General features: G+C 45.9%; 3 protein-coding genes and 1 long non-coding RNA gene across 13 annotated transcripts; 1 reads left to right on the forward strand and 3 right to left on the reverse strand.

Moving 5' to 3' along the window:
* Nucleotides 1–660: 660 nt before the first annotated feature.
* LOC123605321 (zinc finger protein 709-like) lies at nt 661–23,366 on the reverse strand. Of its 2 annotated transcripts, XR_006715718.1 has the most exons (5): nt 23,189–23,366; nt 7,350–7,476; nt 7,069–7,126; nt 3,909–6,126; nt 661–899 (listed from the first exon to the last, which is right to left on the reverse strand). XR_006715718.1 is itself a non-coding variant. In XM_045492044.1 (4 exons), the coding sequence occupies exons 1-4, from the start codon at nt 23,189–23,191 to the stop codon at nt 4,389–4,391; spliced, it is 1,926 nt and encodes a 641-aa protein (XP_045348000.1). In that variant the 5' UTR covers nt 23,192–23,366; the 3' UTR covers nt 2,686–4,388. The 2 variants fall into 2 exon arrangements, 1 of the variants encoding a protein (XP_045348000.1); XM_045492044.1 differs by lacking the exon at nt 661–899 and having other exon boundaries at nt 2,686–6,126.
* A 23,951-nt stretch (nt 23,367–47,317) lies between these two features.
* LOC123605324 (zinc finger protein 709-like) lies at nt 47,318–65,229 on the reverse strand. 6 transcript variants are annotated; one of them, XR_006715723.1, is made up of 6 exons: nt 64,884–65,227; nt 54,469–54,595; nt 54,205–54,277; nt 51,918–53,688; nt 51,754–51,811; nt 47,318–47,589 (listed from the first exon to the last, which is right to left on the reverse strand). XR_006715723.1 is itself a non-coding variant. In XM_045492049.1 (5 exons), exons 3-5 carry the CDS (start codon nt 54,500–54,502, stop codon nt 52,125–52,127), a joined length of 1,671 nt encoding a protein of 556 aa, XP_045348005.1. In that variant the 5' UTR covers nt 54,503–54,595; nt 59,682–60,259; nt 64,884–65,229; the 3' UTR covers nt 51,892–52,124. The 6 variants fall into 6 exon arrangements, 4 of the variants coding, with proteins under 4 accessions (XP_045348005.1, XP_045348006.1, XP_045348004.1 ...); XR_006715722.1 differs by lacking the exon at nt 47,318–47,589 and having other exon boundaries at nt 51,683–51,811; XM_045492049.1 differs by lacking the exons at nt 47,318–47,589; nt 51,754–51,811 and adding an exon at nt 59,682–60,259 and having other exon boundaries at nt 51,892–53,688; nt 64,884–65,229.
* A 9,939-nt stretch (nt 65,230–75,168) lies between these two features.
* On the forward strand, nt 75,169–120,826 carry LOC123605325 (zinc finger protein 791-like). Of its 4 annotated transcripts, none has more exons than XM_045492052.1 (4): nt 75,169–75,347; nt 116,415–116,541; nt 116,727–116,787; nt 117,371–120,826. In XM_045492052.1, the coding sequence occupies exons 1-4, from the start codon at nt 75,345–75,347 to the stop codon at nt 119,022–119,024; spliced, it is 1,845 nt and encodes a 614-aa protein (XP_045348008.1). In that variant the 5' UTR covers nt 75,169–75,344; the 3' UTR covers nt 119,025–120,826. The 4 variants fall into 4 exon arrangements, with proteins under 4 accessions (XP_045348008.1, XP_045348010.1, XP_045348007.1 ...); XM_045492054.1 differs by having other exon boundaries at nt 75,170–75,347; nt 116,362–116,541; XM_045492051.1 differs by lacking the exon at nt 75,169–75,347 and adding an exon at nt 95,820–96,052.
* On the reverse strand, nt 120,568–128,957 carry LOC123605327. The gene is made up of 2 exons (XR_006715724.1): nt 128,756–128,957; nt 120,568–120,880 (listed from the first exon to the last, which is right to left on the reverse strand). It is a non-coding gene; the product is annotated as an uncharacterized LOC123605327 (long non-coding RNA).
* Between the last annotated feature and the right edge of the window lie 7,671 nt (nt 128,958–136,628).

Below are 136,628 nucleotides of genomic sequence, written 5' to 3' on the forward strand. Positions count from 1 at the left end.
CCCCACTACTTACCGCTGCACGTGTATTAAACGATGGGTCTACTGACAAGATGAGAGCACTCGTGAACAAATACCGGTGGGAAAATGTTAACAGGACCATGAAAACTGCCTACCCCGCTGACCCGTACCGTTCAATGTATAACCCAGGGAAACCAGTTGGCGCAAATTCAGTTCATACAACTTTCCCGTAACATAGGTATAAATGCGCTTTAGGCATGGTTTGTGTACTTTCTCTCTCGTCTGAGACTCTCCCCTAGGGACAGGCCAATGCTTTCACCGTCACTGAAATTCTGTGACAGATGATGCTACCTGAGGAAGCCCTCTTGAACTTCACGGCAATCAGGGAACCAATTTTAACAGTCAGGTGCTTCCACAAGCGACAACTGTCGCGACGTTTACCATCCTCCATCTGGAGGGTTCGTGGAACACGCTAAGGACACTATTAAGGCTCAGTAGGCATATCTGTAGACACCCTTCCAAATACCAGGGCTGATAACACTGCCAACAATAGTTGATAGGCTGATAGTCCTGCCGCAAGTCAGATCCACGCTCTCTGGAACTCACGGACTCTCACCCTTTGAATCGGTCACAGGACGTCCAATGCACTTGGCCCCTGCCTCCTCGGGCCCACAGCTGATAAAAAGAGATATACTTCCATGGTGAAAAGGCCTAATCGCTTTTATTAAAAAATAACCATGCCTTGGTAAGTACAATCTTTTTACGCCGCACTTCTGAGAGATGACAACCGTAAGCATTAAACCTTGCAACGCGGAGGTTCCATGTGTTGGAGAAGATAACTCCAGACTCTTCAACCTCGTTGGAAAGGTCCTTTTCAGGAACTGCTAACCAACCCTTGGGTTGCCCAACTTCAGGAAGAGACTCTCGGATTCGCAGGATACCTGTCGAGAGAGCACCACACCCTGACTAGACCTGCTCGCTCTATGCCGAACGGAAGGTAAGGATTTCCCAGAATTGAAGGGGCCAACATCTGACCACACAAGCTTTCCCAAGAGATCCAGACGAGGCCCACACACCTTTTTCTCATTGTTGCTTCTTCTCCCCGTCTTGTGGAAACACAAAGGCCTTGCCTGCATTTCCCAAACCCTTGCACAAAGGGGGCAGTCACTTCTTTTGATTATGACCTTTCAGAAATAGCCTGACCGTGACCCTGTGAGAAATTAATTTTTCAATCCCTTTTTGTGAAGCGTGAGAAGGTTCAAAATTCAGGGGCGCCTGGGTAGCTCAGTCGGTTGAGCGTCTGGCTTCAGCTCAGGTCATGGCCTCACAGTTCCCGAGTTCGAGCCCCATGCCAGGCATGCTGCTGTCAGCACGGAGCCCGCTTTGGATCCTCTGTCTCCCTCTCTGCCCTTCCCCTGCTTGCGCTTTCTCTCTCAAAAATAAACATTAAAAGAATTAAAAAAAAAAAAAGAAGAAGAAGATTCGAAATTCACAAGTCTTTCTTTCATCTGAAAGGGTAACTGACTGGATTCTCCTCCAAATTCACCATCTCTGAATTAGAGACCTTACAGGATGTAATCCATTTGGTCACCAACAGCTTTTTTTTTTTTTTTTTTAATTTTTTTTTTCAACGTTTATTTATTTTTGGGACAGAGAGAGACAGAGCATGAACGGGGGAGGGGCAGAGAGAGAGGGAGACACAGAATCAGAAACAGGCTCCAGGCTCTGAGCCATCAGCCCAGAGCCTGACGCGGGGCTCGAACTCGCGGACCGCGGGATCGTGACCTGGCTGAAGTCGGACGCTCAACCGACTGCGCCACCCAGGCGCCCGGAGAGAACACTCTTTAAAAAGCCTTTGAAGGTTTGTTCTACAAAAAACTCATCAGCTGTTGCTTCATATTTATACCTGTACTGTATGTATCTTCCCAAATGCAGGTGGTTGATTATAACCACGTGTTTTTGCAATATTTTCTCATTCTTCGCCTATGGCTGCTTTACGCAGCGACTTCCAAGAGGGATACCGGACTCGAAGGTCTGCATTCAGCGAGCGCACCTTCCTCCTCTAAGTTGGACCAACTTAGTTGTCCAACTAAGTTGGACGGACAGTGCACCCAACCGGGGCGCCTGGGTGGTTCAGTCGGTTGAGCGGCCGACTTCGGCTCAGGTCATGATCTCGCAGTTTGTGAGTTCGAGCCCCGCGTCGGGGTCTGTGCCGACAGCTGGGAGCCTGGAGCCTGCTTCGCATTCTGTGTCTCCCCCTCTCTCTGCCCCTCCCCCGCTCACGCTCTGTCTCTCTGTCTCTCCTTCAAAAATAAACATTAAGAAAAATTAAAAAAAAAAAAAAAATGTACCCAATAAGGTGATGCTGCCTCAACACTCCCGAGATGATCTCCAACACCTCTGACCTTGAGAAGACACAGACCTTGGTTGGGAAATGCCTAGGAGTTCTCCCTCTAACCCAGATTAGTTACTCAAATGTGGCTAATGGGGGTCCAACGGCTCTGCACTTTCTTTCTAATGGAGGCCCTGAAAGAGAAAACCACTCAACGTGGAAAGCCTGACTCTTCAGCAGCAACGCGTTCAAAGAAAGATCTCGACCAAAGGAAGAAATGTAAAAGTTGACAAAAGGAAACCTGTTGAAAATGTCAGGAGTCAGGAGCTCAGCAGAAGTTCCAAGCCCTATGGCTCCTCAGGTGCGCACTCAACGGGATGGGACGTACCCTGAAATACCACTTTGGCGACTACTTTATTATCTCTGCAGGAGAAGAAAGGGTTCCTCCTCACCCCACAACAGGCCAGCCAATGACACAGTCACGACTCGGCCAATGAACAGCCGCTGTGTTTTGAACCCCCGGGGTGCTCTGATCAAACTTGTGTTCATAAAAGCCCCTCCCAAGTCCCCCGCTTTCTTCTATAGGAGGAGAGCACTCCTCTCCTTTGTCCTCCGGTTGCCGATGGCCATGGCCATGGCCATGCATGGCTTCCTTGTCCGGAACTGCACTTCTCTATTGCTGCAAAACTCATTTTTGCTGAAGAACTGGCAGTTTATTTTTAAGGATAACACGTCATTACTCGATAGCCCTATCCTTACAGAAAAATGAAAAAATTATGTAAAAAATTAAACCTACTTGCGTGTTGGAAATAGACTTCAGTTCGTCCACGGATAAAAGTCGTCCAAACAGAAACACTAGCCTTTTACCAAGTGGAAAATTTTACCTGTTAAACTTAGAATCTGCTGCTTCGTGAGTACCTGTAATATTTTCCCACCTCAATGTTTACTTGCAAAACTAAAGTAGAAATCCAAACTACAGAGAATTACTTTAAGAATGAGCCACTGTAGGGGCGCCTGGGTGGCTCAGTCGGTTAAGCATCTGACTTCGGCTCAGGCCACAATCTCGTGGTTTGTGAGTTCCAGCCCACTGTCAGTGCAGAGCTTGCTTGAGATTTTCTCTCTCTCCCTTCCCCTCACCCACTCTCACGCAAAATAAATAAATTTAAAAATAAAAAACAAAAGGGGGGCCCCCTGGGTGGCTCAGTTGGTTGGGCGTCCGACTTTGGCTCAGGTCATGATCTCACAGTTTGTGAGTTCGAGCCCTGCATCAGGCTCTGTGCTGACAGCTCGGAGCCTGGAGCCTGCTTCGGATTCTGTAGCTCCCTCTCTCTCTCTCTCTCTCTCTCTCTCTGTCTCTCTCTCTCAAAAATAAATAAACGTTAAACAAAACAAAAACGAGCCATTGTACCTTTTCCACAAAATATGTAAATCACACCATCAGGCTACATGCCTTAAACTTATGCAGTAATATGTTAATTTTTCCCAATAAAACTGGAGGAAAAAAAGCCGCTGATGAAGACAATATATGTATACTGTTAATAACGTTTCTTTCGTGTTGTGAATTTGGGGGAGTGTCATACACTAATTAATCTGCACCAGGCTTACCCATATTACTTACAAAAATAGGATTTCCTTCCAGTGCAGTGTTCAAAGGACTTTGAAAACATTTGTTAAAATCAGAAGGTGTTCCTTTATAAAGTATCTATCCATTATACATTCTCTTGTGGTGTTGTAAGAAGGTGGGGCAAGTGAATTTTCCTACAATGTTTACATTCAAGACTACCCTCTGCAGTGTGGGTTCTTCTGTGGCTTCTCACGGACATGCACGGATGGCCTTCCCACGTCCCTTACATTCGTATGGTTTCTCCCCCGCGTGCACCCGTGCGTCTCCTCGGAAGACTGTGATAAAGGAAGGCTTTCGCCACTTTCCTTCCATTCGGTTTCTCTCTAGTAGGAGTTCCGTGTATATGAAGGTAACAGCGAGTAGGACTGGACCGTATTGTTTGTGCACGGAGCGTTTCTCTCCGGTGTGAGTGATCTCGTGTATTCAGAAAGAACTGGAACCGAAGTCTTTCCCACATTCCTTACATTCGTACGGCTACGCCCCGCTATGAGTTCTCTCGTGGTTTCGTAGAGAACTGGAACGAGTAAAGGCTTTACCACAATGTTTACACTGATAGGGCTTCTCCCCGGTGTGAGTCCGTTCGTGTGTTCGCAACGAACTAGGACAATCGAAGGCCTTCCCACACTCCTTACATTTGCAAGGTCCATCTCCGGTGTGCTTTATCATGTGCCTTTGAACGTTTGAGAGAGTAATGAAGGCTTTCCCACACTGCTTACATTCGTACGGCTTCTCTCCACTATGGGTCCTTTCGTGCTTTTGCATAGAACTGAGATAAATGAAGGCTTTCCCACACTGCTTACATTCATACGGTTTCTCTCCACTGTGAGTTCTTTCGTGTTTTTGCATAGAACTGAGGTAAGTGAAGGCTTTCCCGCACTGTTTACATTCATAGGGTTTCTCCCCGGTGTGACTTCTTTCGTGTTTCTGGAGGGAACAGGGAAAACTGAAGGCTTTGCCACATTCCTTACATTCATGAGGTTTTTTCCTACTATGACTTCTCTCGTGGTTTTGAAGGGACATGGAAGAACTGAAGGCTTTGCCACATTCCTTACATCCGTAGGGCTTCTCTCCACTGTGGATCTTTGCGTGACATCGAAAGTAATTGGGGCAGTCGAAGACCTTCCCGCACTCCTTACACTTGTAAGGCCCATCTCCGGTGGCCTTCATCACGTGTCTTTGAAATATCGCGAGAGGACTCACGGGACCGCTCTCACAGTCGTTGCATTCACAGGGTTCCTCGCCCGTGTGACTTCTCTCGTGTTTTCGAAAATACTTGGGACAACTGAAGGACTTCCCACAGATTTTGCATTCATAGGACTTCTCCCCGCTGTGTCTCCTTTCATGGTTTCGGAAGTATACGGGGCAGCTGTAGGTTTTACCGCATACCTTACATTCGTACGGCTTCTCGCCCCGGTGTCTCTTCTCGTGACTGCGGAAGGATCTAGGGCAGCTGAAGCCTTTACCGCACTGCTTGCACTCGTAGGGTTTCTCTCCGGTGTGCGTCTTCTCATGTTTTCGAAAGTAATTTGGGCAACTAAAGGCTTTCCCACACTTCTTGCACTCATAGGGCTTCTCTCCAGTGTGCGTCCTCTCGTGTATTCGGATGTAACTGGCGTAACTGAAGGCTTTCCCACATTGCTTACACTCGTACGGTTTCTCGCCGGTGTGAGTTCGCTCGTGAACCCGGCAGTAGCTGAGACAACTGAGGGCTTTCCCACAGTGCCTACACCTGTAGGGCTGCTCTCCGGTGTGCGTCCGCTCGTGTTTCTGGAAGTTGTGGCGATACCGGAACGTCTCCCCGCACTGTTTGCACGCGTAGGGCTTTTCGCCGGTGTGGATCCTTTCATGCTTGCGAATGGACTGGCAGTGCTTGAAGGCCTTCCCACAGTGCTGGCACTCGTAAGGTTTCTCGCCGGTGTGAGTCCTGACGTGTACGCGGATGGACTGGCGATGTTTGAAGGCCTTCCCACACTCCTTACACTTATAAGGCTTCTCTTCGTATTCCTGGTACTCGTACAGTTTGTGGCCAGTGTGGGAGAGCATGTGCCTGCTGAAGGATGAATGATGCCTGAACACCTGTCCACAGAAACTGCATTTACGGAGTTTGATTCCAGTAGAAATCTTCTTTATCTGCTTAGGACTTGGATTCTGGCGGCGGGGGTCTCCGCGCCGACTACCTTCTTTACTTTGACAGGGACTCTCTACCACGCGCCTGCCGGAGAAAGGAGAAGCAGGTTATTAACGGTTTATTAGGAATTTCGTATTCACTGTGTTATTGCAATGAGATTTTTTTTTTTTTCCGCCATTTTCCCAAAAACACCGTGTATGTGGTTCGTGCTGGTCGTCTGGAAGTGAACGTGTGCTAGGCATTCTGCGAGAGGACTCGATCGCAGCTCTCATCAAAAGAGATGGTCATCAACGGGGTTTCTGAAGACATTTTTCCACGTGTACTATTTTTCACACGTTCAACATCTAGGTCACATTACAGCAAAAATTCTTGATGAAAATATCCGAAAAATGAACAGACCTGAAAACTGGTCTGATTTGTTTTATTTGCTTGTTTGTTTTAATTTCATGACAAAGATTCTCTCATGGGACACTCTTTTTTTAATTTATTTATTTACTTTTAAGTAAACATTAAAAAGGTGGGGGGTGGGCACCTGGGTGGCTCAGTCAGTTGGGCGTCTGACTTTGGCTCAGGTCAAGGTCTCCCAGTTCATGAGCCCGCAGCTTACTTCGGACTCTGTGTCTGCCTCTTTTTCTCTGCCCCTCCCTGCACCTCTCTCTCTCTCTCTCTCTCAAAAATAAACATTAAACAGTTTTTTAAAAAAATAACATAAAAGAGGGGCGCCTGAGTGGCTCAGTCGGTTAGGCGTCCGACTTCAGCTCAGGTCACGATCTCGCGGTCCGTGAGTTCGAGCCCCACGTCGGGCTCTGGGCTGATGGCTCGGAGCCTGGAGCCTGCTTCCGATTCTGTGTCTCCCTCTCTCTCTGCCCCTCCCCCGTTCATGCTCTCTCTCTCTGTCTCAAAAATAAATAAAACGTTAAAAAAAAATGTTTAAAAAAAAAATAACATAAAAGAGTTGCATGCTCTCTACTAACTGAGTTGGCCAGGCACCCCCAGGGACACTGCTCTTATATGAGTGGGACTCACCTTCGATTTGTCTCATGTTCATACAGACTTTTACTGTTACGATCTTCCCATCTGTCTCCTACAACGCAGACCAGGAAAAATCAATTATAAAAAAAATACTAAAATTATTTTAGTTTCTACGTCCCTGATGAACTGTCACCATGGCTGCTTCATTTACCAACGTATTTGCTTTCCGCACTTAACCTCTCGAAACAGCACCAATAAACAAGCAACACTGGCTCCCTAGTTGATTAAGTGAATAAGAATATTGACCAAGCAGATAAGAATATCGTCATCCCTACCTACTGAGGCCAGGTTCCTGAAGGTTTCCTGCATCACATCTCTGTAGAGTTTCTTCTGGGAAGGATTCAGAAGAGCCCACTCCTCCAGGGTGAAGTTCACAGTCACATCCTCAAAGGCCACTGAGTCCTAAAACATCCCATACATGTGTACAGGGGGATGGGTAAGACGGGCAGAACTGGCGATCTATACTCAATTCGTAAGAAATTCACATACGACCCTGACTTCTCAACATTTATTCTACGACTTGGTTCTCAGACTCCTCCTCTCTGGCCACACTCACGTCCTCATGAATTTAACAGCATCACGAACACACGAAATTTACTGCTACATTTTTACGGGGATCACTTCAAATCTTCATTGCTCTCTACTGTCAGGGAACAGAACACCTTGGAGAAACGCTACAGAATCGGAAGAAATATTTCCATCTTAAGACCATCAATTCTTTGTGAGAAAAACTTTCATCTCCTTAAATAACCACATCAGGTACCACTCCATGAAGCCTGGGGTCATAAGTGCACGATGTTTTATGAACAAAAACAGGAAAAAAAAAAAAAATGGAAGCTTTTTCTCCTATTCCCATCCCCAAACATGAGGAGCCAGGAGGATCCAAACTATCGAAAGATCCAGCTGGCCATAATGTCCTAACGTCCTGCAGGCCATTGCAGTCATATCCAGCTAGATGAACAACAATACTCTCATAGAAGAGTACAATTCTCATTTGTATAATATTTATCACGGAAATCAGTTTTGCCTTCCGTGCTCTGTCTCATTTCATGGACCAGGATGATATTCGGAGGACTCAACTCAGATGGGAGGAAAAGACGTGACAACTTAGACATCCCCAAAATCCATATACTAACGAGTCTCAGAGTTGCCTCGCATTAATTTTTAGGACACAAAGGCACACAGACCAGAAGAGATTTTCTGACAGAATCATAACTAACCAGGGCCTTGTGACCTTGAGGAACATGTTAAGGCCTGGAGTTTGCAAGGGACTTCGCTGAATTCCACACCAGTACTGAAGATGTATGTGTACGGGATATGAAACAGAGTCCAAAAATCTCATCAAATCCCCTTTTTCTGATTCCTGGTGCAACGGATACCCAACCAGCCATTTGAGAGGCTTTCCTCCCAACTTCTCTCATTTCCGAGTTCCTCTGTTGGGAAGGCAGGACAACAGTCTATCCAAGCACAGGAATCCCTCAACGCATTAATTCCCCTAAATGCTGGTCCGTGAAAGAGATCAGTAATTCAATGATGTCCATGTCTAGGGAACAGCGAAAACTTCCCACCCAGCAATTCTAATGCTAGAATGGACGGATTCAGTAGAGTGACAGCAAATGAGGAACATTTCTCAGGGAGTAATGAGGTGCCTCATGACCAGTAAAGAACTGGTCAGTCATAATTATTCTTTCCACCATGGAACTGCAGAGCACGTTCATAAAAAGTCCTATTATCTAGTGTGCAGAAGAGAATGAACATTAGGAAGCCGGAGACTGCTTAGAAAGCCTTAGCGTGGCGCCTGTGTGGCTCAGTCAGTTAAGCACCTGACTTCAGCTCAGGTCATGATCTCCTGGTTTGTGAGTTCGAGCCCCGTGTCGGGCTCTGTGCTGACAGCTCAGAGCCCGGAGTCTGGAGCCTGCTTCGGATTCTGTGTTTTCCTCTCTCTCAAATTACAGAGATAAAAAGTAGTCATTTAAAGATATGTCCAGGGGCACCTGGGTGGCTCAGACAGTTAACTGTCTGACTCTTGATCTCAGCTAAGGTCTTGATCTCAGGGTGGGGAGTTTAAGCCCCAAGTGGGCGTAAAGCCTACTTTAAAAAAAAAAAAAAAAAAAAAGGGAAAAAGGTCCATAATATTCTATGCTTCTCAACAAGGCCCATCCTCAAGACAATCTATTTCACAAGAGTATAAGTGACCAGGACTGTCCCAAGGCCTATTCGACCTGGGAAGAGGGAAACAGCCAACTTAAGTCCCTTCTAGCCTTATCACCTCCAGAAGGTGGAGTGCTTCTTCTGAGGATGATGAGGTTTTTTTCCCCCTCGTGACACCAAATATGTGATGTCTGTCCCAACACCACTTCTCCAATTCTATGTCACCAAACGGGTGTCTAACAGTTCAATTCACTTACAACACTAACACCCAGAGTCCACATCAGACTCCATAGGTGAAGAGTTCAGTCCCACACACTGCCCCTACTTCGGACGCTGGCTGTGACACTTCTGCTCGGCCGCCCACACATTTGGATCCCCTCCAGGTGCAGTCATGTACGGTAACTTACATGACACAGACAAGAAGTAGTGATGCCAAGTCAGGTGGTCATATGCCTAAGGGGAATGGGGGGGGGGGGAGGGGGTTTTGCAGAGCTGCCCCCTCCTCTCCGGACACGCCAACCTTCTAGCACCTGGATGTAGGTGTTCACCCACCTGGACACGCCCCGAATTGGGTCTTCAAGGGTTTTCGTGGAGATTTCATTCAATGGACCCAATTTATGAAATCTCTGGCCACTGGTGATTAACTCACTCTCCATAGCCTGTCTTCTCTCTCCAGATGCTGGGAGCTGGGGCTCAAAGTCCCAAGCCCTTAATCAAGGCTTGGTGTTCATGGTGTGTTCAACCCTCACCCTGCTATGTAGTAGCAGTATATATTTATATTTACATTATATATATATATATATATACACATTATATATATGTAATATATACATATATATATATATATATATAAAGGGGCGGCGCCTGTACATATTACATACATTATATATATGTAATATATATATATATATATATATATATATATATATATATATATATATATATATATATAAAGGGGCGGCGCCTGAGTGGCTCAGTCTGTTGAGCATCTGACTTCAGCTCCGGTCATGATATCACAGTTCATGAGTTCGAGGCCCGCAGGGGGCTCTCTGCTGTCAGCACCGAGCCCACTGCAGATCCTCAGTCTCCCTCTCTCTCTCTGCTCCTCCCCTGCTCGCACTCTTCTCTTTCAAAAATAAACACTAAAAAAAAATGTTTTTAAAAGACACGATCGGGGCGCCTGGGTGGCTCAGTCGGTGAAGCGTCCAACTTCAGCTCAGGTCATGATCTCGCGGTCCGTGAGTTCAAGCCCCGCATCGGGCTCTGTGCTGAACGCTCAGAGCCTGGAGCCTGTTTTGGATTCTGTGTCTCCCTCTCTCTCTGACCCTCCCCCGTTCATGCTCTGTCTCTCTCTGTCTCAAAAATAAATAAATGTTAAAAAAAAAAAAAAAAAAAAATTTTTAATTAAAAAAAAAAAAAAAAAGACACGATCACCCCCTTATCACTTAGGTAATTCCAAGGGCTTCAAGAGGTTTTTGCTAGGAACTAAGAGACATACCTTTCCCACTGTAGCACAGTAGATCAAACCCAAGTACGTAGATCATAAGCTCCCTAAAGACGGAGACCAAATCGTTGGAGAGGAGGATGCTTCCTTCCCCTGTGCCCACACCTACCTCTCTACACATCAACTGGGCTTTTATTTAATATACGTGCACTACCCTGAAAGAACTAAATGCTTTCTGGTAACATCAGGAAGAAGGCCAGGATGTCCCCTCTCCCCAGTCCTGGTCAACCTTGTACTAGCATTCTTAACTAATGCAGTAAGACCCAAAAAGGAAAACAAAACAAAACAAAACAAAACAAAACAGTATGCAGGTTGGGAAGCTAGAAATAAAATGGTCTTTGCAGCAAAAGACAAGACTGTCTGTGGAGCAAATCACATAGTCCCAAATGACAAGAAAATCCCTTCCAACTCCAGCTGACCCTTGAACAACTTGGGAGTTAGGGGCACCAAACCCTTGGGCAGTCAAATATCTGGGTACATCTTTTGGCCGCCTATAACTATGGACAGCCTACTGTTGACCGGGATCTTTAAGGACAACATAAAAGCCGATTAACACGTATTTTGTATGTTACGTGCCCTAGATTCTTCCAGTAAAGTAAGCTAAAGAAAACATTAATGAAATTATAAGGAAACGTTGATTGAAAAAAATCTACCCATAGGTAGGCCCAGCCAGGCTGGATCAGGCCCAGGGCGCGGTGGGTAATGGCTGCGGGCCTGGCCCCAGGATGGCCACGGTCCATCGCCTGGTAGCTTCAGCTCGGCCAGGCCTCAGGGTGGCGGCAGCAGCCTGGAGGCTGGTGGAGCTGCCTCGCCCGCTGGGAGCTGCACCCCAGGCCCACGCCCCTCAGCAGCTGTGGCCACACCTAAGCGCTCCCACTCCCAGGAGGACTGGGGTGCCGTCCCCGCTGGCCTGGGAGGGACCCGATGACCGTAGCTGTCCCAAATGCAGCGCCAGAGGCCAACCTGCTTGCATAGGACTCAGTGGGTGTGGCCTCCTTGTGCATCGCTGACGAGTTTCCCCACTTCAGCCCGGCCTCCTGAAGACCAGCACGAGATACGCCACCTGACCACCCTGTCAGTACAAGGGCGACCTGCAGCCCTGCCCCGTGCCAGCACCTCCACGGGTACTCAGGAGGCAGCAAGCACTACCTCTGGGCCCGTCACTTTTGATTCAGTCCAGGGAAGGCCGGCCGGGGGGTAGGGGCGGGGGTAGCTGTAAATAAATGCCTTGTCGGGGCGCCTGCGTGGCTCAGTCCGTTAAGCGTCTGACTTCGGCTCAGGTCATGATGTCATGGTCCATGAGTTCGAACCCCGTATCAGGCTCTGTGCTGACAGCTTGGGAGCCAGGAGCCTCCTTTGGATTCTGTGTCTCCCTCTCTCTCTCTCTCTCTCTGTCTCTCTCTGCCCCGCCCCAGTTCACATCCTGTCTCTCTCAAAAATAAAAAAACATTGAAAAAATTTTTTAAATAAAAAATACCTTGTAGCTTTTGCTATCATCTCCTTAAAATTTTTTTATGGGGCGCCTGGGTGGCGCAGTCGGTTAAGCGTCCGACTTCAGCCAGGTCACGATCTCGCGGTCCGTGAGTTCGAGCCCCGCGTCGGGCTCTGGGCTGATGGCTCAGAGCCTGGAGCCTGTTTCCGATTCTGTGTCTCCCTCTCTCTCTGCCCCTCCCCCGTTCATGCTCTGTCTCTCTCTGTCCCAAAAATAAATAAACGTTGAAAAAAAACGTTTATTTTACACCCGCGTACCCACAGAGTTCAAACCTGTGTTAAAAGGTCAACTATACCAAGAGAGTAAGGAAAGCTGAAGGACAAAATGTTAATTTACAAAAGTCAATTACTACTTTTTTTTTTTAAGTTTATTTACTTATTTTGAGAGAGAGAGAGAGAGAGAGCGCGCAAGCACACGGGAGGGGCAGAGGGAGAGGATCGTAAGCAGGCTCCGCACTGTCAGCAAGGAGCCCGATGCAGGGCTTGAACCCACGAGAGGTGAGATCATGACCTGAGCTGAAATCTGAAATCAAGAGTCAGACACTGAATCGACTGAGCCAACCAGGCACCCTTCACTTTCTAAAGATCCACACAAGAATACAGAACTCATCTTTGAGAAAGGACTAAAGGCAATTCAATAGAAAATGTAGCCTTTAGAGTTAATAGTGCAGGAAGAACTAGACATCCATAAACATACACACAAAGAATCCGTACACAGATTTTACACCTCTCACAAAAATTAAACAATGGATCGTAGCCCTGCTACGGAGCGTGACAGGGGCATGGGCTTGGACTATCCCAGGGACTTGGTGAGGGGGCGGGGGGTCCAAGCACCACGACGCTGTGACCAAAGCGCAGCAAAGTGAGCACACAGGGTCAGTGGTGATGTCGACCACCCACCCGACCAGTCTTGAAACAGGGACCAAGGAGTCTAATACGTGTGAGTCGGGGGCTGGCAGGAAGGGGGGTGGGGGTGGGGGTGAAGGATCATAGATTTAGTGTAAAATGTTAAACTACAAAACTCCTAAAAGAGAACACAGGAGAAAATCTAGGCGGCCCTGGGTTTGGTGATTGCTTTGGGGACACAATGACGAAAGCAAGATCCAAGAAAGAAAAAATAAATATGTTTTCATCAAGATGAAGAACTCCTGCCCAGAGAAAGACAGTGTTAATTAAGGAGATGAAAACACAAGCCACAGACTGGCAGAAAATCGTTATAAATCACTTACCTGATAAAGGACTGGTATCTAAAATATCCAAAGAACTCTTAAAACTCGTAGAAGACGAACAACCCAATTAAAAATGGGAAATAGATCTGAACACGCAGGTCAAGGAACAAAAGCAATTTGAAAATGCTGGGTCTTTGGAAAATTGCAAATAAAAGAGTTATCACCAGCCTCTAGGTGTAAACCCTGACAATTGTTTTTTGGTTGGTTGGTTTGTTGTAATGCAAGGGCCTGAATTAAGCTTTGATTGCTAAGGCATTCACTTCAAAGAGGGCCATTTCAAATAAACACACAGCCAGCCTGCAGGAAGAATAAGGCCCCGGCCCCTCACTGAGCCATCTTTTTTGTTAAACATCTTGATTGATTTCAATAACTATCTGGGCCGCTTGTTTTTTCTCCTCCTCCACTTGAAATGCCCGCTCTTGTGTTTTAAATTCACCAAAGAGGGGTGCCCGGCTGGCTCAGTCGGTTGGGTGGCCGACTTTGGCTCAGGTCATGATCTCACGGTCCGTGGGTTCGAGCCCCGCGTCGGGCTCTGTGCTGACAGTGCGGAGCCTGCTTGGAATTCTGTCTCCCTCTCTGCCCCTCTCCCGCTCAAGCTCTGTTTCTCTCAAAATAAATAAACTTAATAAAAAAAAATTTTAATTTAAATTCACCAACAAAAGGCCTTAATTGCCTATTAACATGCATAAGGGTCCTCCATACCTCAAGGCAAGGAGAGCTAAGGAGGGTGAAACTGCAATCACAAGGCTACTGTCATATCCCAAGGGCAGGCTCTAGGCAAAAGGCATGAGGAAAACAGTCCCACATTTGAGCAGTCTGGGAGAACTCCGCCTGTGACCACAGAGTCAGTGACTCATGTCCGGACTATAAGCCCGAACCCAGAAGAGTGAAGCAGCCTTGCAACCAGAAACCAATGGCACCACCAGAGGAAAAAAAATATAACAAAGGCCAATGATCTCCGTGTCACTCTTCACACCTGACTCAATGGGATATGGGTCCGATTCCGGGCATGATGGTGCTTAAAAAAAAAAAAAAAAAAAAATGAAAGGACAGATATAAATGTCATCAACATCCGGGGTGCCTGGGTGGCTCGGTCAATTAAGCATCCCACTTCGGCTCAGGTCATGATCTCACGGTGCAAGAGTTCGAGCCCCGCGTCGGGCTCTGTGCTGACCGCTCAGAGCCTGGAGCCGGCTTGGGATTCGGTGTCTCCCTCTCTCTCTGCCCCTCCCCTGCTCGTGCTCTGTCTCCCTCTCAAAAAATAAATGTTAAAATTTTTTTTCAATAAATAAATGTCACCGACATCCGGTGTAAGCATCCAAGATCCCAGAGGACAAACACCTGCCCCTTGATGAATGCAAAAGCCCAAGGCACGTCCTGGGTGTTCCTCAATGCTATCATACCAGCATGCCAAGAGACTCTGGTCTCCGGCTCTAGAGGGTTCGCCTAAGGGGTTTTTCTCAAAGACCCAGTGCATATCACACTAGTGGAGGCAGACCTCAAGCCAGAAGTCTCTTGGGGCTCCCTGGAAAGGAAAATTGCTAACTATGAGGGCTCACGGTGCCATCATCCAAAAGTGTCTGGTAACAGGGACACCTGGGCGATTCAGTCGGTTAAGCGTCTGACTTCAGCTCAGGCCATGATCTCACGGTTCATGACTTCAAGCCCCGAGCTGGGCTCTGTGCTGACAGCTCAGAGCCTGGAGCCGGCTTCCGATTCTGTGTCTCCCACTCTCCTTGCCCCTCCCCCACTCAGATTGTGTGTGTGTGTGTGTGTGTGTGTGTGTGTGCGCGCGCGCACGTGTCTCTCTCAAAAATAAATAAGTTTTTTTAATTACACACACACACACACACACACACACACACTATACCTTAACTAAAAAATCAAACCTTCCTTGAAGATTTTATGCAGGAAGGAGAGAGGGGAATCAATTGGCTAATTGCGGGTTTTTGATGGTTTGGAACAGCCTCTGAATTGTTACTCACAGCTGCCAAACACATCAACCGGCTGGTATCTCTCAAGACCCTACAAGCCATTAAGTTTCTTAAAGATCCATCCAGGCCTCTATGCTTGTTTCCGCCCAGATACCACAGACCCTAAGCTCCCTCAACTTTCCCCTGGACAGGGCAGAACCAAGAAATACAGGCCCTGACACCAGTGGAATCCCCTGAGAGGGTTACCAGGGCCTCTAACGAGGAGGAAGAGGGAACTGGGAAGGCAAAGGGTCCCAGAGCTACCAACTCATACTAGGACCTCCTTCCAGACTTGGAGATTTGCTGCCTGGCTCTATGCCCATCGTGACATCACAGCGATCACAGCTAAGGCTCCCGGGGAACGGGAAACATTAAGATGAGCCCATCTCCTGCTAGGCGAAACCGGGAAGGTCCAATGGGTTTACTAATTCCTCGACCCCAACCCTTCTTTTCCTACCCTGAAGAGGCCCCATGTGACCCACGCCCAGAGAAGGAGTCCTTGCAGGGCGCTCCCCCTAATCACAGCATGGCACTACCACATCTTGATTGGAACGGTCAAAACCATCCAAAAGGCAAGAAACTCCTAGGAAAGAGCTTGTGTTTTCTCTCTCGGTCCCCTGAAGATGTAAATCTTACCATGCCTTTGAAATGTAAACACCCCAGCAGGTAACTAAAACTGCCCGCAACAGCTGGCCGACAGAAGGAACAAAGAGAGGCTAGACGAATTAGGCTTTTCATCGGGTATGTTAAATTACGTGGGAGGCACCGTCGAATCAGTGATGATGAACTCAGGTCATAAGTTACAGGTGAATGTTATTAAAAGAAGTGTTCTAGAAATTGCATGAAATTCCCGAGACTCCCCTATGTCCTGGTTATCACTTGTAATTCTAGTTATTATCTTGGAATGTTACGTGCCGCAGAAATAAACAAATTGTCCTGGCAACGGCCTCACGATGAACTCTCATCAGATCTTTAACCATGGCCATTTTTAAGTCCTTTGTCAGTCAATAGACAGGTGTTTTACTCTGATGCTCTTGCGAGTGATATTCAGAGATATTCATGGAGATATTCTCAGAGATATTCGTGGAGAGGGCTATGACAAGCCCTCTCGAGTTCAGGTTTCTGATAACTTTCAGATCATTCCACTGAACTGGGTAAGAATTTACAGTGCTCTCAGGAAAAACCGCATCCATAAAACTGCTAACCAAAGATCAAGAGAAAGGATTAATTACATAGGACTGAGTGAACTGATAAGGATAATTTTTATGACTTTTTGCTTAAAATTTTCGGACTCTTTAATCTTTTGCTTCCTAGATCTAAGAAAACCCTTTCTCTTAAGCTAGCTGACTTACATCAATTTATGATAAAGTATACCTTTGTGAACAAAGGTGAAACTATCACTTTTCCTCCCTACCTGATCTCTCCAGAATTCAGAAACTTTTAATGAGTATTCGCAGTTGCATAATAATACAGTTACATAAAATCAGTAAGAATCTAGTCTCCTTGCAAAAGGACACAATTGAAAACATTAGTTGTATTACCACGGCTTTGACTGAAATGTTATGTTTAACAGAGACACACGTAGATTCAAATATGAACAGACAGCTTTTTAAGGAACTAAGGCTGACTTTACGGAGCCAATAAAGCCCCGTGGAAAAATCAAGCCTGATACCTAGTTAATAGGGCTCCCAGCAGCCTTACCAGGTGACTAGGGAAGGTCACTTTCTGTAGGTGCAGGAACCTCAGGATATTTTGAGGACCCCGAGAACAGAGGAATTAAACCCAAACCAATAGGTGTTGCAGGCAAAGTCTGATGGTTAAGTCCTTGGCTTGGCTTCCTAGCCACAAGAAATTTTTAAAAGTCCAACCTGGGGCGCCTGAGTGGCTCAGTCGGTTAGGCGTCAGCTCAGGTCATGATCTCATAGTCTGTGAGTTCAAGCCCCGTGTCGGGCTCTGTGCCGATAGCTCAGAGCCTGGAGCCTGCTTCAGATTCTGTGTCTTCCCCTCTCTCTGCCCCTCCCCTGCTCATGCTCTGTCTCTCTCTGTCTCAAAAATAAATAGAAACATTAAAAAAAAAAAAAAGTCCAACCTGAGATTCCTTATGAAAAGTTCCAACAAAGCAGACTATGTGGTCAATCACTATTCTTACTGCACTTATGTAAATTACCAGGCCAAATTTATTAAAACTAGACTCGGGGCGCCTGGGTGGCGCAGTCGTTAAGCATCCGACTTCAGCCAGGTCACGATCTCGCGGTCCGTGAGTTCGAGCCCCGCGTCGGGCTCTGGGCTGATGGCTCAGAGCCTGGAGCCTGTTTCCGATTCTGTGTCTCCCTCTCTCTCTGACCCTCCCCCGTTCATGCTCTGTCTCTCTCTGTCCCAAAAATAAATAAACGTTGAAAAAAAAATTTTTTTAAACTAGACTCAATTTGCAAACCAATTCGTTTTACTATGGTTATCTTAGATAGAAATGGGGGTGGCTATACAGAGAAAAATTAAGTCATTCATACACCTTTATAAATATTAGATTCTAGCGGCATCATGAGATCAGGACCTGAGCCCAACCAAGTAGGATGTTTACAACCCGCTGAGCCACCCAGGCGCCCCTCACGGATTTAGTTTTATTGTGGGACTCTTCAAATTTGGGACAACGGTTATGGACTGGACTTCAGACTACTGCCCGTTCAACTATCACGGAATTTGCTACCATAATCCGACCTACTTTCTGGGTTTGGACAAACCCTACTCCTGGACTTTCAGCAGATTAACTAACCAGGCAGTTAATGTCCTCACCATCGACTCAGATTCCTCTGCATCACAAGGGTGGATTGTAGTGTAAACGCTGACAGTTTCGGGTTTCTTTTTTTTTTTTCTTTTTTGCGACGCGTGGGGCCTGACTTAAGCTTTGCTTGCTGAGGCATTCACTTCAAAGAGGCATACGCTTCAAAGACAGTATCTAGAATAAACACATTGCCGGCCACGTGACTAGATAAAGAGCCAAACCACCTCCTTTGTTTTGGAGATCTTGGTTGATTCTAACTGACCACTCGGACCATTTGTTGTGTCTCCCGTGATTTAAACGTCTGCTCTTAAGTTTTAAATTCACCCATAATGAGTGTGAGCCAGTAAAATCACAGACCCCCACCCTTACCTCAATAAAATAAGAACCCAAGCCTGGGTGTTGTCTCTCTCTACCGAGGACGTGTGTGACACAGGAGGACATGTGACCCCCAGTGCGCTGTATAATTTCCAGCTCTTTTGGTTATAAATTCCCCCCCCCCCCCAAGTTTCCTGGTGGTTACTGCTGAAAGGGAGTCTTACAGTCATAATAACAGCATCCACAAGGGCCAGTCCAACCACAACTGGTACTAAGACCCAGCACAAAACATAGGCGAATGGGGAGCCTGGCTGGCTCAGTGGGTAAAGCACTTAACTCGATCTTGAGATCAACTTGTGAGTTCCAGCCCAACTAGTTTACTTGAACAAACACACCAAATACAGGCGAATGGAGAAACAATCACTGGTAAATCCACAGGATGAAAGAGTCTTCAGTTACAACAAAAGAAATGAGATTCCCAAGCCACAACCACATGGAGAAAACTTAAAATCCTATTCCTAAGTGAAAGAAGCCACTATGACAACACTGTCTGGCTCCAAGCATATGACATTCTGGAAAAGATAAACGTAAAAGACAGTAGAAGATCCTCGGTTGCTAGGGAATGAACAAGGGGAGCGTGAGCACGTGAGATGTTCAGGACAATGACAATATTCTGTACGACGCAGAAATGATGAAAACATGTGTTTTCATATTAGCTGAAGACCTGACATTGTGTAAGAGTCAACCCTACTGTAAACTACTCCAAAGTTGGCTCATCAAAATAACAAATGCACCAGAGTAATAGGAGATAAAAAAAAAATATATAGGACAGGGGCGCCCGGCTGGCTCGGCTGGAGAAGTGTGCAACTCTTGATCTCAGGGTCACGAGTTCGAGCCCCTCGGGTGTAGAGATTCCTAAAAAAAAGAAACAAACCTTAAAAAAAAAAAAACCCACCTCTGCTAAAAACTATATGTATATATTTATATATCATGATATATAAATATATGACAGTGTCCAGACAGAGGGGTTATGTGGGAAATCTCTGCACTTTACGATCAAGTTTTCTGTACAATGTAAATGCTCTTTAAAAAGACAAGTCTAGGGGCACCTGCGTAGCTCAGTCAGCTAAGCATCTTGGTTTCCGCTTGGGTCATTATGTCATGGTTCATGAGTTCAAGCCCAGCGTCTGGGTCTTCACTGACAGGGCAGAGCCTGCTTAAGATTCTCTCTCCCACTTTCTCTCTGCTCCTCCCCCACTTGTGCTCTCATCACTCTCTCTCTCTCTCTCTCTCTCTCTCTCTCTCTCTCAAAATAAACACGTAAAAAACTAAAATCAGAAAGGGAAGTCTCCAAGGCAAAAAAAAAAAAAAAAAAAAGATGATGAACACAGATGCGTTCATATTCATCCCTGATGCTAGAAAACAGAACATCTTTAATTAATCCGAACTTATTTCAATAACCCACTACGCTGCTCCTGGAGGCCCGCAGCCTGAGACTTAGACGAGAAACTTCCACTCCATGCCTTGTTCCACAGCCCGGCTTTACAAATTCTGAGAAGGGGGCACCTGGGTGGCTCAGTCCACTGAGCGTGGGACTTCGGCCCAGGTCATGATCTCCAGGTTTGGGAGTTCAAGCCCCGCCTTGGACTCTGTGCTGACAGCTCAGAGCCTGGAGCCTGCTTTAGAGTCTGTGTGTGTGTGTCTCACTCTCTCTCTCTCAAAAATAAACATTAAAAAAATTTTTTTCAATTCTGGGAAGGTATGAAAAGCAACGTGAGTTCCACCATGAATGGAAGTGATGCCGTGAGGTTATCTTGAGTAAAACTGAACACAAATCCTACATGCATTTCCCGCATTTTCCACCTTGCCTCACACCGTCTCTCTCTACCAGATTACAGTTCAGGGGCCCAAGTGCAGGGGGAAACCCGGGCCCAAGGGCTGCGCTGTTCCATCAATAAAGGAATCCAGGAAAGAAACTGGACTCAGCACGGACGAGCAGCCCGCGTCCCACAGGACACGAGGAAAGCCACCTTCAGAAGGTTTCCCGGTCTAGACTGTCCCGGTGGAGACAGAAGCCCTGGAGTGGGTCAGTCCCCGCGGAGGGAAGGGAGGGACACCCGAGCAGCCACAGGAATGCGCTCAGGGAGCCCTGCACACCCTCCCCTCCCCTCCCCTCCCCTCCCCGGGGCAAAGGGAACCTCTCCCTGCCTCAGGGTTCCAGGCTCCCAAGTGAGGACACTCAGCAGGGTTCAGTTTAAGGTTCTGACCCAGATGACCCCCCCATTCACTGACACGGTTCCAGGACACAGAACCGGACTTTCACAGACTTCTCGACGGACGTGATTTATACTGAGCGCACCTCCGCTGGGCGCGCAAGACCAGGCCTACAAACAGGCCCAAGGCAATGAGAGCTACAACTCTAGAAAGGCCTCGACTGCCTCACCCCACCCACCCCGAGTGCCATCCCAGATTTCCACCAGCCTGCAGCTTCTCTCAGAATAAAGGGCTCCTTCCACAGTGGCAGTGAGCAAATAGGACACCTGCAGAGAGAGGGACCCCAAGGACAACTGGGGGCCTTCAAGTACTTCCTTTGCAGGTTTAAGGGGGTCTTAGCTTAAGGTGCTCGTGGCTGGCTCAGTCTGGCTCAGTTGATAGTCTGTGACCTTTGATCTTGGGGTCATAAGTTCGAGCCCCACGTTGGTTACAGTTTACTTACAAAAAAAAAGAAAAGAAAAAAAGATTAAGAAAGAAAGGAAGGAAGGATCTAACAAGGGGGTCTTAGCTTAGAGACCCTGACCTCAGGCTTCTGCTTCCCCTTGGAGTTGGGTTGGACACCACTGACATTTTATTTATTTTTTTTAAATGTTTATTAACTTTTGAGAGACAGAGAGACAGAGCATGAGTGGGGGAGAGGAAGCGAGAGAGGGAGACACAGAATCCGAAGCAGGCGCCAGGCTCTGAACTGTCCCCACAGAGCCCGACTCAGGGCTCTAACTCCTGGACTGTGAGATCGTGACCTGAGCCGAAGTCGCATGCTCAACAGACTGAGCCACCCAGGCGCCCCTGACACCACCGACGTTTTAAATCACACAAAAGCACAGCTCGAAGAGGCCAGCAAAAATCACTCAAACCCAGTATTTATGCGGAAAAGAGAGAAGAAAATTGGAAGGCACTCTGCTAGGTCAGCAAGAACCCCCACAAGTAATTATTGCATTCCTGGAGGGGGGAAAAGGTGTTAATTATTATTTCCACGGCAAGTCATTGTTTTTATAAACTCTTAATCATACCTGATTAAGAATCAGGGGCGCCTGGGCGGCGCAGACCGTTAAGCATTCAGCTTCGGCTCAGGTCATGATCCTGCATTTGGGGGGTTCCAGCCCGGTGTCGGACTCTGTGCCGACAACTCAGAGCCTGGAGCCTGCTTTGGATTCTTGTGGCTCCCTCTCTCTCTGCCCCTCCCCCACTCACGCTCGTTTTCTCTCTCTCTCTCTCTCTCAAAAACAAATAAACATTTAAAGAAGGAAAAGAATCACAGTTCTGGTCTGCATATCCATGCCCTGGAAATCCATTTGAACTCACCCCAAATAAAAGAACAAACCTCAGACTCTTACTAGCTGCGCTGGGAGGAAAAAAAGGGAAACAACAATTTTTAAGCCGTGCAACTGTAGTACTGGACTATTTTTCTGAAATTACCTCTTTCTCGCCTCTCTGGAAATACTTCACACCGAGTTTCAAGCTCTGCTGATTACATGAATTTTCAGACACTGAAAAACTAAGACTAAAATAAAGTGAAAAAAAAATCTTCTAAAAGCAACTTACTCAGAGAGGGGCAGCGCTGACCTGGAACTGTGCTCACAGCACAGAACACTCGGGAAAGTTTCAAAGAGGAACCGCCACCCAAAGGACTTCCCATAGGATGTCTGTGCCCAGGAAAGATCCTGGGGGGAGAGGCACAAGGATTTCATACAAAGTAGTTCCAGGTGATTATTCTCGGCGTTTCTCTCAAGTCAAATATCCACACAGAAGACTAGCCTTTTAAAAAACAGCTATGCACGGACTGTGGCTAAATAATGAGCTAAAATGCTGGGTGTTTGAAATGCACCCATAGCACCAATGATTGATAATGATGCTGTGAACTGGTAAAGGGAAGCTGGCGTTAGGGAAGGCGGGAAGGAACTAGAAATGTAGGTATTCACTGCCTGCCCCAGGGAGAGCTAGCCTGGGGGCGTGTAGCGGGGACAGAGTCACAGACTTCAGACCTTGCTTCCCAAACATCTGGAACGCTCAGGAGAAAATGAGCCCGCCCTGGGCAAAAGGAGGGACTGGGGACCCCACAGATCACAGCTCCTCCCACGCACAAACGCGAAGGAGTCACGATTGTCCCCCTGACGACCCTCCCCATGGTCACCACACAATCGGAGGAGACGCGGCTGCGGGTGCAAAGCTGCCCAGGGTCTCCGGGGCCGAAGTCACCGTGCACAGGACGGGGCAGCCCGGACGCCAGGGTCCCCGCTACCGGCCCAGCCCCCAAGCCGAAGGGGACCCAGGCGCCGCCGGCCAACTCGGGTCCGCAGACTCGGGAGATGACCGCGGGGGTCCCGCCACAGCCGGTTCCGGCCGGTTCCAACCGGCCCCTCAGCGCCCGGCTCTGGACCCCAGGAGGCACGCTCACCATTTCTAGGTTTCCTGGGTCCCCCGGCGGCCGTCCTTAGAGCACTGCCCACGGTGTAGCTCACAGCGCGAAATAACGGCGGCTTGAGCAACGTGGCACCTTTAAATACAGGCGACCCGCGATCCCCAGGGAGGCTGAAAAGCGCAGGGACGTCCGGGGTGGTTGCGGAGCGGCGCCCCACCCACCGCGCCGCCGCCGCCCCTGATTGGACAGTTCTCAAGGCCTCGCCCCCTCACGCCTGAGTGACAGCGGGCGCCGGAGGTTAGGTGTCGGAGCCTAACACCGGCCAGGAGGCGCCCTATCCAGGAACATGTGCGCGAAAGCGTAGTACTGCCTGTCCGCTCCCAGAACTCTGACACTTCTTTGCAAACACAGACACTTAAAAAAATCATGTCTCCAAGGGCGCCAGGGCGGCTCAGTTGGTTAAGCGCGCGACTTCAGCTCCGGTGGTGATCTCACGATTGGTGGGTTCCAACCCCAGCTAGGACTTTGCGCCCACAGCGTGGAACCTGCTTTGGATTCTCCGTCTCCCTCTCTCTGCCCCTTTGCTGTTCGTGCTCGCTCCTTCTCTCTCAAAAATAAGTGAACAAATTTTAAAAAAAAATTTTATTTAAAGTCACCTCTCCAGACACAATAATTAATCTAGCTACATTTCGGTCTTTGGCTGTTGCAAAACGGGAGTCTGACACAGTACTTTTGTCAAAAAGGTGCACAGGCAGATAGCAGGGATGCATTAGGCGGGCATCCTTCCAGAACTTAGGTCAGATTCAGAAAAACGTCACTGGAACCAAAACCAAAAACATCACTTCAGATGAAAACTGGCTTCTGGGTTTAGAATGGTTAAATTTAGAAAGTGTTTCTGACATGAAAAATTGGGATCGCATGGAAATCGTAAGCAGGGACTCTTTCTTACTGGTGATTCAGTCACCCCCGCACCCCCCCCCCCCCCCGCCGTCATGATCCGTCCCTTTCTAGTGATCACATGATTTAATCCGTCTATAATCCATCTATAATGAAATTAAATTTTTTTTCAACGTTTATTTATTTTTGGGACAGAGAGAGACAGAGCATGAACGGGGGAGGGGCAGAGACAGAGGGAGACACAGAATCAGAAACAGGCTCCAGGCTCTGAGCCATCAGCCCAGAGCCCGACGCCGGGCTCGAACTCACGGACTGCTAGATCGTGACCTGACTGAAGTCGGACGCTTAACCGACTGCGCCACCCAGGCGCCCCAATCTATAATGAAATTTATCAGAAAACTGGGTTTCGTCAGAATAGCAATCCCACTGATTGATGAATCTAGGATACCAGAGAATAACCATCATTCTGACAATGATGGAATCACTCTGTGACAGGCATCCTCTCCAATACAGCATGCAAAACTACCATTTCTTTTCTTTATTCTTTTTTATTTTTCTTTATTTATTTTTTAATTTTACATCCAAGTTAGTTAGCATGTAGTGCAACAATGATTTCAGGGGTAGATTCCTTAATGCCCCTGACCCATTTAGCCCATCCCCACTCTCACAACCCCTCCAGTAGCCCTCTGTTTGTTCTCCATATTTAAAAGTCTCTTATGTTTTGTCCCCCTCCCTGTTTTTATATTATTTTTGCTTCCCTTCCCTTACGGTCATCTGTTTTGTATCTTACATTTTACATATGAGTGAAGTCATATGATATTTGTCTTTCTCTCACTAATTTCGCTTAGCATAATACCCTCTGGTTCCATCCACGTAGTTGCAAATGGCAAGCTTTCATTCTTTTTGATTGCTGAGTGATATTCCATTGTGTATATATATATCACATCTTCTTTATCCATTCATCCATCGATGGACATTTGGGCTTTTTCCATACTTTGGCTATTGTTGATAGTGCTGCTAGAAACACTGGGGTGCATGTGCCCCTTCGAAACAGCATACCTGTATCCCTTGGATAAATACCTAGTAGTCCAATTGCTGGGTCATAGGGTAGTTCTATTTTTAATTTTTTTGAGGAACCTCCATACTGTTTTCCAGAGTGGCTGCACCAGCTTGCATTCCCACCAGCAGTGCAAAAGAGAGCCTCTTTCTCTGCATCTTTGCCAACATCTGTTGTGGCCTGAATGGTAGCCATTCTCACAGACGTGAGGTGGTATCTCATTGTGGTTTTGATTTGTATTTCCCTGATGATGAGTGATGTTGGGCATTTTTTCATGTGTCGGTTGGCCATCTGGATGACTTCTTTGGAGAAGTGTCTATTCATGTCTTTTGCCCATTTCTTCGCTGGATTAGTTGTTTTTTGGGTGTTGAGTTTGAGAAGTTCTTTATAGATTTTGGATACTAGCCCCTGATCTGATACGCCGTTTGCAAATATCTTCTCCCATTCTGTCGGTTGCCTTTTAGTTTTGCTGATTGGTTCCTTTGCTGTGCCGAAGCTTTTTATTTTCATGAGGTCCCGATAGATCAATTTTGCTTTTCTTTCCCTTGCCTCTGAAGACGTGTTGAGTAAGAAGTTGCTGCAGCCAAGGTCAAAGAGGTTTTTGTCTGCTTTCTCCTCTAAAGATTTTGATGGCTTCCTGTCTTACGTTTAGGTCTCAAGGGCCCTTTAATCACTGTGGTTGGCATACTATCAGACATGCTATCTTGAGGTTGTGTTTGGTAAGAGCGGGTAGTTGTTGCTGGTGTGGAATCATGGCAAACATGAGGGCCAGAATGTACTTAGGGTGCTGGTGCATCCAGCCCCCTGCACTGAGGAAAGCCCCTGAAATCTCAAGACCCATCCTATAAGATGTCCTCTTAACCCATCAAGAGCCCTCTTTACAGGACTCAAGGATTTCTTTGTACATATGGAGACATTTTCCCCATGACCTTGAACTATATACCCCTCATGAAATGCATTACCCAAGGTTCAAGAAGCTGTTCTCAGCTCTGAATGAAAGACAAGGGAACAACTGATCCTTCTTGTGGTGGAAAACATGAACTCTCTTCAAATGGAAAAATGTCAAGATATAGGCTTGCACTTTTTTTTTTAATTGTTTCTTCATGGTCTGATTGGAATATTGACATGGTGTCTGAGGTAGGAGTGGGAGGGAGAATCAATTAAATGGTTCCACCTGATGCGGAAGGCATGAATTACCAAAACCAAGTAATCACAGCATTTACTTAGTGAAGGTTTCAAAGTACAAGAAAGTACCACCTGAACAAGAAATCAAAATAGTCATCACAGAATGTTATTATTTTTTAAACCTGTATCTATTTTTCAGAGAGAGAGAAAGCGTGAACAAGCTGGGGAGGGGCAGAGAGAGAGGGGGACAGAGGATCTGAAGTGTTCTCCAAGCTGACGGGAGCAAACCCGATGCAGGGCTCGAATGCACAAACATCGAACATCGAGATCATGACCTGAGTTAAAGTCAGACACTTAACTGACTGAGCCACCCACGCACTCCCAAAGAATCTTATTAAAAGCATCACTTCGGGGCACCTGGGTAGCTCAGTGAGTTAAGCACCCGACTTTGGCTCAGGTCGTGATCTTGCCGTTCATGAGTTCGAGCCCCATGTCAGGCTCTCTGCTGAGGGCTCAGAGCCTGAGACTGCTTCAGATTCTCTCTCTGCCTCTCTCTGCTCCTCCCCTGCACATGTGCTCGCGCTGTCTGTCAAAATAAATAAATAAACGTCCAAAAAAAATAAATAAAACCATGACCTCTCAGTAGTTTTATAGGCCAGGTGCAATCTTACATTTCCAGGGACATCGATTCATCTGCAGTGTAAAATGTCATAGATTCCACTGAGAGAAGTTTTGCTTCTTAAGTCCTCATAGAGATGATGAAGACAATCACAATGAGAATAGTAACAGGAATGTTAACACTAATAAAAAAAATTTTTTTAATTTTTTTTAATGTTTATTTTTGAGAGAGAGAGTACGAGCAGGGGAGGGGCAGAGAGAAAGGGAGACACAGAATCCAAAGCAGGCTCCAGGCTCCGAGCTGTCAGCACAGAGCCCAACGCAGGGCTTGAACTGACTGACTGCAAGATCATGACCTGAGCCAAAGTCAGACACTCAACCGACTGAGCCACGCAGGGACCCCAATAAAAACTTCTTTTAATGTTTATTTATTTTTGAGAGAGAGAGAGAGACAGAGAGAGAGAGAGAGAGAGACAGAGCCTGAGCAGGGGAGGGGCAGAGAGAGAGGGAGACACAGAATCCGAAGCAGGCTCCAGGCTTGGAGCTGTCAGCACAGAGCCCGACGCGGGGCTCGAACTCACGGACCACGAGATCATGCCCTGAGCCGAAGTTGGCCACTTACCCTCCTGAGCCACCCAGGCCCCCCAGGAATGTTAGCACTAATAATTGACACTGTCAGGAGGCTTGCTGAGGGGGAGGCACCCCGCTCAGCACCGTAGGTGGATCGGCTCGTTACTCATCACCTTCACAGATTTCCTGACGTGGAAGTAATAACGTGATCCCATTTCCTAAGAGGAAACTGAGAGGCAGCAGAGCAAAGGGCCCCGTCTCATGTCACACAGGCTGTCAGTTAAGGGCGCTCGGATTCGGCACCAGGCTGTCCGACTCAGACCAAGCTTTGCCACTGAACACACGTCACCTGTTGTTACGAACTTGGGACAGATAGTTGAACACCTAGGGCGGACTCCTTTGTGCCACTCGGACACATCTTTGTTCTTCCCCTCTACCCTTATTAAGATCCCCGGGGTTGGAATCCGTCCCTCTTGCCCCCCGGTTGACATCTGAAGAGGGTGCCGAGTAGTGTTCGTCACCTTTGGTCCAGCTCCGATGGACACTTGCAGACACACTGGGTGCCAGGCAGGCCTAGGACTCATTCAAGATGGTTGGGAGCACAGCTCGATGAACCATTCCTCCCACTGAAAGGAGGAACGGAATCAAACCAAATCCAAAGATGTTGATCCACACCCCAGTTACTTATCATTGCCTTCGTCTCTAACCTCATGTCAGAAATCACAACGACCAATATGGAGAATACAGGACGGAAGAAGCAAGTGTCGTCAGTGGAGATGACGGTATCGTTTACTTAGCAAACTAAAGGGGAAGTGACTGGAAAACCGCCACCACCGATGAAGGCGTCGTTTTGCTGCACGTTGTGTAAATACATACCGTATACGCAACAGAAATGATTGGACTAAAATCACGTCTTGCAAAATAGATCTAAGATTTGCGGGGGCGCCTGGCTGGCGGGCGGCTCAGTGGGGTTAAGCATCCGACTTTCAGCTCAGGTCACGATCTCACAGGTCGCGGGTTCGAGCCCCGCATCGGGCTCCGTGCCGACAGCTCAGAGCCCAGAGCCTCCTTTGGATTCTGTGTCTCCCCCCTTCTGTCCCTCCCCCCATCACGTTCTGTCTCCCTCTCAAAAATAAATAAACATTAAAAAAAAATTTTTTTTAATTTTTTTGGAGGTCACAGTCTAACACCACGTGCGGGATCTATGTGGACAGAAGTCGAGTGTCTCCTGATGAAGTGACAGAAGCATGGCCTCCGTCATAATATCATCCACTTTGGTGCATGGAGGACGCCTGAACTCAGTGATGCAGTTCTCTCTACCTACAGCCACAAAAGTTAAACAAGTTTCCAGTCGAATTAGCCTCAGGATCTTCTTTTCTGTCCTGTAATAAAATAATTTTAAATTATATGTCTGCGAATAAAGCCAAAGGGTAATCAGGAAATTAGCGCAAGTAAAGAAGGAAATTCAACTTCCAACAGGTGCACCAATGACAAAACTAACAAGAAATGACCATCTAATGGTCTGTGGCCACCCTAGGCACTGATCGGCTGTTTGTCATGGGACAGGGAGATGATTCTGCCGCTCGGGGATATTTGGCAATATCCGGAGACATTTTTGGTCGTCGTGACTCAAGCAGGCGGTAGCCCTGCGGCAGACATCTAGGGATCCTCTAAGACACAACATCGTGTGCCCTCTGACAAAGAACATCACCTGATCAAAAATATCAGTCGTGTCAATGTTGAGAAACTGTGGAATAGTCAGATGGTCCCTTGGAAGTCTATAAACAAACAGAAGGATGTAACAAAATAGGTGATAAGCTGTGCTAGACTATAACTCTCCTATCTGCTATATCCAAATAAATTCTGTATGGATTAAAGAGTTAAAGGTTTAAAAAGATAAAACAGGGGTGCCTGGGTGGCGCAGTCGGTTAAGCGTCCGACTTCAGCCAGGTCGCGATCTCGCGGTCCGTGAGTTCGAGCCCCGCGTCGGGCTCTGGGCTGATGGCTCGGAGCCTGGAGCCTGTTTCCGATTCTGTGTCTCCCTCTCTCTCTGCCCCTCCCCCGTTCATGCTCTGTCTCTCTCTGTCCCAAAAATAAATAAACGTTGAAAAAAAAAAAATTAAAAAAAAAAAAAAGATAAAACAAAAAACTAAAAAGAAAAATCATAAAGTATTTTTGTATGGTTAGGCAGTGGAAGTCTTGGCATACAAAGGGAAAAAATGTAAATCAAAAATAAATACATTAAAAAAAATTTTTTTTAATGTTTATTCAGTTTTGAGAGACAGAGAGCAAGCAGGGGTGGGGCAGAGAGAGAGAGGGAGACACAGAATCCGAAGCAGGCTCCAGGCTCCTAGCTGTCAGCCCAGAGCCCGACGCGGGGCCTGAACTCACGGACTGTGAGATCATGACCTGAGCTGAAGTCAGACATCCAACTGACTGAGCCACCCAGGCGCCCCTAAAAAACAAATACATTTTTTAATGTTTATTTTTGAGAGAGAGAGAGAGAGAGCACATGCCAGCTGGAGCTGGGATGGTGCAGAGAGGAAGAAGGAGAGAGGATCCAAATCAGGATCAGAAGCAGGCTCTGAGCTGACAGCAGAGAGCCCATTGTGGGGCTTAAACTCACGAACCGTGAGGTGATGACCTGTGCCGAAGTCGGATGCTCAACCAACAGAGCCACCCAGGTGCCTCAAAGATAAATACATGGAGGGGTGCCTGGGTGGCTCAGTTGGTTGAGCGCCCCACTTTGGCACAGGTCATGATCTTGCAGTTCATGAGTTCGAGCCCCACGTCAGGCTCTGTGCTGACAGCTTGTAGCCTGGAGCCTGCTTTGGATTCTGTGCCTCCCTCTCTCTCTCTCTGCCCCTCCCCCTCTCATGCTCTGTCTCACTCTTTCTCTCAAAAACTAAATAAACATTAAAATTTGGGGGGAGAAAAAGATAAATACATTTGAAGAAAAGATAAATCCATTTGAAAACTGAAAAATGTAAATGCATCATTGATAATAATAAAAGATATAGAAATACCAATAATATAGGGTAAAAGGTAATATTATTAAGAGTTTAAATTGTTTTTATACATCAAAAACAAAATATAAATGTTTCAATAAAGACATTCAAGGGTCATTCACAAATCTTACAAAATTATAAACTATACATGCCTAATAAAGTTATGAAAATAGATTAGCTCATTAGGCCCAAGGTATGTAGTGGAAATAGAGGTACTTTTTTTTTTTTTTTTTTAATTTTTTTTTTTTCAACGTTTATTTTTGGGACAGAGAGAGACAGAGCATGAACGGGGGAGGGGCAGAGAGAGAGGGAGACATAGAATCGGAAACAGGCTCCAGGCTCTGAGCCATCAGCCCAGAGCCTGACGCGGGGCTCGAACTCAGGGACCGCGAGATCGTGACCTGGCTGAAGTCCGACGCTTAACCGACTGCGCCACCCAGGCGCCCCTAGAGGTACTTTTTAACGAGTAAAATATTTATCAAGTCATGTTCTGATGGGAAAATCAAGTGGGTGCTTCTTGATCTGTTCCCCAGCAAAAGCGTCACCCCGAAAGTAACACTTTATCCATAGAGGAACTGCAGAGATAAGTTTTATCATCAAAGATCTGAGAGATACAGGGGTGCTTTTTTAATTACCCTCCTCTTTTTTTTCTTTAACGTTTATTTATTTTTAAGAGAGAGATAGAGAGAGCATGCAACAGTGGGGGGGGGGGGCAGAGAAAGGGGGGGACAGAGGACCCAAAGCAGGCTCTGCACTGACAGTGGTGAGCCCAACGCAGGGCTCAAACCCACAAACTGCAAGATCGTGACCTGAGCAGAAGTTGGATGCTTAACCCACTGAGCCACCCAGGCGCTCAACTTCCTTCTTTAATCTGTATGTTTGTTACAAGACTATGGAGAGTGAGTTTAGAATATCACAAACTTCAATAGGTAGGAATGTCAATCATAGCAGTTTTCCAAACGCAGTTATCATTCCTATGAACAAGCTTTGTGGGATCAGGTATGCAACTTCTGCTCTCTGTCCTTCTGCCTGTGTTGTGCATCACATTTGATTTTCCATTTCTTGGCAGTCACAACAGCAGATGTTCATTGTCTCGTCCACCATGCTTATCTTCGTCAAAAAGAGTACAGGCACATGCAAATCAGGTGTTGGGGTACAACGCTGTGAATGTGCACAGCCCGCGCATGTTTGTGCATTTTCTAGGGTTTCAGTCGCCTGAGAACAGGATGAAATACCACCTGTAATGTGGAATCAAGTTACTGCCTTCCATAAGGTTGTTATTAAAATCAATGGAGGGGCGCCTGGGTGGTTCAGTCGGTTGAGCGTCCGACTGCAGCTCAGGTTATGATCTCACGGTCCGTCAGTTCGAGCCCTGCGTCGGGCTCTGTGCTGACGGCTTGGAGCCTGGAGCCTCCTTCGGAGTCTGTGTCTCCCTCTCTCTCTGCCCCTCCCCCACTCACACTCTGTCTCTCTCTCCTTCAAAAATAAATAAACATTAAAAAAATTTAAATCAATGGAAATGTTTAGATTTGGAGCCATTTGAGCCCGCTACTCAGAGTCATTTACTCGGTGACACATAACATTACCAGTTTTAAGTGGTGTTCTGCCCAGAACAGAAAAAGTCCTGCCTCATGTCCACATAGTGGTGCAACTGCCTTTCTACTTGGATCTTATTGCCCAGAACTGATGATGTGTTACACGGAATTGATGCTTATGGAAACCTCAAAGGGAAGAATCACAATGCCGAACCCCTAAAACTTTACCGTGTGGTCATACCTTCTCTGGAAAACTTCTCTCCATTTGAAAAACAGGCTTGACTTTCCTCTGAATCCTGGTAGACTGTGACCACCATCAATCATATTTAAAAACAAAACAAAAAAAAAAAAAACAAACCTTTAACATCCAGCATTTACTGGGCGTCATCTAAGCCACCAAACCATAAAACTGTGTAAGAATAGAAGCATGACATTTAAAACGGGGGAAAATATATATGACGGGGCCTGAGCATGTTTGGGAACGCAAGTCCTTTTTAAAAAGAATTTTTTTATAAGGTATAATTTATAAGGTATGATTGACATACAACATTATATTAGTGTTGAGGAGGAAAAATGTCCTTCCATCTTTCAAGGTTCTGGCAGCTGGTCTAAGAATGAAATTGATCTGAAACAGATTAACAGGAGTAAAAAAAGTCTTGTTAGGTTTTACAAGAAAATCGAGACCTAAAAAAATGACCAAGGCAGCAAGTTTTTACACGTTTTAGACAAAGACAGTAAGTCTGTGAAGAATTGACAAGACAAAGAACTCTTTGTGCAAGAGCTTCAATTAGTAAGGAATTCTAAACGGAATTTGGCCGCGGTAGTAAATTAGTAAGAAGTAACAAGGTTTGTTTAGAGAGCCTTCTTGGCTCCAAATTCCCTATTTCTGGTGTTAAGGATGTCTCTTTACCTCTGGAGGATTTACTTCCTGCTTTCTGGAGACAAAGGAGGGGGGGGTCAGATTGTGTTTTTTGCACTCACTTCCTGCCCTTAGCCTCTATGTTAGTTATAATTATTTGTTATCAGTATATATTGTGAAATGATCGCCAGAGTTGGCATAGTTAACATCCCTCACCACATAGTCACAAAATATTTTTTCTTGTGATGAGTACTTTGAAGATTTACTTTTAGCAACTTTAAAATGTTCCGTACTGGGGTGCCTGGGTGGCTCAGTCGGTTAAGAGTCTGACTTTGCTCTCAGGTCATGATCTCACGGTTTGTGGGTTCGAGCCCTGAGTCGGGCTCTGGGCTGACAGGTCGGAGCCTGGAGCCTGCTTTGGATTCTGTGTCTCTCCCTCTCTGCCCCCCGTCCCCGCTTGTGCTCTGTCTCTCTCTCTCTCTCTCTCAAAAATAAATATTAAAATGTGCAGTACAAAAACAAGATATGTAGTACAGTAGTCACTATGTTGTACATTATATCCTCATGACTTATTTACTTTATAACTAGAAGTTTGTACCTTTTTACCCCCTTTACCCATTTCTCCTGCCCCCCACCCTCAGCCCCTTGCCACCACCAATGTTTATTCCGTAGCTTTGAGCTCAATTTTTGTTGTTGGTTTATTTTCGGGGTTTTTGGATTCCATATATAAGTGCAATCCTATGGTATTTGACTTCCTTTGTCTTATTTTATTTATATTTGTGCCAGTCTCAGCTTATTAATAGTAATGCTTTGGGCTATAAATGCTTGGGGCACTCACTTAGGCTCCCGTGAGCTTCCCACATGCCCCTTTCCGAACCAAGATTATGACTGGACCAAATCTTGTGGTTCTTATTGCAACCGCAAGATGCCCTTCAGCAACATTCATTTGGAAACTTTGAAAAAATAAAGGTTTATTATTATTTTTTAATGTTTATTTATTTTTGAGAGAGAGAGAGAGCATAAGCAGGGGAGGGGCAGAGAGAGAGGGAGACAGAATCCGAAGCAGGCTCCAGTCTCTGAGCTGTCAGCACAGAGCTCCACACAGGGCTCGAACTCACAAACTGCAAGATCGTGACCTGAGCCAAAGTCAGACGCTCAACCTACTGAACCACCCAGGTGCCTCAGAGGTTTATTACTTAGAAGACCTGGAACTTAACACAGCACACCAGGGACCACAGAGCAAGATCACCAGTAGAGAGAGACAGAGACAGAGACAGAGACAAAGAGAGAACACAAGGCAGGGATTCTGCTTTTATCAGAGTGAGGGTGGGGACCTAGGATTTCTCTGGCTCACTCATTGTTGTTGAATCGAAAACAAAAGAGCAAGAATTTAAAGTTCAGGAAAACAAAAGACAAGTGCCCCAAATAGTCGGGTTACTGAAATCAACCAAGATCTCTAAAACAGAGGCATGCTGGTGGGGGGAGGTGGCCTGGTTCTTGACCTTAGTCCTGTGGCCGGCAATGTGTATTATCTGAGATACCGTCTTTGAAGTGGATGCCTCTTTGAAGTGAATGCCTTGTCAATCAAAACCTAAATCAGGCACTTGCGTTACAAAAAAGAAAAAGAAAAGAAAAGCGAAAAACTGTCAGGGATTACACTACAATCCACCTGTGACACACAGGTATCAGATTCAATGGTGAGGACATCAACTGCTGGTATAGCTGACGGGCTAAAAAGTCAGGGTTAGGGCATGTTGTAACCCAGACAGTACACATCTAAATAGGATTATAGTAGCAGATGCTATGATAGTTACACAGACAATAGTCTGAAGTCCAGTCCGTAGTCATCGTCCCAAACTTGAAGGGTCCGACAGTAAAACTAAGTCTGAGATCTTGGGGGGGTCCCAGGAATCTATGCAAAGACTTCCATAATATTAGGGAATATTTTAACATCTTGGGCCACCTGGAGTATTGTAGGTTTGAACCTATCCCGAGTTGGTAGATAGCTCATAACTCATTGATCCAGCCTCTTAGTCCTAAGAATGGATCGGTTCAGTTGAGCTGTGTCTCATTTCAGGAGGGGGTGATGCAGGTGGGCGCCCCCAAAGTTAGACCTATATGGTGCAGGTAGTTACATCAGGTTATTAAGAGGTACTTTATGGAGCCAAAAGAAAAACAATGGTTAATGATTAATTTGCTAACATGTCTCACAGAACTCTGAGAAATGTCCTACTAAGGTTTATTCTAAAGAAGGAAACTCTGGAATAGCCAGATGGAACATGCAAAGGGCAAGGTATGGAGAAAGGGATGTGAAATTTACATGCCTTCCTTTCTCCTCCAATCTCCACATGTTCACCCACCCAAAAGCTCTCCCAAACCCTGTCCTTTTGAGTTTTTACGAAGCCCTCATTACACAGGCAGCACTGATTAAATCACTGGCCTTGGGCTATGGATTCAACCTCCCCTGGAGGTCGAGGGCTGGGACTGAAAGTTACAACTTTTTAATCACGGGATTGGTTCCCCTGGCAACCAGACCCCATTCTTAGGTAACCTGAGGGCTTCTCCAAAGCCACCTCATTAACATCACAAGAGGCACCTTTATTGCTTTTATCGAAGGAAACTCCGAGGGATTTTAGGAGCTCCAGTGCTCGGAACCAAAGACCAAATACATATTTGTTTTCATAAGTCACAGGATCACAAGTGTGTATTCTCAAGAGCACTCATCCGGGCTTAGTGACCTTTAACATCAGGGCAAGGTGTTTCTCGAATTTCTCCGTTATAAACTTCACTCTCGTTCCCATTTCATACTGTATTCTTTGCAAGGTACCCATTATACAGAGACCCTACATTTCAGGAGTAGGAGTTATACCTCATCTTCTTACATTCTTTCTTTCTTTTTTTTTTTTTTTTTAAGATTTATTCATTTTTGAGAGACAGAGAGGGACCGAGCACGAATGGGGGAAGGGCAGAGAGAGGGAGACACAGCATCTGAATCAGGTTCCAGGCTCTGAGCTGTCAGCACAGAGCCCCATGGAGAGGGGGTGGGGAGCTCCAACTCAGAAACCGCGACATCGTGACCTGAGCTGAAGTCGGCCACTTAACCAGCTGAGCCACCCAGCTGCTCCTGACAGTTGCTCTTTGAAACTTTCCCTGGTGTTCTGTCCAGTCAGCGATGCCCTAGCCTAAGTTACAAGCTTTATTAACTTCAGGGGCGCCTGGGTAGCTCAGTCGGTTGAGCCTTGGACTCTTGATTTCCACCCGGTCATGATCCCAGGGTGGGGGATGGAGCCCCACCATGGGCTCCTTGCGGATCATGGAGCCTGCTTTAAGATTCTCTTTCTTTCTCCCTCTGCCCCTCTCCCACGCTTGCATGCTCTAAAATAAAAAATGTTTGAATTATTTTTTTAAAAGATGTATTAACTTTTGTCTCAGCTTTTTAATAAATATTTATTTAATCACGCCTTGAAACACAACGTAAAATATTTCCAAAGAGGTAAGGAGGTGAATTTCAGGGGAAAAAAAATCCAAAATTACATCGCATGTATGTTATTTGTTTCCCTTTAGTCTTCCTTTGATCGTGTTAGTAATATTCTGAGGTCTGGTTTTTTTTTTAAGTTTATTAATTTATTTTGAGAGAGAGAGAGAGAGAGAGAGAGAGCAGGGGAAGGGAAGAGAGAGAGAGAGAGAGAGAGAATCCCAAGCAGGCTACGAGATATCAGAGCATAGCCCAATGCAGGGCTGGATCTCACGAACTGCACGATCGTGACCAGAGCTGAAATCAAGAGTTGGACACTTAACCGACCTAACCACCCAGGTGCCCCCTGAGGTCTGTTCTTTTATTTTGGGTGAATTCAAAAGGGTTTGGTTCACACGTACAGACCTAAGTGTTCAAGTATGATTAACAGTCTATAGAAATTTCCCCCAATGGGAATAATAACGTAACTTTTTCTTCCTTCAGGATACAATAGATACTTGGGGGTTTTCTTGTTGAGCTAGCAAAGTGCCTTACAATTTAATTTTCTTCCCTTTTTTCACCTTAAATTTTGCTGGATTGTTCAAACACTGGGTTTGTGTCATTTAAAATAACACGCATCATGGGACCCTTGATCTCGGAGATGTGAGTTCCGGCCCCATGTTGGTTGCAGAGAGTACTTAAAATCTCAGGGCATCTGGGTCGTTCAGTTGGTTAAGCATTCAACTCTTGATTTTGGCTCAGGTCATGATCTCACAGTTGGGAGCTGGAGCCCTGTGTCTGGGCTTAAGATTCTCTCTCTCTCTCTCCCCCTCTGCCCCTCCTCAACTTGCACACATGCTCTGTCTCTAAAAAAAAAAAAAAGAATAATAATAATAATTAATTAAAATAAAGTCTCAAAAAATAAAATAAAATGAAATAAGACTCATGGTTCAAAGCAACTCTAGTTGGGGGGTGGAGGCAGAGGTCTCAGGGCTCTAAGCTAAGGCCTTCCTTGAGCCTGCAGAGGTAAGTATTTGAAGGCCCAGTTATTCTTTGTTCCTGGGGAGCCTCCCCCTGCAGGTGTCTTAACCTGCTCACACCCACCTGAGAAGGAGCCCTTTATGCTGAGAAGCTATTGAGCCCAGGGGGGCTGGGGATACACCTGTAGGGGTAGGGTGGAGGTGGGTGGACCCCTATGCCTTTTCTAAAGTTGCAACTGAGGTTCCTTTAAGTCTTTTTTTTTTTTAATGTCTATTTTTTTTTAATTTTTTTTTTCAACGTTTATTTATTTTTGGGGGGACAGAGAGAGACAGAGCATGAACGGGGGAGAGGCAGAGAGAGAGGGAGACACAGAATCGGAAACAGGCTCCAGGCTCTGAGCCATCAGCCCAGAGCCTGACGCGGGGCTCGAACTCACGGACCGCGAGATCGTGACCTGGCCGAAGTCGGATGCTCAACCGATTGCGCCACCCAGGCGGCCCATTAATGTCTATTTTTGAAGGAGAGACAGAGCTTCAGCGGGGGAGAGGCAGAGAGAGAGAGAGAGAGAGAAACAGAATCCGAGGCAGGCTCCAGGCTCCCAGCTGTCAGCACACAGCCCAACACGGGCTGCAACCCATGAATCATGAGATCATGAGCTAAGCTGAAGTCAGACACCCAGCCGACTGAGCCACCCAGGCGCCCCTGAGGTTCCTTAAGTCTTAAAACTCCCACAGGTTGGTTTTCCCTCCACAGTGTAGGGGAACTCAGAGTACAATTTGTTTACATGGAGAAGTCTGAAAGTCGAGAGCTCTGTGTCCTGGAACCGTGTCAGTGAATGGGGAGGTCATCTGGGTCAGAACCTTAAACTGAACCCTGCTGAGTATCCTCACTTGGGAGCCTGGAACCCTGAGGCAGGGAGAGGTTCCCTTTGTCCCGGGGAGGGGAGGGGAGGGGAGGAGAGGGGAAAGGAGGGTGTGCAGGGCTCCCTGAGCGCATTCCTGTGGCTGCTCGGGTGTCCCTCCCTTCCCTCTGCGGGGACTGACCCACTCCAGGGCTTCTGTCTCTAGACCGGGACAGTCTAGACCGGGGAACCTTCTGAAGGTGGCTTTCCTCGTGTCCTGTGGGACGCGGGCTGCTCATCCGTGCTGAGTCCAGTTTCTTTCCTGGATTCCTTTATTGATGGAACAGCGCAGCCCTTGGGCCCCGGTTTCCTTCAGCACTTGGGCTCCTAAACTGTAAGCTGGTGGAGAGAGACGGTGTGAGGCAAGCTAGAAAATTATGGAACCAAATAGATTTTGTGTTCTGTTTAGCCAAGAGAACCTTGAGATGTGAGATGAATGTGTTTAAGTTCTCGAGTACACGATTCCATTCTTGGGTCAGTTTTTGTTTCTATGTGTCCCTAGTCCTTAGAGAACACTGACATTCAACAGGAGAAAAGCAACTGAATTCCTATTTTAATTGATGTGAGGAAAACTACCCAAGGCTTATGCAAATTTATTAAAATGCAATACATTTAAGGAGCTAAACTCAACCCCCTAACACACTGTAATAGGCTTCTTATTCCCAGAAAATACCCTGAGTGTGATAGAGGGGAAGGACAAACTGTGATGCCCCCATGTCATCTGTCCGAAAGAGATTTTTTTATGGTTTACATTTTGGTGACATTTGGTGTTTAAAGGAATTAAATCTGAGAATGGCTTTCTGAAGACAGAGTTAAATTAAAGAATAGTAAATAGCAAAATACGGCATAAGCTTATTTATTTTTTAATATAATTTATTGTCAAATTGGCTAACATACAGTGTGGGTTTGTGTTTTTGTTAATATAATTTATTGGGTATCTTTATTTTCAATAAATCCATAAGATAGAACAGTCTAAACTTAAGAAAATCACTGTGGAGATTTAGGAGTTAAGATGGCAAAGTAGTAGGGGGACCCTGGGCCTGCCCGGTCCCTCGAACACAGCTAGATAAACATCAAATCATTTTGAACACTTAGGAAATCAATCTGAGGATTAAGGGGGAAATCTGCACAATTAGAGGGAGAGAACTTGGCAGGTGTCGAGATGTGACCTGGGGGGAGAGCAAAGCCCCATTGCTGAGGAGGGGAGGGAGCCCTTTTTGCGGGGAAAGGACAGAAAGAGAGGGAGACAGCAGCGCATTTGGTTTGCATGAGAAAAATACTCAAAGGAACTGACTGTCGCCAAGTTTTTACACAGTGGCGCTCCGATTCTGAAGTTTTTGGAAGTCTGTGCCATTGGCCAGAGTCGACCTGGGAGGGCAGCAGTGCTCCTGGGGAGAAGGAGGGTGGAGACCCAGGAGTGGACAGCATGGTGTGGGGATCCCCTGGGGCGCCCTGGGAGAGAACGTTCCCCTTCCTGGAGTGCATGCGGAAGAGGGTATGTTGCCTCTCCGAGGACAAAAGACCCAGCGGGCACCACTGAGTGGCCATTCAACAGCGGAGGACAGGGACCTGCGGAAGCTTGGGACACAAGACGGGAGACTGTTCTTTTCTGGGAGGGCTTCCTGAACAGCATAGGGGGCAAGCTCCCCTCTCCAGGGGAGGAGAGAGCCCATGAAGCCATCTCCCCCGAGCCCAGCAGCACGGTGGGACCTCAGTGAGTAACACAGCGCCCCCAGTGGCGGCTGGAGCTACTTACACCAACCCCTGCCTGGGCCCTGCTGCTTTATCTTCGCTAAGGCAGGTCTCACTGCGACCCAGCGCAGCGGGGCCTCTCCACAAGAGGACCGACACAGGGCCCCCCCACCACGCCCCATATTTTTTGTTTGTTTGTTTTTTCCTTTCCTTTTCTCGTTTTTTGGGTCAGGCCTTTTTTTTCTTCCTTTCTTCTTCTTTGGAATCGGGCTTATAGTTTTGCCTGTTTAAAAACACATTTTTTTTTAATGTTTATTTATTTTTGAGGCAGAGACAGCACGCGAGCGGGGGAGGGGCAGCGAGAGAGGGAGACACAGAATCTGAAACAAGCTCCAGGCTCTGAGCCATCAGCCCAGAGCCCGACGCGGGGCTCGAACTCAGGGACAGCGAGATCATGACCTGAGCTGAAGTCGGATGCTTAACCGACTGAGCCACCCAGGTGCCCCTGACCCCTTCTTAATATAGCATTACTCTCAGGAGCAGGAAACATAACAAGGGCTCATAGCACACAAAAGATAGAAACCCAGACAAAATGACAAGGTGGAGGAATTCTCCCCAAAGAAGGATCGAGGAGAAATCACAGCCAGGAATTTACTCAAAACATAAGTGATTTAGCTGAACAAGAATTTAGAACAAAAGTCTTAAGAATACTACCTGGGCTTTAAAAAAAAAAAAAAAAAACAAAAAAACAAAAAAACACACACACACACACACATAGAAAACACAAGAGAATCCCTTGCTGCAGGGATAAAAGACCTAAAATCTAGTCAGGCCAGAATAAAAAATGCTATAACTGAGATGCAAAACCAAGTGGATGTAATCACAAGGATGGAAGCAGAGGAGCAATAGTGATATAGAAGATAAAATATGGAAAATAATGAAGCTGCAAAGAAAAAGGAAAGAAAAGTATTAGATCATGAATCTGGACCTAGGGAAGTAGCTACTCCATAAGGTGCAATAATACCCATATCATAGGCATCCCAGAAAAAGAAGAGCGGGAAAAGGGGGCAGGAGGTTTACTTGAACAAATTATAGCTTAGAACGTCCCTAATCTGGAGAAGGAAACAGGCATTCAAGTCCAAGAGGCACAGAGAACTCCCCTCAAAATCAACAAAAACAGATCAACACCAAGACATCTCATAGTGCAACTTGCAACATACAAACACAAAGAGAGAATCCTGAAAGTAGCTAGGGACAAAAGATCCACTACAAGGGTAGACACGTAGGGTTAGCAACATACCTGTCCACAGAAACTTGGTAGGCCAGAAGGGAGTGGAATGATATATTTAACGTGCTGAATGGGAAAAATATGCAGCCAGAACACATTATCCAGCAAGGCCGTCATTCAGAATAGAAGGAGAGGAATGCTTGGGTGGCTCAGTCCGTGAAGCGTCTGACTCTTGATTTCAGCTCAGATCAAGATCTCACGGTTTGTGGGATTGAGTCCCGTGTGAGGCTCTGTGCTGACAGCATGGAGCCTGCTTAGGATTCTCTCTCTCCTCCTCTCTCCCCTCCTTCCCTGCTTATGTGCTCTCTCTCTCTCTCTCTCAAAATAAATGAATAAATAAATAAACATTAAAAAAAAAAAGAATTAGAAGGAGAGATAAAGAGTTTCCAAGTCAAGGAAAAACTAAGGAAATTCATGCACACTAAACCCACTCTGCAAAAAATATCAAAGGGGACCCTTTTGAGCAGGAAAGAGAGACCAAAAGCAACAAAGACTAGAAAGGAACAAAGACTATCAGCAACTTAACAGGTAATACAATGGCACTAAATTCATATCTATCAGTAATTACTCTGAATGCGAATGGACTAAATGCTCAGTAAAAAAGACATAGGGTATCAGAATGGATCAAAAACAAAAACAAGACCTGTTGATATGCTGCTTACAAGAGATTCATGTTAGACACAGACTGAAAGTGAGGGGGTGGAGAACCATCTATCATGCTAATGGACATCAAAAGAAAACTGGAATAGCCATACTTGTATCAGACAAACTAGATTTTACACTGAAGACTATAGCAAGAGATGAAGAAGGGCACTATATCATAATAAAAGGGCTCTATTCACCAGGAACTAACAATTGTAAATATTAATGCCCCCAACTTGGAGGCAGCCAAGTATATAAATCAATTAATAACAAACATAAATCCATTGATAATAATATAATAATAATAGGGGATTTTTAACACCCCACTTACAGCAATGGACAGATCATCTAAGCAGAATTTCAATAAGGAAACAATGCCTTTGAATGTCACTGGACCAGATGGTGTTAACAGATATATTCAGAACATTTCATCCTAAAACAGCAGAATACACATTTTTTTCAAGTGCACATGGAACATTCTCCAGAATAGATCATATACTGGGTCATAAATCAGCCCTCGACCAGTACAAAAAGAGTGAGATCATACCATGTATATTTTCACACCACAACGTGATGAAACTTGAAATCAACCACAAGAAATAATTTGGAAAGACCACAAATACATGGAGATTAAAGAACATCGTACTAACGAATGAATGGGTTAACAAGGAAATCAAAGAAGAAATTTATTATTTTTTCTTTTTTTATATGAGTCATTTTTTTAATGTTTATTTATTTTTGAGAGAGACAGAGAGTGAGTGGGGGAGGGGTAGAGAGAGAGGGAGACACAGAATCTAAAGCAGACTCCAGGCTCTGAGCTGTCAGCACAGAGCCCGATGTGGGGCTCAAACTCATGAACCGTGAGATCATGACCTGAGCCAAAGTCAGACACTTAACTGACTGAGCCACCCAGGCACCCCTTAAAGAAGAAATTTTAAAAATACATGGAAGCAAACAAAAATGAAAACACAACAGTCCAAAACCTTTGGGATGCAACAAAGACAGTCGTAAGAGGAAAGTATATTGCAATAAAGGCCTCCTTCAAGAAGCGAGAAAAGTCTCAAATACATCTTAAAAAGCTAGAAAAAGAACAGCAAATAAAGCCTAAAGCCAGCAAAAAAGGGGACATAATAAAGATTAGAGCAGAAATAAACAGTATAGAAACAAAACAAAACAAAAAAACAGTCAAAAAGGGGCACCTGGGTGGCTCAGTCGACTTTGCCTCAAGTTGTGACCTTATGATTCGTGAGACTGAGCCCTGTGTCCAGCTCTGCATAGTGTGGAGCCTGCTTAGGATTCCCTCCCTCCCTCTCTCTCCCTCCCTCCCTCTCTCTCCCTCCCTCTCTCCTCTCTGCCCCTCCCCTCCCCCACTTGCATGTTCTCTCAAATAAACTATAAAAAAAAAAAAAAAGAACAAAATTTGCACCTATTTTAATATCCATGGTGGCATTCCACCAGCACTTGTGATGGAGAACATGGAAACGCCCCTGTTGTGGCACATTTTTATGGACACGCAGACACTCAAGTTCACAAACCCTCAGAGATAATGGCCCAGGGAAGCCCTGCCCATTGCTCCCCCCCGCCCCCACTCCCATGTAGTTTTCTCTCCCTCCTTAGGTCTAAGAACCACCTGATCAATTGCAGCTCTTACTTCTGTCTTGTTTCTGGTCTCCTAGAATGTCAGCGTCAAGGGGACAAGGATATTCGATCCTTGTCAGTCACTGCAGCACCTGCTAGAGAGCCTGTTATGCAGGAGGAGGTCGAGAAGCATTGACTAACTGGCTTCGCAGACACACACCGACCTCCCCCCAGGAACCGTGTCAGCTTGGCTCGATCTTAAAAGAGTGAATTGCTCTCACCCCCTTCCCACGTGACAATCCCAAGCCAATCCCCAAGGGAGGATCCACGTGCCCCTCCTGATGGCCACGTGACTTCACACTCCGTGAGCAGGAACCATCCGATAAGGCCATCTCTTAAAAAAAACAAAAACAAAAACAAAAAACACAACTCGGGAACCTCGAGAGGGGAGTCGGGGCCCATGGCAGCTGGAGCTGTCGTGTGCCAGCCCCTCCTACAGCTATAACTGCATCCCTTTCTACGCTTCACAACGTGACACCGTGCTCGTTTTGCTCTTCTATCCTGTATTCACCGAGGGGCGCACGGGGTGGCATGTCCTCCATCAGCTGCCACGTCCTCTGCTGAGTTCTCCTGGGTCTGGTATCCATGTCCCCCTGAGGTCTCACCCCTGCACAGACGTCAGGCTGGTCGGCCACCTAGTCCCGTCCTCATACAGGCCTTCTTGATGGCTGCCCCTCCCGGGAAAACGTCTGCTGGGGGGGGGGGGGGAGTGACGGGGTGGGGGGGAGTATGGCAGCCCGGGGACCTCAGTCCCCAGGCCTCCCGGCCGCAGAGATCACTTTGTGGACTCAGGAAAGCACTGGAAGCTGTTGAAAGAGCGCGTCGAGATGTGCCACGGCCCATCTCTGCCTCTTCCCTTCAAGAAGCAGGCGGCGTGGCCTCTGGCAAAGCGGGGCATCGCCTCCCACGCCTGCGCACTTTGGCAAGGACGGACTCCCCGCCGTTCCCGCCGCCCTCTGTGGGGTGGGGCCCGCGCGGCAGTCTGGCGGCCATCTTTGAAGAGGGCGTCCCGGGCCTGCGGGGGTCAGCGGTTTCTGCTGGAGACCTCCGTTTCCCAAAGGCCTCAGGACTGGAACTCTGTAGGGGGAGTCCTGGTCCAGAAAAGGGTTGGCTGTGGCCTTGAGGGATAGGCTCCAAACTCGCCGAGGTGAGGGAACAGAGCAGAGTTAGCGCGTGGGCAGCTGACACCTCTGGGAGGACTGTGCCACAGAACCCCAGGAGGGAGAACGTCTCGGGGAACAGCCCGGCGCCTGAGATTCTCCTGGGCCTAGGCTAGAACGAGGCAGGCTTTTTTTTTTTCTTTGTAATATTTATTTATATTTTGAGAGAGACAGAGCATGAGTTGGGGACGGGCAGAGGGAGAGGCAAACAGAATCCGGAGCAGGCTCCAGGCTCCGAGCTGTCAGCACAGAGCCCCATGCGGTGCTCGAACTCACCAACCGGGAGATCATGACCCCAGGGGAAGTTGGAAGCTTAACTGACTGAACCACCGGCCGACCCCAGGCTTTTTTGATATCACTGGGGGGGTTTTGAGATTTGTGAAATTGTGCTGTTAGCACAGAGCCCTACGCGGGGCTCCAACTGACGGACCGTGAGATCATGACCTGAGCCGAAGTCGGACGCCCAACCGACTGAGCCACCCAGGTGCCCCGCGTAGGTATTGCGTTTAAACTTGGTAGGGCGCCTGGGTGGCTCCATCGGTTAAACATCCAACTCTTGCCTTTCACTCGTGTCATGATCTCATGGTTTACGGATCCAGCCGGGTAGGGCTCGGGGCGGAGACTGTGGAGCCTGTTTGGGATTCTCCTTCTCCCTCTCGCTCTCTGCGCCTCCCCCACTGGCGCTCTATCTCGAAATAAACTTTTTAAAGAAGTGATATAAAATAAGATAAATAAAATAAAATATAAAAATAATAAAATAAAATAAAAAATAAAAATAAATAAAATAAAATAAATAAAAGTTCCTCAGCAGGCAGGAACAGTGTAGGCAAGAGATGGGAAACTTCACATCTGAAAATGGCCTCAAGACCTGCTCTCGGAAAACACGATGCTGATAATCAAGCATTCGATTAGGATAAACCCAGACAGTCCCCACCAGGATCTTTTAGAGGCATCTTTGTTGCGGATGACAGCATTCGCAGGATAGGACCTGAAATTCCTGCTGTTAAAAGTGGCACCAGGAACCCTATCATTTTTTATGCGAATGACAGGAGGGTAAGTGAAGCCCTGAAGGTGTCTAACTTCAGACCAGGTTCCAAGTCTATGGTGGCTTAGGTCCTCCCTCCTCACTTCTCAGAATTCTTCCTAGGAAGGACCCCAAGGTGGAGGAAGTATCGCGCACAGAAATGAAACTTAGGGTTTTAACATCCTCCTAGCACGCGAAAACATTTGTACTGTTTTCTATGAATTACTTTTAGTGTATGCACCTATGATTTGAGTAGTCGTGTATTTTCATAAATGTATAGTTGTGACACTCGCAAGATGGAGAATACTCCATCATTCCCAAAGAACAATCTGTGGTGCCTGTTTGGACTGACCCCTTACCCACCGATCTGTTTTAGGTTCCCACACTTTTGCTTTTTCCGGAACATGTGGAATGCCACGTTACCTTATGAGTCCTGTTGAAAGGACTCTGAGGGCACATTTGTAAAAGTGCACAATCGTATAAACTTTGCCGTGCTCTCCCGAGTTTAAAACTTCTGACACTGCCCAGGGCACATATTATGCCTTCAAAACGGAGAGATTCCACTATTATGAGCTATGTGAATTGGAGTAAGATCCCCTGCTTGTGTGATGGAAGGAATAATGAGGTCAGAGATCAAATGAGGTAGGACTACTAATAAAATTACATCATCTCTACAATACTAAGAAAACAAATTGCCACCGAAGAAAAAAGAAACCAGATATGGATTTCCTTAGCTATTTTATGAAAGAAAAGCTGCCGCTTTTTACCTTGTCTTCCATGATATCTCCTGGAAGTGTAAACAGACAGAAGTGATCCGTGACAATAACAAAAGTGGCCTTGTACACCCTTAAACAAAAACCATCAAGATACTATCTTTAAATTTTTTTTTTTTTTTCAACGTTTATTTATTTTTGGGACAGAGAGAGACAGAGCATGAACGGGGGAGGGGCAGAGAGAGAGGGAGACACAGAATCGGAAACAGGCTCCAGGCTCTGGGCCATCAGCCCAGAGCCTGACGCGGGGCTCGAACTCCCGGACCGCGAAATCGTGACCTGGCTGAAGTCGGACGCTTAACCGACTGCGCCACCCAGGCGCCCCAAGATACTATCTTTATAAAAAGGCACAGAAAATCCCCACTTTGAGGAGGTCAAATATACCTCCTTTGCCACTACCTTGGGATGCTACTTAAAATGATACAGCTCAAGGCACTTGGGTGGCTGAGTCAGAAGAACAAGCGACTTTTTAAATTTTTTTTTTCAACGTTTATTTATTTTTGGGACAGAGAGAGACAGAGTATGAACGGGGGAGGGGCAGAGACAGAGGGAGACACAGAATCGGAAACAGGCTCCAGGCTCTGAGCCATCAGCCCAAAGCCTGACGCGGGGCTCGAACTCACGGACCGCGAGATCGTGACCTGGCTGAAGTCGGCCGCTTAACCGACTGAGCCACCTAGGTGCCCCTGAACAAGCGACTCTTGATCTCAGGGTTGTGAGTTTGAGCCCCATGTTGGGTGTAGAGATTACTTTAAGTAAACTTTAAAAAATAACAATGAGGGGTGCCTAGATGGTTCAGTGGGTTAAGTGTTCGACTTCAGCTCAGGTCATGATCTCGCAGTTCGTGGGTTCCAGCCCCACGTTGGGCTCTGTGCTGACAGCTCAGAGCCTGGAGCCTGCTTCGGATTCTGTGTCTGTCTGTCTGTCTGTCTGTCTGTCTGTCTCTCTCTCCCCCCCACTCCCTTATTCACGGTCGGTCTCGGTCTCTCAAAAATGAATAAATGTTAAAAAAAATAAATAAAAACGAAACAAAAAACAATGAAATGATACAGTTCCCCTATCACTCTACTCACAGGAAAACTCATGATGGGCTATAGCTCCGCAGATGACAGAACCTCCTCAGACTGGAACTTGGCATGGGGCAAAGTGTGCCACTCAGTCTAATCAGCCAGAAAATACGTGCCAAATCATTAAGGGAGTTTCAATTCCTTTCATCTGATGTCAAATAGAAACATAAATAAACATAAACATAATGGTCAGTCTCACGTCCCAACACCCATGAGTGTGCTCATAATCAAATAGCACATGCCCTACAACTTATAACCAGGGCCAAAACAAAGATGAAACTGGTCTAGATCTTTCCTGTGTGGGGAATCCCTGCCCTTCATCCCAGGAGTGCAGGACTTCTGGTGTTATTGGCCATTACTTCCATCCACACACCAGCAGCTGCTCCACATTTAGGATGTGTTAGATGGTGGTAAAACGATCACATTCTCACTCATTGTGGCCCCTACCCTCCATAGAGAAGACATACAACCCACTCCCTACCTCCTTGTCATGGGCCTTCATTTCCTTTCCTACAGAACATTTATTTTCTATTTAAAAACCAAAGCTTTCTCAACTAACCATCTTCTTGTCTCACAAAAACATAAGCACCAAGAACATAGGAACTTGTTTCTTTCATGCCTATATTATCTACGGCCTAGAGTGGCTTAAATATTTGTGCTAAGTTGTATTTTCAGCCTACACTTCCTGACACAGTGTTGAAAAATGAACATCAAGAGCATTGTCTCTGAGCAAGAAGGGCTTCACTGAGGGGCGCCTGGGTGGCTCGGTTAGGCATCTGACTTCGGCTCAGGTCATGATCTCACGGTTTGTGGGTTCGAGCCCCACGTCGGGCTCTGTGCTGACAGCTCAGCGCCTGGAGCCTGCTTCGGATTCTGTATCTCCCTCTCTCTCTCTCTCTGCACCTCGCCGGCTCACACTCTGTCTCTCAAAAATGAATAAACATTAAAAAAAAAAAGAAGGGCTTCACTGGAAGAGGGATCTTGACTGTCACTTTTGGAGTTTGTGTTCTTCGACAATTTCCCTAAATTTGTAAGCATTACTCCTAAAAGAAATAATAAGTCTTACATATTTTGCTAAAGAGTATGTGATTTGAAATATATATACTTTAAGTGAGGTAGTTTACGGAAGTGTCCAATACACTGTAGGGAATATTTCAGTATTTAAATAACAAGAAAGGTAAGGTGTTCCAGATGACTGAGAGCTGGCCTAGTACTCCATGCAAGGCCTAGACCGTTGAAAAGTATCTCATATGTCCATCATCAGACAGATACCTTGTAACCATTTTCGATCAACACAAAAGTATTCTATAACCAAATCCCTAACATGACAATAGAGAACAGATCCCAAAGAAATAACCAAAATGACCTTCTATTCACTAATATGATTTCTGCTTCTTACAAATTAGGTTTACCAACAAGCCATTCTTTCTGCCTTCTATGTAAGAATTACTATGATTATTTATGATTGAATTAAGTTCATTCTCTCAAAGCCCCAATACAGAAAAACGTCTTCCTTTCTTAAACAGCAATCAAATAATCTACCACAAGTCAAATTCCAATGAGAATTCATTTTAATCAAGTGTGCTGATACTGTTGTTACACAGCACGGTTATTTATGGCTTATGGTCATACTTATTTCTAGATTTCATATACTCTTGTCTTTGACTATAGATGCGATACTAGTGGTCTTGGGCAAAATGCAACTGAAAACAACATAAGTTTGTGGTTTTATGAACAAATGAAAAACTAGTTTTATAAAAATTCTAAGTATAAAAGAATTTTTAAATATTTTCCTAAGGAAAAAAATACTCAAATTTATATGCACACAATAATATTGACTTAAAAAAAATTTTTTTTTAATTTATTTTTGACAGAGACAGAGTGCGAGCATGAGCTGGGGAGGGACAGAGAGAGAGGGAGACACAGAATCCGAAGCAGGCTCCAGGCTCCGAGCTGTCAGCACAGAGCCTGACGCGGGGCTCGAGCTCATGAACTATGAGATCATGACCTGGGCCGAAGTCGGATACCTAACCGACTGAGCCACCCAGGCGCCTCAATAATACTGACTTATAATATATAACGATTAAGTGGAGAAAATTATAAAAGTTGATCTGGAAATCCATAATTACAAAATATTTCAGGGGCGCCTGAGCCTGGGTGGCTCAGTTGGTTAAGCGTCTGACTTCGGCTCAGGTCACGATCTCGTGGTTCGTGGGTTGAGCCCGTGTGGGGCTCTGTGCTGAGAGCCGAGAGCCTGAGGCCTGTTTCAGATTCGGTGTCTCCCTCTCTCTCTGCCCCTCCCCCACTCATGCTCTGTTTCTCTCTCAAAATAAATAAAAAACAAAGTTTTTTTAAATAAACAAGACATTTCAATATATCCTCTCAGCATCATACCACATATTAGCATACAAGTGCTTGTTAAAATTAACCAAGTATTTCTAAGAAAAAACTATAAATGAATTCATCAGAGGAAGAAATGCACACATTTTCAATCACATACCAAGATGACTAACAATATATCGAGGGATTATGCTCAACTATGAATTACGTGAAACACCCAGAAAGAATCTGCCTGATAGGAGGAAGGTGCTGATTCTCACACGGAAGGACTGGCCCTCAGCAGTCACTGCACAAGGCCATGTAGTTTTGCTGGACTGGCCCACTACAGCTGTCACAGGGGAAACACACACACACATTCAACCGTGGTATTAACAGAAAAGGGTGTTTACTATACACATTAGACCTTATATGAGCAAAATGTAGGAAAGAAGGGGGTGGCACTTCAGAGAACATTCTCAACCACGACAGCCTAAATTTATGGATACCTGAGACCTTGCTGGAAATTTTAACCCCTGCCGGGTCTCTGATGTAGAACTTTGGACACAACTGTAGAAGCCTACTGCTGGGATCAAATGGAAGTCAAGCACTTGGTGGTGGTTTTGAGATTATTCTGGATTCTCAGGGAAAAAAAGGAAAAAAGAATGAGGAAAACAGGCTGGAAGCAGGTGTCCATGAAGTCCTATGCTTCTACCTGCGTCTATACAGGTGGCTGAAAAACGTGCCTAACCCTATTTCACTTCTGTGTTCCAAGTTTCATGTAGGTTAGGCTTTAGTGAATTCTAACACGGATACATAAATGCAACAGATACTGGAAAACATACTTCACATTACTGACTTTGACATTAACAGCATCAAGGAGGGTCATCTTCAACTCTACATTTATTATTGTTCTACCTCACACAGACCTTTATTCTTTTTTTTTTTTTTTTAATGTTATTTTTTTTTTTCAACGTTTATTTATTTTTGGGACAGAGAGAGACAGAGCATGAACGGGGGAGGGGCAGAGAGAGAGGGAGACACAGAATCGGAAACAGGCTCCAGGCTCTGAGCCATCAACCCAGAGCCCGACGCGGGGCTCGAACTCACAGACCGCGAGATCGTGACCTGGCTGAAGTCGGACGCTTAACCGACTGCGCCACCCAGGCGCCCCCAGACCTTTATTCTTAATGTAACTCTATACTCCAAATCCCAGCCACAAGCAATGACAAATTCACGAGACTGTATGATGAACTTTGCATATTGACAACTATATGGTAAATTGGTAAGGAAAGGAAAGGAAAGTTGGTAAGGAAAACAGAAAGAGGCTCTTTAGGTCAATGAAAGGGGAACTCTGTGTTGATAAAGAAATGTAGAATATAGAAATAATGGCTAAAGCATATTGAGTACATGCCCCACAGGAGGACTCTAGGGAAAAGGAAGAAAGTGTTATTTTTCAATGTTCCTCTCCTTACAGAACTTAAAAATCATATAAAAATTAAACCTACTTGCATATTAGAAATACACTTCAATAACCCATGGATCCAACAGACTTCAAAATAAGAACACGATAATATTACTCGGGAAAAAAATTACTTACTAAACTTAGGAACGCTTGCTTAAAGAGTACCTACTTAATTATCTCACTTCAACATCTGCTTTCAAAGGTAAGTAGAAATCCACAGTGCAGAGAATCACTTTACAAATGAATCCTTTGGGCGCCTGAGTGGCTCAGTTAGTTAAGCATCCAACTTGATTTTGACTCAGGTCATGACCTCATGGTTGTGAGATCGACCCCCACATCCATCCACGCTGGGCATGTAGCCTCCTTAAAAGTCTCTCTCCCTCTCCCTCTGCCCCTCCCCCACCACATGGGCGCACGCTCTCTCTCAAGAGAATGAATCCTTGATAAAGACCATACAGTATAACGATTATAACATTTCTTTCATGTTGTGAATTTTCAGAAGTATTATACATGAAGGTTCAAAGAGCTTACCCATATTACTTGAGTATGATTTCTTTCCCATATAACTTTCATACCACCTTGAAAATATCTGCAAAAATTACAAAGTTTTTATTTTTTAGTTATACAGGATAAATCTGGGGAATGAGATGTTTAGTGATGGCGGGCAAGTGAAGGTTTCCCACATTGTTTATTACCAATAGAATTCTCTCCACTGTGACTTTTGGTAAGTTCTGAAGGAAACAGGACAACTGAAGGCTTTCTTGCGTTCTGTGCATTTCTACAATTCCTCTCCAGTGTGCATTCTTACGTGTCCATGAAAGATTATGCAACAAATCTTTTGCTTTCTCACATTCCTTATTTTCATAGGAAAATAGGAAAAAGCTTTACCACATACATTTCTCTCATGTATGAGTTCTTTCATGATTTCGTAAGGAATTTGTAAGACTGAAGGTTTTACTACAAGTTTTACATTGATAAGGTTTCTCTCCAGTGTGAGTTCTTTCATGTGTTCGTAACGAACTGGGAGAAATAAATGCTTTTTTACATTTCTTACATTTATAAGGCCCATCCCCAGTGTGGATTACCATGTGCGATCGAACACCTGAGCGAAAAATGAAGCCTTTCCCACATTCCTTACATTCATAGGGTTTTTCTCCAGTGTGAGTTCTTTCATGTTTTTGAACATAATAGTGACTGCTGAAGGCCTTACCACATAGTTTACATTCATAGCGTTTATCATCAGTATGAGATCTCTCATGTTTGCGTAAGTTACTGGAGTACCTGAAGACTTTACCACATTTTGCACATTCATAGGGCTTTTCTGCGCTATGCGTCTTTTCGTGTATCCGAAAGGACTGGGGACAACTGAAAGCTCTTCCACACTGCTTACATTCATATGGTTTTACTCCAGTGTGAGTTCTTTCATGAATTCGAAAATAATTGGGACAACTAAAAGCTTTCCCACATTCCTTACACTTATAAGGTTTCTCCCCCGTATGAGTTCTTTCATGATTTCGAAGGGAACTGGGATAACGAAAAGCCTTACCACATTCCTTACATTCGTGAGGCTTCGTTGCAGTATGAATTCTTCTGTGTTTTCCAAGGGACCTGGGAGAGCTGAAAGCTTTACCACATTCCTTACATTCATACGGCTTTACTCCACTGTGTGTCATTTCATGACTACGACAGTTTTTGGGACACCTGAAGGCTTTCCCACACTCCTTACATTGATAAAGTCCATCTCCATTGTGCTTGATCACGGGTCTTCGAAATTTGGTGAGAGAATGCAAGGCTTTCCCACCTTCTTTACGTTCATAGAGTTTCTCCCCATTATGACTTCTCTCATGCTTATGTAAATTACTTGAGTAACTGAAGGTTTTACCACATTTTGTACATTCCTTGGGCTTTTTTGCACTGTGTATCCTTTCGTGTATTCGAAAGGACCTGACACAACTGAAAGCTTTACCACACTGCTTACATTCACTAGATTTCTCTCCGATATGAGTCCTTTCGTGTTTACGTAAGTTACTTGAATAACTAAAGGTTTTACCACATTCTGTACATTTGTAGGGCTTTTCCCCACTGTGTGCCCTTTGATGGATTTGAAAGTAATTGCGACAAATGAAAGCTTTCCCACAGTGCTTACATTCATAGGGTCTCTGTCCAGTGTGCAACCTTTCGTGCATTCGAATGGATTGGCGATGCTTGAAGGATTTCTCACAACGCTTACATTTATAAGGCTTCTCTTCACCTTCCTGATACTCATATAGTTTGTGTCCAGCGTGAGATCTCAGGTGCTTGTTAAAAGATGAATGATGCATGAACACCTGTCCACACAAAGGGCATTTACCTAGTTTTATTCCAGTAGGAGTTCTCTTCTTCAGATTCTGATTTGGAATCTGGCCGAAGATTCCTTCATACTGGCTACATTCTTTACATTTACAGAGTCTTCCTACCATTTGACTGCTGTAAAAAACGAGAAGCATATTTCTAATAGCTTGGTTATTAATGAGCTTATGTTTATTAATAACTATGACAGTGACTTGTTACCATCAAGGAAAATGTAGGTTTTCTGCATATTTTGATTGTTTGAAAGTGAACATACCAAAAGCTCTGCAACAGGGCTCCACCTTAGCTGTTATCAAAACAGTAATACTCATAAATGGTATTTCTATATGCTGTTTCCAGGCGTACCATCTTTCAAAACCTGTACATCTTGGCCACATGTGGGAAAACACTACTGATGAAAATAGCCTATGGATCAATGGATTTAAATAAATCCAGCCTAATTTATTTGTTTGGTTTTAAAATTTTACGGGGGCACCTGGCTGGCTTAGTTGGTAGAGCATGTGACTCTTGATCTCGGGGTCACAAGTTCGAGCCCCACAATGGGTGCAGAGATCATGTAAATAAATAAAACTTAAAAATAAAATTTCATCACATCTCTAGATTCTCTTGTTTTCCCACGTGAATGCTACTCACATTAGATGTGTCCCATGATTCTCATCCCGATCTTCACTGTCATAGACTTCCCATTTTTCTTCTGAAATACATACTAGGAAAAAGCATTATAAATTATAAAAATTTATAGAATTGCTAGATTCTAGGTCCATGATAAGTTATGATCATGGCAGGTTTATTAACAAAAACATTCCCTTTCCATTTTTTCCCTTAAAATAGCACTGAGGAGCAAGTTACACTGGATCTCTAATCGACTTAGTAAGCAAGAAATGTCGTCGTCCCTACCTATTGAGGCCAGGTTCCTGAAGGTTTCCTGCATCACATCTCTGTAGAGTTTCTTCTGGGATGGATCCAGGAGGGCCCACTCCTCCAAGGTGAACTTCACAGTCACATCCTCAAAGGCCACCGAGTCCTAAATAATCCCATATATGTACATAGGATGGATGAGACAGACCCCTGAAGACCTATACTCAATTTATAAGAAGTTCCATATGACTTCCAGAGCCTAAGTGACCGGGGGGGACAAAGGTATTTCTTTCCTTTCTGCTCCAAAGGTGGGGCAGATGATAGGGTTCTCTCACTCCTGATACCAAATATGTGGTACCTGTTCCAAAGCCACTTCTCCAATTCTATGTCACTAAAAAGGTTTCCAATTCTAACACAAACTACCCAGAGTTTAAGTCAGACTCATAGATTAAAAAGCAGTCCCACACAGTGTCCCTATTTGAGATACAAGCTACAAATGGGGAGCCCAGTTTACTATTTCTACAGGCAACTACAAATTCACAGATTCCCTCCACACTCTGCCCTGTTTGGTAATTTACTGAAATGATTTTGAGGAACTTAGCAAAATGCTTTATTTACCATTACCAGTTTACTATAAATCATACAAATAAGGAACAGGCAAAAGGTGCAATACATAGGACAAGTTAAGGCAATGGTAAGGGGAACGGAGATGGGGGGTGGGGCATCCAAAGCACCCACCCCCACTATGGACATGCCAACCTTCCAGCACCTGGATTAATTCACCAACACAGAAACCGTCAGAATCCTGTCTTTAAGAATTTTTTTTTTTTTTCAACGTTTATTTATTTTTGGGACAGAGAGAGACAGAGCATGAACGGGGGAGGGGCAGAGAGAGAGGGAGACACAGAATCGGAAACAGGCTCCAGGCTCCGAGCCGTCAGCCCAGAGCCCGACGCGGGGCTCGAACTCACGGACCGCGAGATCGTGACCTGGCTGAAGTCGGACGCTTAACCGACTGCGCCACCCAGGCGCCCCAGTGTCTTTAAGAATTTTGATGGAGGTTTCATTACATGGATTCAATTTATTAAATCACTGGACATTGGTAATTAACTCAGCCTCTAGCCCCTTATCTTATACCCAGAAGCTGGGACCTACAGCCCAACTTTCTAAAGTTTTAATCAAAGTTGGCTATTTCAGGTGTCCAAAACCCCACCATAAAACCTCACTAAACAAAACACATTCTGGGGCGCCTGGGTGGCTCAGTCAGTTGAGTGCCAGACTTCGGCTCAGGTCATGACCTCACAGTTTGTGGGTTCGAGCCCTGCGTCAGGCTCTGTGCTGACAGCTCAGAGCCTGGGGCCTGAGTTGGATTCTGTGTTTCCCTCTCTCTCTGTGTCCCATCGTGGCTCACACACTGTCTGTCTCTCTATCTCTCTCTCAAAAATAAACATTAGAAAAAAATGTAAAAACACACACATTCTTTCACCATTAACACTCAAGTAATCTCTCAAGGGCTTCAAGAGCTTTTGCTAGGAACCGAGGACACTTACCACACATCTTTCTCATTGTATCACAGTAAATCAAGCCCAGGGACAAAGGCTCACTGAAAGACTGAGAGCAAATCCCTGAGGTAAGAGAATGTTTCCCCACTGACCCCATGTGCCTCTACATCAACTGGGATCTTGTTTAGTATAAGTGTACCACCGGGGCGCCTGGGTGGCTCAGTCGGTTGAGCGTCCGACTTCGGCTCAGGTCATGATCTCGCAGTCCGTGAGTTCGAACCCTGCGTCGGGCTCTGTGCTGACGGCTCAGAGCCTGGAGCCTGCTTCAGATTCTGTCTCCCTCTCTCTCTGACCCTCCCCCGTTCATGCTCTGTCTCTCCCTGTCTCAAAAATAAATAAACATTAAAAAAAAAAAAAAAACACTTAGAACACCAAACAATTGGAAAAATGGAAAGCAACAGGTGACCTCATTCATTGCTGGTGGAAACAGAAAATGATATACCTACTTTGGAAGAAAGGCAATTTCTTAACACTAAGGCCACATTTACCAGACTATGTAGCAATTATACATTTCAAATATACATAAAGGAGCTGAAAACTTAGGTTCATAAAAACCCTACAGGTAAATGTTTATAGGAGCTTTATGCATACTTGTCATGACTTACATGGAACCAAGATAATTTCAATAGGTGAACTGATAGAAAATATCACTGGTGCATCCACAGGATGAAATATTCTTCAGTGATGAAAGAAATGAGCTCATCAAGCCAAAAGACATGAAGAAAATTTTAAATCATATTTCTTTTTTTTTTAAGTTCATTCAGTTTTGAGAGAGAGACAGAGACAAAGCGTGAGCAGGGGAGGGGCAGACAGAGAGGGAGACACAGACTCTGAAGCAGGCTCCAGGCTCTGTTCTGTTAGCACAGAGCCCGACGTGAGGCTCAAACCCACGAACTGTGAGATCATGACCTGAGCTGAAGCTGGACGCTTAACCGACTGAGCCACCCAGATGCCCCTTAAGTCATATTTCTAAGTGCAGGAAAACCATATGACAAGGCTACACACTGAATGATTCCAAGGGAATGACATTTCAGAAAAGAGAAAATTAAAAGTCATTAAAAGATCTCTGGTTACCAGGATATGGGGGGGAGGGAGGGATGAATGATGAGGTAGGGAATAGGAGATTTTCAGAAGAGTGAAAGTATTCTATATGATACAGAAATGATGGAGACACATCATTTCACATTAGCTAAAGACCTGAGACTATATGACACAGCGTCAACCTTAATTGTAAAATAAGGACTTTCATGCATCAAAGTTGGTTCAACAAATGGAACAAGGGTATTACAACAATACAAGATATAAAATATAGGAAAAACCTTGTCAAGGCAGAGGGATTATGTGGGAAGCCTCTGTATTTTCTGATTAAATTTTCTGTTAAAATTCTCTTAAAGTTAAAAAAGTCTACTGGGAAAAGAAAAAGACAGACACATTAATATTCACACCTGATAACTGATCCATGAGAAGCATAGACCATCTTTCATTCAATGAATTTCAACTTATTTCAGTAAGCCATTACGGTGCTCTATGGAGCCTGCACCGAGACTTGGAAGGGAGGAGAAACAACTTCCACTGAATGCCTTGTTAGAGCACCCAGCACAGTATACTTTGAGAAATGAAATGTCTGTCTTTGTTACTGTCAGTAACATCTTGACTCAGACCTAGATAAGTGTCCTGGCAAGGTCTTGTATTCTGGCCTTAGTATATGTAGGGACAAGTGTTACTTTGATTTACACTGGGGATGGTGGAGGCATAAGATTCCTAGAATCTTTTCACCTCAAAGGGGCAACTCAGAGAATCACTCAAGACTAGTAAACAGATGAAGATAATGTCTTGTTGCCTGGTGCTAAAATGACTACTGGATGTGTGGTCAGTAGTAATGACCATTGGGTTCAGTTATTAGTGAGACATCCCAATTAAGACATAAAAAGCAACAACTCTGGGACGCCTGGGTGGCTCAGTTGGTTGAGTGTCCAGCTTCGGCCCAGGTCATGATCTCACGGTTCGTGAGTTCAAGCCCCGTGTTGGACTCTGTGCTGACAGTGTGGAGCCTACTTGGGATATTCTCTCTCTCTCGCTCGCTCTAAATTAATTAATTAAAAAAAAAAAAAAAGGAGCAATTCTGCCTATGCTCCACCATGTACAAATGTGGTGATGTCATACCTAAAGTCTACGGACTACCATTGCTTTTCACTCAGGTACTCCTATGGAGCATCTCGGGGAGGCCAGGGGCCTGGGAAAGGGAGGGGTTTATTTCAGTACTAAGACATCTTGCAAGAGATGGAGCAGAGAATAGGTCACCCCCTCCCGCAGGCGGCTATCTCATAGGTCCAAGGTTTGCCCCATAATGTCTCAAGCTGGTAACAGAGCAGGCCTTTTCCAAGGCCATCATGGGTAATTCCAGGAGGCGTGAAAGGAGGCCAATGAATCATCTACAGTGAAGAAGTCTCTGTGGGCACGACCAGGAGTGCCAGTTCAATGGCAATTTGAAAACCTCCAGCCTTTTGAGGTACAGGTGCCCCTTTGTAAATAACAGCATAAATGGGTTCAAGTAAAATTTGTAAACAAGGAATATGTTACTTCCGGAACAACAAAAGAACATCGTTGAGGTTGGGGGTATTGCTAGGGCGAACAGCTATTTCCTCATGATGTTAGAGAAGGAGCAGGTGTCAGATGATCAAACAATTTCCGGTACAATAACATGGTTGACCAGGCCTCACATTTTATGCATGACAATGTCCCATCCAAATTTTGCTAGCTTCTTTTCTCAATATTTGTCTGTCTAGTATGTTCTCAGAGGAGGAGGAGGAGTTCATTAATATAACGTGACACCTGTGTTCTTGTAGAAACAAGGATGCAGTTCAGATCTTGCCTACAATTGTGCGGGAAGGCAGAGCTGTTGAAGATCCATGAGGATAACCCAGTAAAGGTATATTATGTCCCTTCAAAGTGAAGGCAACTGCTCTTGAGATAAACACTGAACAGAACAGACCCAGCCAAATCTGTGACAGCAGATTTACCCAGTTGTTGATTGGTTGAGTCAGTAATTTCCATAAAGTTGGAGACTGGATATAGACCTCTGTTGGGCGTGACCACATTTACGAGGTTACAGTAATCCACTGTGAGGTGTCATTCATTCATTCCAGCTAAGAATAGGTCAAATTCAGCTGTTCAAAGGAGAAGCACTGGGAATAATCAGCCCCTCGCTAAACAGGTTTTATATGTGGTTTCATTCCTTCAAGGGCCTGAGCAATTTATGTTGAGCCATATTAACTACTCAATTTAGAGGGCACAGTCCGTGAGGTCCCATTTTGTCAAGATAATTTATAAGTGCCAATGGCTTTATTTAATTTTAATTTATGAATCATTGGTTCGGAGCTTCCTAGATCACTCTGGGTTCTTTTAGAACAACCAGGGCTCTGTCCATGGAGGATTTCGACAAGACCATAGTTCTGACGGTCAAGAAGAAACAGCTGTGCTGTTTTTCCCCTATATCCTATTCAGTGACTGCCATGAGACCATCAGGGGTACCCTGCTTAAACGGGAGTGGGATCCCAGGTATAGCTATAATTTGAGACCTAGTATGGACTGACTGCTTAAAGGTTCTTGAGTTAGTGCATTACATTAGATAGCAAAATTGATCCAGAACTTATCTTATAGAGGCTGAAAAGCCAAGCAGTGAATTCTTACCTGTTCTGTTGTATAAATTCTTTTTGTACATTTTGGATTTCCAATTCAGTCAAATTGTGGTCCTTTGTTTCAGTACTTTATCTATTAGTCCCTTCCTCGAGCATCCCTCTTTTGTTTTCTTTGTCCCTGGATATACTTTGGCAGAGGGGGTGCCTTTCTACCCTGGCGTTTATAAACGGTTTCCTCCTGAGAGTCTCAAATCAGTGCCATCAGGGTTAGGAGCCTTCCCCATGATAACTGGTTGCTTTCATGGGTTTAAGGACAGGGAGCTTAAGTCAGCTTTGAACCAATCCCATTGCTGTGTCAAAGGGTGCCATGGATGCTGTCCTCTCAAATCCGCAGAGTCAGGATATTTCTTGCAGAAGAGGCAGGGGCAGGAGCAGCAGAGGTACTCAAAGGTCCCATTCAACCATCTGGTATTCGGAGTGTGGACTCAGCCCACCACTTACTGGCTGCTTATCACCCTTTCTTCTTTCTCTTTCCAAATGTCTGCTCTCCCAGGAGTAAACGCTGAATGAGGCGTTACCTCTTTCCACAGGGTATACAGGGGTCAACCCAGCCTCTGTCACAGCTTCACTCTAACACAGGGAGAGAAACCAGCAAAGACATTGACCCAGGACCACGTTAAGGAGGGCCCCAATCCGACAGTCCTGCTCCCAAAAGCCTAGAAATTCTCACAACTGCCAACTCTGGTTGGCTCAGTCTAGAACTGAGGCTTGCTGGGTCACCGACGCAACACAGGACAGCACAGGTCACAGTACGAGCTCACCAGCCCCCGGCAGTACATGCCACCATCAGGGAGCAACTTACAGCAAGAGAAGACAGACCCATGGAATGGGGGTCACATGTGGACACGCTGCTCACGGTGCCAACTGTTATGGTACCTGCCGAGAAGTGGTTCAGAAATTGAGGCGAATGGCGATGCAGCCCCAACAACACTGTACACAGACACCCAGACAGTCGGAAAAGGCTTAGGACTCACATAACAGAGGTCTCAGGGCAAGGCTGCCTATTAAGGCAGCTCTGAAATGGCTTCAGGAGAACAGAAATGAGCCTGGCCGGGTAAGGAGTCCATTGGGGTTGGGGAGCGGGCGGGGGCAAGAGTTCTGCACACAGGCGGGGGCTTTTCTGGTTGGAATCTCCTACCTGTTCTAGAGGAGAGACCACCCAGGCTTTCTCATCAGCTCATCCAGCGGGGAGCACAAGGAGCAAGGGAGGTGGGAGTGGAGAGGGCAGGGAGAGGCTTAAGCTGTCAGCACTAAAATATCCAAAAATGCAAAGTCTGAGTGCTCATTACAAGGACAAACATAGGTTAAGAAAAATATGCATTCGCAATTGCTTGTTGAATATAAAGAAACCCTAACACGAGGCTCAAGAAATGATTGGGGTGCCTGGGTGGCGCAGTCGGTTAAGCGTCCGACTTCAGCCAGGTCACGATCTCGCGGTCCGTGAGTTCGAGCCCCGCGTCAGGCTCCGGGCTGATGGCTCGGAGCCTGGAGCCTGTTTCCGATCCTGTGTCTCCCTCTCTCTCTCTGCCCCTCCCCCGTTCATGCTCTGTCTCTCTCTGTCCCAAAAATAAACGTTGAAAAAAAAAAAAAATGATTAAAACTGTGAATTTGGGGGTGGCTGGGCTTCACAGTGTTGGAAGGAACTAGGATTTGTTCACAGTGATTTTCTTAAGTCACACTTCCCTACCTTACAAATTTACTTAAAAAATATAGAGAAATTTATGTATATTACACTAACAGTCTTGATTTCATTTTAACTTTTATACACAGGAAGCCATTTGACAATATAACTAAACACTAAAGTTTACAAAAGTGTAAACCATACAAAATGAAAACTTTCTTTTTTTTTTTTTTTTTTTTTAATTTTTTTTTTTTTCAACGTTTATTTATTTTTGGGACAGAGAGAGACAGAGCATGAACGGGGGAGGGTCAGAGAGAGGGAGACACAGAATCGGAAACAGGCTCCAGGCTCTGAGCCATCAGCCCAGAGCCCGACGCTGGGCTCGAACTCACGGACCGCAAGATCGTGACCTGGCTGAAGTCGGACGCTTAACCGACTGCGCCACCCAGGCGCCCCAAAATGAAAACTTTCAAATGCCTAACTGGAAGGACACAGAGTATCAGTCTGTCCTTCCCCCCTGTATCACACGCCGGGTATTTTCCAGGAGTAAGTAGCATATTACAATATTTTAGGAATTTGAGCTTAGCTCCTTCAATGCACTGGATTTTCAAATATTTACATAAACTTTGGGTAGTTTTCCTCACATCAATTGAAATAGAAATTCATTTGCTTTAGCCTGTTAAATGTCAATGTTCTTTCGGGAAAAGTGCATTCACTAACTGATCCAAAAATGAAAGATGACCTTCGGGAGCATCTGGGTGGCTCAGTCAGTGAAGCGTCCAACTTTAGCTCAGGTCATGATCTCACGGTTCGTGAGTTCGAGCCCCGCGTCAGGCTCTTTGCTGTCAGTGCAGAGCCTGCTTCAGATCCTCTGCCCCTCCCGTGCATGCTTTTTCTATCCCTCAAAAATAAACATTAAAAAAATGTTTAAATGACCTTACGAAAACTTAACTGAATGCCTCTCACATGTTGAGGTTCTCTTGCCTGAACAGAGCACAGATTCTACTTAGTTCCAGAATTTTCTTGCTTTCCTCACATGTTACCTCTCAATCAACTTAAGAGTTTTTGAGCCCAAGTGCCAAAGGAAACCAGAGCCAAAGGGCTGTACTGTTCAAGCAGCAAAGGAACCCAAAGGAAAGAAAGATCAGAATCAGCTCTTATGAGCAGCCTGCTTCCCATAGGATAGAAGGAAAGCCACATTCGGGAGGTTTCACATTCTAGGGGCCCCTGTTTGGCTCAGTGGGTACAGCAGGTGTCTCTTGAGCTTGGGCTCATGAGTTCAAGCCCCACTTACTTAAAAAAAAAGTTTCCATTCTAGACTCTCCTGGTGGAGACAGAAGTCCTGAGGTGGGTCAGTCTATGGAAAGGACACCTGAGCAGCCACGGGAATGAACTCCGGAAGCCCCACACACTCGCAGGGGATGTACTGCTCCAGGAGGAAAAACTGGGCACCATGAACTTCCTTTTGCAGCCTCAAGGGGGGGGCCAACGCTTAGACAGACCATCCTGAAGCCTCTGCCTGCCACTGGCATTGCTTTGCACCACCAGAGATCAGAGATATTTTATTGTTTTATTTTATTTTTTATTTATTCGCACCACCAGAGATATTTTAAATGACATCAACCCAGTGTTTGAACAATCCAGCAAATCACTCAAACCTAGTGTTTATGTGGAAAGGAGAGGGAAAAAAAAACCAAAAACTGTAAGGCCCTTAATAAACTGGCTCAACAAGAAACCTCCCAAGTATGAACCGCATTCACAAAAACTAAAAAAATAATAAGACGTTAATTATTTCCATCAGAACAAACTGTTTTACAAGCTATGAATCATAGTTGAACACCACAGGTCTGCAAGTCTAAGCCTTGGAAATTCATCCCAACTCATCCAAATCAAAGAACAGACCTCAGAATATTAGTAACACACTCAAGGGATGGAAAAAGTAAAAAATAAAATAAAATAAAATAAAGTAAAGTAAAGTAAAGTAAAGTAAAGTAAAAGTAAAGTAAAATAAAATAAAATAAAATAAAATAAAAATAAAAATAATAATAATACCTGAGGTGTAATCCCAGAAATTTTTTTTTTTTCTGAAATTCACTCCTTTCTTGACTCTTTGGAAACACTTCACAACTGCTTTTCGCGTTGTATGGATTAAATACGTTTTTATTCACTGAAAAACTTGAGACTAAAATTAATTTTTTTTATTATTATTTTTAATGTTTATTTATTTTTGAGACAGAGAGAGACAGAGCATGAATGGGGGAGGGTCAGAGACAGAGGGAGACACAGAATCCGAAGCAGGCTCCAGGCTCTGAGCTGTCAGCACAGAGCCCGACGCGGGGCTCGAACTCAAGGACCGCGAGATCATGGCCTGAGCCGAAGTCGGACACTTAACCGACTGAGCCACCCAGGCGCCCCAAGACTAAAACTAATTGAAGAAATGTTTCAAATGTGACAAACCAAGGGAGGGAGGGGCTGTGCTGTCGGCACATCACCCAGTAAAGTTTCAAAGAGGAACCGCCACCCAAAGGACTTCCCATAGGATGTCTGTGCCCAGGAAAGATCCTGGGGGGAGAGGCACAAGGATTTCATACCACGTGGTACCGGGCAGTTATTCGCTACTTTTCTATTCCGTAAAATATCCAGGAACAAAAAACTACACCCTTTTAAAAGAGCCATCCACTGACAGCGGGAAAATGATCAACAAATTAAGTATCGGGTCTGTTTAAAACTTTTTTTTTTTTTTAACATTTTATTTATTTTTGAGACACAGAGAGAGAGAGCATGAACAGGGGAGGGTCAGAAAAAGAGGGAGACAGAGAACCTGAAACAGGCTCCAAGTTCTGAGCTGTCAGCACAGAGCCCGAAGCGGGGCTCGAACCCACGGACCGCGAGATCATGACCTGAGCTGAAGTCGGACGCTCAACCGACTGAGCCACCCAGGCGCCCCTCGGGTCTGTTTAAAAGGCACCATAGAGAACGAATAGTTCATAATGACGCTGTGAACTGGAGGAGGGATGCGGGCCAGGAGGGATTTGGAAGTTAATTTAGGCAACGAATGCCAGTCCTAGGGAGGGCTGGGCGCGGCGGGGGGGCGGAAGGGGGTGGGGTGGGGCGACGGTGCCGCGACAGGCTCGTGGATTTCACGGTTTCCCCAAATTTTGGAAAACTCAGGAGAAAGCCGGTCCCCTCTGAAGAGAAAGGAGGGAATGGAGACCCCAAAGGCCATACTTAGCATCTCCCGCTCACGGACACCAGAGAGCCGGTCACGATTGCCCCCCTGTCACCACGGTCACCGCACCATCTGGAAAGACGCAGAGCTGCGGGCGCGGAGCTGTCCGGAGGCTCGAAGGCCGAAGCTGCCGCGCACAGGGACCGCACAGGTCGTCGGGGTGCCGGCGGCCGGCCCAGCACCCTGGCCACGCGCGGACGGGACTGAGGTCCGAGCGGCGCCACCAACGGGTGCGCACACTTCAGAGTCGTCCGCGAGGAGGCCAGTTCACGCCACGGCCAGCTCCGGCCAGTTCCACCCAGCACTCCGCCCCCCTCTCCGGAAGCCCGGGCCTGCCCACTCACCATTTCTAGCTTTCCTGTGTCTCCCGGCGTCCTACCTACGATTTCCGAGGAAGGTCCAGGGCTCAGCAAGACAGAACCCGAGGCACAGCGACGTGGAGGACTTCAGCGCAGGCGACCCGCGATCCAAACAATGGCGGGAGCCAGAAGCCTCCCGCGGCGCGCCTGCGGAGCGTCGCCCCACCCCCTTGCCCTGACGTCTCCCCTGATTGGACAGGTTGCAAGGCCCACCCACTCCCTCCGGAGTGACAGCATGCCAGAGGTAAGGGGTCCGTGGAACGCCAGCTGCTGGGAGCCGCTCCTGGAACTGTGACCCTTCTTTGCAAGTACAGACCCTTAAAAGTCACCTGGCTCCATTTTGATCGTTGACTATTGACAGCGTTGGGTCTTCCACCCGATGCTTCCCCATCCTTATTTCATAGTTTAAAAAGCCTATTGCCTTCCAAGCCTATTGGCTGGGATGGAAAATTGGAGCCCCAGTCTCAGCTGGGGGCAGGGACTCTTTGAAAGACCAACCACAGTTGTAAGAGGCATTGACTAAATTCTCAACTGTACGTTTTACACTGAAAGAAAATTTATTTTTAGGTCATCATTTGAATGTATACTTAGAGAACCTTGATATATAAAAGGCTAGAATACCCCTATAAGGTAATTCGACTACTGTTTTAACTGATATAACAAGAAACAAGAAAAAGTTATGTAAACATGGGACGTTCTTGGAAAGTATTAATATGCTTAAGAGATTGGATTGCAAAACTCTTTTTTTAATTTAAAAAGTGCTTATTTTAATTTTTTTAATGTTTATTTATTTTTGAGAGAGAGAGAGAGACAGAGTGTGAGCAGGGGAGGGGCGGAGAGAGAAGACACAGAATTGGAAGCAGACTTCAGGCTCTGAGCTGTCAGCACAGAGCCAGACGTGGGGCTTGTACTAACTAACCGCCAGACCATAACCTGAGCTGAAGTGGGAAGCTTAACCGACTGAGCCACCCAGGCGCCCCTAGAAAGCAAAACTCTTAATGCATATATCCACTTATTTGAACAACCTTAGGGTGAGCATTTCTTTTTTCAAAATCATTTTATTTTTACATACACCAAATATTTAAAATGTGCATGTTTGTCATTGTCCAGACAAAAAATTGGATATGAGAATGAAAAAATAAAAAAATAAAAAAAAATCATTTTATGTTATTTTTTATCATGATAAATGTACTCTTTTATCCCTATCCCTTATTTACCCCATTCCTCCACCCACCTCACCTCTGATAATTATCAATTAATTCTTTATACTTAAGAGTCTGTTTCTTGGTTGGCTTCTCTCTCTCTCTCTTTCCCCTCTGCTTGTTTTGTCTGTTAAATTCCACATATGAATGAAATCATATGGTATTCGTCTTTCTCTGACTGACTTATTTCACTTAGCATTATACTCTCGAGCTCCACCCATGTTGTTGCAAATGGCAATGTTTCATTCTTTTTTAATGGCTGAGTAATACTCCATTATAGATATAGATAGACATCACTTTTTGTTTACCCATTCATCTATCAATGGCTGCTTGGGCTAGTTCCATAGTTTTGCTATTTGAATAATGCTGCCTAAAGATAGGGGTGCTTTTACTCATTTGAATTAGTGTTTCTGTATTTTGGGGGGGATGAATACCCAATAGTGTGAGTCCTGGGTCATAGGGTAGTTCTATTTTTAATTTTTTGAGGAACCTCCATACTGCTTTCCCCAGTCGCTGCACCAGTTTGCATTCCTACCAACCGCTCAAGAGGGTTCCTTTTTCTCCAAATTCTTCCCAACACTTGCTGTTTCTTGCGTTTTTGATTTTAGCCATTCTTTTTTTTTTTTTAACATTTATTTATTTTTGAGACAGAGAGAGACAGAGCATGAACGGGGGAGGGGCAGAGAGAGAGGGAGACACAGAATCGGAAGCAGGTTCCAGGCTCTGAGCCATCAGCCCAAAGCCTGATGTGGGGCTCGAACTCACGGACCGCGAGATCGTGACCTGAGCTGAAGTCAGAGGCTCAACCGACTGAGCCACCCAGGCGCCCCTGATTTTAGCCATTCTGACAGGTGTGAAGTGATATCTCATTGTAGTTTTGATTTTCATTTCCCTGATGATGAATGATGTTGAGCATCTTTTCATGTGTCTGTTGGCCACCTGAATGTCTTCTTAGGAGAAATGCCTGTTCATGTCTTTTGCTCATTTTTAATTGCATTATTTTGGGGGTATTGAGCTGTGTCAGTTCTTTATGTATTTTGCATACTAAAACTTTACCAGATATGTCGTCTACAAATACCTTCTACTCAGTAGGCTGCCTTTTAATTCTGTTGTTTCTTTTGCTGTGCAGAAATTTTATTTTGTTGTAGTCCCAATAGCTTATTTTTGCTTTTATTTCCCTTGCCTCAGGAGACAAAACTAGAAATATGTTGCTATGGCTGATGTCAGAGAGATTACTGCTTATGCTCTCTTCAAGGATGTTTTTGGTTTCAGGTCTCACATTTAGGTCTTTAATACATTTTGAGCTTGTTTTTGTGTTTGGTGAAAGGAAGTGGTCCAGTTTCATTCTTTTGCATGTGTCTGTCCAGTTTTCCCAACACTTTCCCAACATTTGTTGAAGAGTTGAACAACTTTCTTTAGATCCAATTCACATACTATAACCATAGACCCCTTTCATTTTTACATCTCACCAGTTTCCAGTACCTACATAGATGCATGCAATCATCACCACAGTTCATTTCAGGACATATTTATCTCTTAAAAAGAAAACTCTATACCCTTTACTTACCACTGTCCTATCTTCCTACTTAGCTCCTTCAAGTGTCAGCCCTCGACAACCATTAACTTATTTCCTGTCTGTGTAAAATTCCATATTTGTTGACTTCCATAGGAATGGGATTATATAATATGTCGTCATTGTGTTTGACTTCAATCACTTGATATAATTTTCTCAGGGAATGCCGTGTTGCAGAATGTATCAATACTTCATTCTTTTTAAAAACTGAGATACAATTGGGGCGCCTGGGTGGCTCAGTCAGTTAAGCGTCCGAGTCCGACTTCAGCTCAGGTCATGATCTCGCGGTCCATGAGTTTGAGCCCCACATCGGGCTTTGTGCTGACAGCTCAGAGGCTGAAGCCTGCTTCAGATTCTGTGTCTCCTTCTCCCTCTGCCCCTCCCCGCTCACACTCTGTCCCTCTCTCTCTCTCTCTCTGTCTCTCATAAACATCAAAAAAAATTTTTTTTAATTGAGATACAATTGACTTATTATATTAGTGCCAGGCATACAACACAGTGATTTAATATTTGTATATATTGAGAAATGACCACTACCAAAAAGTATAGTTAACATTCATCATCACGTGTGTAGTTACAATTATTTTCCTGCAATGAGAACATTTAAGATCTACTCTCTCACCAAACTTTAAATATATAATACAGTACTATGAACTATATTATAGTCACCATGCTGTACATTACATCCCCGTGACTTATTTATTTTATAACAGGAAGTTTGTACCTTTTGACCACCTTCCCCCATTCTGTGTGCTCTTGGCCATTTGTAAATCTTTCTTGGAAAATATCTATGCACGTCCCTTGACTTTTCATTTTAAAAAATTTTTAGAGATTTTCATTCTTTTTTTTAAAAAATGTGTTTAAGTTTATTTATTTATTTTGAGAGAGACAGAGACCGCTTAAGTGTCCCTGGGGGAGGGACAAAGAGAGAGGGAGAGAGAGAATCCCAAGCAGGCTCCCCATTGTCAGCACAGAGCCTGATGCAGGGCTCAAGCCCAAGAAATCATGAGATCAAGACTGAGCCACCCAGGCTCCCCAGAGTTTATTTCTATGTAATCTCTACACCCAACATGGGGCTCAAATTCATGACCCTGAGATCAAGCGTTGCATGCTGTACCAATTGAGCCAGCCAGGTGTTCCTACATCCCTTGACTTTTTATTTTTTTTTTTTAATTTTTTTTTTCAACGTTTATTTATTTTTGGGACAGAGAGAGACAGAGCATGAACGGGGAGGGGCAGAGAGAGAGGGAGACACAGAATCGGAAGCAGGCTCCAGGCTCTGAGCCATCAGCCCAAAGCCTGACGCGGGGCTCGAACTCCCGGACCGCGAGATCGTGACCTGGCTGAAGTCGGACGCTTAACCGACTGTGCCACCCAGGCGCCCCCATCCCTTGACTTTTTAAATGTAGATTATTTGAATTGTAGGATTTCTTTATGTATTCTTTTTTACTTTCAACATTTTATTTATGGGAGCGCCCGGGTGGCTCAGTCGGTTAAGCGTGCAACTCTTGATTTCAGCTCAGGTCATAACCTCACAGTCATGAGATTAAGCCCCATCTCGGGTCCTGCACTGGGTTGAAGCCTGCTTCAGATTCTCTCTCTCCACCCCTCTTCTGCTTGTGTTCTCTCTCAAATATTTTTAATGTAGATTTTACTGCAATTTTATTTTTTAATGTTTATTTTTTATTTTGAGAGAGAGAGTGCATGCGTGAGTAGGGGGAAGAGGCAGAGAGAGAGGAGAGAGAGAATCCCAAGCAAGCTTTGTGCCATCAGCATAGAGCCCTACTCAGGGCTAGATCCCATGAACCTCATGATCATGATCTGAGCCAAAACCAACAACAGTTGGACGCTTAACCGACTGAGCCACCAAGGCACCCCTATATATTCTTAATACGAGCACTTTTCAGTTATATTATTTGCAAAAATTTCTTCCTGTGGATTCTGTGTTTAGTTACATTTTATCCATTACAAATTTTTTTAAATGTTTATTTAGTTTTTGAGAGAGAGACAGACAGAGTGTGAACAGAGGAAGGGCAGAAAGAGAGGAGACACAGAATCTAAAGCAGGCTCCAGGCTCTGAGCTGTCAGCACAGAGCCCCATGTGGGGCTGAAACTCACAAACTGTGCATGACCTGAGTGGAAGTTAGATGCTTAACCTCCCGAGCCACCCAGGCACCCCATTTTTTTAATCCATTTTTAAGTAGTTTACTAGCGTGAACTACCCTGTGAAACCAGTCTCCAGAACTTGCAAATCATCTTGCAAAACTGAAACTGTATACATAGTAAACAACAAATCCCCATTGTCCTGTGCCCCAAACCCCTGACAGCTACCATACTTTGCTCCGACTCTATGAATTTTATTAGGCACTTCATCTAAGTGGAATAATACAGTTTTTCTTTTTTTTTGACTGGCATGTTTCGCCTAGCGTAATGTCCTCAAGGTTCACCCATGCTGTAGCATGTGTCAGAATTGCAGTTCTTTAAAAAAAAAATTTTTTTTTTATTTTTTTTTTTTCAACGTTTATTTATTTTTGGGGCAGAGAGAGACAGAGGATGAACGGGGGAGGGGCAGAGAGAGAGGGAGACACAGAATCGGAAACAGGCTCCAGGCTCCGAGCCATCAGCCCAGAGCCCGACGCGGGGCTCGAACTCACGGACCGCGAGATCGTGACCTGGCTGAAGTCGGACGCTTAACCGACTGCGCCACCCAGGCACCCCAACATTTATTCATTTTTGAGAGACAGAGCAGGCGTGGGGGAGGGGCAGAGAAAGACGAGACACGGAACCCGAAGCAGCTTCCAGGCTCTGAGCTGTCAGCACAGCTCTGAGCCATCGTGGCAGGGCTTGAACTCACAGACTGCAAGATGGTGACCTGAGCCAAAGTCGGATGCTTAACCGAGCCACCCAGGCGCCCCCATTTCTTTTTAAAGCTGAATAATATTCTGCTTGTATGTGTCTACCAAATTTTGTTGATCCATTCGTCTGTTGATGGACGCTTGGGTTTCTTCCACCTTAAGGCCACTGTAAATCATGCTCCTGTGAACACAGATGAACAAATATCTGTTTGAGTCCATATTTTGAATTCTTTTGGTTATCCACTCAAAGTGGAATTGTTGGCTCATACAATAACACTCTGTAATTTTTTAAAAACTACCATACTGTTTTCCACAATGGCGGCATGCATTTATATTCCTACCAGAAGTGCATAAGTAGACGGGGTGCATGGGTGGTTCAGTTGGTTAAGCGTTGGACTTCAGCTCAGGTTGTGATCTCCTGGGTCACAAGTTTGAGCCCCACATAGGGCTCTTTGCTGAAGGCTCGGAGCCTAGAGTCTGCTTCAGTTTCTGTGTCTCCCTCTCTCTCTGCCCTTCCCTCACTTTCTTGTTTTCTCTCTCTCTCTCTCCCTCTCTCTCAAAAATAAACATTAAAAAAAAAATGAGGAGAACACTTCACACTCATTATGTGAACCCACAAATCTGATCCAGCAATATGTAAAATTCTGTACCGTGACCAAGTAGGATATATTCCAGGGATGAAAGCTTGGGTTAATATCTCAAAATCCATTAGTGTAATAATGAATGATATCAATAGAGTAAAATGCAAAATGGCAAGATCTCATTAGCCTCAGAGAAAATAAGTGGCAAAATGCAATATGCTTTTATGATTAAAGCACTCAGCATACCAGGAATAGAAGGAAATTAACTAGCCTCCTTATGAACATCTGTGAAAACCCCAAACTAAAATTATTTTTAGTGGTGAAAGACTGGATGCTTTCCCCTGAAGTAAGGAACAAAACAAGGATATCTTTTCTTGCCACTTATATTTGGGGGTGTACTGGCCATATTAGCCAAAGCTGTTATCCATAAAAAGACAAAACGCATTAAGATTGGTTAGGAAGATGTAATGGCATCTCTACCTCCCACTGAGATACCTTATCTTTAGAAAACTTTAAAAATACAAAAAAAAAAAAAAACATTAAAAAAATACTCTTAAAACTGATCACTGAGTTCAGCAAATTGCTTGGATACAAGATCAATATGTAAAAATCAATTGTAGTGTTATACCCTTGTAAGGAACAATCTGATAATGAAATTAGGAAAGGCATTTACAATGAAATCAAAAGGAATAAAATATTTAGGGATAATTTAGCAAAAGAAGTACACAGTGAATACTCAAAAAGCTATAAAACGTGGGGGAAAGACATTACTAAACGTGTAAATAAATGGGAAAGTGGATCAGAATACTTAACATTTTGAAATGGCACTCGCCCCCAAAATGGTCTAGAGACTCAACACCATACCTGTCATGATCCCACTTCATTCCTTTATATAAATTGGCAACCTGGTTTTTAAAATTATATGGAGTTGCAAGGGAACCAGAATAACCAAAGCAGTCTCGAAAAAGAAAAGCAAAATGGTAGGGCTAACATTTCTTAAGGTCACAACTTTGAGATATGCAGTAGTAATCAAGAGAGTGTGATACTGACATAAGGGTAGACCTATAGATCTGTGGAATAGATTTAGATTTGAGAAATAAACCTATATATCTATAGTCACCTGATTTCTTGTGGGCGGGGGGTGGCGGAAGCCAAGAATAGGGCAAGAATATTCTTCTCATAAATTTGTGCTAAGCCAACTGGATAGCCGTAAGCAAAAGAAAGAGGTTTTATTCTTACAGGATGTCACATACAATACTTTACCGGAAAGGATAAAGGCCTAAATGAAAATGATAACACACTTACATAAACATAGGAAACCATTCTAGACTTGTATTTGGTAAAGAATTCGTAGATAAGACACTGAGGGCAAGAATGGAAAAAAACAAGAGACTTCATCAAATTAGTGACTTTTGTCCTTAAATGATACTATCAGGAAAACGAAAATACTCTTTGAAACCCTTGTTGTACTACGGCTGAGAATATAAAATCGTGTTGATGGTATATAAAACAACATGACAATTCCTCAAAAAACTACAAACTGAATTATCCTCTGATCCACCAATTCTATTTTGGGAATTGAAGGAGAATTCAAAGCAGCAACTCAAACAGTCTTACTCAGGTCATTGACCTGAGTCACATGCCTCTATGCCCCCTGGGGTTGCTTGGGACCACCATTATATGTTGTTGTCATTGTTTAATTTTTTTTTAATGTTTATTTATTTTTGAGAGTGAGACAGACCATGAGTGGGGGAGGGGAGGGGTAGAGAGAGAGGCAGACACAGAATCTGAGGCAGGCTCCAGGCTCTGTGCTGTCAGCACAGAGCCTGACATGGGGCTCAAACCCATGGACTGTGAGATCATGACCTGAGCTGAAGTCAGACGCTTAACGACTGAGCCACCCAGGCGTCCCAGGACCACCGTTATATGCTATACGACACAAACCAACATCACTCAAACTCAATGTTTGCACAAAATCACTCAAACTCTGTGTTTATGTGGTAAGGAGGGAAGAAACTGTAATGCGTATTTACTAGTTCGACCAGAAAATCCCATATATCTATTCCTTTGGGGGGAAAGAAAGATGTCAACTAATTATTGTTTTCATGGCAAGACATTGTTTTGCAAATAATCAGTCCTGCTTGGATACTTCCTCTCTGCCAGTCTAAGCAGATTTGAAATCACCCAAAATTAATGAGCAGGCCTCAGAAACTTACAACGCACTCCCAGGGGAAGAAAAACTGAAATCAAAATTATTAACAAATGGGATGTAATACTGGAATATCTGATTTTTTTCCTGAAACTTACCACTTTCTTACCTCCTTGGAAATATTTGGTACTTTCTTTCAAGCTCTACTAATTAAATAAATTTTACCCTATTGGAAAAAGAGAAATAAACGAGTACATCATTTTAAGGTGCCCAAACCCAGCACGGGTCGGCGCCAACAGGACAGATCACCCAGAAATTTTCAAAGGGGAAACTCTACTAAAAGCCTTCACATAGGACGTTTGTGCCCAGGAAATATGCTTAGCGGTGAGGCACGTGGGTTTTATACAGGATATTCCAGGTTGTTTTTCTGTGCAATTAAAACTTTGAGTCTGTTTGAAATACACCGTGGAGGACAAATAGTTGAAAATAATGTGAATTGGAGAGAGGAAGACGGCATTTGGTAATGAAGGAGTGATCTCAAAATTTAGGCATTTATTCCAGTTCTGAGATGGACTTCCCAATGTCACGGTAATTCTCACTACTGAGCTATATGCCTAAAATAGAAATTTTATAGAATGTGTAGGCTACCACAATTAAAAGTACAAATTAAAAAAAAAATTTAATGTTTATTTATTTTTGAGAGAGAGAGAGAGAGCAAGAGTGGGGAAGGAGCAGAGAGCGAGGGAGACACAGAATCCAAAGCAGGCTCGTCAGTACAGAGCCTGACGTGGGTCTTGACCTCATGAGCGGTGAGATCATGACCTGAGCCGAAGTTGGTCGCTTAACCGACTGCGCCGCCCAGGCGCCCCTAAAAGTATAAATTAAAAAAAAATTTTTTTTTCAACGTTTATTTATTTTTGGGACAGAGAGAGACAGAGCATGAACGGGGGAGGGGCAGAGAGGGAGGGAGACCAGAACCGGAAACAGGCTCCAGGCTCTGAGCCATCAGCCCAGAGCCTGACGCGGGGCTCGAACTCACGGACCGCGAGATCGTGACCTGGCTGAAGTCGGACACTTAACCGACTGCGCCACCCAGGCGCCCCTAAAAGTATAAATTTTAAAGCAAAAAAACTCAAACGCTTGAGAAGGCATAGGGTTCTCTAGCTGAAGTACCACATACATGCAGGTGGAGAAGGGACGGGTAGAAGCCTCAATGTTGTCAACGGTTAAAGATCATGGAACCAGTCTTTATTGCATACGGTGAGGTCATTTTTTAAAAATTTATTTATTTATTTTGGGAGAGAGCTAGTGGGAGGAGAGAGAGGGAGAAAGAGAAAATCCCCAAAACCACACTGTCAGTGCAGTGCCACAGAGCTGACACCGATCTCAAACTCAGGAACCTCGAGATCATGACCTGAGCCAAGATCAAGAGTCTGATGCTTAACCGACTGAGCCACTAAGGCGCCCGTGAGGTCATTTTTATTATTTGATTTGATTTGATTTTTCCCCCGTGAGGTCATTTTTAAAGTGTTTTTGTAAACAAAGGGTCACAGGTCCATGAGTAGGTTCGCAGCCTCATGCCAATGCCCCCGACCCAGGGAGGACCTCAGACCCTGCGTGTAAACCCCGCCTGGCCTGGCCCCTCTTCCTCTGAACAAGGGAGTCGCTCCACCGGAACGGACTCTGGACGCCTGTGTCCCCACGTTTACAAGGAGCTGCAGGAAGACGCCACGGTCCCCCTAGGGCCAGGACCAAGTTTTGTTTAAAAGCAAACGTCCCAGGAGGGGACGGGTTCCCGACCACCTAAAAGACTGGTTTTCGCAAGCAATCGGACCTGCTGCCCTGTTGTCACTCAGGAGCGGAGGGGCGGGTCCTTGCGAGCGGTCCAATCAGGGCCGCGGCAGGGGCAGGTGGGTGTGGCGACGCCCCGCAGCCCCCTGGAAGCTGGAGGCCTGGCTCCGGTTCGCTTCTCACCTGCGCTTAAAAGGTCCCAGGTGGCTCTGCTGCAGCGTTAATCGCGCAGTGACCTGCACCTGCCGCGGGAGCAGCGGGCACGACGACGCCGGGCGACCCGAGAAGCCGGGAGATGGTGAGTGTGCGGGGCCGGGTGTGCCAGGACGGGGCGGAGTCCCCGAGTACCCCGAGTCCCCGGTGGCGCCGCTCCGACCTCAGTCCCCCTCCGCGCGCGGCCTGCGGGCTGTGCGGGCAGCCGGGACCCCGCGGCGTCCTGTCCCGTCATTGCGCGCGGCCGCGTCTCTCCCGATCCGTGCGGTGACCACGGGGGGAGGGGGGGAGTCGTCAGGGGACAGTCGTGACTCCGTCTCCGGGATTCGTACGCGGGAGGTGCTGTGGTCTGTGGGGTCCCCAGCCCTTCCTGTCTCCCCAGGGGCACCCGTTTTCTCCGGAGTGTTCCAGATGTTGGGGAAACAGAGTCTCAAATCCACGACCCTTTCCCCCAGCCTAGCTCTTCCTAAGGCCAGCAATAAATCCCTGTTTTTCCAGATCCTACCCCGCCTCCCCAGACGCCAACTTCCCCTCTCCAGTTCACAGCCTCAGTATCAACTATGTGTCCTCCGGGGTGCATTTCAAACTGACGCAGCGTACACATTATATGGATGGGCCATTTGAAACGCTTGTGATTTTTGTCTGGATGTTTTACACGAGAGGGAAGCAGACAGTAAGCACCTGGAGCTACGTTTTAGGAACTCCTGTGCCCCTCCCCTCAGGACCTTTCCTGGGCACAGGCATGTTGCGCGAACTCCTTTGGGTGGGCGTTCCTCTCTGAGACTTTCCTGGGTGATCTGCCCTGTGAGCACTGCCCATCCCTAGGTTTGTCACCTTGATAACACTCAGTCACTTTTTTTTGGTGTCCAGTTTTCAATTAAATGTAAAATGTATTTAAGTGATAGATTGAGAAAGACCATATTAAATATTTCCGAAGAGGGAAGACAAAGGTGAATTTCAGCTGTATATACATACGTATATACATATATATACACGTATATGTGTGTGTGTGTGTGTGTGTGTGTATATATATATACAATTTTACTATCACATCGCATGTGTTGACATTTCTTGTTTCTCGTTTTTCTTCCCGAGTCGTTGCAGTAATAGTCTGAGGTCTGTTTTGTTGCCGTTTTTTTTTAATTTTTGTAAAAATGTTCATTTCTGAGACAGAGCATGAGTGGGGGAGGGGCACAGAGAGAGGGAGACACAGAATCCCAAGCAGGCTCCAGGCTCTGAGCTGTCAGCACAGAGCCCGACGCGGGGCTCGAACTCACAAAGCGTGAGATCATGGCCTGAGCCGAAGTGGGGGTCGCTCAACCGGCTGAGCCACCCAGGTGCCCCACTGTTGTTTTTTGTTGTTGTTGTTTTGTTTTTTGGTGAGGGGGAAGGAGAGCAATTTCAACTATAATTCCAGCACTTTGAGCATTCAAGTCCGATTAATTGTTTATAGGACAATTTCTTGCCATGGAAGTAATGTCTACTATCCTTATTTTATGAAAGTAATAAATACTTACGGATTTTCTTGTTGAACTAGAAAAATGCCTTACAAGTTTCTCCATCTTTTCTACATAAAATTGGGTTTGTGTGATCTTCCTAGATTCTTCATATACTGGGTTTGTGTCGTTAAAAATATTCCTATAGTCCAAAGCAATGTGACAGAAGCCTATGGCTGGCGACCTAAGCTAGGCTCCCCGCCCCCTTCCTCACAGAGTCTGCAAAGGGAAATACCTTCAAGGCCCAGCTGGTTCTTCCTGAGGAGCCTCTGCAGGTGTTTTTACCTGCTCACACCCACCTCAGAAGGAGGCTTGTCTTTCTTTTTAAAATGTTTATTTATTTTTGAGAGAGAGAGAGAGAGAGAGAGCAAGTGGGGAAGAACAGAGAGAGAGGGAGACACAGAACCCGAAGCAGGCTCCAGGCTCTAGGCTCTGAGCTGTCAGCACAGAGCCCGATGTGGGGCTCAAACCCTTGAACTGTGAGATCGTGACCTGAGCTGAAGTCGGACGCTCAACGTACTGAGCCACCCAGGTGCCCCCAGAAGGAGCCTTTATATGGAGAGAAGCTACAGAGCCTGGAAAGCTGGGGATGCTTATGCACAAAGGGGTGGGGAGGAGATGCCCTTTCTAGGTAAGTGTGGATCCCTTGGTCCTGTGTCTAGACCCAGGTTGGAGTTTTGCATCCACATGTAAGTGCACGGAGTGTCATTTGTTTGTATTGAGAAAGCCTGTGAAAGTCAGGAGGTCTGTGTCCGGGCTAGGGCTCGTGAGTTTGGGAGTTCATTTGGGTAACAACCTACAAGTGAATCCTGCTGAGAGTTTCCTCACTTGGAGAACAGCAGCCTTAGGGAGAGAGGGGTTCCACTAGGCCCCGGGGGAGGGAGGGAGTTCAGGGGTCCCAGGGTTCATTCCTGTGGCTGCTCAGGTATCCTTCCTCCCCCCGCCCCACTCCCTACCTTAGCAGGGATCTTCCAACTCCGGGGATTCTGTCTCCACTGGAAGTGTCTGGAGTGTGTTTAAAACTCTCTGGGGGCGCCTGGGTGGCACAGTCGGTTAAGCGTCCGACTTCAGCCAGGTCACGATCTCGCGGTCCGGGAGTTCGAGCCCCGCGTCAGGCTCTGGGCTGACGGCTCAGAGCCTGGAGCCTGTTTCCGATTCTGTGTCTCCCTCTCTCTCTGCCCCTCCCCCGTTCATGCTCTGTCTCTCTCTGTCCCAAAAATAAATAAACGTTGAAAAAAAAAAAAAACTCTCTGACTGTGACTTTCCTTCTGTCCTGTGAGGAGCTGCCTGCTCGTCTGTGCTGAGCTCAATATTTATGCTTCTTTTCTCCGGATTCCGTTAATGGATTGAGTATTGCAGTCCTTTGCTTCTAGTTTCCCTTAGCACTTTAATTTTGCTGCCTGTGGGAGAAATAACATTTTTTTTGGTTAGTTTCTTGGGCTTGAAAATGTAAGTTGATTGAGAGAGATGATGGCAGTAAGACAGGAAAACTGCAGAACTAAATAGAACTTTTTGTTCCTTTTAGGCAAAGGTTTGAGATGAATGTGCTTGAGCTTCCTGGTACAATTTTTCATTTTTACATCAGTGTTTACGCATGTCCTTAGGGGACAGTGGCATTTAAAAGGGTAAAGGGGATGCCTGGGTGGCTCAGACTCTTGTTCGGCTCAGGTCATGATCTCACAGTTCATGGGATCGAGCCCTAGGTCATTGGGCTCTGCCCTGACAGCACAGAGCCTGCTTGGGATCATCTCTCTCTCTCTCTCTGCCCCTCTTCCCACTTGCATGCGCTGTCTGTCTCTGTCCCCCTCTCGGTCTCCAAATAAATAAATAAAAGGGTAAAGAAAGTGAATTCTTATTTTAATTGATGTGAGGAAAGCTACTTATAGCTTATGTAAGTCTTTGAAAATCCAATGCATTTAAGGACCTAAATTCCAACCCCTATCGCATTAGAATATGCTACTTATTACTGGAAATAACTCCAGTGTTGAACTAAGGGAAGGACAAACTATGATGCCACATGTCCTTCTACTTAGAGATTTAGGGGTGCCTGGGTGGCTCAGATGGTTAAGCATCCCACTCTCGATTTTGGCTCAGGTCATGATCTACAGTTCGTGAGTTTGAGCCCTGAATCAGGCTCTGTGCTGACAGCGAGGAGCCTGCTTGAGATTCTCTCTCTCTCTCTCTCTCTCTCTCTCTCCCTCTCCCTCTCCCTCTCCCTCTCCCTCTCCCTCTCCCTCTCCCTCTCCCTCTCTCCCTCTCTCCCTCTCTCCCTCTCCCCCCCTCCCTCCCTCTCAAAATAAACACTTGAATTAAAAAGAAAAAGATTTGAAAATATTCATTTTTTTATGGTCTCACTTTTGTAACTGGGTTTAAAGGAATTCAATCTGTGGCACCTGGCTGGCTCAGCTGGTGGAGCGTGCGACCCTCGATCTCAAGGTTGTGGGTTCGAGCCCTATGTTGGGTATAGAGATTACTTAAAAATAAAACCTTTAAAAAAGAAGGGAATTAAATCTTAGAATGGTTTCCTATGTACAAAAGTTAAAATTGAATAAAGACTGCTAACTAGTAAAACACAGTGTCTGCCAACTTCTATTTTAAGTATATCTGTGAGATAGAAAGTTTAACATAAGAAAACTCACTGTCCAAACATCCTGCTCCCCTCCAGTGCTGTGACTCCAGCCATCTCCAAATACACACTGTCGATCATTTCATGAACTTCCTGTTGGTGTTAGTTTTTTATATAGAAATAAGCCATGTCTATATAGAAATAAGTAGAAATATTCTTCTTACCCATGTGTGTCCTTATAATCAGCCAGACTCCACATCTTTTCATGTTTGCTGACCGCTTACTCCTCACCACCCCCTCCCTTTCCCTTATCTCCACCACCTGGACAAAGCGACAAGACAATCCAGAGGCTCAGGATGCCTGGGTGGCTCGGTCAGTTGGGCGTCAGGCTTCAGCTCAGGTCACGACCTCACGGCTCGTGGGTTCGAGCCCCGCGTCGGCCTCTGCGCTGACAGTTCGGAGCCTGGAGTCTGCTTCGGATTCTGTGTCTCCCTCTGTCCCTGTCCCTCCCCTGCTCATGCTCTGTCTCTCTTTCTCTCTCTCTCACTCTCAAAAATAAATGCACATAAAAAAAAAAGTCCAGAGGCTCCCTTCTATGGCACTGGCCTCAGATTCCAAGCACACAAGTCCCTGTGTGCAAAACTCTTGCCCTGGCCCCACCCCCGACAAATATTCTTTGCTTGACCAAACTTGTGTCAGGCTCCTAAACCTTCTCGTAGGTCTATCTGGGTAGCTCCCTGTAAAATTCAGTTTTAGCAAGAACCCTGCTAGGTCAGCTGAACCAGAATCCTTCCCACCCCCTCCATGTCTGACCACCCTTGATAGCTGATCAAGTTCCTCCCCACCACCCCCCCCCCTTATCCCCCAGTTGAAAGTGATCACCCTGGCCTGTCTTCAGGCCTAATCCTGTTAGGTCGTTTTAGCCAGAACCCTCTTACCCCTGATTTTTCTCTGAGTCCTTTTCCGTCCACTGACCTCCACCCTGTTCTCTGGCCGTGAACTCCCACCTGCCCATGCTGTGTCCAGAGTTGAACCCCATCTCGTTTCTCATCCCCTGTGAAACTCCCATCACAGGTGTCTCTACACCCGTCACGATGGTTCTGAATGAAACCATCTTAAACTCATGTGCTCTCCCATCTTTGACAAGTGCCACTGAATGTTTTTTCACTAACCCCCCAGCCACAATGAAACCCCATTCCAGGCTCCTTTCCTTGGTTTCTGAAGCCAGTTCAGAGCTGCTTGAGAGACTGACCCTGCCCTCCCCTCCCCTGGATCTCAATTATGTGAGTCATGTGAGGCCTAAGCCTTTTCCTACCCTCCTGGTGTATGGGGGTGGGCCTCAGTCTTAATGCAGGAACCGCGTATCTGCATGTGACCATATCAGGTGGCCATGAGCAGCATGTCCAGACAAGACCACTGCCCCCGGGTCTGTGTTCTCTTACTCTGACTTGCTCACCTGCTCTGCTCCATGACCGTGGCATGTCCCGTGGGCTGCTAGGTCTTGGGGAGCTCATGTTATATGCTGTGCTGCCCTGTCTTGGGGCAAGCCTACCAACCCGAAGTTCTCGATTCAACCGACCAGAGTTCTAGGATTCCTAGGCCTTTCAGAGCAAAATTGGGGCCCTCCTTACAGTGGTCCTGGGTTAATGTGTTTGCAGAGATTTATCTGTGCGTCAGAAGGAAGCTGTGATAGAGGCAGAGTTGGCCCTGAGATATCCCCGGGGGTGGGGGTGGGAGAGAGGACTATGCAAGAGGAGGCCATATCAAGAGGTCACTCCTGAAACAGCTCCCATTTAAAAAGAGGAAGAGGTGGGTGCCTGGGTGGCTCAGTCGGTTCAGTGGTCCGACTCTTGCCTTCTGCTCAGGTCATGATTTCACAGTTGTGGGGTTGAGCCCCGAGTCGGTCTCTGAACGTGGAGCCTGCTTTGGATTCTCTTTCTGTCTGTCTGTCTCTCTGTTCATTCTTGCACTCTCTCAATAAATAAACTTGAAAAAGAGGAGAAGAGAGGAGAAAGGCAGTCATTAGAATGTGGGGTAAGTCCTGACCCCACATGCCAGAGGACTCACCAGGATCTTAAACGCCTCTGCTGCTGCCTCCCTGTCCGTATTGCAGCAATGACTGTGACCCACAAGGTTCTAGAGGACAATACCCCCGGCCTCACTGCGGCACAGCAAAGGTATCAGCTGAAACTGACTTAGGTCCGGGATCTTTTTTTTTTTTTTTTTTTTTTTTAATTTTTTTTTTTCAACGTTTATTTATTTTTGGGACAGAGAGAGACAGAGCCTGAACGGGGGAGGGGCAGAGAGAGAGGGAGACACAGAATCGGAAACAGGCTCCAGGCTCTGAGCCATCAGCCCAGAGCCCGACGCGGGGCTCGAACTCACGGACCGCGAGATCGTGACCTGGCTGAAGTCGGACGCTTAACCGACTGCGCCACCCAGGCGTCCCAAGGTCCGGGATCTTTAAAACCTATACGCCAACAAGTCGTCACAGGGGAGTTTCCTGATGGCACTGATTTGAGGCTCTCTGGAGGAAAAAATATACAAACATCAGGGTAGTCTCTTTCTCTGCCCTTCCCCCACTCGCACTCAAAAATACAAAACATTAAAAAATTTTTAATTAAATAAAAATTAAAAAATAAATATCAGGGTAGAGAGGACCCTCCTTTCCCTGAAGTTCATCCAGTGACCAAAAAAAAAAAAAAACCCAAAAAGCAAAATCGGGAAGGACAGGTGGGAAGGAACAAAAGAGAAAAATACTAAAAGGTCCACAATTTTACCAAATTGGAAATCCAAAATATGCTAAAGGAAGAATTTACACAACAAAAAAGATTGCAGGGCACTATACAAACCCTTTAAAAGACACAGGGTTTGGGGGCCTCTACAACACAGATTCCGAATTAATTTTGCCAACTGCTTCAATGCATTAATTCCAAAACCTTCATGCAAAGGATACTAAGGCTCAAATTCTATCCCAGAAAATTTAAGCAAGTTACCCCTGATAATGTAGGGGAGTTCCTGAGTATAAATTAGGGGACAAATAGATATATCTCACCTTAACCCTTTCCTCAGTTTCTTGCCAGGTACATAGTTCTGGAAGAGGCGACTTTTCTATCTTCAGTATGATGTTAGCTGTGCATTTGTCATATATGGCTTTTATGCTATTGAGGTACATTCTTTTTTTTTTTTTTAAGTTTCTTTATTTATTTTGAGATAGAGATCATGTGCAAGTGGGGTAGGGGCAGAGAGACAGGGAGAGAGAGAATCCCAAGCAGGCCCATGCAGGACCTGATCTCATGACCCTGAAATCCAACTGAGCCACCTAGGTGCCCCGAGGTACATTCTTTCTCTACCTAATTTGTTTTATTTCATCATTAAAGGATGTTGGATGTTATCAAATGCCTCCCCTGCACCTGCTGAGATGATCATATGACTTTTCTCTTTCATCTTGTTAATTGGGTATATCACATGTATTGATTTGCATATGTTGAACCATCCTTGCATACCAGGGATAAATTCACTTGATCAAGTTGTATAAGCCTTTTAGTGTGCTGTTGAATTTTTTTTTTTTAATTTTTTTTTTTCAACGTTTATTTATTTTTGGGACAGAGAGAGACAGAGCATGAACGGGGGAGGGGCAGAGAGAGAGGGAGACAGAGAATCCGAAGCAGGCTCCAGGCTCTGAGCTGTCAGCACAGAGCCCGACACGGGGCTTGAACTCACAAACTGCAAGATCATGACCTGAGCCAAAGTCGGTCGCCCAACCAACTGAGCCACCCAGGTGCCCCTTAATTTTCTTTCCTTGGAGTGTCTTCGTCTGACTTTGTTATCTATGTAATGATGACCTCAGACACCTGGGTGGCTCAGTTGGCTAAGCATTGATGGTACAGAGCCTGCTTGTGATTCTCTCTTTCCCTCTGTCTCTGCCCCTCCCCCTCTCACACATTGCTGTCTGTCTCAAAATAAATACACTTTTAAAAACTTTAATAGGGGAGTGTGGGTGGCTCTGTCGGTTAAGTGTCCGACTTAGGCTCAGGTTATGATCTCACAGTTCGTGAGTTCGGGCCCTGCGTCAGGCTCTGTGCTGACAGCTGGGAGCCTGAAGCCTGCTTAGGATTCTATGTCTCCCTCTCTCTCTGCCTCTCCCCCGCTCATGCTCTGTCCACCCTTTTTCTCAAAAATAAATAAACATTAAAAAAATTTAAAAAAAACTTTAATGATGGGCACCTGGGTGGCTCAGTTGATTAAGCATCCGACTTCAGCTCAGGTCATGATCTCGCAGTTCACGAGTTTGAGCCCCACATTGGGCTCTGTGCTGACAGCTCAGAGCCTGGAGCCCGCTTCAGATTCTGTGTTTCTGTCTCTCTCTCTGCCCCTCTCCTGCTCACACTCTGTCTTGCTGTTTGTCAAAAATAAATTTTAAAAAATATATTTTTTAAAAAACTTTAAAAAATATGCTGGCCTCATAAAATGATTTTGGAAGTATTTCCTCCTTTCTAATTTGTTGCAAGAGTTTGAGAAGAGTTAGTATGAATTTTTAACTTTTTTTTGAGAGAGAGAGAGACAGAGCATTTGTAAGGGAGGGACAGGGAGAGAAAGAGACACAGAATTGGAAGCAGGCTCCAGGCTCTGAGCTGTCAATACAGAGCCCAACGTGGGGCTCAAACTCTCCAACCGCCAGATCACGACACGAGCCAAAGTTGGATGCTTAACCGACTGAGCTACCCAGGTGCCCCAAGAATTTTTTAAGTGTTGGGTAGAATTCACCAGTGAAGCCATCTGGTCCTGGGCTTTTCTTTGTTGGGAGTTTTTTTTTTTTTTTTTGATTCCTGATTCGATTTCCTTACTCCGTACTGAGTTTTGATTTTCTGTTTCATGATTCAGTCTTAGTAAGTTGTATGTTTAGAGGAATTTATACTTGTAGGTTATCAAATTTGTTAACATATATTTATTCATAGTAGTCTCTTATGATACTTTGAATTTCAGTGCTATCAGTTATAATTTCTCCTTTTTACTTTCTGATTTTATTAATCTTTTCTTCATTTAGCTAAAGGTTTGTCAGCTTGGTTTATCTCTTTCTTTCTTTCTTTCTTTCTTTCTTTCTTTCTTTCTTTCTTTCTTTTTTTACAGTTTTATTTATTTTTGAGTCAGGGAGAGACAGAGCATGAACAGGGGAGGGTCAGAGAGAGGGAGACACAGAATCTGAAACAGGCTCCAGGCTCTGAGCTGTCAGCACAGAGCCGGACGCGGGGCTCGAACTCACAGACCGCAAGATCATGACCTGAGCTGAAGTCGGCCACTCAACCAACTGAGCCACCCAGGTGCCCCATTCTTTATTTTTTTTAAGTTTATTTATTTATTTTGAAAGAGAGAGAGAATGAGCAGGGGACGGGCAGAGCGAGAGGGGGACCGAAGATCTGAAGCAGGCTATGCACTGACAGCAGCGAGCCCGATGCGAGACTTGAAATCACAAACTGTGAGATCATGACCTGAGCCGAAGTCGGACGCTCAACTGACTGAGCCACCCAGGCACCCCTCCAGTCATTATTTCTTTAAGCGTTCTGCCATTCTCTCTTCTTCTGGAATTTCCATTATGTGCGTATTGTTTATTTTACAGGTGTCCCCTAAGTCTCATAACCTTTCTTCACTCCTTTTTGTTCATTTTTCTTTTCTTCTCCTTCATCTGTATGATTTCTAATGACTGGTCTTCAAGTTCACGGATTCTCTCATCGTATTCATCAAGTCAGCTCTTGAGCCTCTCTGTTTGCATTTCTTTTTTTCATTTCACTGTTCCTTCAGTGCTGGAATTTCTATTTGGGTTCTTTATGATTTCTACTCCCTGCCACACTTCTTGCTTTGTTCATGTATTGTTTTCTTGATTTCATGGAGTTGTCTGTAGAGGCTGCTTTTGGACAACAGGCTTGTGCAATGGAAACATGATCAAGGCAGAAGAGCCCAAAGTGACCCCAACCCCCCTGGCTGAATACAGCCGGGCCCGTCAGGCCACCCATCTCAAAATATCCATAGTCCCTAACTGACCAATGGGCTACTTAGCTCTAGGCACAGTTACCAAAGAAGGGAAAATTCCATATGTCACTATACCCCCTTACCTTCCCTCTCTAACAACAGCCCCCGTTCCCAGCCTCCTTTGCTGTCCTGCCTGCTGCTGCCTTGCAGTGTATTCGATAAACTTCTTCATTCTGCCTCGGGTGAATCCTTTCAACTGTCCGCACCACTGGCTTCCACCCGATTGTCACCCCACGCTTGGGGGTCCCCATCTGATCGAGAGAGACACCACATTGTCTATCTGGGCTCTTGTGAAGTTTTCTGAGCTTTCTTGGAACAATTATATCAGGCAACTTGCAGATCTCTATTTCTATTGGATAGGTTACTAGAAAATTGTTGTGTTCCTTTGTTGGCATCATTTTTCCTTTGTGTGTGTGTGTGTGTGTGTGTGTGTGTGTGTGTGTTCGTTCCTTGAATTCCTTGAAGTCTCACGTTGGTGTCTTTGCACGTGAGGAAGTAGCCACTTTCTCCAGTCTTTACTAACTCACTTTGGGAGAGAAACACCGTCACCAGTCAGCCCAGCTAGGGATTCTGAGGCTCTCTCGGATCTTTTCTACTGATGTACCTGCTTCATACCTCCAGCCCCCTCATTAGGGGTAATTCTGAAGATTATACACCTTCTTTCGATCCCTCAAAGCCAGGCCAGGTGCTGAGAGCTTCCTTTTTGTTTCCCCTAGGGTGGTACCCTGAAATGCTCAAGTTGGTGCATTCTTTTCTCTTTTTTTCAAAGTTTTTTTTTTTTTTTTTTTAATTTAAACGATCTCTGTACCCAATGTGGGGCTCGAACTCGCAATCCTGAGATCAAGAACTGCATGCTCTACCAACTGAGCCAGCCAGGTGCTCCTGTGCACCTTTTTCTAATCCCACTGAGTTGAGCCCTCTGAATGCATGTGCTTACAAGACATTAAGAGGCTTGTACTCACTGTCTGGGCTACAAGGGAGCGGATCATATGGGTGGGAGTGAGGTGTATGGAGTATTGGGTGTGCCCATGGGCCATTTGGGAGTGTCCACGGGCATTGCCTCCAAAGTGGCTGAAACGCAAGCATCCAGATCGAATATGCAAGCACTTAGTAGGACCCGCAGCCATTTGTTGAGTTCCGAGCTCTGGTTGCCTTAGGTCTTTCCAAGTCCTTCCTTGCTCCCAGCCTTCCAGCCACTCAGCCGTGTTGATATCCTCAGTATTTTCGGTGAGACAGGAAAGTGGTGAGCCTTCTGAACAGCATCCCACACCACCGGGGGAATCCAAGTTCTCTCTTATAACGTTTCACTTTCCCCATGGGGGGAATTATGGGCCAACACCGTCTCTCTTGGGAAGGAGCTGTGCTGCCTTTGGGGAGAAGGTGACACAGGTAAAATAAAACCACTCTTCTTACCTCCTCATGGGGTCTATTCTCAGAGTTTTTGCTCCTTCGGGGTGCGTGAAGTGGACCACTGGAAATTTCCGCAGAGGTACTCTCATCATTGGGTGGCTTTCAAAATCGGTGCCTGGCGGGGATATGACAGTAGAAAACTTCTATTCCACCATCTTCCACTCTCTTATTGACCCATATGATATTTTGGTGTGTGGAGATTTCCCAACCATTGTTCTGTTATTGATTTCCAAGTTAATATAATTTTGGTTTACAAGCATAATTTTCTTTTTCTTTCTTTCTCTCTTTCTCTCTCTTTCTTTCCCTTTCTTTCCTTCTTTCCTTTCCTTTCTTTCCTTCCTCCCTTCCTCCCTTCCTTCCTTCCTTCCTTCCTTCCTTCCTTCCTTCCTTCCTTCCTTCCTTCCTTCCTCTCCGAGTTTGTTAGGGTGTGTTTTATGGCCCAGAATGTGGTCTGGTTTGGTGGACGGTCTACATGAACCTCAGAAGAATGTTTGGATGAGGTGTTGCATAGGTTTCAATGAAAGCCACTTGCCTGATGGTGTTAACAGTGTCCTTCATTATCTCTGCCTGTTGGACCTGCTAATTACTGACGGGGGCTGGTGTTGGAATCTCTGTAGTAACGGGTTCAATTATTTCTTCTTAGAGTTCTTTCAGTTTTTGCCTCGTGTGTTTTGCCCCACTGTTACACACATACCCTTGAAGGAGTGCTGTGTCTTCTTGGAGACTTGACCCCTTTATCATTATGTAATGCTCCAGAGGTAATATACCTATACCAGCTTTCTTGTGTTCAGTGTTGGCATGCCATGGTATATCTTTTCCCATCTCTTACTTTTAATCTATGTGAATCTTTGTATGTAAAGCGTGACCCTTGTAGACAACATGTAATTGTTATTTTATTATCCACTGAGACAGTTTTTGTCTTTCCCTTGTATTTAGACCACTAATGTTTAAGAAGATTGTTTGATTAAACTCTAGGGGCACTGGGATGACTCAGTTGATGGAGCTTCCAACTTTGGCTCAGGTTATGATCTCGCAGTTCACGAGTTCAAGCCCCGCGTCGGGCTCTGCGCTGACAGCTCGGAGCCTGGAGCCTGCTTCGGATTCTGTGTCTCCTTCTGTCTCTGCCCCTCCCTCACCCGTGCTCTCTCTGTCTCTCAAAAATAAATAAGCATTTTAAAAAAAACCTATATATTTTATTGTTTCCCATTTGCTGCCTTTGTTCTTTCTTTGTTTTCTACTTTTTTCTTCCTTCTCTGCCTTTTATTGAACATTTTACCACATTTCATTTCTTCCGCTCTCCCAGCATATCATTATACCTTTTTTAGTTGTTAGGCTCGAGTGTTGATGTATATTTACAGGTAGCCCAAGCCCTCTCTGAAGCAACACTTTACCATGCTCTGGATGAGGAAGTACCTCATAACAGAGTATTTCCAATTCTTCCCTCCCTGTCCCTTGTGACATTGCTGTCATTCATTTTTGTTTATAAGGTCTATGCACTGAAAATACTGCTATTATGGCTTTGAACAAAGTGTTATTTGTCAGATTAAATACAAACAGCAAAAGCACGTCCTTGAATTTTACCTTCGCTGATTTCTTCTCTAACATTCTGCCTTTCTTTATTATTACCTTCTTCCCGATGAGTTTCTTTTTTCTTAATTTTTTAAATGCTTATTTATTTTTGAGAAAGAGTGCAAGCAGGGGAAGGGCAGAGGGAAAGGGAGACACAAAATCCAAAGCAGACTGCAGGCTCTGAGCTGTCAGCGCAGAGCTGGACAGGGGGCTCAAACCCACGGACCGTGAGACCAGGACCTGAGCTGAAGTTGGACGCTTAACCGACTGAGCCACCCAGGTGCCCCCTGACGAGTTTCTTTTAACATTCCTTGGGAAGCAGGTTTTACTGATGACAAACTCCCTCAAGTTTTGTTTGTCTCAGAAAATCTTTTTTTCTCAGTCATGTTTTTTAAGTTTATTTATTTATTTTGAAGGAGAGAGAGCACGCACGTGTGCACTACGAGCTGGGGAGGGGCAGGGAGCGAGGGGGAGAGAGAATCCCAAGCGGGCTGCATGCTGTCAGTACACAGCCTGATGTGGGGCTTGAACCCACGAATCATGAGATCATGACCTGGGCTGACACCAAGAGTCGGACGCTGAACCGACTGAGCCACCCAGGCACTCTTTTCCCTCACTTTTGAAGGATAATTTTGTTTGACACAGAATTGTAGCTGGGTGTTTTTTTTTTTTTTTTTCTTTCAACGCTTTCTATTTAACAAAACTGTTTTCCTACTTGCATGGTTTCTGAAAAGAAGTCAGATTTAATTCTTTTCTTTCTTTCTATATAATGAAGGTTTTCTCCCCCTAGTTTCTTTCAAGATTTTCTCTTTGCCTTTTCCCCTCAACTTTGAATATGACATTTCCAGGTGTGCATTTCTAGGTTTTTATCCTCTTTGGTGATCCCTGGGCTTCCTGGATCTGTAGTTTGGTGTCTAACATTAGTTTGGGTACTATTGTTTGACTTCTGGCCCCTGTTCCTTTCTGGTTTTCTTCTCCTTCATGTATTCCAATTATGTTTATGTTACACCTTGTAGAATTGTCCCACATTTCTTAGATTTGTTTTGCCTTTTTCGTTTATTCTCTTTGCATTTCAGTTTTGGAAATTCTATTGACATTTCTTTTTTTTTTTATTTTTTTTCTTTTTTTTTTTTTTATATATGAAATTTATTGTCAAATTGGTTTCCATACAACACCCAGTGCTCACCCTTTTTTTTCTTTTCTTTTTTTTTTTTAATATATGAAATTTATTGTATTGACATTTCTTCAAGCCCACTGAATCCTTCCTCACATACTTGCACTGTATTCAAAAGGCCCCCAAAGGAATTCTTCATTTTTCTTCTATTGTTTTGGGTTTTTTTTTCATTTCATGCATATTTCTTTTGGTTCTTAGTTTTCATCTCTGAGTAGAGTATCTACGGGGCGCCTGGGTGACCCATTTGGTTGAGTGTCCGACTTTGGCTCAGGTCATGATCTCGTGGTTTGTGAGTCAAGGCGCCCATCAAGCTCGGTGCTGACAGCTTGGAGCCTGCAGCCTGCTTCGAATTCTGTGTCTACCTCTCTCTCTGCCCCTCCCCTGCTCATGCTCTGTCTCTCAATAATAAAGAAACGTTAAAAAATTTAAAAACAATTTTTTTTAAGAATAAAAACAAAAGGGGCGCCTGGGTGGCTCAGTCGGTTAAGCGTCCGACTTCCACTCAGGTCACGATCTCGTGGTCCGTGAGTTCGAGCCCCGCGTCGGGCTCTGGGCTGATGGTTCGGAGCCTGGAGCCTGCTTCCAATTCTGTGTCTCCCTCTCTCTCTGCCCCTCCCCCGTTCATGCTCTCTGTCTCAAAAATAAATAAACATTTAAAAACAAAAAACAAAAAAGATTACTTATCTGTTCTTGCATGTTATCCACTATTTCTTATTAAAACACTTAGCATATTTTTTGTTAATTTTTTTTAGAAAAAAAAATTTTTTTTTAAATTTTTTTTTTCAACGTTTATTTATTTTTGGGACAGAGAGAGACAGAGCATGAACGGGGGAGGGGCAGAGAGAGGGAGACACAGAATCAGAAACAGGCTCCAGGCTCTGAGCCATCAGCCCAGAGCCCGACGCGGGGCTCGAACTCACGGACCGCGAGATCGTGACCTGGCTGAAGTCGGACGCTTAACCAACTGCGCCACCCAGGCGCCCCTAGAAAAATTTTTAACGTTTATTCATTTTTAAGGGACAGAGCGTGAGCTGGGGAGAGGCAGGGAGAGGAATCACAGGATCTGAAGCAGGCTCCAGGCTCTGAGCTGTCAGCACAGAGCCCGATGCAGGGCTCAAACTCATGAACCATGAGTTCATGATCTGGGCTGAAGTCAGACACTTAACCTACTGAGCCACCCAGGCACCCCTAATTTTTTAAATTAATTAATTTTTTAATTTAAACTTTTAATGTTTATTTTTGAGAGAGAGCATGAGTGAGGGAGAGACAGAGAGAGAGGGAGACACAGAATTCGAAGCAGGCTCCAGGCTCTGAACTGTCAGCACAGAACCTGACGCAGGGCTCAAACTCATGAGCTGTGAGATCATGACTCGAGCCAAAGTCAGATGCGTAACCAACTGAGCCACCTAGGCGCCCCTTAATTTATTTTTTGAGAGACAGAGCTAGCAGGGGAGGGGCAGAGAGAGAGAGAGGGCGGGGGGGAGAGAGAGAATCCCAAGTAGGCTCTACCCTGTCAGCACAGGGCCCGATGCAGGCCTCGAACTCACGAACCATGAAATCATGACCTGAGCCAAAACCAAGAGTCGGACGCTTAACCGATTGAACCACCCAGTGACCCCAAAAGTGCTTAGCATATTAATCATGGTTGCTTTATGTCTCTGGTCTAATAATTGTAACATATCTGCTACATCTGAGTCGAGTTCTTTTACTTGTATAATCTCTTCAAACTGTGTATTTTAATGATGTTGTTGCTGTTGTTGTTCAATGCCAGGCACGATGTACTGTGAAAAAGGAACTGAGGTAAATAGGCCTTTGGTGTGAGGGTTTGTGTTTATCTGACTAGGGTTTAGGTTGTGTTTACTCTCTGTTGCAGCTGCCAAAGGCTAAAATGCTCTCAGGTGTCCTTTTGTCACCCATGTTATCTTTGGGGGTACTATAGAGACTTCTTTAAGTTCTGAAATGTACAGTTCTTTGTTTATTCCACGGTTGTTAAATGGGAGTTTTCTGATGGAATGTCTTGGGTGGAGAGAAGTGTTCTATAGTCTTGATGTCACTATTTTAATGATCACATGTCTCTGGGCTGTGACCTTTGGTATAATAAGAAAAATGTCTGGGGCACCTGGGGTGGCTCAGTTAGTTAAGACCTTGATCTCAGCACGGATCTTAGAACGTTCAGCCCCGCCCCCAACCTGTAGGGAGTGGGGAGGAGCTACAGTTTGAGTGATTCACCAACCACCAATGATTTCATCCCTCGTGCCTAGCTACGCACGGAAACTTCACCCAAACCCTTAAACCTCAGGATTCAGAGAGATGCTAAGCTGGTGAAGACACCAATGTGCTGGGAGGGTGCTGTATCCGGAGAAGGCACGGGAGTTCCCTACCTTCCCCCACCTACTTCGTCCTGCACACCCCTTCCATTGGGCTGTTCCTGACTTGTAGCTTTTATAATAAGCCAGGAATAAAAAATAAAGAGCTTCTATGAGTTCTGGTAGTGTTTCTGCTGAATTAACAAACATGGGAGTGCACCTAGAGAACCTCCCGGGTCGGGGCCTCCCCTTTGCAGGGGGCGGCTGATGCGGCGGGCCCTTTTGTGGGCTGTGCCCTTAAACTGTAGAGTCTGATAGGAACTCTGGTTAGCGTTAGAACTGCATTGAACTGTAGGCCACCCAGCTGGTGTTGGAGAGTTGGGGAAATAGTTTTGGAAAACACACCACACGTTGGCTGTGAGCGGTGAAAAATGACCCGTGAACCTCGCAAGTCTATCTCCGATCCCTACACCCTCACCTTAGGTCAGGCAGAAAGGCTGGGGAGAACTGCAGTTAGTTATTTCCCTCCCTGCCCCCCAGGTGATTCTTGAAAAACCAGTCTTTGGAGGACAGGTCTTGTTAAGAACAGACCATTGTAGGAATGTATCAAAATGGCTGTTATTTTTGGAGAAGGCAGTTTGTACTGTGACCTCAATTCTTTGATAGATCATTGATTTTTTTTTTTTTTAAGCTTACTTGCTTTTACCTGGTAAATATAGAAATGTCACCTTCTGAACTTCTTACGTGCCAGAGAAGAAACCAGAAGTCTCTGACTCCAGTTTTAAATATTTGACTGCTGATATACATTGGGAAAATCCAGTATTATTCTGGAGTAGAGAAAACCCACTTCTTTTCTCCTATGTGTCTCCTTTATATTTCCTGAGAACACTTTACTTCCAACAGTTCTGGTCACCAAACGTGTGTGAGGGTTCCCCCCCCCCCCAACTGTGATACCAGCTGGGGGTCCTGTAATTTAACTCAGTCTTGACACTATCCATCTGTAGGCAGTGTAGATCCCTCAGTCCCACAGGACCTCTCCCATCCCAGTTCAGATGCCGGTCACATGTAGTAAGTCCCAACAAGGTTACTCACAACTTCTGTCCTGCTACAAATCAGAGGTTCTCACAATCTCCTGCTTGGGTTCAATTAATTTGTTAGAGCACCTTCCAGAAGTCAGGGAAAACTTACTTACACTTAACCAATTTATTAAAGGATATGATAAGAGATGCAAACGAACGGCCAGGTGAAGAGATAGGTAGGGAGAGTACTTGGAGGGCCCCTACGGACTTGGGGTATGCCACCCTCCCAGTACATGGTTGGGTCCCCCACCCCCAAAGTCTCCAAACCCCATATTACTGGGATTTTATGGAGGCTTACTAATGTAGGCATGATCAATTATTAACTCCATTTCCAGCTTCTCCCCCCTCTCTGGGGGATGGGGGCTGGGCTAAAAATTCCAAGCTCCTAATCGTGGCTTGGACTTCCTGGTGACCAGCCCCCACCCAGGAGCCCACCCAGAGTCGCCTCATTAGAACAAAAGTTTCTCCCAGTGCTGGTATCACTTAGAAATGTACATAGTTTCGGGGCACCCGGGTGTGTCAGTCAGTTGGGCATCCGACTTCGGCTCAGGTCATGATCTCGTGTTCCATGAGTTCGAGCCCCCCATCAGGCTCTGTGCTGACAGCTCAGAGCCTGGAGTCTGCTTCAGATTCTGTGTCTCCTTCTCTGCCCCTCCCCCACTCACACCCTGTCTCTCTCTCTCTCTCTCTCACAAAACATAAACATCAAAAAAAAAATTTTTTTTTAAGAAATTTACATAGTTTCAAGAGCCCTGTGTCAGGGACAGAATTAAAGGCCACATATTAGGCCAAGACTGGCTGTTAGTGCTCTTATCCCTAGGAATTTACAAGTGCCAGTCACCTGGGGCAGAGATATTTCCCATTATCTGACAGATGACTCTTAACATTTTATATCCCTCCCTCTACTCTTTGGGCTCCACATCTGTATAAGGTGATAAGAAAGCCTGGGTGCTCAGCTTTGGCCCTGGCAAGAGAGTCAATCACATAAGTCCCTGCCCATGAGCACAAACTCTCACCCTAGCCACCCTCCAACCAACCTGAATAAAACCCAGGCCGGTCTCCTTCCCTTGCTTTCTCAAAGCATTTCTTGCCTGCTTGAGAAGGCCTGCCTTGCCCTTCCTGGAAACTTCCATTATGAAAGTTAATAAACCTTTTCACACGTTTCTGGTAGGTGCGTTTTAGTCTCTGCTACTCAACCAAACCTTGGTGAGGGGGATGGGAGGGTGGTGGGGATCCTCCTGTCTCTACAGGTTATAGAAGAGGTGACCTGGCATATATATATATATATATATATATATATATATATTACAATATAGTTAGTATGTTTGTTCTAGTAATGCATACTCGTTGATCTTTTCATATCATACCTTTGTTTTGTTTTAAGCAGGTGTTTTTTTATTAAAAAAAAATTTAATGTTTATTTATTTGAGACAGAGGCAGAGACAGAGCATGAGCAGGGGAGGGGCATCGAGAGAGGGAGTCACAGAATTGGAAGCAGGCTCCAGGCTCTGAGCTGTCAGCACAGAGCCCGACAGAGCGCTCGAACTCACAAACGGTGAGATCATGACCTGAGCCGAAGTCAGACGCTCAATCAACTGAGCCACCCAGGCGCCCCTCAAAGCAGGTTTTTTTTTAAGTTTTGGGGCGCCTGGGTGGCGCAGTCGGTTAAGCGTCCGACTTCAGCCAGGTCACGATCTCGCGGTCCGTGAGTTCGAGCCCCACGTCGGGCTCTGGGCTGATGGCTCGGAGCCTGGAGCCTGTTTCCGATTCTGTGTCTCCCTCTCTCTCTGCCCCTCCCCCGTTCATGCTCTGTCTCTCTCTGTCCCAAAAATAAATAAACGTTGAAAAAAAATTTAAAAAATAAATAAATAAATAAAGTTTATCTACTTATTTATGAGAGAGAGAGAGAGAGAGAGCGAGCAGCTCACACGTGCGCAAGCAGGGGAGGGGTAGAGAGAGAGAGAGAATCCCAAGCAGGCTCCTCACTGGCAGTGTGGGGCTCGAACCCAGAAGTGGTGAGATCATGACCTGAGCCCAAATCAAGAGCTGGCGCCAGCCAGGTGCCTCCCCCTTTGATTTTTAAAGTACGTATGATGAGTTTATGTAACTCATTCTTTCTAAATAGACAGTTGGCTTGTTACCAATTTTTTTCTGCCACACCTGAGAATGAAAACTCACACTGCCCCATTACAGAAGAAACAAACTTACAAATTGTTCTTTTTCGACCTTAATAACTTCTTAAAGTCTTTGATCATCCAACATACTGAGAAAAGAGTGTACAAAATGTTTTGTGGTAGGATTTGCTAGTAATACACACATCCTTGGAAGCATCACGAAGATTCCTAACTGTGGGCCGCAGTGAGAGTCTCATGTTGGTTCCCTCCCGGGCTCACCACCGTCCTGCCCCCTAGGTGACCCCGTCCCGACGCTTTGTTCATCCTTTAGACCTTTACTGTCTATTCTTTGCCATCAAGCAGTGTTCTTTCGGTTTTCCTTCTTCCGTCTTTGAACAGAGAAGTATCAACGGAATTACACTGTTAGGTTTTCTCACATGCGAGCACCTGAGGCTTCGGGCCTGGTCTGGGACTGTGGGGCTCAAACCTCCCACCAAGCTCAGTGGCCTCAAGGCTTTGAGAGTCTTTGAAGACCAAAGGAGTGGGGGTTGGGGGCGCGGTGGGCAGACGACTCCCTGCTGGAAAATGATCAAAGACCAACATGGAACCGGACTCATGCTTACGAATGGTGAGGTCACTTGCGCGTGCGCTTGTGAGGAAGGGTCACGGTTCCGTGAGTGGCCTGGCGGCCTCGCGCTTCCCAGCGATGGCCTTGGAGACAACAGGCGGCAGCCCCCTGCCCAAGCAAGGTCGGCTCAAAGACGTGACCTCCGGCCCGCTGTCGCTCAGGCGGGAGGGGGCGGGGCCGTGCGAGCCGTCCAATCAGGGGAGCCGCCGGAGCCGTACGTGCGGGCGACGCGCCGTGGACGCCGTGGACGCCGTGGACGGCGAGGGCTGTGTGCGGTGGCTGCTGTGCGTCCGAGCCTCGCACCCGCTGGCGCCGTCCTTACGGGCTTCGGGAGGTTCCGCCGCGTCCTGGGTCGCCGCGACCTGCGCTGGCCGCGGCAGCCGGATGGTGGGCGACCCAGCACCCCGGAAACCGAGCGATGGTGAGTGTGCGGGGCCGGGAGTCGGGAACCGGGGGCGCGGGACCTGAGCTCGCGGCCGTGACCCCCGGAGTGTGGGGACCCGAGTCCGCTGCCGGCGCGGCACGCAGCGCGGGGCCGGGCGGCAGCCGGGACCCGGGCGTCCCGTCCCGTCGCTGTGCGCGGCCGCGCCTCCCGTAGACTGGGCGATGACCACCGGAGGGTCATCGGGGGACGGTCACGCCTCGGTCTCCGGGGTCCTTGCGCGGGAGGAGCTGTGGTCTGTGGGGTCCCCAGTCCCTCTCTCCCGGGAGGGAGGGGGGGTACCCGTTTTCCCCTCACTTTTCCAGATGTCCGGGGAGTGGGGTCTCAAAGCCACGACCCTGTGCCCCCAGGCTAGCTCTTTGTAAGACTGGAAATAAATGCCTCAATTTCCAGATCCTTCCCTGCATTCCGAAACGCCATCTTCCCTCTCCAGTTCACAGCATCATTATTAACTGTTTGTTCTCCGTGATGCATTGCAAATTACGCAGTATTTTATCGTTTATCTATAGAGCCGCGAATGGCTCTTTTTAAAGACTTTTTTTTTTTTGGCCTGTGAATATTTTACGTAAGAGGAAAGCCGAGAGTAACCACCTGGAATACATAGCATGAAATTCCTTTGCCTCTCCTCCCAGTATCTTTCCTGAGCACAGACATCGTATGGGAAGTCCTTTGGGTGGCGGTTCCTCTTTGGAAACTTCCCTGGGTGCTGTGTCCTGTCAGGATTGCCTCACCTGAGTTTGTGACTGTCTTCAACTTCTTTAAGCCTGCGTTTTCTAATAAGATGTATTTAATCCATAGATCTTGAAAGTATAAAATTCTGCAAAGAGGCAAGAAAGGGGTGAAGTTCAGGGGTGGGGGGAACATTTCCTTGTTTCACCTATTAAAATTTTTGTTTCCTTTTTTTCTTCCCATGAGCAGGTGTAGTAACACTCAGAGAGTTGTCCTTTTGGGTGATTTCAAATGCAATATCAGGACTTAGACTTGTACCACCTCGAAAGGTGTTCAATAATTATTGTTTCCAAGCAGTTTCTTGCCATGGAAATAATAATTAACTGACATATTTATGGTTTTTGAAAGGAGTAGATATTTGTGTGTGTGTGTGTGTGTGTGTGTGTGTGTGTTGTTGAACTAAAAAAATGCCTTACAATTTGCTTCCCTCCCTTACACATACATAAACGCTGGATATGAGCGATTTTTTTTTCACAGTAGGCTTATCACTTTTAAAATGTTACTCGTGGTTCATGGGGCGCCTGGGTGGCGCAGTCGGTTAAGCGTCGGACTTCAGCCAGGTCACGATCTCGCGGTCCGTGAGTTCGAGCCCCGCGTCGGGCTCTGGGCTGATGGCTCAGAGCCTGGAGCCTGTTTCCGATTCTGTGTCTCCCTCTCTCTCTGCCCCTCCCCCGTTCATGCTCTGTCTCTCTCTGTCCCAAAAATAAATAAAAAAACGTGGAAAAAAAAATTAAAAAAAAAAATGTTACTCGTGGTTCAGAGCAAGTTGGTAGGAAGCAGAAGCCTGAGGTCAGTGTTTCTAAGCTAAGGCTCCCCCCTTGGGGCACCTGGGTGGCTCAGTCGGTTTAAGTGTCAGACTCTGGCTCAGGTCATGATCTCACAGTTTGTGAGTTTAAGCCCCCCGTCGGGCTCTGTGCTGACAGCTCGGAGCCTGGAGCCTGCTTTGGATTCTGTGTCTCCCTCTCTCTCTGCCCTTCCTCTGCTCACTCTGCCTGTCTGTCTGTCTCTCTCAAAAACAAACATTAAAAAAAAATTATGGCAAGGCCCCCCACCTTGAGCCTAGAAAGGGAAATACTTGAAGGCCCAGTTGGTTCTTCCTGGAGAGCCTCCCCCAGCAGGTGCCCTACCTGTTCAGACACCCCAGAAGGAGCTGAGAGAATCTGCAGAACCAAGAAAAGCTGGGGATGCTTGTGTACATGGGGATGGGGTTAGGGAACAGGGCAGTGTGTCTCCTTCTGAGGTTGTAATCGTGGTTTCCTTGGACTTCTTTTCCTTCCTTCCTTCCTTCCTTCCTTCCTTCCTTCCTTCCTTCCCTCCCTCCCTCCCTCCCTCCCTCCCTCCCTCCCACAGACCGTGCAAGTGGGGGAGGGCCAGAGAGAGGGAGAGAGAAGGAATCCCAAGCAGGCTCCACACTGTCAGCACAGAGCCTGACATGGGGCTCGAACCCACGAACCGTGAGATCATGGCGTGAGCCAAAGCCAAGAGTTGGACGCTTAACCTACTGAGCCACCCAGGCGCCCCCCTCCTTGGGCCTGTTTCTAGACACAGGCTTGAGCTTTGCGTCTGCAGTGTAGGCGCACTCGGAGTAATTTGTGTACATTGACAAAGTCCGGGAAGGTCAGGAGATCTGCCTTCTGGACAAAGAGTTTGTGAATTTGGAAGTTCTTTTGAGTCAGATCCTTAAGTCACATCTGGCCAGTGGTTTCCTGACTTGCAAGAATTGAACCCTGAGAGACGAATGTTTCCATTATGCCCTGAGAGAGGTGTATGTGTAGCTCCCACCCTTCATTCCCGTCACTTCATTCCTGTGGCTGCTCAGGTGTTGCCCCCACCCCCACACCTCCATCACCAGGAACTGGGCCCGGGGGCTGTATCCCAACAGGTGCGGTCTGGACCACAGACTGGGAATGGGAGTTTTCCTTCTGAACCGTGGGGAAGCAGGCTGCTTATCTCACCTGATTCAAATATTTGCATTTTTTTTAGTGTTTATTTATTTTTGAGAGAGAGACAGAGCAAAAGCAGGGGAGGGGCAGAGAGACAGACACAGAATCCGAAGCAGGCTCCAGGCTCTGAGCTGTCAGCACAGAGCCCGACATGGGGCTTGAACCCACTAACCGTGAGATATATGAATATATGGAGTTTTTATATATATATATATTTAGATCTTTTTTTAAATGTTTATTTTTGAGAGAGACAGAACATGAGCAGGGGAGTGGGGGCATAGAGAGAGGGAGACATAGAATCCAAAGCAGGTTCCAGGCTCTGCACCGTCAGCATAGAGCCTGACGCGGGGCTCGAACTCCCGAACCGCAAGATCATGACCTGAGCCGAAGTCGGATGCTTAACCGACTGAGCCACCCAGGCGCCCCTGCGTTTCTTTTCTCATATAAGTTTATATATTGCATATTGCAGCTTTTAACTCCATGTAGTTTCCTTTAGCCATTAGTGATCCTGTTTTGTTTGCGAGAGCAATGAATTTTTAGTTCTTGGACTTTGAAAATGTAGGTTGATTTAAAGATACAACGGGAGGGGGCGCCTGCGTGGCTCAGTCGGTTGAGCGTTCAACTTCGGCTCAGGTCATGATCTCACAGCTCGTGAGTTCGAGCCCCACGCCGGGCTCTGTGCTGACAGCTCAGAGCCTGGAGCCTGTTTCGGATTCCGTGTCTCCCTCTCTCTCTCTCTCTCTCTGCCCCTCCCCCATTCACACTGTCTCTCGCAAAAAAATAAATAAACATTTAAAAAATAAATAAATAAAGATACAATGGGAGTAAGGCAAGGAATTATGAAACCAAGCAGAGTGTCTGTTCCTTTTTAGGCAAAAGAGTCTCAAGATGTGAGATGGGTGTATTTGAGGTTCTCAGGTAGATTTTATGTTTTAGGTCAGCTTTTTATTTGTATGCCCCCAGAGAGCTTTGGAAATTTGAAATCTGTAATATTGTTAAAGTTTAAGGGAAATGAATTCCTATTTTATTTTATTTTTTTTTTAATTTTTTTTTTCAACGTTTATTTATTTTTTTGGGACAGAGACAGACAGAGCATGAACGGGGGAGGGGCAGAGAGAGAGGGAGACACAGAATCGGAAACAGGCTCCAGGCCATCAGCCCAGAGCCTGACGCGGGGCTCGAACTCACGGACCGCGAGATCGTGACCTGGCTGAAGTCCGACGCTTAACCGACTGCGCCACCCAGGCGCCCCATGAATTCCTATTTTAATTGATATGAGGGAAACTACTCAAAAGTTGCATCAATCTTTGATAATCCTAATACATTTAATGGGTGAGGACTAAATCCCTAGTATATTATAATACGCTACTTAATCTTAAAAATACTTTTTAAGTTTATTTATTTTTTTATTTTTATTAAAAAAAATTTTTTTTTTCAACGTTTATTTATTTTTGGGACAGAGAGAGACAGAGCATGAACGGGGGAGGGGCAGAGAGAGAGGGAGACACAGAATCGGAAACAGGCTCCAGGCTCTGAGCCATCAGCCCAGAGCCCGACGCGGGGCTCGAACTCACGGACCGCGAGATCGTGACCTGGCTGAAGTCGGACGCTTAACCGACTGTGCCACCCAGGCGCCCCTTAAGTTTATTTATTTTGAGAGAGCAAACACACAAATGGGAGGGGCGGGGGAGGGGGGAGAGAGAATTAGAAAGTGAGAGAGAATCGCAAGCAGCCTCTGAGCCCAATTCAGGACTCGAACTGACAAACCGTGAGATCGTGACCTGAGCTGAATTTAAGAGTCAGACACTTAACTGACTGAGCCACCCAAGCATCCCCCCCATCTCCCCCCACCAAAGTTTTTTTTTTTTTTTAATTTTAAAGAGCAAAACAAGTTCATTCAAAATAAAGGCTGTTAGAAAAATATGGGGCACCTGACTGGCTCTGTTGATGCATCACGTGATTCTTGATCTCGGGGTTATGAGTTAGAGCCCCATGTTGGGTGTAGAAATTACTTAAAATCTTAAAAAATAAAAATAAAATAACAGTAAAAAAATGTGGTTTATATATATGACTATTTTATTTCATTTTAGTTTTTAGTTTTCATTTTTGAGAGAGACAGAGACTGCATTAGTGGGGGAGGGGTGGGGAGCTAGGGAGAGAGAGAAAATCCCAACCAGGCTCTGCACTGACAGTGTGCAGAGCCCGAAGTGGGGCCTGAACTCACGAACCTTGAGATCATGACCTGAGCCAAAACCAAGAGTCAGACACTTACCCAGCTGAGCCACCCAGGCGTCCCAGTGACTATTTACTTCAGATAATGTATGCATGGGGGGCGCCTGGGTGGCTCAGTTGGTTGACTGACTGACTTCAGCTCAGGTCATGATCTCACGGTTCGTGAGTTCGAGCCCCACATCAGGCTCTCTGCTGGCCGTGTAGAGCCTGCTTCAGATTCTCTGTCTCCCTGTCTCTCTCTATCTCTGCCCCTCACCGCACTCTCTCTCAAAAATAAACAAACATTAAAAAAAAAACAAAAAAAAAAACCTTTAGCTAATGGATGCATGGGTTCATAAAAATCTGGTCCACTCCAGAGCTCTGGCTTCAGCCACCCCCAGAAATAAGCGGTGATCATTTCTGGAGCATCCTGTCTGTGTTTCTTTATATGAAAACAAGCACTCGCACATTCACGTTTTTCTTCCCCACGTTTTCCTCCTTGTAATGAGCAGTAAGATTGGACATCTTTGGGTGTTTGGCTGCTCACGGTTTAAGCCTCCTCCTTCCCTCTTTCTCTTATGCCCCCAACTTGGTCAAGCTGATGAGAAAGTCTGGGGGGTGTCTCTAGAGATGGCAAGAGATTCCAATCACGGAGGCCCCCACCCCTGTGCGAGAATTCTTGCCGCGGCCCCACCTCCCAGCTCCAGGGAACATCAAACCAGATTCTTTTCATTGGTTTCTGAAGCCGTTTCAGAGCTGCTTGAGGGGCCAGCCCTGCCGTCCCCAGAGCCTTGATTATGTGATTTGTAAGCCTTTTCCTCCCATCTTGATGCATGTATGCGTGTACACGGGAACCACATCTCTGCAGGCGACCGTAAGTTTTGTCACCGTGAGCCATGTCCAGACGTGACCCCCATGCTGCGGGCCTGCTTCTCTTGCTCTGACTTGTTCACCAGCTCTGCTGCCCGAAGGCGGCGTGTGCTGTGGGCGCTGGGTGCCAGGAAGCTCGCGCTGTGACCCGTGCTGCCCTGTGGTGTGTTGGTGACCTTCCCCAGCCTCAGCTCTGTGTTCAGCCCACCAGAGGTGGCCGTTCACAGGATCCCTAGGTGTTTGGGAGCAGGGGTGTAGGATTGAGGCCCTCCTTGAAGTGGTCCTGTTCCACGTATTTGCTGGTTTGGATCTGTGTTGGGGGGAAGCTGTGACAGAGGCTGGGTTGGCCTCACATGCCTGGGTGGGGGGCAGAGGGACTATACCCTGTGCAAAAGGAGGGCCCATTGGGTGGTCAGTCCTGAAATAACAGTTAATTAGAGAAAGAGAAGAAAGGGTGAAAGGCAGCCAGTAGATGGGGGCCTGAGTCCACACTCCTTAACCCCAGAGGACTCACCAGGACCTTTAAGGACCTCTGCTGCTTCTGCCCCTCCCTCTACTGCAGCCCAGATCCTGAGCCTCCAGTAAAGGGCATGACGCTCAGGTGCCCCTGTGGCACAGCAAAGGGATTAGTTCCACTTGATTTAAGTCCAGGGTCCTTAAACCCTGTAGGGCAGCCAGTGGTCACGGGAGAGGCTCCTAACCCTGATGCCACTGTTCTCAGGCTCTCTGGAGGAAACGGTGTGTAAATACCAGGACAGAGAGGCCGCCCCCTCCCTCGAAGTATAGCCAGTGATGGGAAAAAACAAGACAGGAGGGAAGCAAAAGAAAAAAGCGTTGAAGCTGATGCAGGCAGCCGGGGACTGAGAACCCAGAGGGGTTTCCGCTGGACCAGCTGAGAGGCTCCCTGGCTGTGCGCAGGATAGAAATCAAATGCCAGCCAGCAGGAAGTGAGAGAGAGTTTATTGAAGGTAGAGAGAGCAGATTCATATGGAGCACTTAGGAGGCTCAGAAAGGAGAAGGAGAAGGAGTCTCATCTTTGTTTAGGGCCTGGGGTTTCTGTTGAGGACGGTGGTCTGGTGTACGTGTCCTCTCGGGTGTCGGGGAACTCGTCCAACGAGGGCGAGTGCTCCTGTGTCCTCCGTAAGTCACTTACACCCTGGAGCCAGGGGTCTCAGCATCATCTGGAGTCAGTGTTCCTGGAAAACGTATATGATGACGCCCCCTGCTGACTCCTTAGATGTTACGTATTTTGCTGGAAAACGCCAAAGATATCATTAATTCCTTGACCTTTACAAAGAGAGCACACGTTTTGGGCACCTGGGTGGCTCAATGGGTTAGGCGTCCAGCTTCGGCTCAGGTCATGATCTTGCGGTGCATGGGTTCGAGCCCCGCATCAGGCTCTGTGCTGACAGCTCGGAGCCTGGAGCCTCCTTCAGATTCTGTGCCTCCCCTCTCTTTCTGTCCCTCCCTCTCTCTCTCTCTCCCCCCCCTTTCCTCTCTCTCTCAAATAAGTAAACATTACAAAAATTATTAAAAAGAACAACAAAAAGAGCATACGTTAAGGTACGTGTAAGGCAGGGATGCGGGCCCTAGCAAGAATAGAAGCAGGAAAAGGAGCAGAGAGAAGAAAAAGAAAACAGCCTTTTTTCCCATGGGGTCCCTTCAGTTGCCCTGTCTCAAAACCCAGCTCTGCAGTTTTACCAGTTGGAAATTCAACATCTGCGAAAAGAATTTACACAACAGGAAAAGATAAAAGTACCCTCCTTGCTGCTTCCGGCCTCCACAGCACAGGTTCCAGATGCATCTTGCCGGCTGCCCTAACGCGCTAACTTAGGAACCTTCAGGCACATAATCGGTACTAGGGCTCACCTTGCAGTTACACCCGGGGACCCCACTAAACTTAAGCAGGGTACCCCTGATCATCTTAAGGGAGTTGCTGACTATGACAGGACAGCTAAGCAAGTCTCCTCTTAACCATGAGAACCATGGTCTTACCTGATTTCCCATGGTTTTAGCGCCCGTTGTTCTTAAATATCTTGCGCTGAGCGGAGCAGGTCTGAACCCAGTGTCTCCAAAAATAAATTTAAATTTTGTGTTTGGCACTTATGGGACCCCACAGATCTTACTGCACCCCTCCCCACCCCGTTAAATTACTTAATCTGACCCACTGTAAACTAAAAAGGGCCTTGAGGGATTGGAAACCATTGGTTAGAAACCACTTAATTTAAAGAAAAAGTAATTATTCCCCTGGTTCTCCTTTTAACAGCCTTATTTGACCTATTCTTAAATCTGCAAGCAATGAATGCCCCCTCAGAATGAATTAGTGCAAACTCAAGGCTGTGTTCCCAGTCCCCACCGTTATGGAAATGACTGACTCCCTTCAGCGACAGATCAGTGTCGTGCAGTCACAGGTTTGGCCACGTCTGTTTTGTTCGGGGCCTGTTTCAACAGTCTGCCAGGTGCGGTTGGCCGTCAAGTAGTGTGATACCAACGACATCCTCCTCTGAAGTCATGTGGGACTTCAAAAATTTTGACAAGAAGAGCTCATGAAAAGGGGACGTGCCGTCACCGTATATACGGTGTGAGGCTTTCGCACCTTGTCTAAGTTCTTAAAAAGAATTCTTGGTAAAGAGGTAACTGTTGTTCAGATTCTTTTGGTGTTGTGGAGGCAACATATTCCTTGTTTAAAATTTTACTTGAGCCCGTTTTTGCTGTTACTTGTAAAATGGCCCATCCTGAATAGGCACCCCTTACAACAAAACAGGAAGATTCTGGACGCCGGTCAAATTGCTGTGCAGCAGACACACCTGTTAGTGCCCTCCAGCGGTTTCACAGCAGAGGCTTCAGTGTCTTCCTCTCGTGCCTCCTGGAGTTCCCTGCGACGGCCTCATGTTGTCCCTAGGTTTTTAATGCGCGAGATGGCCTTAGGCCCCAAACTGTATGCCATCCGTCTTGGCACTGAGCAGCAGTGGCGTCCCCTGTGTTTACAGACTCTTGGGTGATTGTCCAAGAGATGCCCCTCTGTGGTCAAAGAATTCTGGGACTCTCTCGCCTCACAGATACCCACAACATATAAGTCAAAGTAATATGTCTCCGCGTCTACTAAGGCGTCTGTGTAGGTCCTCGCCTGTCCACATCGGCTCCTTATCCACATCAGAGTTCCAGACGCTCCTGCTGGTAACGAAGGCACTCGTTTCACTGCTCAGAGCATACAGTGGCGAGCTCTCACGAAGACACTGAGTGGAAATTTCTGGTCGCGCGCGTCTCGGGGTTTAGGCTTCATAGAGTGCTATCGTAGGTTATTGGAATAAATTCAAAGGAGTTGAATGAACAGTGGCTTCTTTCAGTCATCGGGGGTGAATAGTAGCGCATCTGTCTTCCTCTTTTTTTTCCCCCCTGATAGACTTTTTTTTTTTTTTTAACAGCAATTTTAGGTTTACAGAAAACTTCACCAGGATGTACAGAGTTCCCACATAACCCCCCTGCCTTCATACAGCTTGCCCTGTTTTTTTTATATTTTACATCAGTGTGGTACATTTGTTACATTCGATGAGCCAGTATTAATGCATCGAAGTCCTTGCTTTACAATAGCTGGACACTTTGGGGCGCCTGGGTGGCTCAGTTGGTTAAGCATCCGACTCTTGGTTTCGGCTGAGGTCATGATTTCATGGTTCGTGGGTTCAAGCCCCCCATCGGGCTCTGTGCTGACGGCACGGAGCCTGCTTGGGGTTCTGTCTCCCCCTCTCTCTGCCCTTCCCCTGCTCGCTCTTTCTTTCAAAAATAAACAAACATTGCAATAAGTAGACTCTTTGCGTTACACAGTCTTAGGGCTTTGGCAATGTGCGATGATGTGTGCCGATCGTTTTTGTATCATGTAGTGTATTTTCAGTGCCCTAAACGTCCTTTGTCGTCCATCTGTTTATTCATTCCTTCTTCCCACCCCCAAATCCCTGGCAACCGTAGCTCGTTCACCACCTCCCGCTTTTGTTCCTTCCAGAATTTTGCTGTCCAGAACTGTGCTTGGAATCATACAGTCTGTAGCCTTACCGTATTCTCTGCTTTCCCCTAGCAATGTGACTTTGAGGTTATTCCACGTCTTTTGGCTGGATATCTCATTTCTGGTTATCCCTGAATATTTCATCATATGGATGTTCCATTGATTAATTTTCCATTCATCTGTTGGAGGATATCTTGGTTACCTGTAAGTCTTGGCAACTGTGAATAAAGCTCTTACAGATATTCAGGTGCTGGGTTTTTCTGTTTAAGTTTTTTTTTCAGTGTTTATTTTCGGGAGATAGAGTGGGGGAGTGGCAGAGAGAGGAGGAGACAAAGAATCCAAAGCAGGCTCCAGGCTCTGAGCCTGTCAGCACAGAGCCCGATGTGGGGCTCGAACCCACGAAGCATGGGATCGTGACCTGGGCTGAAGTCAGACGCTCTACCCACTGAGCCACCGAGGCACCTCTAAAGTTTTTTTTTTTTAATATTTGCTTATTTTTGAGAGAGAGAGAGAGAGAGAGAGCATGTAAGAGCAGGGGAAGGGTAGAGAGAGTGGGGGAGAGAATCCCAAGCAGGCTCTGCCCTGTCAGCGCAGAGCCCAGTGCAGGACTCGATCCCATGAACCGTGAGATCATGACCTGAGCCAAAATCAAGAGTTGGATATTTAACCTACTGAGCCACCCAGACGCCCCTCATGTGCACGTTTTTTTATGAATGAGTTTTCAACTCATTTGGGGTAATGGGAAGGATGGTGATTGCTGGATAGTATGGTAAAAAAAAAAAAAAAATAGGTTTATTTTTTTAAGAAACTGCCTGTCTTCCAGAATAGGGATACATTTGCCACTCCCATCAGCAATGAATGAGGGTGGAATGAATGACTAAATGATTTTCTCTCACATCTTTACTATTGTTTGTTTGTTTTTTTTTTTTCAAGGTCTTGAATTTTAGTTATTGTAGTAAGTATCTGGCGGTATCTCATTTTTTTTGATGTTTATTATTTTTTCTGTTTTTAATGTTTACTTATTCTTTTTTTTTTTAATTTTTTTTTTCAACGTTTATTTATTTTTGGGACAGAGAGAGACAGAGCATGAACGGGGGAGGGGCAGAGAGAGAGGGAGACACAGAATCGGAAACAGGCTCCAGGCTCTGAGCCGTCAGCCCAGAGCCCGACGCGGGGCTCGAACTCACGGACCGCGAGATCGTGACCTGGCTGAAGTCGGACGCTTAACCGACTGCGCCACCCAGGCGCCCCGAATGTTTACTTATTCTTGAGAGAGAGCACGCAAGTGGGGGAGAGGCAGAGAGAGAGGGAGACACAGAAACTGAAGCAGGTTCCAGGCTCTGAGCTGTCAGCACAGAGCCTGATGCAGGGCTTGAACCCACAAACCACGAGATCATGACCTGAGCTGAAGTCGGATGCTTAACTGACTGAGCCACCCAGGCACCCCTAATGTTTATTTATTTTTGAGTGAGGAAGCATGAGCAGGGGAGGGACAGAGCGGGGGCAGGGGGGACAGAGGGTCGGAAGTGGGCTCTGTGCTGACAGCAGAGAGCCTGATGCAGGACTTGAACCCACGAACCATGAGATCATGACCTGAGCTGAAATCAAATGCTTAACCTGTTGAGCCACCAAGGCTCCCCTATATCTCATTCTTTTATTTGCATTTTTTTTTTTTAATTTTTGTTTGTTTTTGACAAAGAGAGACCACAATCAGGGGAGGGGCAGAGAGGGAGAGACCCAGAATCTGAAGCAGGTTCCAGGCTCTGAACTGTCAGCACAGAGCCCGATGCAGGGCTCAAACTCACGAACCATGAGATCACGACCTGAAGTCAGACATTCAGCAGAATGAGCCCCCCCGGCGCCCCTTCTCAATTTCTTCTGACGTGGTGTTGAGCATCTTTTTATATACTTAATTAGCATTTATGTATTTTCTTTGGTGAAGTGTGTGTTTGGATCTTTTGCCCATTTTTAATTGAGTTGCTTGTCTTACTGACTTTTAAGAGTTCTTTGGACATTTCGGATACCAGCCCTTTAGCAGAGAAGTGTTTGTAAAGATTTTCTCTCAGTCTGTGGTTTCTGTTTGCCATCTCTTTAACTGTCTTTCACAGAGTGGGTTTTCATTTTAATAAAGCCAAACTTGGTATCTTTTACTTTCATGGATCCTGATTTGGTGTTGGATCTAAAAATAATAATTACCAAACCCTAGGTCTCCTAAATTTTCTCCTGTGCTATCTCCTGGGAATTTTTTAGTCTTGGTTTTCTATAAGATCTATGAATCCATTTTGAGTTAATTTTTGTGAAAGGTGCAAGCTCTGTGTCTAGATTTTTTCACGTGGATTCTACTTTTCCTGGCACTTTTTGTTGAAAAGGCTGTGTTTTATGGGGCTCCTGGGTGGCTCAGTTGGTTAAGCGTCCACCTTCGCTCAGGTCATGATCTCACGGTTTGTGGGTTTGAGCCCCGCCTCAGGCTCCATGCTGACAGCCTGGAGCCTCCTTCAGATTCTGTGTCTCCCGCTCTCTCGGTCCCTCCCCTGCTCACACTCAGTGTGTGTGTGTCTCTCTCTCTCAAAAATAAACATTAAAAAAAAATTTTTTTTTAAACTCTTTAAGAAAAAAAAATTACAGTGATTATTTTTTTTTTTATAATTTTTTTTTTTCGTTTATTTATTTTTGGGACAGAGAGAGACAGAGCATGAACGGGGGAGGGGCAGAGAGAGAGGGAGACACAGAATCGGAAACAGGCTCCAGGCTCCGAGCCATCAGCCCAGAGCCCGACGCGGGGCTCGAACTGATGGACCGCGAGATCGTGACCTGGCTGAAGTTGGACGCTTAACCGACTGTGCCACCCAGGCGCCCCTAAAGTGATTATTGATAGGGGTGCCTGGGTGCCTCAGTCGGTTAAGCGTCTGACTCTTCATTTTGGCTCAGTTCATGATCTCATGGTTTGTGAGTTTGAGCCCCTCGTCGGGCTCCATGCTGATGGTTTGGAGCCTGCTCGGGATTCTCTCTTTCTCCCTCGCTCTCTCTCTCTGTCCCTCCCCCATGCACACTTGTCCCCCCCACACACACTTAAAAAAATAAAGTGACTATTGATATCATTGGATTAATATATACCATAGTTATCTATCAGATGAAGTTCTTTTTTTTTTTTTCAGGTGAAGAATTTTTAAAATTTACTCCTTCTGAAATGCCCTCCCTTTCTTCATCATTTTCCTGCTTTTTGAAGAAGTTTCTTTCACATTTTTTTTTTTTGCAAAGCAGGTATACTGGTGGAAAATTCCCTCCATTTTTGTTTGTCTCAGAAAGTCTTTATTTCTCCCTCACCCTTGAAGAATAATTTTGTTCGACACAGAATTCTGGGCACATCGTTTTTCTCTGTCAACCCTTTAAAATATTTCATTCCACTCTCTTCTTGCTTGCATGGTTTTTTTTTTTGGGGGGGAGGGGGATGAGTATAAATTAATTCTTTGTTTCTCTATATCTGAGGTGTGTTTTTCCCTCTGGTTTCTTTCAAGATGAAGTGTCTTAGTATGCTATGGGATTTTTTGTTTTATTTGTTTGAAGGCAGACCTCATATGCTGAGAAGGAACTGAGGCAAATAGGCCTTTCAAAAGAAATAAATAAGAGGAGGCCTTTAGTGTGATGTTTTACGTTTATCTGGCTAAGGGTTTGTGAGAAATAAGGCCACCGACCCGATCAGAGGAGGGACGTGGAGAGTCGGAGCACAGCGGATCGAGGTTTTCTTCGACCTTCTTGCAGGAGCGGGTGTCTTGATGGACAGGCATGCTCGGGGCAGTTACAGCAGACAGTTTATCTCCAGGGTGCGTGTCCCTCCCCTGATTCTTCACTGGCTGAAGCCAGAGCCTTACCCGGACGTCGCCTGTGCCCACGCGAGGCAGAAAGTAGTCTGATTGGGGGACAACAGCCGGGTGCCTCAGTCGGTTGAGCGTCCGACTCTTGATTTCAGTTCGGGTCATGATCTCCTGGTTCGTGGGATCGGCCCCCACGTCGGGCTCTGCGCTGACAGCGTGGAGCCTGCTAGGGATTCTCTCTCTCTCTCTCTCTCTCTCTCTCTCTCTCTCTCGCCCTCCCCCACTTTCTCTTTCGTGCGCACGCTCTCTCTCTCTCAAAATAAATAAACATTAAAAAAAAAAAAAGTAGTCTGGGGCGCCTGGATGGCTCAGGCGGTTGGGCAGCTGACCCCAGCTCAGGTCATGATCTCACGGTCTGTGGGTTCAAGCCCCGTGTCGGGCTAAATGCTGACCACCTGGAGCCTGCTTCAGATCCTGTGTCTCCCTCTCTCTCTGCCCCTACCCCCACTCTCTCTCAAAAATGAATAAACATTAAAAAACAAAAAAAAAATTTTTTTAAAGTAGTCTAATTGGAACAAATGTACATTTCCTGAGGTGATGCAGAGACTTTCAGTCCCCCCTTTGTTCTTTGGCTCATGCTCATTTCAGAGCCCACCAAAATAAGCCTGCAAAATAGAGCGGGGAAGAAAAACCAGGAGGTGAAATGTCCAAGGATTCGGGACTCCATTATGGGGGGGGGGGGGTCATATATATTTCCAGTAGGTTGTAAACATGTTAACTAGACAGCACAGCTTTTGTTTTGGTATTTCTGAAGGTGGATCCTCTCCCTTACTTCTCACAGGCTTAGTCTCTATTGTGATTTGTTGTACCTGTGGCAGAAACTAAAACTTCTCGGGCGTCCTTTCTTTTGTCACCCCTGTCATCTGTGGGGTTCTCCAGAAGCTTCTCAAATGAGGGCTGGAATGTGCAGCTCTTTTCCGCGTATTAGTAAACAGGAGCCCGGCTGCTGCCGAGGTAAGTGTGGGCGGAGGGGAAAGCATCCTGCAGTCGTAGGATTTAGTCTCAGTCTTTCGTGAGCACGGGACCCCCCTGGGCTGTCCCCTTCTTCCTCACAGATACAGGGAAGATATTTGGTCTTTGTCCGTGGTTCCTGGCCAAGATCTCCCGAGCCTTTGGAATTTCCTGAGTGATAAGGGTGATGGAGCAGTCTTCTGTTCTAGGAGCCCGCCCAGAAATGCCTCCGATGGCTTCAGGATGGGGATTGGACACCAGAAACACGGGGCCTTGATTGGAGGCTTAGAATGTTCAGCTCCACTTCCCAGGCTCTGGAGAGGGAAGAGGGGCTGGAGATTGAGTTCATCACCAAAGGCTTTGAGTTCATCACTTGTGCCTACATAATGAAACTTCTGTCAGAAGCCTTAAAGGGGGCGATGCCCCTGGGTGGCTCAGTGGGTTAAGCGTCTGACTTTAGCGCAGGTCGTGATCTCATGGCTCAGGAGTTCGAGCCCCATGTCGGGTTCTGGCCTGACAGCTTAGAGCCTGGAGCCTGCTTCGGACTCTGTGTCTCCCTCTCTCTCTCTGCCCCTCTCCCACTTGCTCATGCTATCTCTCAATAAACATTAAAAAATTTAAAAATTAAAAAAAAAAAAGAAAAGGTACACTGGTGTATCTGTTGGAATACATTTTGCTTCATTATTCTATTGATAAGTCCTTCACATCTTTCCATACCAAGACACGTCACCCTTTGCTTTTAAACAGTGACTATGTGGGGCACCTGGGTGGCTCAGTCTGTTAAATGTCCAACTTCGGCTCAGGTCATGATCTCACGGTTTGTGGGTTCAAGCCCCACATGGGGCTCTGTGCTGACAGCTCAGAGCCTAGAGCCTGCTTCACATTCTGTCTCCTCCTCTCTCTGCCCCTGCCCCACTCATGCTCTGTCTCTCTCTCAAAAAAGAAACATTAAAATAAGCAAAAGGTAAGTATATAACCAATTCTTTCTCTTTTTTTAAATTGTTTGTAGCGTTTATTCATTTTTGAGAGAGAGGCACAGAGCGTGCGCTGGGGAGGAGCACAGAGGAGGAGACACAGAATCCGAAGCAGGCTCCAAGCTGTCAGCAATAGAGCCCGACGCGGGGCTCGAACCCACGAACCGTGAGATCACGACCTGAGCTGATGTCGGACGCTTAACCCACTGAGCCAGGCGCCCCACCAATTCTTTCAAAATAGACCCTTGTTACCAGTTTTGGCTGCCAAAAATCTGTGAACTAGTACTCAGATTTCCACCTTACAGGGTAAAAAAAAAAAAAAAAAAAAAAAAGAAAAAACCTACTTCTCCAAACTTAATTCTTTAAATTTTTATCATTAAATATGTTCAGAAAATAATGTGCCTGATGCCTTATCAGAAGACTTTGTGGTAATAACAGTATAAACATGTTTGTGATCATTAAGATTTATAAGTGGGCATTGAGCAGTTGTCAGCCTCCCAATGTTCCTGACCTGACTCCTCTCCATCCGACACCACATGTGACCTCTGTCTGGATTCTTTATTCTTCAAAACCTTTACCATCTGTTCCCCGCCCCCACTAAACAGTGTTCTTTTAGTTTTAACTTTAAAAAATATTTTTAATATTTATTTTTGAGAGAGACATTTTTTCGCATATGGTCTTTCATCTTCTGTTAAATATGTTTTGATTATTTTCTCCTTTTTTAAACTATATGTTGAGTCTTACTCTGCACACTAACCTCTTTAATGTTGCATGTATTACAGATATTTTCTTCTATCTTGTGTTTTTTGATTTCCTTAGTTTATATATGAGTTGTTCAGTCTCTCGTTTAGACCTTTTTAAATTGTTTTTAATGTTTATTTATTTTTGAGAGAGAGGGAGAGAGCACAAGCAGGGGAGGGGCAGAGACAGAGGGAGCCACAGAATCTGAAGCAGGCTCCAGGCTCCGAGCTGTCAGCACAGAGCCCGAGGCGGGGCTCGAACTCACGGACCGTGAGATCATGACTCGAGCCGAAGTCAGACACTTAGCCGAATGAGCCACCCAGGCGCCCCCGTCTCGTTTTAGATGTTACTCTTTCCCTTATCTGAGAAAATTCTCCCTATTTTTGGATCAATAAAGTATTTATCTATGGCTTCTGCAAGTGCCTTGGTTTTATCTTTCACATTTAAGTCTACAGTGAATTGGCTATTTTCCACGGGATAGGAGGGAATATAATGCGCTTTTCCAGTTAGGTGACAATTTGTCTTTGCCCCATGTATTAAAGGGCTTCAGATGTCTGCCAGTGCTCCACAGTGCCTGATCCGCCCTTGACCAGCTTTCGATATTTAATGCTGGTCCACGAAAGACCCTTTTCCTTTCTCTCGGTCTGTTTTTCTTTCTGCTAATGCTATGTTGTCTGGAATACTGTGATTTGAAAATCTTTGATGTATATTCGGCAAGCCGCCACTTTGTTCTTTGGAAGACCTTGACCATTTTTGGACATTTGTTTTTCCTTTTAGGTTTGGAGGTCTAATAAAAAGTCTGTTTTGGGGCGCCTGGGTGGCGCAGTCGGTTAAGCGTCCGACTTCAGCCAGGTCACGATCTCGCGGTCCGTGAGTTGGAGCCCCGCGTCGGGCTCTGGGCTGATGGCTCAGAGCCTGGAGCCTGTTTCCGATTCTGTGTCTCCCTCTCTCTCTGCCCCTCCCCCGTTCATGCTCTGTCTCTCTCTGTCCCCAAAATAAATAAACGTTAAAAAAAAAAAAAAAAAAAAAGTCTGTTTTGGGGATTGTTGGAATTTAATAAAGATACATTTTGGGAGAGAAAACATCTTAAGAAGTGGAGTTATTTCTAAGAACATGTACCATATTTTCACTTTTTTTCATTCTTCTTTGTTCGAGAAAAATGTACATCTTTTTCCATTAGGACTATTAAATATCATTCATTAGTCTTGTTTAGTGTTCAGCTAAATTTGTCCTGGAGGGGGATGCCCCACTGGCTCAGTCAGTAGAGCCTGTGATGCTTTTTTTTTTAAACTTATTTTTAATGTTTATTTTTGAGAGAGAGAGAGAAAGTGTGAGCAGGGGAGGGACAGACAGACACAGAATCCAAAGCAGGCTCCAGGCTCTGAGCTGTCAGCACAGAGCCCCATGCAGGGCTCGAACCCACAAGCTGTGAGATCATGACCTGAGCCAAAGTCGGACACCCAACCGACTGAGCCACCCAGGCGCCCCTGGTGCCTGGGACTCTTGATCTCTGGGTCATGAGTTGGAGCCCCCGTTGGGTGTAGAGATGGCTTAAAAATACACACACACACACACACACACACACACACACACACACACCTTAAAAAATATAAATAAATTTGTTTTGGAGGAAACCACATGCAAGCTTCAAGGAGATGTTATCTCCTACTGTAATCCATAGGATGGGCTCACTTCCCCAAGCAACAAGTTGTAACAACACATGTAAAATACTGTCTTCCAGGGAAGTTCATTCGGGACTCCGTGCCTAGATCCCATAGGCCCCCTCTACTGCGCATAACAAAAGTTTGGACTCTCAGAACGAGCACAAGAGTTTGGGATACGTCATAATCTTTGCCTAAACAGTTTGGGCACACTGAGTCACTCTCATCAGGTTGGGGAGGTCCCTCCTATATCTTGGCTCCCAGATACCAATGAAGGAAGGACCGACACCGCGAGCAGGCATTTGTAAGGATCCGCCGTCTCAGACCTGCTAATAACGTTAACTCTCTTCCACATGCGAGGTACTAGGACGCTTTTATGAGCCAGCGCTGCAGAGTAATTGGAGCCAATCCAAGTAATTGAGCCAATCCAAGTAGTTCCTTTTACTCCGTGGATCTCGCAAGAAGTGTGGATTTCCTGTTGTCTTTTCTTAACCAAATGGGTGAAATCTACCATCCAAATTACCGTATGGGAGCCATTTCTCTATCACCTGCACGTAGACCTCAGTGAGTTAATGATCTTGTTCAGAGACCAGCCTTTAGGGGAATTGTGTAGCTGAGGGATATCTGTGCCCAGAGGTTAGGCTGGCATGCCCCTGGTCCCCACACGAGGGGTCAGAAGTGCAGGAAATGGAAGGGCAGCCTCTAGGGCAACTGGTTGAATATCACTGCCTCCTGAGATCAGAGAAGGGAACCTCTGTGTTCTTTTGGGAGAAAACACTGACGGGGCTCCTGGGTGGCTCAGTTGGGTAAGCGTCTGACTCTTGGTTTCGGCTCAAGTCATGATCTCCTGGTTCGTGAGTTTGAGCCCCGCGTCAGACTCTGCACTGACCGCGTGGAGCCTACTTGAAATTCCGTCTCTCCCTGTCTCTCTCCGCCTCTTCCCTGCTCATGCTCTCTCTCAATGTAAATAAATTTATTTAAAAAAAAAAAAAAACAACAACAACACACTGCTGAACCTTTTGTGTGTCTCATGATGATGAGTGCATTGACCGTCAAACCACTGTGGCTTTCAAGTGAACTTTCTCGCAGATTGCAATGTTTATCCAGTTCCTCAAGCTCAGCAGGGCCTGAGGTACGCTGTTAGGGTTCTGCCGAGCATCCTGTCATCTCAGCGTATGTGCATACACGTGCTTAAAAGTTGGCGAGAAGCGGCTCCGAGGCCCTTGCGTAGAGAGGTTTTGTGGGGTTCGGAGTTGTGATGCCTTCCTTTTCATACATAAGCTGTAATATCTGAATGACATCCTCACCCCGTGAAATGGGACGGATAGGAGGGAATGAGTGAATCTCTGACAGATATTTTTATAGACAGATGAAAACGAACACTTCTCTGCCAGGATATTTTCATTCAGCCAGCTGCGTCAGACTATTCCTGATGGCCTGGAGTACTTGGGGACAATATGGCTAGCTGGTCCTAGTTACCAATTGGATTCCCACAGGCCTTCTGGCCTTTCATGGTTGGCAGTGGAAAGAGAAGCAGAAGCTCTCAGGGCGCCTGAGTGGCTCAGTCGGTTAAGCATCCGATGTCGGCTCAGGTCACGATCTCACGGTCCGGGGGTTCGAGCCCCGCGTCGGGCTCTGTGCTGACAGCCTGGAGCCTGCTTCGGATTCTGTGTCTCCCTCTGTCTCTCTGCCTCTCCCCTGCACGTCCTCTCTCTCTCTCTCGCTCTCTCTCAAAAATAAACATTAAAAAGAATTTTTTAAAGAAGCAAAAGCTCTCAATGTTTCACTGTGTTTTTATTCATTGAAACGACGTGGCTGTGCCCCTCTGCTTCATGGAGTGTTGTGTGACATGGTGGGTAATTAAGAAGGAGGCGAGCTTTTTCTCACAAGGAATTGGTGGCCTTACAATGGAAATGTTTCTTTCATTTGCATAGTATTTCCTTTCCCAACGTGCTTGGGACTCTACCATTAGAAGGCAATGAGACTGGAAGTGAACGTAGTAAACGTAGTAGAAGGAATAATTCTTTTAAAAAAAGTTTTATCTATTTATTTTGAGAGAGGAGCATGAGCCCACGAGCAAGGGAGCAAGCAGGCTGTGCGCTGACGCGGTGCTCGATCTCAGGAACCGCGAGATCCTGACCTGAGCCGAAATCAAGAGTCGACGCTTCACCGACTGAGCCACCCAGGCGCCCCCAAAGTAGAGAGAATTTCCGTGTATTCATGACCCTACCAAATTTTTGAGGAGATGATTGTGTAGAGAGAGTGGGAATTCTGATGACCGAGTCATAGAGTATTTTGAGATCACAGAATCATGTGAACTTCTTATGAATTGACTATAGATTCCTAGCGCTGTCTCATCCATCCTCCTCCACACGTATGTGGGATGTTTTAGGACGCAGTGGCCTTTGAGGATGTGGCTGTAAACTTCACCCTGGAGGAATGGGCTCTGTTGGATCCTTCACAGAAGAAACTCTACAGAGATGTGATGCGGGAAACCTTGAGGAACCTGGCCTCAGTAGGTAAGGATGACAGCTCACTTTCCCCCCGTCAGTTAGAGGACGCGTGTTTCTTGCCCATCAGTGCTCTTTGGTTTGGAACGGGGCAAAGGAGTCCTTTGGCAAATCAGGCATGGGCAGAGCTCATCATGGACTTGTGATAATTCTTCTATAATTTATTGGTTTTTTTTTCTGGGTTTGCATTGTAGGGAAAAAGTGGAAAGACCATAACATTGATGATCAGTACAAAAACCAGGGAAGAAATCTAAGGTAACTTGCACTCACGGTGGAAAGGAGCATCCAAAGGAATCTTTGTATGTTGCCAAGAATTGAAAAGCAAGCAGACATGGGGCGCCTGGGTGGCTCAGTTGGTTAAGCATCCGACTTCAGCTCAGGTCATGATCTCATGGTTCGTGGGTTTGAGCCCCACGTCAGGCTCTGTGCTATTAGCCTAGAGCCTGGAGCCTGCTCTTGATTCTGTGTCTGCCTTTCTGTGCCTCCCCTGCTCGCACTCTCTCTCTCTGTCTCTCTCAAAAATAAACATTAAAAAAAAAAAAAAAAAAGCAGACACAAGACAGCCCAGCTTCAGATGTAGGTTTTCCTAGAAAATTTTCACCAAAGTGTTCAGTGTTTGCAAAAGAGTTCGTTTGTAAATAGTATTCAGAAACTCCATATATGACTCTCACTACTTTCACGGAAGAGTTTTGGTCGAGCAGAATGTTTCAAACAGTTCATACAAGACAGAAAAACCTACCCTTTTCCTATGAATTGTAACAATGTAATCCTAGTATTTACTAATAGGTAGGAAGTCACAAATCAATAATACACTTCTGGATTTTTTTTTTTTTTTCAGGAGTCCTATGGTAGAGAGGCTCCATCAGAGTAAAGAAGGTGGTCAGTGTGGAGGAAACTTCAGCCTTATTCCGCATCTTAATCTGAACAAGAAAACTTCTACCGAGGTAAAACCGTGGGAGTGCAGCGCGTGTGGAAAAGTCTTTATGCGCCATTCGTCCCTTAATAGGCATAAGAGATCTCACGCTTCGCCAAAGCCATACAAGTATCAGGAGTATGGAAAAAAGCCTTATAAATGTAAAGAGTGTGGAAAAGCTTTCAGTTATCTCCAGCCTTTTCAAAAACATGAAAGAAACCACAGCGTAGAGAAATCTTACAAATGTAAGGAATGTGGGAAATCCTTTCGATACCGCCAGTCTGTTCGAAAACACGAAAGGACTCACACCGGGGAGAAACCCTATCAGTGTAAACAGTGTGGAAAGGCCTTTAGATATCATCAGACCTTTCAGACACATGAAAGGACGCACACGGGGGAGCAGCCCTATCAGTGCAAGCAGTGCGGGAAAGCCCTCAGCTGTCCCAGCTCCTTTCGCAGTCATGAAAGGACTCACACGGGAGAGAAACCGTACGAATGTAAAAAGTGTAGTAAAGCCTTCAGTTGTCCCAGCTCCCTTCGAAAACATGAGAGAACTCACACCGGAGAGAAACCCTACGACTGTAAGGAATGCGGGAAAGCCTTCATTTCTCTCGGGAGCTTCCAAAGACACATGATCACGCACACTGGAGTCGGACCTTATAAATGTAAGGAGTGCGGGAAGGCATTCAGCTGTCCCAGTTCGTATCGGATACATGAAAGATCTCACACCGGAGAGAAACCCTACGAGTGTAAGCAGTGTGGTAGAGCCTTCAGTTGTTCCAGTTCCTTCCGAACACACGAAAGGACTCACACTGGCGAGAAACCCTACCAGTGTAAAGAATGCGGAAAAGCCTTCCATTGGCTCACCACGTTTCAAGTGCATGTGAGAACTCACACTGGAGAGAAGCCCTATATATGTAAGCTGTGCGGGAAAGCCCTCAGTTGTCCCACGTCCTTCCGAAGACACGAAAGGACTCACACCGCGGAGAAGCCCTATGAATGTAAACAGTGTGGGAAGACCTTCAGCTCTCCTCTAGGCTTGCAAATACACGGGAGAACTCACACTGGCGAGAAACCCTATAAATGTGAGGAATGTGGGAAGGCCTTCGTCTCCCTCACCAGTTTTCGCAGACATATGATGACACACACTGGAGACGGACCTTATAAATGTAAGGAGTGTGGGAAAGCCTTCAATTGTCCCAGCTCCTTCCGGATACACGAAAGAACTCACACGGGAGAGAAACCCTATGAATGTAAAATATGCAGTAAAGCCTTCAGTTGCTCAAGTTATGTTCAGGTACATGAAAGAACTCACACGGGAGAGAAACCCTATGAATGTAAGGAATGCGGGAAAGCCTTCATTTATCGCACAACCTTCCGAGGACACATGAGAGTGCACACTGGAGAGAAACCTTATAAATGTAAAGAATGTGGGAAAGCCTTCAGTCGACCCAGTTCGTTTAGAAGCCATGAAAGAATTCACACTGGAGAGAAACTTCTTGAATGTAAACACTGTGGGAAAGCCTTCAATTGGCCCACATCCTTACATAAACACGTGATGAGAATGCACACAAGATAGGTAAATTGTTAACTGAAAAGTACAGGAGAGCGTTCAGTCTTAACAAACACAGAGTCGTGTAAAAACACCACTGGAGAAAAATGACATAAACGTAAGAAACATGGGAAAGTCTGATGCACAAAGACAGTACTCCAGAGAATTCACCACGTGAAAGAAATGCTTCAGAAGTTGAAGATAATGAATTTGGTTCTGAAACTCAGTCTCTGGACTATAGCTTCTGGTTGTTGCTTTTCAGCTGAACGTTGAGTTGAGACAATTCTGTGAGCATTGTTTAAGCAATAGTACGGAAGCTTAGTAAGTAGTCTTTTTCCTGAAATCAGTTTGTAAACGTTTTGTCTTTCCATTTTCAAGTCTATTGGATCTATGGGTGAGTTACGGTGTATTTGTAATATGTAAGTACTAATTTTTATATAATTTCTTAACTGTTCTGAACGTGAAGGGGCTATGGTATAATGACATTTTGGTACTTGTTGGGATTTTCTCATGGACCTCCCGTCACAGGTACTGGATATTCCTTGTCTCTTATAAATATTCCTCCTTTCATATGTGAAATGGTTTCTGTTTTTTTTTGTTGTTGTTGTTGTTGTTTTAATCCAAAGAGTCTTTTCTTTCCTGGTTAATAAATTGTAGGCATCAATTTGTAAGTATGCAGAGTTTATCATAGGGTATAATCTCATTGGAATCGCTGTTTACGTCTTTTCCCTTGACTCTGTTATTTCTCCCAACTGTGATTTGGAGATTATACTTAAAGAGACCAAAAAAAAAAAAAAAAAAAAAAAAAGTAGCATTGGAGATAGCACTCCTGGAATGCGTTAGGTCAACATGGGTAATGTTGTGACCTAATTTTCTAGAATCTGCTCTCTTTATAGTTTCATGTTAGAATTCACCGGTAGCCTCACTTGCATGAGAGCTGGAAGGCAAAAAGGAAGCAGGCCTTAGTTTTTGGAATCACGGTACAGACAGTGATCGATACCATAGGAATTTTGCCTACACCTTCCAGCCCGTTTTGCTGATTCTTTGCCCTGCCCGTCAAGAGTATCTTCAGTACCACCGTCAGCTACTTGACTTCCATTTTCTCAGAGCTGTAGCTTTCCACAGATGCCGCCACGAGGCCTACGACCTGGCAGAGGTTGATGCCACTTGGATTTTCCCGCAAGCCATCACGTGTCCACCAGACCATCATGGTTGAGAATGTTCTTTAAAGCGCTGACTTCCCTCTTCTCTGGATTGTATTTGTATAGGGTCTAATTGGTGTAGTAAACCCCTTGTTCTGTTAATACTCCTAATTACTGTGTGTTCCTGATTTCCCCAGTACAGCTACAACAGGCAGCCAAGAGGAACCCCATGGTAACTTATTCCTCTACCGCATTGTGCAGTGACTTCTGTGAAAATAAGCCTTTTCGTGTGAAAATAAGCACCTTCTCCTTATCAGGCAGATTGTGGGTGTTTCTGATTACTCACATCTGAACATAAGTCTTCGGTATATTTTCAATTATGTTTTTATGTGATTTAAAACATTTTCTAAAGCTCAAACCACTGTTTCTGTCCATGGTCCTTAAAATTTTTTTATTAACTGTTGGATATTAACAAATGTTATCTTCTCCATTTCCTGATAGGATATATTAAAACGTCCCATTGAGATTGTGGCTTTTCAAGTCAACCTGTAATTTTGTCAGCATTATGCATTCCGAGGGTCATCGTGTGCAGACGAGTTCAGATATTTTTTCCTCCAATTTTGTTTTTTATTCTGTAGTCGTAATTTTTGTAATTAAATTTCTCGTCCTCCGTTATTCATTCCAAAAGTTTGCATCATGGTTTTGTCAGTGCCTTCTTGCCAAAGACTGCCAGGGTGACATCTGTGGTCAAAGAGAGAGAGGTGGAATGAATTGTAGTGATAAAGATGACCACAAACCACAAATAACAACGGGATTATGTTGGGGCGCCTGGCTGGTTCAGTCAGCGGAGCATGCGACTCTTGGTCTCGGGGTTGTGAGCTCGAGCCTCACGTTAGGTGTAGAGATTACTTTAAAAAAAATAAAATCTTCTAAAAAAAACGGTGGAGTCAATCAATGCGAAGGTGCTCAAATGGTCTAGGATTTGGACTTGTGAAACTCTTACAGAAATTAATACAATTAAAAGCAGATATTTTTACAGGGGAATTGAGAACAAAGCACACCCACAGACCGAGGGAAGACCCTTGCCCAGAAAAGGCCTTCATGCTGGGCTGAAGAGGCAGTCTTTTCTTTGCGTGGAGCCAGTCTGCACAGAGGTGATGTGGCTGTTTTATCAAATGCCCAAGTTTCCACAAAAGATGATGAGGCATACAAAGAAACTTGGAAACCTGGCCCACTAAAATCAAACCCTCAATCTCCAGAAACCAAGCCTAACAAAACACAGGCCTCAGACTTTAGTAGACAAAGAATTTAAAATAATACGCCTAAAGAGCTTAAAAGGAAAATAAAGTCCAAAGAACAATGGATGAAGAAGTTGAGAATATCAAAGAGAAATCATTTTTAAAAATCTGGAGCTGGGGCGCCTGGGTGGCGCAGTCGGTTGAGCGTCCGACTTCAGCCAGGTCACGATCTCGCGGTCCGTGAGTTCGAGCCCCGCGTCAGGCTCTGTGCTGACGGCTCGGAGCCTGGAGCCTGCTTGGGATTCTGTGTCTCCCTCTCTCTCTGCCCCTCCCCCATTCATGCTCTGTCTCTCTCTGTCCCAAAAATAAAATAAAACGTTGAAAAAAAAAATTAAAAAAAAATTTAAAAAGAAAAATAAATAAAAATAAAAATCTGGAGCCCAAGGCACCTGGGGGACTCCGTCGGTTGAGCATCCAACTTCACCTCAGTTAGAGTCCCGCATCGGGCTCACTGCTGTCAGCACGCAGCTTGCTTCGGATGCTTTGTCCCCTTCTCTTTGTCCCCTGCTCACGCTCTCTCAAAAATAAGCCTTGGGGCGCTTGGGTGGCTCAGTCATTTAAGCATCCGACTTCCACTCAGGTCACGATCTCACAGTTTGTGAGTTCGAGCCCCACCTCGGGCTCGCTGCTATCAGCACAGCTCCCAGAGCCTGCTTCGGATCCTCTGACCCCCCGCCCGCCCCCCCGACCCCCCGCCTCTGCCACTCCCCTGCTTGTACTCTGTCTCTTAAAAGTAAACATTAAAAAATAAATAAACCTTTAAAAAAAAATAAAATAAAATTCTGGAGCTGAAATCTACAAGAACTGAGTTGAAAGAATTCGCCAGAGGGGTCAAAAGCAAACTTGAACAAGCAGCAGAAACAATCTGCAGAGTTGAAAACAGGTCGTTTGAAATTTGAGTCTGGGGAGCAAAGAAAAAAAGAATAAAGGAAACTAAACTAAGCCAAGGAACTTAAGGGATACCATTAAACCAACCAATATGCACGATATGGGAGTCCCAGAAAAGAGTGAAAGAAGAGAAGGGGTCAGAGAATTTGTTTGCAGCAATAATAGTGGAATATCCTCCTTTCTCTGTCTGGTGGTCCCATTATGCATATTTGTGCACTCAGTATTCCACGTTTTCCAGCAGCTCTATTCAGTTTTCTTCACCCTCCTCTGCTCTTTAGATTGCATAATCTTTATTCATCTGTAACTTCTCACTGTTGATATTCTTTAATGTGATGTCATCATCATACCCTCCCTTACTCCCTTAAATATGGTTTCCCTTAGATCTTTGAGCATATTTATAATGGGTGCCCCGAAGTCTTTGTTAAACCTATCATCTGTCTAGACCCTCTCACAGGCAGTTTCTGCTGTCTGCCTTTTTTTCTGTCTGTAAGTCCATCCTTTCCGGGTTTTTGCACGTATTCTACGTTTTCAGTTGAAAATTGGACATTCTAGATTATTGACTTTTCGGGGCTGCTTGTGGTTTGCTTGTTGATGTGGTCAGTGATTAGCTGACATTTTGGTGACATCTGTTTTTTTCCCCACATATGAGCCTCTGACGTTCCTCTTGTCACAAGAGCTTGCTTCCAGTCACAATGGGATGGCTGGTTTGGGCAGGGATCTCACTGAGTCTTTCCCTGATCACACGTTACGGCAGGCCGGTTGCTTTGTTGTTTTTGACACTGAGACATGAATTGCTCCAGAGTCTGATCCAATTTCACTCCTGCCCCCTTGTAGAGGTAGTTTTCGAGGCCAGGGTTTGAGGTTTGCTCTAACCCTAAGAGGGCTTTCCTATCTCGCTCTTCCCCTGGTTCTCTGGTAAACTAGCTGGCCTACTTGTTTCATATATATGCATAGATTTTTAACTTTTTTTAAATTTTTTAATGTTTATTTTAGAGAGAGGGAGACACAGAATCCGAAGCAGGCTCCAGGCTCTGAGCTGTCAGCACAGAGCCCCACACGGGGCTCGAACGCACAAACCGTGAGATCATGACCTGAGCCAAAGTCAGACATTTAACTAGCTGAGCCACCAAGATGCCCCTAATGTTTATTTTTGAAAGAGAGAGAGACAGAGTGGAGGGAGAGACAGGGCAGAGGGAGAGGGAGACACAGAATCTGAAGCAGGCTCCAGGAGCCAAGCCGTGCTCACTCTGAGGTTTTATTGAGTAAATGTTCCTTTGTTACACACCCTCATGACACTTTCCCAGAGCCTTAAAAGGATTGGGTTTTTAAAGCGGCTCATCATTTATATTTGTTTTGCTGGGGAGAGGATTCCACAGAGCTAGCCATTGCAGAATATGCTGTCATTGCAGAATAGTATTTTTTTCTTTGGATGCTGTGGTGAATGGAACATTCTTAATTTCAGTTCTGGATTTTTCATTACTAGTAGTTAGCAATACATTTAAAAAAAAATGTTTATTTTTGAGAGAGAAAGAGAAAGCACAAGCAAGGGAGGGGCAGAGAGAAAGAGGGAGACACAGAATCCAAAGCAGGCTCTGAGCTGTCAGCGCAGAGCCCGATGCGGGGCTCCAATTAACGAACTGCGAGATCATGACCTGAGCTGAAGTCAGATGCTCGGGGCGCCTGGGTGGCGCAGTCGGTTAAGCGTCTGACTTCAGCCAGGTCACGATCTCGCGGTCCGTGAGTTCGAGCCCCGCGTCGGGCTCTGGGCTGATGGCTCAGAGCCTGGAGCCTGTTTCCGATTCTGTGTCTCCCTCTCTCTCTGCCCCTCCCCCGTTCATGCTCTGTCTCTCTCTGTCCCAAAAAATAAATAAACGTTGAAAAAAAAAAAAAAAATGAAGTCAGATGCTCAACCGACTGAGCCACCCAGGTGCCCTGTTTCGATGGTTATTTTTACAGACGAGATTGTGTCATCTGCAAATAAAGAGTTTTGCTTCTTTCTAACCTTTGTTCCTTTAAGTTCCCTCCTTGCCTTGCATTAGCTTGGTGTTCCAGGACAGTTTTGAATAGAAGTCGTGGGAGAGAGTACTTGTTTTGTTTCCAGTCCCAGGAGGAATGCATTCAGTCTTACACCCCTAAGTAGGATGCTACCTGTAGGTTTTTCATGTTTCATCAGATTGACGTTTCCTTCTAATGTTCTGTTTTGTTTTGTTTTTTTTTTTTTGAGAGAGAAAGAGAGCGAGCAGGGGAGGGGCAGAGAGAGAGGGAGACACAAAATCCCAAGCAGGCTCCAGGCTCTGAGCTGTCAGCACAGCTGACACACGGGGCCCCCCACACGGGGCTGGAACTCACAAACCGCGAGATCCTGACCGGACCCAAAGTCAGACACCTAACCAACTGAGCCACCCAGGTGCCCCTGAAATTTCCTTCTAGATATCATCTGATGAGAAGTTGTAGAGTGAATGGATGTTGGATTTTTCTCATTTTCTTTTCCTCTGGGGATTATTATATACTTTCTCTTTAGTCTTTTAATATCTTACGTTGGTTTTCAGATGTTAAGTCCACCCTTGCCTTCTTGGAAAATCTTCACTTAGCTATACTGTATAAACCTTTATATGTATTGCCATATTTCATTTCTCAGCATGTTAAGAGATTTTGTGTTTGTGAAGGTCATTAATCTAATTGTTTCCCACCCCCCCTTTTTTTTCGGTCTACCCAAACCTGCTTGTGTATCAGTGTTTTCCCCCCCCCCCAGCCTTTATTGTGGTATAATTGACAAATAAAATTATAAGATATTTAAAATATACATCGTGGTGATGGGTGGCTCAGCTAGTCGAGCATCCAACTTGATTTCAGATCGTGATCTCAGGGGTCATAGAATCGAGCCGGTGTTGGGCTCCATGTTGAAATGTGCAGCCGGGTTAAGAATCTCTCTCTCTCTCTCTCTCTCTCTCTCTCTCTCTCTCTCTCTCTCTCTCTCTCTGCCTGTTCCTCTCCCCGACTTGTGCTCATGCGCTCTCTAAATTAATTAATTATTCATGGTGATTTGACACAAGTATACAGTGTGAAAGAGTTCCTGCCATTTTTTTTCTTGTGATATCTTTGTCTAGATTTGATAAAATTATTTCTAATGTAGTTCCTCCTGTTTCATTAGTTTGGTACTGGTATTATTTCTTCTTTAAAGTATGTTAGAACTGGACGCCTGGGTGGCTCAGTGGGTTAAACCTCCCGGCTCAGGTCGTGATCTCACAGTTTGTGAGTTCGAGCCCCGCATCGGCTCTGTGCTGACAGCTCAGAGCCTGGAGCCTGTTTCCGATTCTGTCTCCCTCCGCCCCTCCCCCGCTTGTGCGTGTGATCTCTCTCTCTCTCTCTCTCTCTCTCTCTCTCTCTCTCGCTCTCTCAAAAACAAATACACATTTAAAAATTTAAGAAAAAAAAGTATGTTAGAATTCCAGCTGTAAAGCTATCTGGACCACAGCTCTTCTTTGTGTGAAGATGTTTTAACTACTACTTGAACTTCTTAACTTAATAGAGTCCTGTTCAGATTTTCAGTGTTTCTTCTTGAGTTGATTTAGTAGGTGTGAATGTTGCTAGGAATTGTCCATTTCAAATAAATTATCCAATCTGTTGTCATAAAGAGGTTTATATGATTCCTTTATAGCTTTAAATTTTTTAACGTTTATTCATTTTTTGATAGAGCGTGAGTGGGGGAGGGCAGAGAGAGAGGGAGACGCAGAATCTAAAACAGGCTCCGGGCTCTGAACTGACAGCACAGAGCCCGATGTGGGGCTCGAACTCACAGACCGTGAGATCATGACCTGAGCTGAAGTCGGACGCTTAACCAACTGAGCCACCCAGGCGCCCGGATTCCTTTATAGCTTTACAAAAAAAAAATCTCAGGTATGTTTGTAGATTTGGGTGGGTGAGGGGTGGAGTTTGGGGGTTTTTTGTTTTTGTTTTTTTTTTTGGAGCATGTATATTTGTTTGTTTCCTTGGTTTTCTATTTTTGTAATTTGTGTCTTCTTTATTTCTTGGTTAGTGCTGCTTTGATTTTTACAATTTTCTTTATCCTGTCAGAGAATAAATTTTGGTTTTGTGGATTTTTTTTATTGGTTTTCTCTACTTCATTGATTTCTGTTATTTTCAGTATTACTTTTGATCCTCTTTTCCTTAAGGTTTAGTGAAGTTGAAATTTAGATTGTTGATTTTAGGTCTTCCTTCCTTTCTAATGTATTTAAAAGTATGAATTTGACCCTAAAGTTTTTGTGTGCGTTCCATAAATTTTGATATTCTATTTTCATAATCAGTTACTTCAAGATGCTTTTTTTAGTATTTTTATTACATCATTGATTAATTCCTTTTTGTGGTTTGAACTATTTGATTTCTTCCTAGGATCCAAAGCAATTTTTTTTTAAAGAATTTTTTTTATGTTTATTTATTTTTGAGAGAGAGAGAGAGCACAAGCAGGGGAGGGGCAGAGAGAGAGGGAGACAGAGAATCCGAAGCAGGCTCCAGTCTCTGAGCTGTCAGCACCGAGCCCGATGCGGGGCTTGAACCCATGAACCGTGGGATCATGCCCTGAGCTGAAGTCGCACACAACCGACTGAGCCACCCAGGCCACCCCCAAAGCAATTTTTTAAGGTTAAATTCTTTCATTTCCATATAGTTAACATCTTTCCCCATGAAAATGACATTATTTTAGGAGGAACTTACGTCTTGCTTTCATCAATGCCATGCAGCCAGAGATTAGCAGGAACACAGTTACAGTAGAACATAGTTGAGTTACTGATACGTTGTGATGGTGGAGACCATACACCATGAGGAACCGTGATGCGTCTCAGTAGAGGCTGGTAGGATGGATCGACTTACTATCTATGATTTGGGCTTACATTAGTTGGTTGTGGGGGGGCGGGGGGTGGGGGGGGTGGGGAGGGAATTCCAAGAATTGGAACTTTGATTAATGATATCGGAAAGTCAGTGTAATTCTGTGATTGGGTATCTTCATCGTTAGATCTAGAAAGAACAAATGGAATGGGGTTAAAAGAAGCAATAGTAGGGGCGCCTGGGTGGCGCAGTCGGTTGAGCGTCCGACTTCAGCCAGGTCGCGATCTCGCGGTCCGTGAGTTCGAGCCCCGCGTCGGGCTCTGGACTGATGGCTCAGAGCCTGGAGCCTGTTTCCGATTCTGTGTCTCCCTCTCTCTCTGCCCCTCCCCCGTTCATGCTCTGTCTCTCTCTGTCCCAAAAATAAATAAACGTTGAAAAAAAAAAATTTAAAAAAAAAAAAAAAAAAAAAAAAGAAGCAATAGTCAGGGCGCCTGGGTGGCCCAGTCGGCTGGGTGTCCGACTTTGGCTCAGGTCACGATCCCACGGCTTGTGGGTTCGAGCCCCGCGTCGGGCTCTGTGCTGACAGCTCGGAGCCTGGAGCCTGCTTCGGATTCTACGCCTCCCTCTCTCTCTGCCCCTCCCCTCCTCGCACTCTGTCTCTTCTCTCTCTCAAACATAAAATAAACGTTAAAATTAAAAAAAAAATAGTCAATCGTCTGTGTCAGAATAGTGATACATGTGGTCATTGTTGTGGCTTGGGCAGTTTCCTTGTGCAATTCAGTTACAGACATGACAGCGGCCTCGTGTTGGTCTTGTTCCATCACAGAGAGTGAACCTGTGGGGTTTGGGTTGTAAGATAGTTTATGCTCAACAGCAGAACAGGTATAGCCTTGTCACAAGAGGCCAGCAACTAGCAACACCAAGGCCTCTCAGGCACCATTTCCATCATTTTGTGGAAATGAGCACCCACAGATTAATACCGTAAAACTTGAGCAAATTCTGTAAAGTAATTCTGTTTCCTGTCTTTTAAAAAAGCAAGGGGTTGCGGTACATTTTAGCAAGCTTCCAGTGGTCACAAAAGCTAGTAAAAGATAAAAGACTGACTTCAGACCCTTGCCAATTGGCTCAGAGATTGTGGTCTCAATGCAGTTCTAATTTTGAAGCATCTCTCCTGTGCCAGGCGTTGTAAATCAGGTAAACTTTCTGCCAAAGGGCCAGGTCCCAGACCCGTTCATCTGGGCAGTCTCTGATCCCTGTCGAAGCTCCTCGGTTCTGCTATTGTTCCACTCAAGCAGCCCATGACTATTATGTAAACACACAGTTAAACTTGATTTACAAGAGATGTAATTGCTCGGTGCATTGTCCGTCTCTGTGAGTCAGACCCGGGACAAAGAGAGAGCAGCAAACTATTCGAGCAGCGTCAGCAACATGGTGGCTGGGAAGCTCCAAGTTCTTGCTCCCCCACAGAAACATTGGCAGGGAGGAAGCCGGAAGTGAACCAGAGTTCCAGCAGAGCTCTGGAAAATCGAGGTTTACAGCAACCAAATGAACACCTGATCAAGAAAAAGGCACGTTCAAATGGGGGGAAGTGTTGTGCCTTTTCACTTACCCCTTCCTGACTCTCTCCCCAGCACATCGGTGGCCTTGGTCTTGAAGCCGTGGCAGCTTGGTTCCCAGCTCCTCCGTTGAACCCAAGGGAGCAGAGAAGACCTTATTTGCAAATTATTGCGTGTCTGTTCTAACCTTTCTGGAGGATCTTGAAGGATTGACAGAAGGTACTTGTCTCTTTGTTTGTTGTTTCTTTCTTTCTCTCTTTCTCTCTCTCTCTCTCTCTTTCTTTCTTTCTTCTTCTTTCTTTCTGTTTATTTATTCTTGAGAGAGAGAGAGAGAGTGCGAACAGGGGAGGGGCAGAGAGAGAGGGAGACACAGAATCTGAAGCAGGCTCCGGGCTCTGAGCTGTCAGCACAGAGCCCGACGTGGGACTCGAACTCACAAACCGCGAGATGGTGACCTGAGCTAAAGTCAGACGCTTAACCGACTGAGCCACCCAGGCGCCCCAGTACTTGTCTTTTTCACCTAACTAGAAACTCAGGTGGAACAAGTGAACTGATGGCTTACAAAAGCTACAAGGTGAATACAGACAGACCCGCAGATGCCTGGTGCAAGAGAATGTACCATCTGAGGTCCGAGGAGAAGATGGGGTCAAACTCTTTGGGAAGTTAGGACATTGAAAAGCAGCTCTGTACAGGGGAGTTTGAAAGCCACGTTCATGCCCAGGTGATACATACTCATAAAAAAAGGCTAAGAAGACATTAAGCTTTTACCTCAGGTTTAGGACAAGTCTAGCCAAGTGTTGAAAGAGTGACAAAGCAGAGCCGGTCTGCAGACTTGGAGGGACTCCTGATATTCAAGGATCTCTGTCAGGGGCACCTGGCTGGCTCAGTCGGTTGAGCCTCTGACTCTTGATTTGAGCTTGGGTCGTGATCTTGCGGTTCCTGAGTTTGAGCCCCATGTCAGGCTCCAGGCTGTCAGTGCCTGGGATTCTCTCTCTCTCTCTCTCTCTCTCTGCCCCTCCCCTGCTCATGCTCTCTCTCTCTCTCTCTCTCAAATTAATAAAACTTAAAAAAAAAAAAAAAAAAGAATCTCTGTCACAACATAAGCTAGGGGCACCTAGCTGGCTCAGTCGGTAAAGTGTGCAACTCTTGATCTTGGGGTTGTGGGTTCAAGCCCCACGTTGTGGGGAGAGATTGCTTAATAAATAAAAATTATATATATATATATATATATATTTGTACATCTATTCACAATTTTATATAAATTTTATATATATTATATATATATTTATATATTATGTATATTATATATGTATGAGCATATATATATTTATATATATAATATATACGTATTATATATAATATATATATATGAGCATGCTAGACACAAGCTAAAGGAACAGAGACTTCAGTGATCACACAAGGAATAGGGTTTGCCAAAACAGTTTAGAAGAGTCTCAAAACTACTACATCTTTTTACAATTAAAAGAAAAAAACCCTGCGAACTCTAGAGAAAGGAAAGACTCTGATTTCCATAGTTCCCATATGAAGGTGCTCAAATACCCAACATTTAACAAAAATTCATAGGGCATACAAAAAAACAGAAAAACACGGCCCACTCAGAGAAATTGACAGAAACTGTCCCTAGAGGAACAAATGTCAGACTTAACTAGACAAGGAGATTTTTTTTGAGAGAGAGGGAGCATGAACAGGGGAGGGGCAAAGGGGGGGAGAGAGAGAATCTTAAGCAGGCTCCACACTCAGCACAGAGCCTGACGCAGAGCTCCGTCCCAAACTCAACCAACTGAGCCACCCAAGGGCCCCAAGGAGATTTAAAAAAAATTTTTTTTAATGTTTATTTATTTTTGAGAAAGAGAGAAAGAGCAGGGGAGGGGCAGAGAGAGAGAGAGGAAGACACAGAATCTGAAGCAGGCTCCAGGCTCTAAGCTGCCAGCACAGAGCCCGATGTGGGGCTCGAACCCACAAACAGTGAGATCATGACCCGAGGTCTGACCCAACCGACTGAGCCACCCAGGGATCCCGGAGATTTTTTTCACAAAATTTTTTTTAACGTTTATTTATTTTTGAGACAGAGACAGAGCATGAGTGGGGGGAGGGTCAGAGAGAGAGGGAGACACAGAATCGGAAGCAGGCTCCAGGCTCTGAGCTGTCAGCACAGAGCCTGATGCAGGGCTCGAGCCCACGAACCACGAGATCATGACCTGAGCCGAAGTCGGACACTTAACCAACTGAGCCACCCAGGTGCCCCCCGAAGATTTTTTTTTTTTTTTAATTTTTTTTTTTTCAACGTTTATTTATTTTTGGGACAGAGAGAGACAGAGCATGAACGGGGGAGGGGCAGAGAGAGGGAGACACAGAATCGGAAACAGGCTCCAGGCTCCGAGCCATCAGCCCAGAGCCCGACGCGGGGCTCGAACTCCCGGACCGCGAGATCGTGACCTGGCTGAAGTCGGACGCTTAACCGACTGCGCCACCCAGGCGCCCCTGAAGATTTTTGAAAAATAAAGAATAGAAAAGCAATAGGCCATAGAGAAATAAAGAATAGAAATCAATGACACAAAAGGTGGTTCTTTGAAAAAATAAAAAAAATTAGCATTTAGCTCAGTTGGCTAAGAGAAAAAGAAGATGCAAATTACTACAATAAATAAAAAGTGACATCACCACCAATTTTACAGATAAAAAGGATTATTAGAGAAAATTGTGAATAGTTGTACACAAATAAACTGGATAACCTAGATGAAATGGACAAGTTCCTAGAAGCACACAATATACCGAAACTGAATCATGAAAAAATAGAAAATCTAAATAGACTTAATAACTAGTACTGAAACTGAATCGTTAGTCAAAAACCTTCCAACAAAGAAAAGGCCAGGACCAGATGGCTTCACTGGTGAATTCAAAGCCAGACAAAGACAAGAAAAGAAAACTACAGACCAATATCCCTGATGAATGTTGGTGCAAAAATACTAAAGAAAAATTAGCAAACCAAATTCAGCACATTAAAAGTATTATACACCATGACCAAGTGGGTCATGAGTGCACTAACGTGAATGCAAGGATGGTTCAACATCAGAGAATCAGTGTAATATACCACATTAGCAGAATGAAGGGGAAAAAAACGAGCATCTCAATGCAGAAAAGACAGTTAACATGATTTAAAAAAAAAAAAAAGGCACAATCTTACATGTGAGAAACCCTAAAGATTCCACATACAAAAAAATAATCCAGCAAATTTGCAGGATACAAAGCAAGCAAAACTCAGTTGTGTTTCTGTACACTAACAATGAACAATTCAAAAAGGAAAGTTTAAGAAAACAATTTCATTTACAAGCATGAAAAAGAATAAAATACAGTAAAACATTGGTTTGAGCATAATTCGTTCTGGAAACACGCTTGTAATCCAAAGCACTTGTACATCAAAGCGAATTTCAAGAACTAGTGGCTCACTTGTGATCCTGTGACTTTCGGCATCATGTGTTACTTGTATTGCAAGACACCGCTCGTGTATCAAGTTAAAATATATGAGAAATGTTTGCTCGTCTTGCAGAACACTCGTCGAACAAGTTACTCGCCATCCAAGATTTTATCGTACTTAGGAATAACCTTAACCAAGGAGACAAGATTCATACACTAAAAACTACAAATGTTGCCAACAGAAAGTGAAAAAGATCACAATAAATGGAAAGACATCCTGTGTTCATGGATTGGGAGAGTTAAGGTGTTGACACCACCCAAGTTAATCTACAGACTGAGTGCAATCCCAGCAGTGCAATCACATTGCACGTGTGATTAAGATGAATGGGGTCTTCGGGGTAATTCTTTCTGACTAGTGACCTTATAAAAAGGGGACACTTGGGCACAGGCTCCCACAAGGAGAAGGTCATGCGAAGATGAGTGCGTCTACAAACCAGGAAACACCTAAGATGGCCAGCAAACCCCCAGAAGCCAGGGGAGAGGCAGGGGACACAATCTCCCTCACAGACCTCACAGAACGAAACCACCCTGCCCACATCTTGAGCTCCACCTTCTACCCTCCTAAACTGTGAGATACATTTGTTTAAGGGGCCCAGCCTGGAATGGTACTTTGTTATGGCAGTCCTAGCAAATTAATAGAGAAGCCACCCTGGGTTGCACCCTAGCTCTGGATGAGCTCCGTAGGGTACTTAGAATAACATTTCGAGAGGTGCTCCAAATGTATAGAAGCCGTGTGGGACCACAGTTATGCCCAGAGCACCTTCTCAGGCTTCCCTGGCTAGACATGGCCCAAGCCCAGGACACAACGGAGATTCAGAGAAATTTCCAGAAAGCCCGTCCGACAGCCATGCCTCATGAAAGATGGGGGCTGTGCCCAGTGAACTCTCCTAGGGTGTCCTTAGCATGTTCACGCTGGAGATTTAGAAAATTTGGAACATACTAAAATGGGCCCCATGTGGGACTGTGGCTGGTTGGGGTCCTCCTCCTAGCCCTCCCCATCCAGCCCAAGCCATTCCCAGCCTCCAAAGAGGGACTAAGAAAACTTTGGGGAGGCATTCTCTGTGACCATAACCCAGGGTGGTCTGAGGCCTAGCTTTGGATGCCCTCTGCAAGCCTGCCAGGCTGACCAGGAATTGCAGATGTCTCCGTGAGCCGATGCTTCCACTGATGGGGACTTAAAACATTAAGGGGGTACCTCTGACAACCAGGCCCTTCAAAGATCCACATTCTTCTCCAGGGAACCCTCATAGTGCATCCCTAACTGGCCTCAACACCGTGCCTCCCCTCCAGGAAGGGGAACTAGAAACGCTTGCAGGAACTGCACGTGACAGCCAGGACCTATGGCATCACCGTGGCCAGACCCGGATGCCTCCCCCAGTCTCCACTGACACGAGACAAGCTGATTCTCCACCATTGGTGTAGAAGGGATCTCCTATCCCCCGTGCAGGATGGACACCTAAGCGCCCTGAAAATGTTTCGACCAACTACTGGGCCCAATCTGGGCCGGGGACCGGACCTGGACCCCCTCCCTGGGTGGGAGGGCCTCCCTGTCTGGCTGGCTTGTTACCATGGAGAGAAACAAAAAAACCAAAAAGTGTTCAGGAGGTGCATCCAAGGAACCCACACGTGACTGCTCTTCCCTGGGGTAGGGAGTTGACGGTGGCCTTCCTCCCCTCAGGAAACATTTTCAGAAGGGACAGGTAATGACTGGAATCCCACTGAGGACAGCTGCCTACCAGTAGCAACCTCCTCGAGCCGCCCTTGAAGCCTCCAAAGGATTCAGCCTTCTGAAGGAGACTTAGAATGCTTTTTGGAAGGCCCACACCCCCAGGGCATCCCTACTCACACCTTTTCCACTGGCTGGAGCCAGTGCCCCACCCCAGCCCGAGGCAGAATTGGAAACGGTTCAGGCAAGTGCTTCAGATTACCAAGTGCCTGCTGGGGACCGCCACCAGATCCAGTGAGCCCACCCCTGCATCCCTCCGGCCCGGGATGGACCCTGCCACTGCAAGGAGACATCTAGAGATTTGAGGGAAGTGTCTCAGAACAGGCCCCACAGGGACTGCAGTTGGGCCCGAGCGTCTCCTCTTCCGAAGGCAAAGTTTCAGGATGCACAGCCAGCGACCCTGCTCCACGCGGGGTCCACACAGGTTGGCTGGCAGCCAGGGGAGGGGAACGCTCCCAAGGGCTTCCTGGCCATGGTCCCGGTCTCAGGAGGGGGAATCTAGAAGAATTCTCAGGAGACACGCCCAACAATCAGGCACCAGGTGAGAATAGGGCCCAGCCCAGGACAAACTACTGTCACCCGCAATGTCCCAAAAGGAGTCCCCACGTGCAGAGGGGGATCACCGTGTGCCAGCCAGCGCATCCATGCAGTTCCTAGATGCCGCTCTCCTCTATGTTGCAGGGACAATCTCAGGGGGACCCATGCAGCCGGGATGACACTGCTGTCCGCCTCCTGGAACTCCGCCTTGGGTTTGATGGCCGGATCCCATCCCAGGCCCACACCAATGAGCTCCGGGGACGATATAAAAGCAGCCGCTAGGTGGCGCGGGTCAACCCGCGCGACGGGGATGAATTTGGAACCCGCCCCCCACCCCCACTCCCACCTCCCCGGGTGCCGCTTTGTGTGGGTTCCACCCAAATTGCGTATCTTGGCCCATAGCAGGCGGGAGTGCGTGGTGGGCCCGGGACACCCTCCCCGCTGGTCCCTAGCCCAGCTGGCTGCTGCCTTTGGAGGGGGAGGTGGAAACATTTTCCGGTGGCATATGTGAATAGGGCCCACGTGTGACCATGGCTGGGCCTCCCTGGATGGCTAGGGCTGCTTGCCTCCCCGAGAGGGAGACCGAGAACAATGAGGGGAAGGAGGAGGGCATCCAGCAACCGGAATGCAGTCCTGACCTCCACAGAAGGGCATAGAAAGTTTTCAGGAGGCGTTCCCAATGACCGGGACGCAAGAGTGACACCACCTGAGCCCAAGGCATCCTCCAGGAGTCTACCTGTCCAGCCAGGCCAGTTGGGGTCTTCCCTTTGTTATTTTTGGGTTTTGTTTTTGTCCTGAAAGAGAGCGAGAGTAGGGAAGGGGCGAAGGGAGCCAGAATCTTCAGCACACTCCACACTCTGTGCAGAGCCCACAGCAGGGCTTGATCCCACGACCCCGGGATTGTGACCTGAGCCGAAATCCAGAGTTGCACCCTCAACAGACTGAGCCACCCACGTGTCCCCACGGTCTTCCCTCTAAATGGGGATGTGGATACGTTTTCAGGAGATACCTCCAGGCGGGTCCAATACCAGGCCCTGTGCAGAACCACAGCCTGGCCCTGGGCACCCACCCCGAGTCTCTCTGGCCGGTCTCTCGGTGCTTGTCCCTGTCACCAGAGAAGAGCTGGAGAGGTTTACAGGGGTATAGCCAGCCATCGGGCACCATGTGGGACTGAGGGAGGACCCAGGGCAACCTCCACGGATCCCCTTGGCCAGCCAGGACAGCACCTGCCATTGGAGGGGGATTTGGATACATTTTCAGGAGATCCCATGGCCTACCAGGCCGAGGATGTCATCCCTAGGGTGCACTTCCTGGCCAGCCTTTTTCCTGCCACGAGAGGAATACTTACAAGCAAATTTGGTGGGTACCTGCTAAGATGGGACCCTACGTAGGACAGCAGATGGCCCTGGGGCACAATCCCCAGACTACCCTGGCTGGCTCTGCTGCCTTTCCCTTCTGGAGGGAAACTTTAAAAAGTTTAAACTTTAAAAAGAGGTGCATCGGGGCGCCTGGGTGGCGCAGTCGGTTAAGCGTCCGACTTCAGCCAGGTCACGATCTCGCGGTCGGTGAGTTCGAGCCCCGCGTCAGGCTCTGGGCTGATGGCTCGGAGCCTGGAGCCTGTTTCCGATTCTGTGTCTCCCTCTCTCTCTCTGCCCCTCCCCCGTTCACACTCTGTCTCTCTCTGTCCCAAAAATAAATAAACGTTGGAAAAAAAAAAAATTTAAAAAAGAGGTGCATCAAGTGACCGGACCCCAGGCAGGATGGCCACTTCCTTGGGCCTCTCTCGTCCATCTCTTTATGGGGAGACTTAAGAGAAAATTTCGAGGCCCGTCCAGCACCCAGGCCCACAGTGCCCTCCCTGGGGGTTCCTAGCTACCCAGGCTCATGCCTGCCACCCAAGAGGTACATCCGACAATCAGGGGCACGTGCATCCGACTGCAGGTTGGTCTGGGATGCCCTCCTGGCCTCCATGCACCTTTAAGGGACCTGCACAAGGCTGTCCTTACTGGAGGGAAAGTCCCTCACCTTCAAGTCTAAACCCCCAGTTTCCTCCCGAAGCCTCCTTCCTCGGTAACACACCCCGGAGGACGACACCAGGGTATGCCGGGCTCTCTGCCTGCTCCTGGGAGCCCTGCAGCTCTAGTCCACCTGCCCCAGGCCCCTCTTTGGGG

Source organism: Leopardus geoffroyi, chromosome A2 (assembly GCF_018350155.1).
Source record: "Leopardus geoffroyi isolate Oge1 chromosome A2, O.geoffroyi_Oge1_pat1.0, whole genome shotgun sequence".
Taxonomy (NCBI): Eukaryota; Metazoa; Chordata; class Mammalia; order Carnivora; family Felidae; genus Leopardus; species Leopardus geoffroyi.

Bases quoted from the DNA above. Each gene is read 5' to 3' on its own strand.
- LOC123605321 (XM_045492044.1), bottom strand. The intron at 7,127-7,349 runs GTAGGGATGACG...TCTGCGTTGTAG, and splicing joins CAGGAACCTGGCCTCAGTAG to GAGACAGATGGGAAGATCGT. The intron at 6,127-7,068 runs GTGAGTCCCACT...TTTCTCCGGCAG, and splicing joins GAACATGAGACAAATCGAAG to GCGCGTGGTAGAGAGTCCCT.
- LOC123605325 (XM_045492052.1), top strand. The intron at 116,542-116,726 runs GTAAGGATGACA...TTTGCATTGTAG, and splicing joins GAGGAACCTGGCCTCAGTAG to GGAAAAAGTGGAAAGACCAT. The intron at 116,788-117,370 runs GTAACTTGCACT...TTTTTTTTTCAG, and splicing joins AACCAGGGAAGAAATCTAAG to GAGTCCTATGGTAGAGAGGC.
- LOC123605324 (XM_045492047.1), bottom strand. The intron at 54,278-54,468 runs GTAGGGACGACG...GCTTTTTCCTAG, and splicing joins CAGGAACCTGGCCTCAATAG to TATGTATTTCAGAAGAAAAA. The intron at 53,689-54,204 runs GTGAGTAGCATT...CGTTTTTTACAG, and splicing joins AATCATGGGACACATCTAAT to CAGTCAAATGGTAGGAAGAC.